The sequence below is a fragment of the Lissotriton vulgaris genome, chromosome 1_1, assembly GCF_964263255.1.
Source record: "Lissotriton vulgaris chromosome 1_1, aLisVul1.2, whole genome shotgun sequence".
NCBI classification, from domain to species: Eukaryota; Metazoa; Chordata; class Amphibia; order Caudata; family Salamandridae; genus Lissotriton; species Lissotriton vulgaris.
Window position 1 is genome coordinate 1,317,450,677 of NC_141685.1, and position 121,896 is coordinate 1,317,572,572.

Sequence of the window (121,896 nt, forward strand, 5' to 3'; positions counted from 1 at the left end):
TTGGCAAAATTGTAGGGACTGTTAGCCTGATGTGCCTTTGCTGGGTCTCAATATATGTGCTCCAGTGGATTTTGAGAAATTAACGTTTAAAAAAACAGATATATCTGTGACAGCGTCCCGGATAGCGCTCCAGATCGCGTACTTTTCGCGTAACGGAGCTTTGCGAAGCGAAGCTGATTGGCTCTCCGGTGTCTGTCAACATTCTAAACAGTCCGGTGCGGCCGCCATCTGGTCTCTCGGTAGGATCGAGAGACAAGAGGAGGAGAAAAACGAAGGGGGAATTTAATGAAAGGGGGCAAGGTAGACTCCTCTTGACCCCCTAGGAATGAGGTTGGGGTTATTAACCACATGCGCGCTAGCGGAATTTTGCTCCTACGCTGAGATTTTCAAAAGCGCATGTTACGTGACGAGCTGGGCTCGTCATCAGCGTGCGAGCGGGCTACACCATGACGAGCCCAGCTCGTCATCAGCGTCGAAGGGGTTAAAGGGTCCCGTGGGGCAAATAAAAAAAATTTGATTTTTCGCAGTAGAAGCGCTTCTCGGTTCGCGAACCGGGTCGCAAACTGGTAGCGAAACGGGAATTCAACATTTTGTGTTTCGATTTAATTAAATTACAAGATGGAGGAAAAGCAATGTGAGTATTGGGTATAAGGGGGTATGGGAGACGTATCCTGACCCCCTATGTTTTCTGAGGGTGGTTGAGGAGGCTCATATATGTTGATACTTGTCTTCCAGCGGTTGCGCGTGAGCGTTTTTTTTTTTTTTTTGCTGCTTGACTTCTGTTAACGTTCGATTCGAAGGAAATCAGGAAGTGTTGACCGCCATTTTGACACTGCGAGTAAATATATTGTTAAAAATAATTGTTATAAATTAATCCGTATTGATAAACATTGTCTGCGCCATCTTGCTTTTTTTCCAATGCCACACTTTTGTCGTGCACGGCAGCCATTTTAGATGCCTTGACCAGACCCACTCTCTGCACGCCGCCGATCCTCAGCATGGCTCCCAACCCTCGCAAGCATCTCCCCCATGCACTGGTCACCCACGCTCTCTCTCTCATGTATGGGCCATAAACCTCCTCCCATATGCGCTGCTCTTCCCTGAGAAGCACACCCCGTGCTGAGGAAAATTCAGCCCAGATTACAACCAATGCCCAGGCTGCTGGCACAAGACGCCACTTAGTTCCCATCTTGAACGGTTACCAAATAAAGAGACGGGCGCTGGAAGCAGGAACACAAGAACAGAGTTTTATTTCTCATGAGGAGAGCCTGTTATTTCACTCTACATATCATACAAGTACCACTCAGCCCCCCGGCCCCCTAATCCTGAGGCAGAATTGCCACTGCAACAAAGGACTTAAACTCCTGCAAAGAACACCATGTAACATTTAATATCATTTTCCACCAATGTTTTCATATATCAGTGTTGCTGAACTCACTCAGTGAAATGTCGCTCATTTTATTAAATCACTTTTAAAGCATGCCTTATAACAATGCACCCAATCCTATGTGGAAGTGCTTATATTAAACATGACATTGCTTTAACCGTGATAGACAAAGAAATGACACAGTGATGTAAAAGTTTCTGAAAGAAATGCCAAGAATGTCCCATGTGAAAGTGAATTTTATCTGGCAATTTTTTTCTTTTCCTTCTCATGAAAAGAAAGTTAATGCCAGGTTCGTTACCTGCCTCATCTGCAAAAAAAAACTCTCGAGAGGGACCGAAAAAAAATATAGCTATGGTAATCATACCATGCATCGGCACATGGAGAGGTGGCACCCTCTTAATTATTCTAAAGCGCAACTTCGAGATTTGGTGGATAACCCCCGACCGGCAAAATCATCCACCAATGACTTAGCAATAAGTGAGTCAGAGGCAAGGGAAACGGTCCCAAATCTGCAAAAGAACTTTGGGCAGATGAGATTGACTTGTGTAGCATGTGGAAAATTAATTTCATGCGGAGAGATGAGTATTACTTTAATAAATAGATCATATGAAAATCATCAATGTCCAAAACGTCCTAGAAAGTAATTTTTGTCATTTTTGAGGAAGAGAGATAACCTACAGTGGTACGGGGTTGTTTTCGTTCGTACTAGGGGGGCCAGGAGACATTCCTTCGGGGTGTCTTAGGAGCATTTAAAACAACTTCCCTGATACAGGTAGCATATAAAGTAGAGGCTAAATACCAGGATCTTTATCGATTGCTTTATGCTGTACAAAAATGAAAAACACATACAACAAACCTGGACCATTCATATTTTCAATGTTTCTGCGTACTATACTTTTTAACCCTTAACTAATTGAGCTGCTTCATTTCACCTGCTTTTTAAAAAAAAAAAAAAATCAGAAACAGTGGCCATTTATTCGAAACTTACCGATCTACGCGTTACAACTACGTTTGCTTTTTCAAAAACCTTTAATAAAAATGTTGGTGCACAAATACGGGCCTACAACCCCGTGGGCCGGCCACGGAGCAGGCTGGAACTGTAAATGGGGGGGGGGGGGTATTTATTTGTGGAAAACATAACAGAGTCAGTGGTCGTTGATTTCATAGTAAAAAGTGCGACAAGTGCAACAGAATCATATCGATAATTCATTGTGAGCAAGTACCAAAAGTGTCGACAATTCGAACCTTCAATAATAAATACAGTAATCAATGATGCATTAGAACTTAATATCAATTCATTGTCCGAACGTGTAATCAGTACCCGTCCCATGTCGATTCATTGTTCGAACGTATAATCAATACCCATCCTGGATCAATTCATTGTCCGAACATATAATCAGTCTTATCCCATATCAATTCATGTGCTAAAAACTGCATACATATCTCATGATATCAAGGCTGAGCAATCGGGGCACAACAAGGAGTTGACAGTTTCATTTGTACCGGCGCCATTTTGGATGAGGTCAGGAAGGTCCAAGTATAGTCAAAATGTCTCCACCAACTCGTGGTTGGACCGGGACCTCTTTCGGCAGTCCAAAAGTTTTCGTTAAAGGGTAGCAGAGGGGACTGCCGACATGAACCATCAGTCAAAGTGGGGTGGGAGGCAACAATCTCTCCTACCGGGTCATACTGGTGTCGCACCGGAACTGATCAAGTTGGTAGTCTTGCAGGATTTTGGTCATTTCAAGACTGAGGCCGGCGCCGGCATGAGCGCGCCGACGTCCCGCGGCTACGTCGTGGTCAAGGCAGTCATTCCCCATCGGGGGTGTCTGCGGGGGTCGGGGGCCCCCGTGGCTCTTATAGAATCTTCAAAGTTGAGGAGAACGTTTCTGGAAGCAGGACTCATTTTCTAGTTGAACTCAGAAGCGCCGTTGCACCGCAACAGTGGACGAGACCCCCGCTGGGTGAGCGGAGCATCATTGCCTCGCAATAGTGGACGAGACCTTTTGTTGGGTGAGTGGAGCGTTGGGGGTGCAGCTGAGGGGCCCCCACCTGTGGGGGTGGGAGAGGCTCGTTCGCGCCGCCTCTCCCTCCCAGCGCACCCCACGCCGACACCTGGCGTTGATATCCGTGATGTCCGGACCAGGCGATAAGAGGGGGGGGGGGTTGGAGGCAGAGGCAAGACATCCCCCCCGTGGCCTGCAGGGCGCCGCTTCAGGACCGAACGGGGAGCTCATATCAAGCCGGGGCCAGACCAGAGGATACGAGGGGAGGGGGGGGGGGGTCGGTGGCATGTGCAAGACATCCCCCCCCGTTGTCACAGCCATTATTGAAAAAAGAAGAAGAATCCCGTCGGCCTCGGCTCCTCTCCTGGTCCACCTTACGTGACGACCCTTTTGTTGGGTGAGTGGAGCGTTGGGGGTGCAGCTGAGGGGCCCCCACCTGTGGGGGTGGGAGAGGCTCGTTTGCGCCGCCTCTCCCTCCCAGCGCACCCCACGCCGACATCTGGCATTGATATCCGTGATGTCCGGACCAGGCGATAAGAGGGGGGGGGGTCGGAGGCAGAGGCAAGACATCCCCCCCGTGGCCTGCAGGGCGCCGCTTCAGGTCCGAACGGGGAGCTCATACCAAGCCGGGGCCAGACCAGGGGATAAGAGGGGAGGGGGGGGGGGTCGGTGGCATGTGCAAGACATCCCCCCGCCGTTGTCGCAGCCATTATTGAAGAAAGAAGAAGAATCCCGTCGGCCTCGGCTCCTCTCCTGGCCCACCTTACGCGATGACCTCCCCGGCCGACGGCTGCCAGCAGGACCCGCCCTACACGTGCCGAAGGCCGCGTCTTCCGGATGGGCGTAGCCGCGAACCTGTTGCACTTCGGGAGTTTCCGGAATGGGGGTAGGTATCTGCTGATTTGTATCTATTTCATGTTACCGTTATTGGACGTGGCGGGCGGTGGGACAGACATGCTTGGAGCAGTGGGGGGGTGGCGGAGCCTAGCTACCTCGTGGCTGCTGTAACGTCAAGCTTGGCTTCTTTCACTACTTTCATGTTTCTTATTTCTAGCGAAGTCAAAAACTCATCAGTGGCCTACTGATTTTGTTCGATTTCTTTCCCTTCCTTTTCAAGTGTGTTTCATGCTAAAGTTTCTGTTTAACAGGATACAGTGTTTACTTCGTATTTTACATATGTCTTCTTTATTAGGGGTACTCTCCGGTTGAGCCAGATGATGTACCTCTAATAAATGGTCCGGGTGGAACTAGTTTCTCAATCAGTGGGGAGTAGATGGGCATGACAGATTACAACGGGGGACAAAGGTCCGCATTACCCACCCTTCACTACTTGCAAAGACTAGACAGAATATTTCTATTCCACGTTATTTGCAAACAGAGAATACCTCGAGAGAACTATTCCTTGAACAATAAATGTCCAGCCAATCAATCAATCAGTGGGGAGAAAAACAGGCATGACGGATTACAACGGGGGACAAAAGTCCGCATTACCTATCCTTCACTATCTGCAAAGGGAGACAGAATATTCCTATTCTTCTCTGTTTGTAGACAGGGAATATCTCAAAGAGCAATAATCGATAAAAAATTAGTAGGATTATAACACTTTAATAACTTATAAATATATACATCGCAACAAAAACAGTAAACACCTTAAAACATTTTTTATTAAAACAGAAGCAACAATGACAACTAACAGTAGTGATATCCTGGGCGGGTGATGGAACTGGGATTGTTAATGGAAAAAGATCTACAGAGAAAAATAATGGTGAATCATACTTCTCCGGAAATTTAAAACTCACAAATGTTTTATTTGTGTAATCGTTTCAGGTCAAACGGATTGTGGGACAATGTTCAGAATGGAAGAGTCACCAAAAGGCAAAAAGTACACTCATGTATGAAAATCTTACTATTAATGCTTGACTGAGGCCAAGGAGATCAGAGTGCATGAGTCTCATGCTCGATCGATTGAGCTAGCCGGATCGGGCAACAAAAAGTATAAAATAGTTATGTAAATAGTTATTTAATAAAATGTTTTACCCTGTTATTTTGCTGGTGTGTTGTATATATTTATAATATTTGCATAGGGTTTGTTGTTATTTTGGGTGGGGTGGGTGGCGGAGCCGAGCTGTCTTGCAGCCATCATGGTGTGGAGCTAAGTTCATCTCACTAGTTTCGTATTTCTCATGAGGGGTTGTTCTTAATGTTTCTATTTTAGCGAGGTCAAAAAGAGATCCCATTAGTGGCCTACTGATTTTGCTCGATTCCTTTTGTTTTTTTAAATGATTTTTCACTATCTGCAAAGACTAAACAGAGTATTGCGACTCTGTGCTTGTTTGTAAATGGAGAATGAACCAAAGAGAACCAATTCTAAAACAGTAAATGCTTGGATAACAATCAAATAGAGAGGGCAGCAGGTACGACGGATTACAACGGGGGTAAAGGCCTGCGTTAACTACCCTTCACTATCTGCAAAGAGATAGTACTCCTAAGAGAAAAGAGGGGGGGGGCGGGAGGGGGGGGCAGCGTTCAAAGCACATCAGCGTGCATAAACACGAAAATGTTTTTACCTATCACGTACTTGACATTTGACAGCTTTTGATATTTGCTATTAAAAAACCATTGAAATTCACTGAAAAAACCATAGGTTATAGACCATATATAGTTAGGAATTAGCATTTACAAAACCTTGGAAATTCACTGAAAAAAACATAGGTTATAGACCATATATAGTTAGGAATTAGCATTTACAAAACCTTAATTTACTCGCACAAAACCATAGAAATTCGCATATATAGTTATTTGCAATAACTATATATTGCGCACCCGCAATCCACTGCTGATGATGTCACATATTACATCATTCATGACATGGTCAGTGACATCACTGATGACATCTCAAATGGCATCACTGATGACATCTCAAATGATATCACTGATAACATCACTGATGACATCATTCATGTGATAATACGATGAACCTCTTCAGACTCTAATATAACCTTAGATACACTCAGTGTAAACAGACACTCACATACTGTCACTCATCCATGGAGTTACTCACACACCTAGTCAGTCATGCAAATAATCAATCACACCTCCATTTGCTCAACTATACAGTTATACACACCTTACTTATTCAAACATATTCTAACACATATTTACTGTCTTATACAATCACTGATACAAGTTTACAATGATCCATGCAGCCACTCACACATTCACTGGCTCTTATACACAGTAATTTATATATGTGAACTCTCACATGTACTGTGTTTTACATATGTACTTACTTTGACATGTAGCACTGAGATATCCATTCATTCACCAATACACTCGCACACAGTCAACCACCCATACAGCTGTTTCCACATGCAGTTTTGAACCCATAGATCTAGTGAATCAACTGTTCCCACATGTATGCACAGAGTCACACACCTCCCAGCCACTCACACACACACTCAGTCTCCCATATAAATACTTGGGCAACCAATGAATAACCCATATAGTTACTCATATAGCTACTGATCAACACATGCAGCAGTTCATAGAACAACAGATATAATGATGCACAAATTAAGACAGTTTAGTCACTAACCCATGCACTCAGTGAGACACATTTAATCACTCTCTCATACAGTCAGTCATGCACCTACTAAATCCTTCATCCAGACACTTATACATCCACTCATTCTTCAATATGTAAGACATATTTTAACTTTACAGAAACATACAGTCACTGGATGTTGTCATCAGTGATGTCATCAGTGATGTCATTTGAGATGTCATCAGTGATGTCATCAGTGATGTCACTGACCATGTCATGAATGATGTAATATGTGACATCATCAGCAGTGGATTGCGGGTGCGCGATATATAGTTATTGCAACTAACTATATATGCAAATTTCTATGGTTTTGTGAGAGTAAATTAAGGTTTTGTAAATGCTAATTCCTAACTATATATGGTCTATAACCTATGGATTTTTCAGTGAATTTTCAAGGTTTTGTAAAAGCTAATTCCTAACTATATATGGTCTATAACCTATGGTTTTTTCAGTGAATATATATATATATATATATGTATATATATATATGTATACACATACACACACAAACCTCTGTATAGTTATAGCTAGGTCAGAGTTTCCATAGAAAGAGACTTTTCTGTTTCACTAATTCTTTGGCACTGTTAGACTAATCTTCATCCACTTCGGCTTCACATGGAAAGTTTTGTGGCAATTTGTCAAGCAGAGGCCAAGAGAAAGGGGACAGTGAGACCCAAACATTGATTTCCCATACTGATACCCATGTTGGTAAGTAATGCAGAAGAAAAGAGGTGAAAAGATATACACCAAATTTGGCAGAACAACTTTACTCCTAAATCAAGTTTGTTATTTGGCGTAAATCTAATCAGCTGTTTGAGAAATTAATGTTTAAAGAGATGCTTTCCACTGTCATGAAGAGGTTAAAAAATAGATATCTCTCGACTGTTGGTGTCTAGATATACTCTAATGGCCCAACTTAGAGGGGACTAGTCAATCTTGATTGGCTAGCCACAACCTGAACAATATGTTATTGCAGCCATTACAGGACTAAGGACCATTGTCCCTGCATCCTGAAAATAAATGCAACAAATATATAAGGGAGCAGGGTGAGCACATCCTGACCCCATGGGGTATGTGGGAGGGTCACAAAGTGACCTTTGCACCTCTTTAAAAGGCTGGCATGAACATGTTGTGGCAGCCATTACAGAAGCCAAATCTTGGTCCCCACTGAAATGCATTGTAGAATAGGCCAGGTTTGGAGGGTCACAAAATGGAGCACAGACAAAGGGTGATAATATAGCCTCATAGCCCGTCGTAGCAGGCTATACCAGCCCTTATGGACCAGCTTTAACAAGGTAACGGGCCTTTAATGGCCCGTATAGCCCAACTACGGCGGGCTATAAGGCTATTAGAATATTACGCCACTATAGGGCAGAATGTTATAACAAAAAAACAAGGGCCTCGGGACCCCGATTTGATTTAAATTGGCTCGGGCTCCATGAGGCCTTTGTTCACAGCAACAGTTGTGAATGACAAACATTGTAATGTTGGCGCTCCAGGCTTTTACCAGCCATTAGAAGCCTGGGGCACTCCATTGTCCTCATATTCCAATGTTTTAATCGTTTTTAGTCACAATATAAATCATTTGTTTGTTGGTACTATACTAATGTTAGGAATTGTGGTGTGGTCTTAGGTGATTTTACCAGATGAAAAATGCTGATCCTCTGCTGGTATTTGATAAACCATGTTTGAGAAAACTTTTCTCCCGTAATTTTCTCATAGAGGTTACAGCAGGTATTCCTGGAGCTAAAATGAGAGCACATTTGCTATGAAATTATTCCATCTTCCTCAGCCATCTCAGAATAAACTGTGGTATTCTGGATACAGTATGTTATTCCAACCATTGGCCGTTTGTCATTTTCAAGTAGTCCTGCACACAAAATGCAACTTCTTTTTTTTCTTGGGGTTGGGTTCTGGAGTGCCTATTCCATTTCCGATGGGGTTCCTTGAGTCCACTTTTGTTGAAAGCACTGTGATGCTTTTTGTAATAACCCAGCGTGGTTAGGGATAGCTTTGTTGGCTCATGCAACTTCTCTCATGGAATTAGTTTTCTATCCTCTATAAGATTACCTCACCATACTATAGGTCCTTTCCCAGGGCTTCAAGTAGTCGCTTGTGACTATCGGTGTTCCAGGGAAATCCCAAATTAGTGCTTAATTCCCATAATATGGAATCCTCAATATATTCTTGACACCACACTAATGTCTTGCTGCTGTTTTTAAAACTTTAATCTTGCTTTTTTTTTAAAGTATATCGGAGTACCAAATTTGTAAAGAGAATTAGTTTGGCATAGAACCCCTAACATTTCTTGAAAACAACAACCTCAACTTTCTGTCTCCTGGTTATGTAAATAGAAGCCTAAATGTCTTAAGCCGAAAATCTCAACAATATAAATCAGGAAGCCCTAATCCAAACTTTATCCGCTTCTTCTTGAAAACTGTTCATGTCAACCGTGCCCGTTTTGAACTTCATATAAAACAATTCATTTTGCTTTGCAGTTTATCCAAGTCTTTGTTATCAAAACTTAAATGGATGAAGTTAAATATACATGTTGCATTGGGTTGGATGGACAATAACAAAGTTTACTTATCCTTATATTGATAATGGGATATATTCCCATAATTTAAGGCATTTACCAATCACTATTGCCTCCCTATAAAGGTTCCGTACTGGGATATTAGTGACCTTATGTGTTATAGTAATGTTGAAATATCTTAGCTTCTGTTCGATCGGGCCATCATAACAGTCTATATTCCATTCCATGATTTCTGACTTTTCTTTATTGACAATATAACCCGACATTTTCCCAAAAACCCTAGTTATCTTTTTCACCCTATTCAGATGTATAAACTATTAGGCGGTGTGCATACAGTGCCACCTTATTACTGAAACAGCCACTTGTAAATGGGACTATATTATTTTCCAACCTGGTTGCTCGCACTAAGAGTTCAATATATAAACTGATAAAAAATGGAGACAAATGGCCTGTGTGGCAGAGTTCCTTCCTATGTCCCATTTAAAATCCTGGCTATATGGGCCCTTATATAGAACCTGAATGGATCTGGCCACACAATTTAATACAACCCACAAGTACCTCCAGTTCACTCTAACGAAGGCCTTGGTTGTGTCAAGTGTGATGATTGCTAGTGGAGTCTGGGTGTGCTCTGCTAGATCAATGGATCCTATTAACATTGGATCAATTCCTGAATTTATCTCCCCAGGATGAAGTTCTTTTGGAATCAAGTGTCCAGTAATTCTACTCAATCACCCAGCGAGGATACCAGTGAAGTTCTCATAGTCGATATTAACTAGTGAAATAGATCTGTAGGACTCACATATCTTTGGGGTTTTATTTGGGTTCAGGATAAGTACAACTGTGCCCTCATTCAAGGATTCAGGTGCCTTTTCCCAATCAACTTAGACAATTATAAATAATTTCATAACAGGGTATTGAATGGCTTAATAACCCCTGGAATGCCATCTTATTCAACTGCTTTCCCATTTTTGTCTGCCCAATGCTGTGCTATTTCCTCACCTGTAAAACAGATGTTTAATACTTCCAGTTGTTCCTTGGATAAGGCTGGCAGCTTGCAATCGTTCAACGAGATCTGTAGTAATGTTGGATTTGACATAAGATTTTCCTACCATGTTCAAAATGTGTACTATTACAGACCTCCCACTGTTGATACACGTTATCGTCTATTTACATGCTATACTCTTGTTGCAAGTTAATTAGGTCATTATTTAAGCTCTCCAACTAATGAAGATGTAAGCATGTTTGAATTTCCTTCTAATCATCTATAAATTATTTGCCTAACAATTCGGGTTTGGCATGCTGTAAGAACTGGGACCACCAGCTCTCCGGGGGGTAGCATGGCTCGAGCAGGAAGGCAGCCAGTGGCTTGCGTGTAAAGCAGCTACTTAACACACTCGTCCAATGTGACATAAAGTGGGCGCAATAATGGAGACCACACCATTAGTTGTATTTGTGAATCAAGATCTTTTATATAGATTTTAGATTAGAGCCAATCATGCATTAGCAACTCATTAGCATTGCATTAAAGTACCACATTAAAACCTCTCATGAACGCCTTCCAAATTGCACTTCCTGGAAAGCGCTAAAAGGCGGAGGGTGATTTCCGGCCCAGAGTGGCCTATCGAGGATTCCGGCGGCCCTCTCCTGGCATACGGGGGCTGCCGAGGGGGGTTCCACGCGACCCCTGAGGAGATTCCTCGACGCCTCAGGAGGGCGCAGACGGCTCCGGGTCGTGGCGGTGAGTCAACCGGGGCAGTGCTCTTGATTCCCTGAGTGCTACGGGGGCAAACACGCAGACACTGAAGCGTGCGGCACAGCGCCAAGAGCGCTCGAGGCACTCGATGTGGGGGGCACTCCCCGGGGCACTGCAGGGCTCGGGGCAATAGCGACTTTCAGTGTGGGCAGTCTCTGACACAGCGCTGGGCAGGGGGAGAAGCAGGCTAAGCGTTTCTCACACAGTTCAGTCAGGGGGAGACCGGTAGGGCCAACTGCAGACAGGGGGGTGCGCAGGGCAGCACAGTCCAGTACCTGGTCGATCCCCCTAGCAGTCCCTGGTCACAGGAAAGCAGTTTTCTTGGCGCTTGGATGGTTCTGCGCCCTTGGATGTTGGTTACTTGAAGTTGCTGAGAGGTGGGGGGGGGGGGGGTTTGAGTTGAAGGCTTGATGAGTTTTTCCTCAGTCACTGCAGATGGACCCTGGGGTTCCCTACCACTGGGTCAGATCAGGGGGCTAGCTTAGGACACCTCACCCAGCTTAAGAGGCAGCACCTAAATCCTGTCACTCCCAGTAGCATAGGTTCCTAACTAGGCCCTCCCGCCAAAAACTCCTGTGTGGGTTCCCCAGGTCAGTGATGTCCCAACTGACTAGAAAAAGTTCCCTCCCTTGCTTAAGTATGCCCAGGTCAGGTGACCACTCTCTAAGGCGGGAAAACCTAACTCCGCCTTTCTTCTGGAAGGTTCCAGGAGCTTCCCCACACTACCTATGGACAGGGGCTGGGTGGCTGGCATTGCAACATTGTATGGGGATCCAGCCTGCTCCTGGCAGCTAGGGTGCTACACTAAAAAGACCACGCTGCAGTGGCAGCCATGTTTGAAGTAGAGAGCACCTGCACCCTAACACAGATTAGCTATGAAAAGGTGCCCGAAGACCTATGGGCCAACAAAAAGAAGGTGGGAAAAATGAGGCAAGGGCAAAAAAATCACAGGGAAAGACCACCCTAGTGCTGACAGGTCTAACACATGCCATCTAGAAAGATTTGTAAGTACACCTCTCAGGTATGTATTACATGCATCCCATACTATCTAAACAGGTGATAGGCCATGGTTGAAATCAAACTACTCTTTGGTACGATTCCTAATTTCCTCTTTAAAATTATTGTCAAGCATTAGCTTATGATCCATAGTACAGCTTCTGGGGATATTGGGTGAGAATTGCTAAAGCTAATATAACAACTGAGCGGTGGTTGGAGATGTGAATCATTAAAGGCGTTTTATAAAATATAAATATATATATATATATATATATATATATATATATATATATATATATATAGATAGATATATAAAATAACACCTTTAATGATTCACTTCTCAGACCACACAGTTATATAGAAAAATCTAACCTTGCAAAGTGACCATATGTTTTAGAGTGCTATGTGCACCCTCTTTGCCCGTCCATATATTCTCTCTGGATGTCTAGAACCCAAAGGGTCTAAATCATTTACAGGGTTGTATATCAGAGTCTTTGGGGTGTTAATAGTTGACCTGATCATAGATCTACCTAACTAGGTATCCAAGAGAGTGTTGAAATCTTTTCTGATATTTAGGGGCCTCTGAAAATATCAGCGATGTAAATAAAGCATCGAGAGGGGCACAGTCCTCAATATTTGGGTCATAGTAACTATCAATAACTATTCACCTCATTCCTATATTTTATTTTAGCAATGTCCCATCGACCTAATTAATCTGTATACGACTGTAGGTTTTCAGTCTCAGCAATCTGTATACTAAAATTGCTACACCCTTCGCAGAAACATGAGAAAATTTGGACCAAGTGGGCTAAATACCGGGGTATCAACCTATCCTTTCTTTCACAGCTAGCGAATCCAGACCCTATTGAACAACTAATCATCAATAACTCCCCAATCTAATGTGCTCATTGGCTGTTGACCTATTCCTGTGATTGTGCACGTATTTATTGCTCCGTGTGGTGCAGGGTTGGGGAGAGGGGTGGGATATTGGATTGAATGTTTCGCAGATCTTCTGATGAGGTCCTCTCCGGTATCCCTTGTTGTTACATTTCGTCATTTGTTTTTATGCTGCTTACTGGGATTCGCCCACTGGGTGTTATAAACTCAATAAAATGTGTTGTTTAAAAAAAGAAATTGCTACACCCTTAGTACTACCGGCTGGGTCTAAACAAACCACCTGCTTAACTCATCTGTCAATCTTAAACAGTGCTATGCATTATAGATGACTTTCATTTGTCTCTTGTAACAACATTATATTGCTTTGGACTCTTATACCTATTCTAGCACTTATCTTTTGTTTCCTTTTAGATCTTCAACAGCTCACAATCCTTGTTAACCAGTCAACCTCCTTACACCTACAGAATTAAGCTTTGAACCTTCACCTAATGGCACTAAAATCAGTGCCCATGAGAGTGTGTTTTAATCTCTGCTCACGCTTCCAACAACTCCTGGTGGTAGGAAACTATAACTACCACTGGGATCAACAATCCAAAGAGGAACAGGCCAGACAGCTGGAGGAGACGCTCACCAATCTGTGGCTTAACCAGCTAGTAACAACCCCTACACATGAGCTAGGACATACCCTAGACCTTGTCTGGTCCACCATCCCTCTTATGACACTAAGGGACATCACCTCCTGTGCGTGGTCTGACCACTATTGTATCCACCTTAAACTCCTTCTCACTAAGCGCAATGCTCGACCCCCTCGGGACTGGAAATACGTTCGTAATTGGTCAAAAATCAAGGGCCCGCCACCAGTAAGCACCCTCCGAGATAGCCCCCTCAAGAAGCCTGAGACAGCGGACATTGATTAGTGGACCAAAGCCATTTCCAGCCGGCTTCTTTCTGCCATCAATAAAAGTCCCAATAAGAAAAATAAAAACTGGTAATAAAAGCAAAGGCACTCCGTGGTTCACGGAAGAGCTCTGGGCCTTGAAACGTGTGCTTCAACACCAAAAATGACAGTGGCGCAAAAACTATGAGCCTCAGGCCCTCAGAGTACAAAGCTAAAATCGTCACCTACAAAAAGGCGCTCCTCTGTAGGAAGGCGGATCACTATGAAAACAGGATTTTAGCAGCAACCAATAAACAAAAAGAAACGTTTAAAATCCTGAAAGAACAAAGCCAAAAACAGTCACTGACGACTCCATCTAACCAAGAACAATGCAATCAATTCTTATCATATTTCTCCAATAAAATCCGGGACATCCTGATTGAGATTGACAATTCCCCATTCAAGCAACCGCCCACTGCTAAGGAGGTCACCCAGGGAAAGAGAGTAGAAAGGCTCTCTTCCTTCCAAACCCTCAACATCGAAACCCCCTGACGCATTGCCACAAAAATCAAATCTGGCTTACCTGCCGACCCCTGCCCCCCCCCCAGGATCATTAATCTAGCTCTCCCAGATATTGAGGAAGAAATCCTTCCCCTTGTTGAACCTCTCCCTGGAAACTGGGAAGGTTCCAAGCTACTTTAAGGAAGCCAGAAGTATCCCCCTGCTCAAAAAGACTGGCGCGATACATCCAATATGAAAAACTACAGACCCATTTCCCATCTCCCTTTTCTTGCAAAAATCTTAGAGCAACATGTCCTGCAAAATCTATCCAGGTTTATGGAGGATCACGACCTCCAGGGGGACAGGCAGGCTGGTTTCCGAGATCACCATAGTACAGAATTGGTGATGCTATCAATGCTTGATGATATCAGGATGACTGCCGACAACAAAAAGCCTTGCGTCCTAGTCCTCCTCGACCTGTCTGCAGCGTTCGACACGGTCAACCATGCCCTACTCCTGGAAAGATTTAGAACAATTGGAATTGGGGGACCTATCATACAATGGATCACCTCATTCCTGACGAACAGCACCCAAAGAATTCAGATGGGCGACTAGGTCTCGGAGAGAGGGCCTATTCCCTGTGGAGTCCCACAGGGGTTAGCTCTATCACCCCTCCTATTTAACATATATCTCAGACCTCTAATTAATGCCCTCGCAGCTATGGAGTGCCAAGTTTTCAATTATGCGGACGATACACAAATTATTCTGCAAATTGGGAACACCCCTCAAGCACACTCCCGGGCGAAAGACGTTCTACGTTTCATGGTCAACTGGATGACAGCTAATTCACTCAATAATTAACCCAGACAAAACCGAGGTCCTGGCCATGACTGATGTTCACAAGCCTTGGAACTCCCTCTACTGGCCTCAGGAGCTGGGCGGCGCTCCAGTCCCAGTGGTGAAAAGTTTAGGAATCAAAGTGGACGCCAAGCTTACCTTGGCCAATCAAGTTTCCACGGTGTTTGGAACCTTCGTGGGCCTACTCAGGCTATTAGGGAGACTCTCCCCTATCCTCTGCTTCTCTACCATGAGAACAGTTGTGACTGCCATGATCTTGGCTCACCTAGACTATGCCAATTCGCTCTACATTGGACTGCCAGGCTCCCTAGTGGGCAAACTCCAGATAGTCATGAATGACGCCGCCTGGCTTATTTTTAAATTACCTAGGCACAAGTGGGCATCACCCCTTCTGCAACTCCTCCACTGGCTGCCCATAAAACAGAGGGCCAAATTTAAGGTCCTCTGCATTGTTCACAAGGCTCTTCACGGTCAGGCACCCATGTATATCAAACGACTTGAGAAATACGTCCCAGGCCGCTCGCTAAGGTCCTCCACGGAGGGCCTCAAATTGCCCATGCTTCAACTATGTCACCAAAGGAGGACAAGCCTTTTCCATTCTCCTACCCACTCTCTGGATCAGGCTGCCTAGTAAACTCCACGCAAAAAGCAGCCTTCTTCCTTTCAGAAAAAAATTGAAAACCATTCTCTTCTCAGTAGCTTGGGCATAACTGTCCTCTACTCGCCCGGATCTGACGCTGTTCTTCTTGAGCGCTTAGAGACCTTCCGGTAATAAGCGCTCTACAAATTCAAATTAACAATAACACGTCTAACGCCCTTGCTCCCCATAGTTAAATATGCTAATAGTGAAAGACTGAAATAGAACCAGGCCTAGAAATTGTATAATATATTTATACTGTGGTTATTAACCTACAAACAATTAAATAAAAAAGTCACATATGCCTTGGTCTTTCATCATCACTGCTTACACCGTAATTATGTGCCATTACCAGTTTTGAGGAAGGAGGTGGCAATAATGGATCACAATTTCTTTTCTGCTTCAGCATTAATTTCTCCCCATTTATCTCCACCTTTCTCCCCATACCAACCTCAAGGTGTGAAGTCGAACCCTCAGCTGTCCTGCAGAGTGTGTTAGTTCTCCTCCAGGCTTCCAATATATGCTGAGCAGAGAGAAAAACTCTACTACAAGGCAGCAGTTCTATCCACTTGCTCAGGATGACTACATATCTTTCTTGCGCTTGTACTGGTGCTACCAAATACACCTGACATTACATCTCCGGAACAAAATACAACAGCAAGCTTTCTGGTTGCAGAATACCAGCTCTAAAGAGTACCGCCAACTACGAACAGTAATCCCAAATGCCTCTGCCGGCTCAAGCAGGCATTCATCATCAAATCTTCTGCTAATGGTTTAGAAAAATCCTTTGTTAGTTGAATGAAGAAAATTCAAACAATGCACTGTTTCAGTTCCAGCACTTTTTTAATTTTTACATTTAAATATTCTCTTTAAATACAGCATTATCACAATGTAATAACCTAACAAGGCCAACAACAAAACAAATTTGCAAAAAAAAGCAAGCTTGATAGTTCACATTAATATATAGCAACATTTTCTGGCAGGAACTTGGGAAAAGAGAAGGAATTTAAAAAAATAACCAGCAGTCACCATTAATAAAGAGAGAAGGCAGAGGGAGAGTACATGATGAAAAGTTGGGATGCATGGAAATTCTCCTGTGTGGGCTAATCAATGAACAGCAAAACGTTAGGCCTCTTAGCAGCTTACTACAATTATGGACCCAAATGTGAAGACCTGGTAAAAGGAAAACCAAATGTGTTCAACAGTCTTTGTTTTACAACAAATTACAGCAATAATGACACAATAAGTGTAACAAAATACCTATGAAATGTTCTAGTCTCACTCCTGACTGGAAAACAGAAGAAATTACATAGTCGCAAAAAAACCCTGCTTGCCGCTTTCTGTCTCGTAGAATGTACAAATATATTAAGCCAAACAACCACAATGTCTGTTCTCAGCGAAGGACATTTGGGCTTTGAAGAAACCCAGAACACCATACTATTAGAATCATTGCAGATTTATTTTTAATTTTTTTTAAGGACAGACCTGCACAGTCACTGGCAATAATCACTCAAACCGCTATATATTTGGGAGCTTGATGCACACTTTTGAGAAGTGTGCCGTAGAAGAACTATGTGACTAACAAGTTATGTAAGCAGGTCCAGAGAAATGATCATGTATACATCTATTATTTAAGAATTAGGAGCATTTAGCCCCATATGAAATTTAGTTGACTTCTCCTACTATGTTGTAGTAAAAAGTGAATTTCCAGATCATAATAGCTCGGCGATGTACTGCAAACATCAGTATTTCTCTAAAGGGCAGAAAGGTTTACATGTTTGTAAAATGTAACAACACTTGTACCAACGCTGAAATTCTAGTTGTGAAGGTTTTCTTCAATTTCATGAATCATTGGAACAAGATAAAAAAACAACAAAACAATACTTCTGAGATACAGTGGCAGGATATTTGGATTACACGTTAAAACAATCAATATTGAATACAAAATATTTGGGATTTAGATTAAGACGAAATAAAAGTGGGAATAAATATGAAGATTAAATGAATTTCGCTGAAGAAACTAAACTGCATCAAGAGAATAATTTAATGGAACATACTTTAAGGACACATAATTCCAAAAATCATTTAATGGCCTATAATTTTAGATGTAATTAATTACAAAGTAAATACAAATTGAAGTAAAGAAATAAGAGTAACTTGTGTTCATTAATTAAAGTGTAGCAGCTTTGGTAAACACTTGAAATCGAAAGATAAAAGTGAAAGCATCTCACAAATCAAGAACATGAAAAAAGAATATTACTATAGTTTTTCCCATCGGAACTCCCTCTCTCTCACCAAAATCTTAAGACTTTTGGGTGGTAAACCTCTCAAGAATAATAGAAAAGGTCACTTCCCACCCATAACTGCACTAGATGTAATGATTTCACCTGCTAGAAATATCCATACGAGTTATAGTTCTGTTGATATGCCACCTAGAATAATTACATATGAGAGTTTATAAGCTAGCAACCTTTATTTTTGTTTAAGAACTAAAATCACCCATATATGTCCCTGGATAATAAATATGTACTGATTTTCTAAAGAACTGATCCAGTTCAGTCAAACACTCTGGTAGAAGTTTGAGAGAAGATAAACAGCATTCCCTAAAACATTTATATGTTTAGCTTTACCCTCTCAAGACCTTCTGTTAGCTTTCGAGGAATATTGCTTAACAAAGAAGATGTGAAATAGAGTAGAGTCATACAAGATTAAAAACCTTGTTCAGAGTAGCAGCCAATGTCATTTTGGGAAATCAGAATTTCATAGTATATTTTTTTGATACATTATATTGGTGTATGACCTGCATCAGGTTTTACAATTCCCTTACAAATTATGCCTTTCTAGAGAGACCGTAGTGTTCGCTCAAACATTACAGACAGTCCAATAATTTTATTAAGGGAGTTCACCTAAGCATTGGCAATTACTGTATAAACTCTAAACAGACCTATCTTCGGCCTTTGACCTTGTGAATCGCACTAAACTGTGGCATATTCTTGCCAATTTGGGTCTTGATCGTGCGCTTGGTAACCTTCTAGCCGATCTCCACTCAGACCTCCAGGCCTCAGTCAGGGTTGACTCAGGGGGGCGACGTACCAGTCGTTTCAAGCCCAAAAGAGGGGTGAGGCAGGGGTGCATTCTGGCACCCCTGCTCTTCACAGTTTATATTAACGCCCTCGAATCTGAATTAAAGACTGCTACGCCGGACATACCGCGTATAGGGGAGACAAGTGTTCCTGTCCTCCTGTGCGCGGATGACGCGGTGCTTCTGTCCCGCACAGGCTTGGGTCTTCAGCGGTTATTGGATGCTTTTGGCCTTTTTATGACGTCTTTAGACCTTAATATAAATGCCAAAAAATCACAAGTTATGATGGTGGGTAAAGGCTCACGCTGCAAGAAAGTTAAAACTTTCTATTGCAGCAATGCAGAAATGCAAAGAGTTTCGACATTCCCGTAACTAGGAGTTACGTTTGAAGATAAAGGGAGCTGGGTCCCTCAAATAAGAAATAGAAATAGTGCCCTAGTAAGAACATCTTCTGCGGGCTAGGCCAGTCCCAGCCCTCATGACCATCTACAACGCCAAGTGCGTGTCTGTTGCAACTTATGGTTGTTCCTTATGGGGATATGGCTCGATAGACCGTCTTCAGGCTTCTGGAAAAAAATTTCTTAGATCAGTCTTGTCTGTACCCCAGTCAACACCATCTTATTCTGTCCATTCTGAACTGGGGGCTGATTTTATAACAGACAAAATTCGAGTGGCCCCTCTAATCATGTGGCTTAAAATTTGGCTTAATAACGAACTATCTCTAAATCAGGCCATTTTGAGGGACTGTCTTCTACTCGACAACGCCCACAAAATTAAGTGGTTAACTTATGTCAAAAATGGTTTTAGCGCTCTGGGACGACCTAACCTCTTTTCTTCACCGGAGTCGATATCCCGGGCTGATATTGTTAGAACCAAAAGCGATATGCTCTTGAGGCTGTCGCTAATAAGAGAGGAAAAGGAACTAACAAAACCCTTGGTTAGAGCACACCTTTTGGTTGCAAACCCACCAGGCCCTGAATTCTACCTCACTCTGGTTAACCGCCCCTTTCATAGGTTTTTATTAACTCGTTTCCGCATGAACATGATTCACCTGATATTAGGACAGTAAACAACCTGGTGTAAACCTGATGATTTTCTTCCTTGTTCTTGTGATAGCTTCTCTATCCAAGATACTATGCACTTTACCATGTTTTGTGGGCATTTTTTAGCAGAAAGTAGGAAGTATCTTGTGCCAATCTTAAAAAAGGTAGGGTTTCTGCAAGTTAGACCAGCACTTCTTTATTTGCAGATGTTAAATGACCCTAGCACTGTCTTTCATGTAGCCAATTACCTGGTGTGTGCGGTGCGCACCAAGAAAGGACTCATGGTGAAAGAGATTGGACACATTGTCATGAAGTATTGCACCTTGCACTTTAGTGGTCAAACATTATTATTAATGTATATCAGGTTTATTTTTAACTTTTTATGACATAGTTTTTATACAGTGATGATTTTTAAAATTTCTTGTATCTTTCTTTTTAGTTAAATCACACTATGTGGTTTTTACTTGTAAAGTTGTATACTTTTTTAACCATTGTATAATGTGTGTTTCTTAATTATGATTGTATGTTTCTTTTTGTACCGTGCCTTTTTTTGATATTCATTTATCGAAATAAAGATTTTGACTGACTGACTGACTAAACAGATTGTTCAAAAGGATTATCAATATAATGTAATGTATGCATTTACCCCTTCACATAAAATAGCTTGTAATGTTGAGTAGCACTGAAGCATGAGTTTTTATGGTTCAAGAGAATAATATGAAATCCACGTTGATTGTTAAAGAGTGCATAACTGGTCAGAGACGAAGACAAATAAGGAGAGCAAGAGGGCATTAGAAAACTGAAATTTCACAGCTGCCAGATGAAACTGTGTTAGGAGATTTAGAATGAGAAAAACAGTTTATAAATGAGGTTTAATACAATTGTTTCGATAACATCCATGTGGGAACTGACCTGTCATTTAAGGGTTGAGAAGGATTAACTAGAAGATTCTTGACAAGGTCAACATGATCAACCTGGTGCAAGCGCATGCAAGGGAAGTGTGTCCAGCTAGAAGATGTAATAATCAAGTATTAGAAAGATGAAGGAACATTCTGCAAGCAAGTGATGGATTACTGATATTGCTAAGGTGGTACCACCACAGAGACATTAGAGAAATGTGTTTCTGTGCTCAAATGTGTATATCTGTGCCCTTGGTGTTTACGGTGTATGTGCTATACACTGAAGGAAAGGCTGAAGAATCATGAAAATAAATTAAGCATTAAAGTTTTCAACACTGACCTATTTGGACATTTCCACAGCAGGAGACTTGCCAACAAAGGGACCCAAATTGTGAAGGTAGCATTTAGGCCTACTAACCTTACAAAAGCTGAAATTAACAAAACTACATACAAATTCTGTTGCTGTACACAGCACCCCATTGGCCTAATGGGAGCCTCTTCCTGGACCAAGTGCACAATGAACTCTTACACTGAGGCAACGGGGGCTGGTCATTCCAAAGTTAACATTTCAGAAAACCTACAATACAAAAATGATACTAAGCAGTGGCAGAAAAGGTGTGGAGACCAGCCAGAGACAAAGTTGGGTTGATATGTTTACAACAGATCAAGAAGTGAAGACGCGTTAAGCATGGTGGCCTTTGTATTGTTATTTGGCATGCATGCTTGTGCTTTCATGAGAAGCATATTTGAACAAGTTATAATAATGTATTTCTTAACTCCACAAATCAAGTAACTGGCCCAATATACAACGGGCATGATTGTCTTGTAAAAAGTATATTATCTTTATATTGCACTTATGTAGCCAGGAGCCCATTACTATAGGGACTTACTAATTAGCACCAGGATCCAAAATCATAGTTCTGCAACCTAAAAGAGGCTCAACAGATACAAGGGAGCAGGGGTGAACTGAGAAGCATACCCAAAGCAGCAATGCTGAGAGGGTTTCACAACCAAGGATGATGCACATCTGCGGGAATCAAGCATACTTCCTATCTACATGAACAATCTAAAACAAGGGGTCAAAGGAAGCCTGAGTGGGAGTCTGAACATCACAATGTGGTATCCTAAAAACACACCAGCAGCCACGGGGAATAAAAAAAAAAAAAGGATACCAAAAATGTCCCTTGCTCTCCGTAATTACTCTGCAAAAAGCTAGCGGGAAAGAAACAACCGACAATGGACCTACCCCAAAAGAAGCAATATACAGAAAGTGAAACAACTGCCAGCACAAAGGGTGATGATTTGAATGAGGAGACAGAGGGACGCACTTATAACTGGAGCATAACTTCACACCCTAAATAAAATATCCCTATATTTCGACAAATCAGTAGTGCTCTTGGTCACCTGCCATAAAACTACAGTTCAACTTTGTTGAGAATAAATACTTCAGCACATCATGGTTATCAATGAAGAATAAAAGATCCAGTTTTGATGGATTAAAACAGAGCTTTTAGCCCTTCCAGCAAAAAGGACAGAGCCTAGGGAACTACTACAGCCCAACATATGACCACATACTTGGCTTGTCAAGGGGTTTATTGCACTAAAGCTAATAGTGGCTCAAGACTTCACAAACACAGTCCAATGGTCGAATCTAAGCAACAAAAGCAGGCAGTGAGATATTACTCAGGATGCATGTATCATGATTTATTAAACTCCATTTTGAGCTAGACGTTCTGCCTTTCTTGCTATTGGTCATCTTGGTCTTGAACCCGCAAGTCAGAAAGTTCTCTGCATAAAAAATGAGAGCTAAATATAGGGTTCTAGAATTCCACTTTGAAAACAATGGCGACTTTTTAAGCAATGGTTCTAGACGTTCCCAATTGGATTAATTGTGAGTAACACATTGGTAGTTGAAGTTTGTAAGTGGTAGAATATTGATACCCCAATGGACAATTGTCTTTATCTTTCCATAATATTAATGGGTAACATTTGGAAATTGGATATGTCCTTTGTAAAGTGCTGGATACGTTCTTTGATAGTAATGAGGAAGCATTCACCATTTGTCGAGGTTCTCCATCTCAGTTAATAATGGGTGTACTGGGCATTTATTTCTGGCATTAGAAGGAAATGTTATACCACACAAGTTCTCCGCTCTCTTCACTGGTCTACCTGTCAATGCCTGCTTTAAAATCAATGCACAATAGAAGTATGTGTATCTTATGTGAATGTTTAATTGATACATTACACAACCCATTTGTATTTAGAGTCCTTTAAAATCTGACTTTTAAGAAAACGGTAGAACATCATCATAGAAATTACTCTGCGAGTACAAGTGTGCCTCCTTCTGCATGACAACATAGAACTATATTTCCAACTGATCAATCACCATCTTGCAGTAACAACTTAATTTACTTCTCTTTTCCTTAAGTGCAATAAGATGTTGAGAAAATTTCAATATCTCAAAAACATCAAGAAAAGAGATCCTTCTGGATCTATTAACTTCCAACTTTGTATCCTCCACCAAAATGCGAGGACTACGCCATTCTATCTAGGCATTTCTTGATAGTCAGAGACACCCATAAAATGGCAGGCCATAGTCAGACTGTCAAAACATTCTGCCTGCTGAGAAAACAAAATACTTTTTGAGTCAAGACCACAACGTATGTGGCTAGAACTCACATGGGTCAATGCAGTCTACATTTGGGTGAACCAGAGAGATTAATTTATACGCTGTAGCGGAAACAGAAATGGCTGCCAGGGCGGTGATAATGTGGGTGAATGGCATTATATTGCATCTATTCTAACACAAGTTAGGGCTAATAAACAAGCTGAACATTTTTAATATTGGTTGACAATTTTATTTTGGGTCTGTCTAAATTATACTACATGCATGACCACAGTCTTTTGTAACTCCTCCAATAAAATGTTCATTTCTTCTTCACATAGCTTTCTTAAATATTGCCGCTGGAACTTAAGAGACAGTGATGAATTGCTTTGAAACTCTGAAATCTTGTTTCCTTCATGCTCACCATCATTTCACTTAACCGTTATTCACAAGGTCTAATAGCTGCAGTGTCAACCCTGATGACAAAGTGAAATATCCTATATAAAAATTATAAATAAACAAATACAACAAAAATATACATTGAAAAGGAACAGCTTTACAACCCTTCTTCACCATATATTTACTGAGAAATTGGCATCTCCACGATATTTCCAGAGAATTTCGATCAAGCTTGTGCAAAGGTAAACTGGTTTCCTTTGGTATGATTGCCAAGCAAACGAGTAACCCCCCCACCCCACAAATCCTAGAGTATCCATTGCACAGATCCCATCTCCACCTACCCCATGCTTATCGTACCTTCTAAGTATTCAACGGATTTGGTACCGATGCTTTCAGTATTTCTGGCAAATATCACACTTGGAAAGTTCACTACTGATAAATTAGGTCCGCATTACAGCAGATCACCAAAACAAAAAAAAATACAAACAATAAATTAAAAACGGACAAGCTTTTGCACTCTTCATTTTAAAACATCACTTCATGGTAAAAAAAACTTAAATAAATATCAAATCTTGTAGGGGCATGTAGTGTGCAAGATGCCTGCAAACAAAGAAAAGTTACATCACACGGCCATGGCACTCCCTTCTGGAAAAGCCTCTACTTGGGGTTTTGGGATTTCGGAGAGGATGCAGGCAGACTCACGCTGCGGCTCCGCAATGCTTAGCTCCCCTGCTGCAGCTCCAGCGCCACAACCATCTCCAAGATGATTGGGCAACCGCACATGTCTAAGGGGACAAAATGAGTCAGGACCTGTACTCATTGCCACTGGAGGCCTGCAGTCCTCCGCATATGCAAAATCTGCTCTCAGGCACTCCTGGCTAGTCTCCTGTGAAGGCATGGATGCTGCTTGTTCCTCTGGGGTACTGCAGTGAATAGGCGAGGAGGCAAAAACTGGGAAATTACTCAAATCTTTATCCTTTAGTTCACCGGAAGTGCCTTCAGAGTGTTCAAAATCCTGCAGCTCTCTCACTCCTAAAACCGAGTTTTGATCTATCTGGTAATAAACTACAGGAGCACTGCTTAGGAAAGTTTGATCCCCTATTGAGGATGTCATTTGATCAGAGGTGCCTGTGAAGCACAGAACAGATGAACCGATGGGTAACTTGGCATCAAGAAGAACAGGCGTATTGGGCAAGTTGTCAATGACTCCCCCAGATCCAGCCAGAGGTTCTTCCACTAGGCAGACACTGAGACTCTCCACACTGGAGTCTAGACTGAGGCTGGAACCGCTGGAGTCCTCGTCCTCTTCCTTCAGCCTTGCCATTTCCTCTGCACTCTGCAGGTGGCGGACAGCAGACTCATTCTCCAAATGGCAGTTCTCTGCAATAAATTCCTGGAAGTCTTGAGTCTCCTGTGATAGGGAGCAGGAGTGACCTTCAGTAAAGAACTGCGAGTGCTCCACTTCTGGGGACGCCAGCCGGGCCGGTGGACGTTTGTTCTCCAGCTCCAACTTCATGATGGTGTGCAGGTAATGAGTTCGGACTCTAATTGGGTTGAATTCAATGCGTCCTGCCAGGTTCCCACAGCCGTCCCTCGAGCAACCACAGGGGAATGACATGCGATCAACCTGGAAGTAAAAGAAAGAACAAGCTTACAATCTACCTCATTATGAATCATTCTAAAAATGTCATGTTATTGAAAGCGGAATGAAAACAGTGATGTCTCTACCAGCATGGAAGACATTGAAGATGTTTGATTTTCTACTGGGCAGCTCAAGAGGCAAGGCATGTGGGACATTTTTATCTACATTTTACAATTTCCATGTTGGCCATAATCAACAGCGATAATCTGGTGGGTGCACAGCGGATTATGTACGGTGTATTGGGGCTGCAAGTCGTCTGTCTGGTGGCAAAGATTTACAGAATGAAGAGCAACATGTCGCAATTATAAGGGACAGTATTAATTCACGAGGGAAGACATCAAGCTGCTAGAGATCAGCAATGAGGTCGAAATAAGGAGAGCTGACACATAGGAAGGGGGAGTAAAGACATTCAAACAGGAACAATGTATGAAACAGAAAGAGATGTTATACTGTGTGAGATCATGAAACCCCCATAGTGATGAGGTAGACTTGGAAGAAGAGAAGCGGTCAGTGGACATAGAGAAAGGGGAGGAAAAGTAAGAGAAAGACAGTTACAGATATTGCCTGTGAGAGTAAGGATAGTTGAAGAGGAAAGGTACACCTCACTGAGAAAGGGCTGACATTCTTAAAGATCGGCTGGGAGAGAACCAGGGCTTCTGTAGTAGGGTGACAAAATCACTGGTGCTGGTTGCAGCACACTCTTTTATGGGCAGTTAAGCTGCAAGCCCACATAGAACAACCACACCTCACAAAACACTTGTTCTGTGCCACACTGCTGTCCATCCATCTTTTCTGATAACAATCACCACTCAATATAGTGAGATTGGGAGAAAGAGCTCATCAAATCAGTCTGCCTTAGGATTAATATGTGCAGTAAAAATTACTCACTCGGACCATAACTGTGAGATATCCAGATTTGTCGAAACAGAGCCCCTCCACCCTTCAGTCCTGAAACAGACCAGTGGGAAGAGACATTCTCTTAGTCTTACATGAATGAGTGGTAAAATGTTTCTGTTCGGCTCCCTGTAAATGGGTGCAAAGTCCCACACTCAAGACCACCATCAGAAATCTGCACTAAGTGTCAGACATTGGTGGTCATGCATCAGCGGCCAAGTACTAGAACGAGTTCTGAAGTAAGCACCCCTCTGATTGAGAGTTCAAGACATAATGGCACAGCATAGGAATACAGCTTGCACTGTTGCTGCCTCTGCTGTTTATTCAGTCCAAGTGGCAGCTGGTGTATTAGAGTTTTGATAAAACCACTTACTTTTTAGTTGGCCAGCCCTACTCTGGAAGGATGTGAACTCAAATCTAAAGCGCAGTTCTTAAGTCACTGTGAAGGCTAATGTTTTGTATTGGCAGGATACCTTGTGTAACACTGCTACATTTATAGAACAGGGGCCAAAAATGGTAGATGGAATGGGAAACGAGATTGACCATGACAGGATGCATAGTTATCTGAGGATATATATATATATATATATATATATATATATATATATATATATATATATATATACACAGAGGTGCACAACGTATAGTAAATTGAAGGTGGTGCGTAAACTATTAATTAAGTTATAACTAGTGGTGAATAAATAAGAAATTTAAGTTGATATATTACCTACTGGCGGTCGCTAGTAGGTAGTTATCGTTAGGACCTAGTTTCCATAGGAAACTTATTTTTTGTTTTCCCAATAACTTTGGCGCCGGTTGACGAATTGTCGTGAATTTTTCAAAACTTATGGCCCGCTCCAGTCAGCTCCCATCATGAAGGTTTCGGGGTGATTCGGCAAGCGGGGGCGGAAAGAAAAAATGGGGGTCCCAAAACGTGTTTTCTCCATGTTAATTCTTATAGGAAACTTTAGACAAGGCTACAGCGCGAACTGCTTTTATCCCCCAAATTAAAACGCGCCACGGGGCGTTTGCACAGTGGTGAAGTAATGGGGGCAGAGCCTAAGGTGACGTGTGCAAACACGCCCTGTGGAGCGTTTTAAGTTGGGGAATTAAAATGGACCTGGTAAGGAGGCCCCATTGTTTACGCCTTCGCTGAGGTACCACAAAAGGAAACTCAGAGCCCTGGAAAGAGGTTGGAGGAAAACTAAACAGGACTCAGCCAGGAACCTTTACCGAACCTCCCTTAATGCCTATAAAAAACATATCACTCTTGCCAAAGCCGAATATTATGAATCCCGCCTAAGTAAGGCAGCCAACGTGCAGAAAGAGACCCTCAAGATCCTGTCGGAGTTGACTAAAAAACCAGACAGCTTCCAGTCCCCCATAAACTGTAATTCCTTTCAGGGATACTTTCTGGAGAAAGTAAGAACCATTATCCAGGAGATAAAAAGTGGTATGTCAAATGGGATGGTCACACCTACAGCCCCTCATAAATCAGTTGACTGCTCTATCACACTGTTTCCAGAGATTGACACTCTGAGTCTGCAACAGCTGATGGATAGAATCAAGTCTGGATCTCCAGCGGACCCGTGTCCACCTAAAGTCTTTCAGGCAGCCCGTCCGTTATTGGAGGAGCGTGTCATCTCCCTCCTAAATAGGTCCTTGGAGACAGGGCAATTACCAGCAGAACTTAAAGAAGCGCGTGTAAGACCTTTGCTGAAAAAGCCAGGCGCAGACCCCGCAGTACTAAAAAACTACAGGCCGATCTCTCAGTTACCATTCCTCTCTAAAGTACTGGAACAACACATACTAAAATCCCTGTCCTTGTATCTGGAGTCTTATCATCTACTTCATGAACGACAGGCAGGGTTCCGAGAGCATCACAGCACCGAGTTGGTGATGCTCTCGGTGCTGGATGAATTGAGAGGCCTGGCTGACGGTAAAAAACCGAGCGCCCTGATCTTGCTAGACCTTTCAGCGGCGTTCGATACCGTCAGCCATGCTCTGCTTTTGGAAAGAATGAGTGACTTTGCATCAAAGGCCTGGCCTTCAGATGGTTGCAGTCCTTTCTGCTAGGAAGGACCCAAAGAATACAACTTGGGGAAGAAACTTCCGCAGTGGGGAAATTAGAATGTGGGGTGCCCCAGGGCTCGGCCCTGTCCCCACTTCTATTTACCTATACCTGCAACCTCTGATTGCTTCTCTGGCGCGCATGGGCTGCACAGTATTTAACTACGCGGACGACACGCAGCTGTTGCTGAGTGTCGACTACACAAGTGCCGCACAACTCCAAACTCAGAACATCTTGAGGTACACGGTCCAATGGATGACAGAAAATCTTCTAAAAATCAACCCAGACAAGACTGAGGTACTGGTGATTCCATCCGCCACCTCACCATGGTGTGACCTCTACTGGCCCGCAGAGTTAGGCCCGGCTGCAAAACCCAGCCTGAACGTGAAGAGCCTGGGGATTAAATTAGATTGTGACCTATCAATGGTCAACCAGATCTCGTCAGTGGTGGGTAGCTGCACCAACATCATCCGACAGCTACGGAAGCTGGTGCCCGTCATCTCCAAATCCATGTTACGCTCTATTGTCGCAGCCACCGTGATCTCAAGGATAGACTACGGAAATGCCCTCTACCTTGGCCTGCCAAAAATCCTGACAAATAGGCTACAGGTTGTGATGAACGATGCTGCTCGTCTCATTTTCAGACTGCCAAGACAAACCAAAGCATCTCCCCTGTTACAGAGCCTTCATTGGCTCCCTATTAAGGAGCGAGTGGAATTTAAAAGTTCGTGCATAGCCCACAAAGCCATCTATGGCATGGCGCCCGCATACATCAAAGACCGTGTGGCGGTGTAGAGTCCAATGAGAACTCTTAGATCCTCAGACTCACAATTATTGGTCTGCCCTCGGTACAAACTTGTCACCAAGGGAGGAAGAGCCTTCTCGGTGTTAGTTCCTCAGCTATGGAACACACTACCTGAGTCGCTGCGCAGGGAAGAGAACCTCCTACGCTTTAGAAAGGGGTTAAAAACGCTGCTGTTTAGGAGGTCCTTGAGTGCCAACTAGGCTAGTGGACGCCTTCTCTGTATTGCTAAAGTTGTTGTTTGTACCATCGATTTCCAAGCGCTTAGAGACCTGCAGGTGATTGGGCGCGTTACAAATTAAAAATAACAATAACAATAACAATTAATTCCCCTTCAATCCTGAGGGCCCCTTGGGGCCAACTAGCCCACCAGGTACCTCCAGTAAATGCCACAGGCCTGCGTTGCAGAGAGGTGGGCCAGGCCACACCCCTTTTTACACCTCTCTGCAATGCAGCTCTGTGGTGCTTCTGGAGGTACCTCATGGGCTAGTTGGACCCCAGGTACCCTCAGGATTCAAGGGGACTTCATCCCCCAACTTAAAACACGCCACAGGGCGCGTTTGCACTGTGGTGAAGGGAGGGGCTGGGGCCTGAAGTGACATGTGTGCAAACATGCCCTGGGGCGCGTTTTAAGTTGGGGAATTAATTCCTCTTCAATCCTGAGGGTCCCTGGGGGCCACAGCCCCACTAGGTACCTCCAGTAAGCACCACTGTGCTATGTTGCAGAGAGGTGGGCCAGGCCACTCCCCTTTTTACACCTCTCTGCAACGCAGCTCTGTGACGCTTACTGGAGGTACCTGGTGGGCTAGTTGGAGCTCAGGGATCCTCAGGATTCAAGGGGACTTAATCCCTCAATTTACAACACGCCTGGGGGCGCGTTTGCAGAATGTTGGAGAAAGGGGGCATGGCCTTTGTCTACCTGTCACCAATCCCACTGCGTGGGGCTTATTGGAAGTAAAACGTAGGCTAGTTTGCCCCTAAAGACCCCCAGCAGTGAAGGGGACTTCAATCCCCATCCAAGAGCATGCCAGGGAGCACGTTTGTAGAGTGGTTGGCAAAGTGGGCGTGGCCTGGTACGAGTACTTACTAGTGCTGCTGTGTGGGACTGACTGGAGATAATAGTTGGAGAAGTTGGCCCCCAAGGATATAAAGTTGGCCCCCAAGGATATCCTTGGGGGCCAACTACCCCTCTTGTTAGTCCAGTAAGTTCCACACAGTGGGATTACTAAGACGTCTACGGAGGCCAAGGCCCCCTTTCTCTACCACTCTGCAAACGTGCCTTGTGGCAGACTATGGGATGGGGGTTGAAGTCCAATTTAGTCCTGAGGGAGTTTGGGGGCCAAGAATCCATCCTGGTACCTCCTGTAAATCCAACGCAGCGGAATTCCTGAGCGTTGGTTGGACGCCCAGCACTCTTTCTCCACCACTCTGCAAACGTGACTACTAGTTAAAGTAGCATATTTCTGCACCTCTGACTTAGAGGTAGTTTCAATCCCCCTGCCCTATTAAGTACTAGGGCCTTACAGAGGAAGTCATGCAAAACACAGGGGTATCCCAACGCCTAGTGTTTCCTAGTGTATGTAGGTGTTTTCACTGTATTCTAAGTGTCTTTTAGCATAGCACTGGCTCTAGGCCTAGTTAGTCAGTCAGTTACCACCAGTACCCGTCTGAAAAAGTTGTGGGCACAGGATGATTTTGCAACAAGGCCTCTTTCTTTTCCTCTAGTGGTTCTTTCTGCACATGTCTTGCTTTTTCCTGCACTTTTCTTCGTCTTTGTGGACTTCTGTTGCTTCTTTCTGCATTTCTTTTGCTTCTTTCTGTGTGTTTTTTCTTCTTTTTTCACATGTCCTACCTCTGTAGGCATAGTTCGAAACTAGCCTTTAAAATAACCTTTGAAATTCGCTGAAAAAACCATAGGTTTTAGGGATAGTTATAGTTAGTTGGAAATTTCACTCGAACAAAACCATAGAAATTCCCCCATTATAGTTAGTTCAGCTAACTATAACTCGCACCCCTGCAAGGCACTGCTGATGATGTCACATATTACATCACTCATGACATGGTCAGTGACATCACTGATGACATCTCAAATGACATCACTGATGACATCATCCATGTAATAAATTGATGCATCTTCTCACACCCTAATATAACCTTTGATACACCCACTCTAAATTAAAGACTGCCATTCTCAAAACCATAGACACTCCAAGACCAATAACTTCATACCCACTCATTGATTCTTAGGTTTACACACACATCCACTCACTCAACCGTACAGTCATTCATACTTATGGTCACTCAGTACAGTCCTATCATATGCACTCATACACCTATATAGACACTCACACACCGCCATTCATCCATAGAGGTATTCACACACCTAGTCAGTCATGCAAATAATTAATCACACTGCCATTTACTCACCTATACAGTTATAGCTACACCAGCTCAATTACTCATACAAATAATAGCACATTCTTACACTCTTATACAATCACTGATACAAGCACACACCCATCCATACAGCCACTCTCACAATCACACACACTCACTTATAGCCATTTATATACTCCAAAATACATATATACTGCCTTTCACATATGTAGTTACTCACACATGTACCACTGAGATATACATGAACTCACTAACACGCCCATACACACTCTCACCCACCCATACAGTCCATCACAGATGCACTCTTAAAACCATGCACCCAGTATATCGCCCACTCAGACATCCATGCACAGTCACACACACCCCCACCCATTCAAACACTCAGGCACCGATACAGATACTCAGACAACCAATCAATAACCCATATAGACACTCATGTAGCTATTCGCAAACCCATGCAGCTGCTTACACACTAATAGACAGACAGATACAAACATTCACACAGTTTACTCACTAACCCATGCATTCAGTAAGATACGTTTAATCACTCACTTATAGAGTCAGTCACGCACCTAATAAATCATCCATTCAGACACTTATAAACCCCCTCATTCTTCAATACGCCTTTCCTTATATATATTAAACGTATTTAAACTTTACAGAAATACACAGTCACTAGATGAAGTTATAGTTAGCGGAAGTAACTAGAACGGGGGAATTTCTATGGTGTTGTACGAGTGAAATTTCCAACTAACTATAACTTTCCCTAAAACCTATGTTTTTTTTCAGTGAATATATATATATCCATATATATATATATATATATATATATATATATCCATATATATATATATTCACTGAAAAAAAACATAGGTTTTAGGGAAAGTTATAGTTAGGCCTGAAACTTATATGGTTTTTTCAGTGAATATATATATATATATTATATATATTCACTGAAAAAACCATATAAGTTTCAGGCCTGATATAGTTAGGAATTAGCATTTAAAAAACCTTAGAAATTCACTGAAAAAAACTATAGGTTTTAGGGGTGTTCTAGTTAGCTGGACATTTCACGCATACAAAACCATTGAAATTCCTCCGATATAGTTAGTTGTACTAACTATCTCTCGCACCTGCAATCCACTGCTGATGATGTCACATATTACATCATTCATGACATGGTCAGTGACATCACTGATGACATCATCCAGTGAATGTGGTTTGCTTTGTTATTTAAATATGTATTATATATATATAGCAATTTGCATTGAAGAATGAGTGGATATATAAATATTTGGATGGAGGATTTAGTAGCTGTGTAATTGACTGTTTACTTGACTAATTTATAGTGTCTCACTAAATATAGTGGATAGTGACTAAACTGTGTGAATATCTGTATCACTTTGTCAGTTGTTGTGTAAACTGGTTCTCCAGTTGGTTACTAGCTATGTGAAAGTCTATATTAGTTATTGATTAGTTAACTGAGTATTTGTATGGGAGAGTGAATACGTGTGTTGTTCGGTGGGGGGTGTGTGACTGCCCAAAGATGTGTGAGTAGTTGATTCAGTAGGCATATGAAGTAAAAACTACATGTTCTAACAGTTGTTTGGGTAAGTGAATATCTTTATGGGTGTGGTGATGAGCAAATATATTACTCAATGGTACATGTCCAAAAAACTAGAAAAATAAAAGGCAGTGTATGTGTCAGTTGTTGTATATAAATAAGTATACATAAGACTCAATGATTGTATGAGTGACTGTATGGATAACTGTATACTTGTAATAGTGATTTTATAATACACTAAGTACAAGTTACTTTCTAAATGAATAGATGAAGTGGTGTTTGTATAAGTGTGTGGCTAAGCAAGTATGTAAGTATGATCCATTGTTTGCATAAGTGAGTAGAATGACTTCATAAGTGAATGGAATGTGTGCAAGTGTGTAACAATATGTTCTATTGTTCATTGACATCATATATGAGTGAATCTACAGGTAAGTGATTAGATGTGTGTATACATCTAGGAATCACTGAGTGGGTTTTTAGAAACTTGTATTGCTGTGTCAATGGATTCAAATATGATACTCGGTATTTTACAATGAAAGATTTTACTAGTGTATGAAGAGGTGTATATGATTGTCACGTGGATGATGTCATCAGTGATGTCATTTGAGATGTCACTGACCATGTCATGAATGATGTAATATGTGACATCATCAGCAGTGGATTGTGGGTGCGCAAGATATAGTTAGTACAACTAACTATATCGGAGGAATTTCAATGGTTTTGAATGAGGGAAATGTCCAGCTAACTATAACACCCCTAAAACCTATAGTTTTTTTCAGTGCATTTTTAAGGTTTTCTAAATGCTAATGCTTAACAATATCAGGCCTGAAACTTATGTTTTTTTCAGTGAATTTCAAAAGTTTTTTAAATGCTAATTCCTAACTATATCAGGCCTGAAATCCATGGTTTTTTCAGTGAATTTCAAAGGTTTTTCAAATGCTAATTCCTAACTATATCAGGCCTGAAACCTATATTTTTTTTCAGTGAATTTCGAAGGTTTTGTAAATGACAATTTTTAAATGTATTAATTGTTATTTTTTTTATACTGATTTACTACATTTTTTAAACTATTTATTTTTAGATATTTTATTTTTTAAATTACATTACATATTTGTAATATAAAGTGAAAAAATGGTTTTAAAAAATATTGAAATTGTAATTGTTTTTATTAATTTTATATATTTTTTAATTTATATATATTTTATATCGCTGGCAATGATAACTACGAATAGAATTACTTTTCAGGATCAGTAGTGGGCTAAAAGATGCAGCCCTGAAGTCTCTCCTGATAACAGGTGAGTAAATCAGAATTCGTACTTCGGCTGATTTTAGAGGAATATTTTGCTCAATAGTGAAGGAAGGGGGCGGGGCCTGAGGTGACATGTGTGCAAACACGCCCTGTGGCGCGTTTTAGGTTGGGGAATATATTCCTCTTCAATCCTGAGGTTACCTGTGAGCCTACTAGCCCACCAGGTACCTCCAGTATGTGCCAGGAAGCTGCGTTGCAGAGAGGTGTTCAGAGGGCACACCCCCCTTTTTACAACACTCTGCAATGCAGCTCCGTGGCGCTTACTGGAGGTACCTGTTGGACTAGTTGGCCCCTAGGGGACCTCTGGATTGAAGAGGAATATATTCCCCAACCTAAAACGCGCCACAGGGCGTGTTTGCACACGTCACCTCAAGCCCCGTCCTCTACCTTCACCATTGTGCAAACATGCCCCATAACGCGTTTTAAGTTGGGGGATTAAGTCCCCTTGCATACTGGGGGTCCCTGGGGGCCAACTAGCCCACCAGGAACCTCCAGTATGCGCCAGGGAGCTGCGTTGCACAGAGTTGTAAAAAGGAGCATGGCCTCATTACACCTCTCTGCAAGGGAGCCCCCTGGCCCATACTGGAGGCTCCTGGTGGGCTAGTTAGCCCCCAAGGACCTCAGTATGCAAGTGGAATTAGTTCCACCTCTGCAAACGCGCCAGGGGGCGCGTTTGCAGAGAGGTGCAGGGAGGGGGCGTGGCCTCCACCGATCCCTTTTTGTTTTAAAAAAAAATTATACTTTTAAGGGGGGCTGTGTAGCCCCCCTTCTTTTTCTTTTGGCCCTGGGGACCCCATCCCCCAGGGCCTGCCCCCATTACATTTTTTACCGGTGGCCCTGGGGACCCCATACCCCAGGGCCTGCCCCCATTACATTTTTTTTTACCGGAAGGGGACCGAGTGGCCCCCCTCCCGCGGCCAATTCCGGCACCGGGGACCCCATCCCCCAGGGCATGGCCAACTATTCTTTTTTTTTTTTGTAGAGGGGTGCTGCATAGCCCCCCTCCTATGCCCTCTTAAGGCCCCGGCGACCCCATCCCCCGGGGCCTGCCTTTTTAATTTTTTCTAATTTTATTAATGGTGGAGGGGGGCCACATGGCCCCCCTCCTGGGCAACTTATGACCCTGGGGACCCCATCCCCCGGGCCTGCCCTCTCCGTTGGGGACCGTGGAGGGGTCCCCAAGCCCCCCACGGTCCCTGCCGGCATTGCTTTTCTGCATGGGGAGCAGCTAACATGCTGCTCCCCAAGCAGAAAAGCAATACGCTTTGATTTTTGAAAGAGAGAGCAGGTTTCCTACTCTCTCCTTCAAAAATCAAAGCAGTTTGCTGTGGTAGGGTGGGAGCTGCGAGGCTCCCGCCCTACCATAGCAAACAGCAGTGTCCCGGGGGTAGGCATGCCGGGACACTGCAGGAGCCGGCCCTGGGGGGGGGGGGGGGGGGGGTTGGTCCCCAGGGCCATCAAGGGCTCCAGGAGGGGGGCTGCGCGGCCCCCCTCCCACCTGTTAAAAGCCTTGGGGGTGGTGGTCCCTGGGGCTGGGGGGTCCATTACGGACCCCCCTATTTTACATATTATATTAGAGCCCCAGGAAGGTGGCAGCCCCTGGGGCATGTGGGGGGCTTGAGCCCCCCAACACAGGTGTTTTATTTTTATTTTAAAAAACGAAGCCCTGGGGGGTGGCAGTCCCCAGGGCTGCGGGGAGGCTGTGAGGCCCCCGCATACTACATAATAAAGCCCCGGGGGTGGAGGTCCCCGGGTGGCCTTAGAGGCCCCCCAACATACATATACAAGCCCCCAGGGGGTGGCGGTCCCCGGGGCTGTGGGGGGGGCCGTGTGCCCCCGCTATTATAATTACTTTGCCCCGGAGTGGCGGTCCCCGGGGTTGTGTTGGGGGGATTGGGGCCCCCCCACACTTTTTTCACTATGCCCCCGGGCTTTGGTCCCCCCGGGGGCTAATTAGAAAACAAGCATTTACAATGCAACGGTTTCGCCTTTGGAAAAGTTTGAGCTATTGGCATTGTGAATGACAAACTTTTTATTTATGTGTTGGTTTTGAAAACAGATAAATGGCATTGTCATTTACAATGGCAATAGCTTAATCTCTCGCAAATGCGATTTGTATTGCAACTATTATAGTTAGCATTTTGCAATACGATGAAAACTGGCTAGAGATAGATACAAAAAACAAGTCTTAGCTAGGAGGTAATACTCACCAGACAGAGACACCCGGCAAAAATGACTTCACTTAAACTATCATATGTACAGCACTAAACATTGCACATCCTTCATTGAATAACTGTTTGTTTACTGCACTAAAGATTGAAGATTACTCGTGTTATTTCTATAGTGCTCACATGCTTCAGAGCAAAGAGGACTTTAGGAAAAACACTTGTAAACTAATAATCATCGTGAGGGGAATTATACTCAGGCATTGTAGAATAACAGTTCGTTTTGGAGCATGTAAATGCTATAGACGGGAAATGGTTAAAGGTGCTGGTTCAGAATTTGTAGCTGTGGTTCTGTGCATTTGCAACGGGTGCATTTAGTCGCAAAGTTTCAAACTAGAAGACATGGAATTCATTCCTAGCCTAATAAACTGATCAAATTGTGTGATCCTGTGTAAATCATGTTTTGCCACTATGCCCTATTTCACTTTCGAGTTTGTGTTGGGCAGGAAAATACATTTTTTTTAAAGGGGCCGGAGTGTGACACTAACTGCCCTAAAACATGCTTTTCTTGGTGTGATTATGAACAGATTTGCTACATAAAGCCTGACTTACACCACTAGCTATTGGAAAACTTTACCCTTTCAGCCTCCCTTCCCTCTTCTTTCAACTGTCTCCACTCTCCATGCCCCTTCGATTCATGGCCTCGTGCGGAGCTTCTCACCAGGGACCTGTAGGTACAGCGCCCTGAAGGCACACAGCTAGATCCCGTCGAATGTGACTAAAACATGTGCCGAAATGCACTAGCGAAGGGGGGGGGGGGGGGGCGGGGAGAGGCTGGGTGAAATGAGAGGACACACGAAGAGCACACGTGGGAATCCGGTCTCCTGCACCAGGCAAAGCTGCAGAGGAGGCCGGAGGAAGAGGGTTATGGCTGCAGGTGTGGGTGCACTGGAAGGAAGGTGTGTGTGTGTGTGTGTGTGGGGAAGGGGGGGGAGAGTGATTACAGACCGCCCACCCCAAAACGTTGCCCTTAGAACAGAGGATTAATGTGAGCACAAGAGGGGCAGCGGCAGGAACGAGAGCACCGATAGGGGGCGGGAGATCACTAGAGGGGTCTGGGGGGAGGGGAGGTGACCCGACTATCACCAAAGGTAAAGAGCACAGAGAGTCAGGGAAGGGGTGCATGGTGCAAGGAGGGTATGGGAGGGGGCAGGAGAGAGAGCTGGCTGCAGGGACCAGCGTGCGGCTCCTGCACCTTAGAGAGTCAGATGACCCGTGGGTAGCGGCCCTTTTTATAAGATCCCAAGTAATCCTCTCTTGGAGACCCAGGGACCCCATATTTGAGCTCCTAAAGCCCCCACTCATAAAGATCTTAAGAACCACTCAGAGAGCTCAAAGGCCCACTCCTTAACAACCCTAGGATCCACTCTCACAGATCCCATGCTATGTGCACGCTGTAGAACGGCCCAAGAACTGATGCTCAGAGCTCCCTTTTGCCCTTCTGTAGAAGAGCATAAGGACCACTCTTACAGACCATAACAGCTCAAGTGTCTACTTTTAATGGAAGGCCCCACTGCAGAGATCCGGCTGACCTACTCCGGAGACGTACACGTGACAACAGGAGTCTATTTCCCGTGCACACACGCCAGTGACTGCACCTCCCAAACTGCAGCCACAAACAATTTACACTCTCCCGTCTGTCTGGTGCCCCGGGCGGCACTTCCACCCCGGTACCTCGCCGGAATGCCCACCACGGAGCACAGTGGGACGTGGCCCCGTGTTTATCACCCACATATCGACTTTAAAAAGTGAAATATACACAGGAATCTGGGCTGCCTTGGGGCAGACTGCACTTTGAAAGGGAACAAAAGAAACAGCATTGAAAGGTGCCAAGTCCAGTCCCCTGCCAGCATTACGGGACAAAAGCTGCATCTTCGTTCCATGTAAAGCCGCCCCTTGCGTTTCTCTCTTGCCCCATCAAACCGGGCATCCTTCAGGCCTCAGTGGCAATGCCCCGAGAAGGGACAGAAGAAAATATCACACGGACAGCGGGAGGGGGGGCGGGTGAACGGGCACACGGAGGGGGGGGGTCGGGCAGGCACACGGAGAACGGGAGGGGGGCAGGGGCGGGAACGGGCACACGGGGAGGGGGGGGGTCGGAAACATGATAAAAGCTAAATTATTAAATAAAAAATACTGCTTACCTGAGGACACGGACAGCGGGAGGGGGGACGGGAAAGTAAGGGACAGCAGGAGGGGGCAAGGAAGGCACTCACCTGGACTTCCTCGGGCGGCGGTCGGCCGCGGAATGACGAACACAAACATGGACGCACAAAAAAAATAAACCCCGCCCACGGCCGCGATGACGACATCACAGAGGCGGAGAGGGAAAAAAATCTCGGGAACGCCCACGAATCTGGTCCGGCCATGACGGACAGATCTCTGTTCCAATGGCTAGCCTCTATTTATGGAGCTAGCCAATGGAACAGAGGGCGTAATCCCAAGCCCACTCTGTTGTAACATAAGATTTTGCCTGCGCCGAAAAGCTGCGCAGAGCGCAGCCTTCGGCGAGGCGAAACCTAAAAAGCAGACCAGGTTTTTTTGTTCACGGTGTACGCGTACCTACGCGTATATCGCGTTTTGTAAAAAAATATATTTGGGGGCCTTGGGGGTCCTTTTGGGACCCTCTGAGCAGGCCTAGTGGTCAGGGTGTTTCTACCCTGCTCCCTTTGCACGTTTTTCACGTTTGTTTCACTGCTTTCTTGTGCCTCGGTTCTACCGAGGCACAAGATGGCTGCCCACACTTCCTGGTTTGAAGTGTTGACAGTCAATTAGCATGCAGCTCGTGCTCGGGAAGGTACGGAGTACACTACAGAGTACAGTCAGAGTACGGTACTTCATCTATAGATATATCTATGATTTTACTTTTGATTTTCCCAGGAAATACTCAATGGATTTACAGCATTTAACAAAAAGCGTGATCTGCGAACAGAACTCTACCTTTTTGCCAAATTTGGTGCAATTGTGTTCAGTCGTTCGGGCTGTAGTCCTGGCTAAAGGTCCTATGGAAAATTGCATGGGGAAAACACGTTTTGGGACCCCCCCTTTTTTCTCAGCTCCCGCTTCACGAATCACCCCCAAACTTTCAGGGATGGAGCGGAGCAGGCCATTTTCTTTGAGAATTTCGCGAAGATTCGTCGACCGGCGCTACCTGAGGGAGGGAGGGAGGGAGGGAGGGAGGGAGGGAGGGAGGGAGGGAGGGAGGGAGGGAGGGAGGGAGGGAGGGATGGATGGATGGATGGATGGATGGATGGATGGATGGATGGATGGATGGATGGATAGAGGGAGGCGATAGATAGATAGATAGATAGATAGATAGATAGATAGATAGATAGATAGATAGATAGATAGATAGATAGATATTGCAAATGCTACTTACCAGTATGCATCTGTTCTTGGCATGTAGGGCTGCTGACATTCATATCTGTGCATAGATCGCCACCTAGTGTTGGGTCCGGATGATTGCACATTGTTGTCCTGGAAGAGTCTTCGAAGTATCACGAGATAGGTGGCTCCTCCCCTGGACTACAGTGCGCATGGGCATCGCCTCCATCCCCAGATTGTTTTTAGCCATTGGCAGAGATGGAGTGAAGTATGTGAGTGATGACCATGCTATGAGCATATACATATATACATATGAATGAAATACTGCAGCTGCTACAGGCGCCGGGGAGGAGGGTGGGCGATATGAATGTCAGCAGCCCTACATGCCAAGAACAGATGCATACTGGTAAGTAGCATTTGCAGTTCGAGGCATGTGGGCTGCTGAATTCATATCTGTGCATAGAATACATAGCAGTCCCTCCATTAGCGGCGGCCGCCCGTGCCAGCTGCAGCAGTCTGAAAAAGTGTTTTGAGAACAGCCTGACCAACAGCTGCCTGCTGTTTGGAATGCACGTCTACACAGTAGTGTTTAGTGAAAGTATGTGTGGTAGACCATGTGGCTGCTCTACAGATATCTTCTAAGGGAATGTTACCTAGGAAAGCCATAGAGGCCCCCAACTTCCTGGTGGAGTGGGCCCTTGGTGGGATAGTGAGAGTGCGCTTAGCTTTAGCGTAACAGATCTGAATGCATTTCACTATCCACCTAGCGATCCCAGCTTTGGAGATAGCGTTTCCCTTGTGGTGTGTGGCAAAAGCACCAAAAAGCTGCTTGGTTATGCGAAAATCTTTCGTCCTGTCTACATAGTACATCAAGGCTCTCTTAACATCAAGGGTGTGGAGCATCCGCTCCACCAGCGTCTCTGGGTTTTGGAAAAACAGCGGCAACTCAATTGTCTGGTTTATATGGAATTGAGACACAACCTTGGGTAGGAATTTAGGGTTAGTACGAAGCACAACCCTGTTAGCATGCACCTGGAAGAAAGGTTCTTGGATGGTGAGCGCCTGCAGCTCGCTAACCCTCCGTAGCGATGTAATTGCTACTAAGAACGCAACCTTCCAAGTCAGAAACTGAAGCTCACAAGAGTGCAGTGGCTCAAGGGAGGACCCATCAGCCTTGTAAGAACCACATTGAGGTTCCATTCTGGAGCTGGTGGGGTCCTTGGTGGAATGACTCTTTTGAGTCCTTCCAGAAAGGCCTTGATAGCAGGGACCTTAAAGAGTGACAGGTGTTGCCTATTCTGGAGGTATGCTGCCATAGCAGACAGGTGAATGCGGATGGAAGAGTACGCCAGATTGCATTGATACAGGTGGAACAGGTAACAGATGATGTTTTGAATGGAAGCATCTAGCGGGTCAATATCGTGGTTAACACAGTAGATGACAAACCTCTTCCATTTAGCCGCATAACAAGCTCTCGTAGTGGGCTTCCTTGCCTCCCGAATGATGTCCATGCAATCGGGAGGAAGATTGAGGTAGCCAAACTCTAGGACTTCAGGAGCCAGATCGCCAGGTTGAGCTGTTGCGGATCTGGGTGCTGAATGTCGCCATGGCTCTGCGTCAGAAGGCTGGGAGTGAGATGAAGCCTTTGATGCGGTACCACGGAGAGTTCCAGAAACGTGGTGTACCATGGTTGGCGAGCCCACGTTGGAGCAACCAGGATGAGCGTCATCGAGTGCTGCCTGAGCTTGCGTGCCACCAGCGGTATCAGAGGTGCTGGGGGAAAAGCGTACGCAAATCTGCCTGACCAGTTCATCCACATCGCATTGCCCTGTGATTGCGGGTGTGGGAACCTGGCGGCGAAGCTTTGGCATTTTGCGTTCTCCTTTGTGGCGAACAGGTCTATCTCTGGATGACCCCACTTTTGGAAGTACGGTTGGAGTACTGATGGATGTATCTCCCACTCGTGCATTTGATGGCTGTGCCTGCTGAGCAGATCCGCCATCTGATTGTCCTTGCCCGGGAGATGCTCTGCCATGAGGAAGATGTTCCTCTGAATGGCCCACTTCCACATGCTCTGAGCCAGATGAGACAGCTGCGGAGAGTGTGTGCCTCCCTGCTTCTGAATGTAGTACATGGCCGTCATGTTGTCCGTCCGGATCAACACGACTTTGTTGCACAGATGTACTTTGAACGCCTTCAAGGCCATGAAGATTGCCATCAGTTCCAACACATTGATGTGCATCTTCCTTTGCTGTAGTGTCCAGAGTCCCTGCACCGTGTACTGGAGTACATGCGCTCCCCATCCCTGGAGAGAGGCGTCCGTTGTCAGGATAATCTGTGGCACAGGCTCTTGGAATGGTCGGCCTTTGCAAAGGTTTTGTGGATTCCACCAATGCAGAGAGTTGTATGCCCGACCGCTCACCAACACTAGGTCTGTCAGTTGCCCATGAGCCTGAGTCCACTGACGTGCAAGGCACTCCTGAAGCAGACGCATATGTAGTCTCGCGTGCGGGACAATGGAGATGCAGGAGGCCATCATGTCTATCAACTGCATGAACACCTTCGCTGGAAGCGAGTGCTGAGGTCTGAACCGCTGGATCAGCGCCTGGATACTGGCGATTCTCACTGAATTTGGCCGCGCAGTGGCTGCCAGAGTGTTGATTGTCGCGCCCAGATACTGTCGCACGTGGGCGGGCTGGAGATGGGACTTTGGGTAGTTCAGAGAGAATCCCAGATCGTGCAGGAGATGAATGGTGCGTGACACATGGTCGACGCATTGTCGTTCTGTCTTTGCCTGAATGAGCCAGACGTCCAGGTAGGGGTAGACGTGGACGTTCTGGCGACGGAGATGCGCCGCCACAGTCGCTAGGCACTTTGTAAATACCCTTGGCGCCGTGGTGACCCCGAACGGCAGAACCCTGAACTGGTAATGCTGGTCTAGAATCGTGAATCTGAGATACTTCCTGTGGGAAGGATGCAGGGGGATATGAAAATAGGCATCTTTCAGATCCAGCGTAGCCAGGAAGTCCCCCTGCTGAAGCAGGGGAAGCACTTGCTGTAACGTGAGCATATGGAAGTGCTCCGAGAGGATGTACCAGTTTAGGGGCCTGAGGTCCAGGATGGGCCTGAGGGATCCGTCCTTTTTGGGGATCAGAAAATACAGGGAGTAAACCCCTGTTCCCCGCTCTTGCAATGGAACGAGCTCTATCGCCCCTTTTTGCAGCATGACTAGAACTTCTTGCTGCAACAAGGTCAAGTGCTCGCCGGACATAGGACGGCTCCTTGGGGGTATGTTTGGTGGAATGGAAGTAAGTTCCAGACAGTACCCGTACTGGATAAGAGACTTGACCCACCTGTCCGTGGTGATGGATTTCCACGCTGGCAGGAACTGCTGGAGTCTCCCCCCGACCGGTGTTGTATGGTCGGGGGGCAGTGACAAGACGTCACTGCTTGTTGGCGGTGGTGGACCTGGAGCTGTTGTTTCCACGTCCCCTGCCCTTGACGTTATTGCCTCTGTAACCACCTCTACCCTTGTTGTTGTACGAGGTTTGGGTGTTACTCTTGTAATACTGTGTGGACTGCGATGCCTGACCCCTTGAGGTGCCTCTGGAAGTGGAGCGGCGAAAGGAACCACTCCGAAACTGCTGACTTTGTAGGGCCCCCATAGACTTGGCAGTTTCCGTATCTTTTTTCATTTTTTCCAGTGTCGCATCCACCTCAGGGCCAAACAGGTGGTCAGGATTAACTGTTTGATTCAGTATTGTAGTTTGGATGTCGGGTTTGAACCCTGAAATTCTAAGCCAGGCATGCCGTCTAAGCAACACACTGGTATTGATCGCCCTGGAGGCTGTTTCTGCCACATCCAGTGCACATTTTATGGATGCATTCGTAATGAGCTTTCCTTCCTGAATCAGCATTTCTCCTGCCTCCTTGTACCTGTCAGGCAAGTGTTGCAGTATTGATTCTAAGGTGTCATAATGAGCCCTATCATAGCGTGCAAGTAGGGCTTGTGTGTTAGATATTCTCCAGATATTAGCTGCCTGTGCAGCAATCCGTTTGCCTGAGGCCTCAAAGATCTTGGACTCTTTGTCTGGGGGAGGAGCGTCACCAGTAGTCTGCGAGTTCGCCCTCTTCCGAGCGTTGGAAACAACCAACGAGTCCAATGGCAAGTGTCCCTTGATATATGTTGGATCCGAGGGCGCTGCCTTATATTTCCTGTCAATGCGAGGGTTGACTACACGCGCCCGGGTGGGCTCCTTGAAGACCTCCGTTGCGTGTTTAAGCACCCCTTTAAGCATCGGCAGCGTTTTGACTGACTTTTCAGCTACTGAGAAAGTGTCAAATAAGAAGTCCACATCCACGGGGTCCGAGTGCAGCTCGACGTCGTGGTTAGCCGCAGCTCTCTCGATCAGAGCGTTGAAGGCCGCCGAGTCCTCCGTCGGTGACGTTTTGGCCGCAAAAAGTTGCGCGTCCTGGCCCGACTGCGGGTCCTCTGGGTCGCCTCCGGCCGACCAAGGTTCGTGCTCTTCCTCCGGATCCGAGTACGCCGGATAGTTGTACTCGGCGTCTTCCTCGTCCGCATCGCCTGCGGCGGAATGCGTTGGCGAGTGTCCCAGTGCTTGTGGAGACACAGGTTCCACCAGAGCCGAAGATTCCGCAGAGTCCCTTTTATTTTTGAGAGGGATCCGAAAATGTTCCAACACCGGCTCCGTAGTGATTTTCCTCTTGAGGAGAGACAGTTTCCCGGTGTTGGCGTCGATGATTACCTCACGACGTTCCTCTTCAGCAAGCGGCTGGAGCCGAAGCTTCGACACCACCAAGGCAGCTTTCGGTGTCAATACCTCCTTCGAGGGTCCGCCCTGTTTCGGCGCGAAGGCCTTTGGCGCCGACTTGGGTGGCAGGGTAAAACGGATAGGCGTTTGCTCCTTCGCAGGCTTAGGCGTGAGCTTAGGCGCTACAGTGTCCTGAGCGGGAACCACACTGTCCTTTCGTATCCGCTGCAGGGATTCCGCTACCTTCTTCGTCAAGGCCGGAGAGGGCTTGACCGGCTCGAGCGACCTCTCTGCGTCGAGAGCCGGATCGCCGGCAGGCACTTTCTTCAGGGCCGACGCCCCATGCCTATGCGCGTCGTCGCCCTGACGCTTCTTCGGAGCCGTCTTCGGGTCCACAACCCCTTTCGGCGCCGACGCAGCCGCGTCGGACGACTTCGCCTTCGGCGCCGACCCCGAGGGTTTCGGGTCGGCCATCTTGGCGTGGCTCTTCAAGTCGGCCATCTTGAATTTTTTGGAAGTTGACGCCTCCAGAACCTTCTGCACCAGCGTAACTTTCACTTTCGGTTTCGCATCCGAAGGTGCGTGACCAGACGGCTTCACTTTCGTTTTCTTCAACGGGAGTGGCTTCTCATAAATGTCCGTGACCGGGCCCTGAGGTGGGGACGTAGGACTCATAAGTAGATCTTGGGTAAGGCCCGAAGGCGATCCCTCGACCTGGGCCGTATGAAGGGGAATGACCCCTGAGTCTGGTTGGGGATGCTCCTCCTCCGAGCTATCCCCCACAGTGGCAAAAGCCCGATCGTCGTCCCCTACCTCGTCGGTGACTTCGTCAAAGTTCTCCTCACCCGCGTCGTAGGTCTCCCCCTCGGACGCGGGACTAGAGTCCGAACCTTGCACGTCGTCTTCGCCTTCAACAGATTCCTGGAATATGTCGTCTGGTGGGGGCGCCGCAGTAGCCGATAACTTAGCCTGGAGCCTATTGGCCCGACGAATCTTCAGAGTCTTCTTGCACCGGAATTTCGAACACGCCATGCAGCTGTCTTCGTCGTGGTCCGGTGACAAGCATGTATTGCACACAGGGTGCACGTCGAGGTGTGAATATTTGGAGTAACACACCGGGCACTTCTTAAACGGTGTTCGCTCCATAGCAGAAGTGTAGTGTAGGCCCGTCCGCGCCGAAAGCACGCGGAAGGGCAGCAAGAGTTCGGAGCTGAGAGTCAGACAAGAAAACCCGTACGCAACTATACCGACGCTCAGCCTAAAGACCTTTTGGTCTCGAGTAGAAAGTTGAACAACTATTGGTTCCGACAGAGGGAACCGAAACACATCCGAACCCAATGGCGGAAAAAAACAATCTGGGGATGGAGGCGATGCCCATGCGCACTGTAGTCCAGGGGAGGAGCCACCTATCTCGTGATACTTCGAAGACTCTTCCAGGACAACAATGTGCAATCATCCGGACCCAACACTAGGCGGCGATCTATGCACAGATATGAATTCAGCAGCCCACATGCCTCGAACACACTGTAACACCTTTTTAACTTCAAAAAAGGTACTCCGGACACTCCAGGATGCTTAATTCAATTTTATTAGCAACAACGAGTCACAAACCAACGCGTTTCGCCGTAAGGCCGTGACCAAGCCTTACAGTGAAACACGTCGGTTTGTGACTCGTTGTTGCTAATGGTTTTTAAAAAGAAATTTGTAAAAGATAACGGAGGCATATATTTAAAACATTGTAAGTAACTCTAAGAACCAGAATGCACTAGCCCATTAGGGCGGGACTTATAAACTCGATCAAGGGCTGGAGTGCCCGTAGCGCGTATGGCGATATTTTGGTGGAAGTGCATGATGTAATATCACTGCTTCACACTCTGCAGTCTCACTGAATAAAAAGGATGAAAATCACGCCGTGTGTGGTACCTTCAAGTAGGAATACCTTCTTTTGGAGATATATATATATATATATATATACTTAAAAAACCATAGGTTTCAGGCCTTATATTGTTAGGAATTAGCATTTAAAAAACCATTGAAATTGCTCCTATATAGTTAGTTGTACTAACTATATTCCGCGCACCCGCAATCCACTGCTGATGTCACATATTACATTATTCATGACATGGTCAGTGACATCACTGATGACATCACTGATGACATCACTGATATCTCATTTGACATCACTGATGACATCACTTATGACATCATCCAGTGACTGTGTTTCTGTAAAGTTTAAATATGTTTTACATATTGAAGAATGAGTGGATGTATAAGTGTCTGGATGAAGGATTTAGTAGGTGCGTGACTGACTGTATGAGTGAGTGATTAAATGAGTCTTACTAAATGCATGGGTTAGTGACTAAACTGTCTGAATGAGTGCATCAGTATGTCTGTTGTTGTGTAAGCTGCTGCATGTGTTGATCAGTAGCTATATGAGTGGCTATATGGGTTATTGATTCGTTGCCCAAGTATTTGAATGAGAGACTGAGTGTGTGTGTTGGTGGCTGGGAGGTGTGTGACTCTGTGCATAGATGTGTGAGCAGTTGATTCACTAGGTGTATGAGTTCAAGAGTGCATGTGGAAACAGCTATATGGGCGGTTGACTTTGTGCATGGGTGTGTTAGTGAGTGAATGGATATCTCAGTGCTACATGTCCAAGTAAGTACATATGTAAAACACAGTGCATGTGAGAGTTGGCATATATAAATGACTATACATGAGAGCCAGTGAATGTGCGAGTGGCTGTATGGATCATTGTGTACTTGTATCAGTGATTGTATAATAGAGTAAGTATGTGTTAGTATATGTTTGAATAAGTAAGGTGTTGTGTGTATAACTGTATAGTTGAGGAAATAGAAGAGTGATTGATTCTTTGCATGACTGACTAGGTGTGTGAGTAACTCCATGGATGAGTGGCAGTGTGCGAGTGTCTGTATAGGTGTATGAGTGCATATGATAGTGTTGTATTGATGAGTGACTGTATGTATGAGTGATTCTATCGGTGAATGAGTGAATGTATATGTAGACCTAGGAATCAGTGAGTGCGTATGTAGTAACTGGTATTGGTGTGTCAATGGTTTAAAGAATGGTAGTCTGTATTTAACACTGGGTGTATCAAAGGTTATATTAGAGTGTGAGGAGGTGCATTGTATTATCACATGATTGATATCATCAGTGATGTGATCAGTGATGTCATTTGAGATGTCATCAGTGATGTCACTGACCATGTCATGAATGATGTAATATGTGACATCATCAGCAGTTGATTGCGGGTGCGCAAAATATAGTTAGTACAACTAACTATATAGGAGCAATTTTCAATGTTTTTTTTAAATGCTAATTCCTAACTATATAAGGCCTGAAACCTATGGTTTTTTTAAGTGAATTTGCAAGGTTTTTAAAATGCTAATTCCTAACTATATAAGGCCTGAAACCTATGGTTTATTAAGTGAATTTGCAAGGTTTTTTAAATGCTAATTCCTAACTATATAAGGCCTGAAACCTATTGTTTTTTAAGTGAATTTGCAAGGTTTTTTAAATGCTAATTCCTAACTATATAAGGCTTGAAACCTATGTTTTTTTCCAGTGAATTTGCAAGTTTTTTAAAATGCTAATTCCTAACTATATCAGGCATGAAACTTATATTTTTTTCAATAAATTTCAAAGGTTTTGTAAATGCTAATTCTATTAGCGCATAACGTTTATATATGTTATTATCCTTCTGGGACCACCTGAGCAGCTATCTTGTTTCTCAGGAGAAGTGAGGCACAAGAGAGCACAAAACAAGAGTGGAAAACGCGAAAAGGGGGCAGGGTTGAGACCCCCTGACCCCCTAGCCCTTCTCAGTGGGTCCCAGAAGGACCACCAAGTGCAAAAATGTTTTTTTTTTTTAAATCGCGGGGTACGCGCACGGTGCGCGTACCCCGCGATTTTTTTGAATTTTGTATTTTTGTTTTGCCCTTGGGGGTCCTTTTGGGACCCCCTGAGAAGAGCTAGAGGGTTAGGGGGTCTCTACCCTGCCCCCTTTTCGTGTTTTCCACTCTTGTTTTGGGCTCTCTTGTGCCTCAGTTCTCCTGAAAAACAAGATGGTGGCCAACACTTCCTGGTTTGGACAGTTTGGAATGTTGACAGTTGACTGCCAGCCAATCAGAAACTCGCTCGCGCACGTAAGGGTACGCGCACGGACGCGTACGGTTCGCGCACCGTACGCTTACGGTGAGAGTACGGTGAGCGCATATAGATATATAATTTGCTCAAATTAAATTTTCTCAACAACTAGGTCCCATAGAAAATGCTATTTGAAAATTTTCAAATTCCATTTTCTCAAGAACTACTGGAGGGATTTTCACCAAACATAGCAAAGACACATCTGCATACCAGGCCCTACCATTTTGCCAAGTTTGGTGTAATTCCATTCAGCCGTTCGGGCTGTAGCCGTGTCTAAAGGTCCCTATGGAAATTAACATGGGGAAAACACGTTTTGGGACCCCCCTTTCGGCCCCCGCTTGACGAATCCCCCCGAAACTTTCAGGGAAGGAGCGGAGCTGAGCTGGCCAAAATTCTGGAAGATTATACAAAGATTGCTCAATCGGCGCCAAAGTTATTCCCAATAGAATTCCACTGAACGTGGGTGATAAAGTTCGTAGTCAAAGACTGTCCCAAATGAAAAGACGCTGAATCGTAATTGCAAAAAAGTTCAAAGTTCTTTTAATAGTCCATTTAAGAAACCAGCCAACGCGTTTCGTTCCGTCAAGCGGAACTTCTTCAGGGCTGTAAATCATAAAGTAGAAGAAAAGACATACAAAAAAACAGTGTAAGTTACTTCAAAACCAAGCTAGGCAGAAGAAGTAGGACCATTCGAACTGTGAGAAGTACGCTCGTCTAAATAGCAAGGTACGCAATCGCTATACTTTTACCACACGAGGGAATCACTTACCCAATGATAAGTACATGTAAGATTTGGGGACCAATATTTCCGTTATATTTTGCTTTTTGCACTTTTAGGCGATTATCATATCCTCACATCCTCCAAAATATCTGAGAGAGATATCATTTGAGAAAAATATCCTCTTCTACTTGGATCTACCTCACCCTTGACCACCCGCATAGAGGGAACAGATATACTTTAACTGGACGTTCTGCCTGGGAAAATATATATACGTGTGACGACACCTATTGCGGTAGGAATTATACATATTTTCGAATGAATTTCATTTTATTAATATTTCCCCATTTTGCAGTCAGAGAATCTAATAGAGAGAGAATCAACATTTTCGTGTATATCGAACTGTTTTTTTGATAGCGGAGGTAAAGAATGATTTGAATACAAGTGCCTACAACTAACAAGTTCTTTCAATGGAGTGTTTCTTGAACAATGTGGTATGAGGAAAACCCTGAACTGACTTTTATAATCACCGGTGTCATATTACATTGACAACTTGTTTAAACACGAATCTCCTCTTTTCGACATATATCTTTTGTAAATACTGTCTGCAATAATATTGACTTATAGCTAAATAAGTGCCCGTGACCGGATACTGTGTGATATGAATCGTTAGGTATGGAAAATGTTTGGTGCGGAAAGACTACTACAGTCTAAATGCTCAGATGTCAATAACAATGATGACGCTGTTTTTTGTAAATGCATATTGAACTCAGATATGTAGGAAGATTCAATTCTAAGTAATATGTGATTAGCTGAATTTTCACCCAATAACACTACTTCACTTTTGAGTTCGTACCCAAGACATATAAAGCGACTTAAATAAATTGAATATGCAGCATGATAATTAGAGAAATGGTTCAACAATGCACTTATGTGATGATATGCTGCAATTTTTAGACAGTATTGTGTTTTTAATATGGGTTTGTTTTGGTGTATTTGTATTTTTATGTATTTATTCATGTATGTACACATTTTTTGGTTTTGAAGTAACTTACACTGGTTTTTTGTATGTCTTTTCTTCTACTTTATGATTTACAGCCCTGAAGAAGTTCCGCTTGACGGAACCAAACGCGTTGGCTGGTTTCTTAAATGGACTATTAAAAGAACTTTGAACTTTTTTGCAATTACGATTCAGCGTCTTTTCATTTGGGACAATCTTTGACTACGAACTTTATCACCCACGTTCAGTGGAGATTTAAACTCTTAAGCGGTGCTTTTTCAAGCTTGATAAAAATATTGACCTTTTCCCAAGGCTTTGGGATATACTCTCAGGACAGGGAGTATTTGAAAACTTGCACGCACTTCTAATGGAAATCATACATACGTATTGGTGATATGTGGGTTGGTGCTTTGAGAGTGTAAGAGTGGTCCACTGTCCATATTGTGTTGTAAAAAATATTCCCAATAGAATGTTGAGCGCATATAGATATATAATTTGCTCAAATTCAATTTTCTCAACAACTACTGGAGGGATTTTCACCAAATATAGAAAAGGCAATATACTGCATATTTGTCCCTACCATTTGCCAAGTTTGGTGTAATTCCGTTCAACCGTTCGGGATGTAGCCGTGTCTAAAGGTCCCATAGAAAATGCCATTTGAAAAAGTTCAAATAAAATTTTTGCAAAAACTACAGGAGGGATTTACACCAAACATACAAAAGGCACTGCTGCATACCAGTCCCTACCATTTTGCCAAATCTGGTGTAATTCCGTTCAGCCGTTCGAGCTGTAGCCTTGTCAGAATGTCCCTATGGAAATTAACATGGGGAAAACACGTTTTGGGACCCCCCTTTGTTCCCGGCCCCCGCTTGACGAATCCCCCCGAAACTTTCAGGGAAGTAGCAGAGCGCAGCGAGGCAAATTTAAGGAAAATTACAGGCAGATAACTCAATCGGCGCCAAAGTTATTCCCAATAGAATGTTCGGAGTTTCCTATGGTAACTAAGTCCTAACTATATATACCTACTGCTTCAGGTTTTACACTTGTGCATAATTACTGAGGGTATTTACTGGTGCCTGCAGCTTGCCGTCATGTCACATGTGCTGCCACTGAAGAGGGCGTTGGCCCGAAACACGTCTGGCAGGAAAGGAACTCTGTTCGCAGCTCGCGCCCTTGCGCTGGCATCAATTCCGACCTGTAAGTGCATCCCCACCTAGCGGCAACTCTTTCTTTCCATTTTTTGCGGCCTGCCCGGTCGCGGGGTTGCACTACCGCTCACAACTGCGGGTCCACAGCTGCCTTACTTGGGCAGCTTTCTGTGGTATAGGAGGTGCCTTTACTTGCGGGGTGCTTGCGGGGACATTGGCAATCCCTTTAATACTTTTTTTGCATGCGAATGGCGGCGGCGACCCACTTGGGTTTTACGGAACCACCAGTCCCAGAGAGCATCGTTTCAGGTTTGACACTTGTGCATAATTACTGAGGGTATTTACTGGTGCCTGCAGCTTGCAGTCATGTCACATGTGCTGCCACTGAAGAGGGCGTTGGCCCGAAATGCGTCTGGCAGGAAAGGGACTCTGTTCGCAGCTCGCGCCCTTGCGCTGGCATCAATTCCGACCTGTAAGTGCATCCCCACCTGGCGGCAACTCTTTCTTTCCATTTTTTGCGGCCTGCCCGGTCGCGGGGTTGCACTACCGCTCACAACTGCGGGTCCACAGCTGCCTTACTTGGGCAGCTTTCTGTGGTACAGGAGGTGCCTTTACTTGCAGGGTGCTTGTGGGGACATTGGCAATCCCTTTAATACTTTTTTTGCATGCGAATGGCGGCGGCGACCCACTTGGGTTTTACGGAACCACCAGTCCCAGAGAGCATTGCTTCAGGTTTTACACTTGTGCATATTTACTGAGGGTATTTACTGGTGCCTGCAGCTTGCCGTCATGTCACATGTGCTGCCACTGAAGAGGGCGTTGGCCCGAAACGCGTCTGGCAGGAAAGGGACTCTGTTCGCAGCTCGCGCCCTTGCGCTGGCATCAATTCCGACCTGCAAGTGCATTACCACCTAGCGGCAAATATATATATATATTAATTAATGGCTCACACTCCATTTCCTTCGCTATGAAAACAAAGTTCAGCACTCCCGGGGCACAGGCAGATGTTTCTTCATTTCGCCATTAGTCGCAGACAGACGCGTTTCGGACGTGAGTCCTTCATCAGTGTTTACTTTGTGCGCCGTCAGGCGGCTACCTATATACATCATTCTGACACGCCCAGCAGTGTTATTCAAATGGGTATCGAGATCGCATGTATGTCTCTGCGAAAGGTGCGGCCATCTTGGAACGCATAAAATATGCGCTATAGTGTGTCTTTTAGCCATTTATCATGCCCATCTAGCCGTGTATCGGCCTGGTGGCCGCAGGGCTCACGTTCGAAACGAGTCTGTCTGCGACTAATGGCGAAATAAAGAAACATCTGCCTGTACTCCGGGAGTGCTGAACTTTGTTTTCATAGCGAAGGAAATGGAGTGTGAGCCATTAATTTTGAACGCGTGTACCATTGTGTTTTGAGCACCCGCTCGGGAGTGACCTGTGATTCATGGTACAACACGAGCGTCGAATATATATTAATATATATATATATCTTGAATGGCACAGTAAAATGGGCAGTCCAAGAGGAACCATTCAAACCAACATGGAGGACAGTTCACTCTTCCTTGACACAATTTAAATTTTCTTATGATATGCACCAACTATTTAATATGCTCCCTGGAAAGTTCTGAATAGTCAATATAAGGGGCTTACCCACATGCACCCCAGATGGGAAGATTTAGAGGGCGATCTAAAGAAATAATGTTGAATTCTTTCCGACCATCAAAACATTTACCTACCCAATTTTTTATTCAGGCAAGTTTTAGTAAGGTTTTTACAGTACCTCTGGTTCGTTTTCCACTATTTTAAGTACTTCACATTTTTGACTTGTGACCTAGATATTTAGAAATCAACGTTTCAACAGAACGTCAAATACCTAAAATTTGCTTACGCTAATTACTAGTAAATATACCTGCAGCATGGAAAACGAACAATGCTTTTTCCGATCATGGGTAAGGTGAAGTGAACAGTAGAACTATAGAAATGACTATGGCGCCTGCAGAGAGTGAGAAAAAGAAACACCGAGCGACACAGGCAATAGCCCACCTGGCATTTGATTCCTGCCTGGCTACATGGACAAGCTTCCGGGTCACAGTAGAGTCGGCAGTCGCAGCCGCATTCTTCCCGCGACAGCCGGATGGCCCTTAGCTCCTGCTTCTCCTCAGCATCAATGCGGTGGACACCAGATGCCCGAAGCAGAGCCCGGCGTCGCTTGGTAGCCAGCGGCTGCAGGAAGAAATAGTTATCCACCTCAACATTGTCCACATCGATGTCTTCATCAGACACATCCTCCAGGGTCAGGATCTCAGCCTCTTCAGACTCCACGGTGCCATTCTTGGTCAACTGAATAGATAGTGGAAAAGAAAGGGAGAATATCAGTGCCAGGGGACAAAGCAAACTCAACTAGACGTGTGCTGTCTGTTAAATTTCGGTGGGTTGAGCATTCGCAGCAAAGATTTGTGAGCAACCTACAATCACTAGTTCTAATTCAGCAAGTGAAAGTACCACTAGTATGGGCAATAAAATGCTTGTTTGGATAGGTCTTCATTTATGGTGTGGCTTACATACAAATAACTCAATACTGTTACCCAAAAACCTGGTTTAGTTGGAGTTCTTTTACTGCTGGTTACAATATTGGCAATTAATAACAATATTTTACTCCACAGGGTAGGACTGCTACCTCTTTCCTCACTGTGCAGCACAGTCCAGATGTGGCCCGGTTAAATGATAACATACTATGAAAGCCACTGCACAGGCTCTCGTGAGAGGAGATCGGCAGGCACATATTAAGTCATTTCTGATACTAACCAAAATGTGTTGGAGCTATAAAAGAGCTACAAGCACATAATGCTACCTGAACCTCCTAAAGCTGTGGGGATATTGAAAAGTCTCTTTGACTAGCCTGGGCTAGAAACGGAGATCTACACGTTGCACTAAAATCATTGCTATAGAAGGAACCCAGACAACTGTGTCACCAGCTATGCAGCCTGGGATAGGTCAATACCAGGATAGGGCCTAAGTTTAGTCTAGGCAAATGCAACAAGCTACTACTTCTGCAACTGGATACAGCTCTAAAACTGTGTTGAGGTTTGTCTTGAGAAACTTTGAATCTTGAAGCTGGGAGGGGACAGTATGGCCTATTAAGTGTTCACTGTCTCTGGCTGAATATTGTTCCCTGAAGATAACCATGAAAAGAGGTTATGGAGGCATCGGTGAGTGGCTGAAATGTGCTCTAATTTTTACTCCTTATAATACAGTGTACCATATAGGTCGTTGAGGTCACTAAGAATGTGCTGCCAATACATTCCTAACATGGAGGTGCAGGGATCTGTATCGGGAGGCAAGCTCCCAGCATACGAGGAGCATGTGGAGGAGCATGTGGATGAGCATGTGAATGCATCTTACTAATAAGATCAAGACGGTTGCTCAGTTACACCAAGTAAACGAAAAGGCGAGGCCTGGCAAACAGAACGGTGCAGAAATCAGGCTTGTGGCCTTGCATCATGCTCCTTGGGGATGTCCCTGTATCTAATCTGCTACGCGACGAAACTTCCAGGACCCAGGGGATGCTGGCACTTAAACCCGCTAACTAGACAAGCGACAGGAGGAAGCAGGGGGGGAGAGAGAGTCCTTACTGGAAAGAGCAGCACCAGTGCCTTGCATTGTATTATCATGACTATAGTTTAGAGTCGTCGTCTGCAAACCTAGTTTATATTAATAGCATGAGAACTCGACTGGGTCTGACCCGCCGAGTCCCAGTTAGACACCGCCGGCCTAGAGACGATTGATTACTGTAAAAATAATACACCTAGCTGGGGTTGTGAAGGTCGGTCTTTGCTTTGCAAGAAATACCCAAAATGTTGTTCAGGGTCCTGTATCTAATAAGATTGTGTGTGCTTCCCAAACGAGCAGTGGCAAAAGGTGAACAGGTGATCCAACAGCCTTGGGTGTACTGCAGAACTGATAAACTCCATACATTGCTCAGTCTTTCGACCTCAGGGAGGCTCACTTTACGAGTTTGGTAAAATAAAACATTTTAAATAACTTATCTCGACAGTGTAAGATGTTGGGAGATGATGATACTTATTAGGAGGATGCACTGTCATCAGACTAAGGGCCAGATGTAGGTAGCCTAATACCGGTCGGTAACGGCCGAAATTACCAAATTTCGGCCGTTACCGACCGGTATTAGGCTTTTGAGATTAAGGTGGCCAATTTACAGATTCAGTAATTTACCGAATCTGTATTTTAAGGAATCGGTAAATTACAGATTCCTTCAAATACTGAATCTGTAAATTACTGAATCTGCAATGTAGGGAGCACTCAAATGAGTGAATTGCATAGTTAAGGATTCGGTATTTACCACCAACTAAAAGTTGATAGTAAATATCGAAAACATTTGGAAAAGCATTTGTGTGCATTTCCAAAAGTGCCATGTGGCAGACATACACGCCCTTAGGGCATGTATGTGTGCCACATGTGTACACATGCACGCTTCAGGGGTGCAACAGGGTGTCAATGTGACACCCTGCCACCCTTGAATGTGTTCCCCCATTACCGAATCGGTATTTACCGATTCGGTAAATCCCATTCATTCCTATGTGCCTCCAGGCCCATAGGAATGAATGGGAATTACCGATTCGGTAAATACCGAATCGTACTGATTCGGTAATACTTACCGATTTTTTTCCTACGTAGCATTTACCAATTCTAAAATACAGAATCGGTAAAATTCGGTATTTTAGAATCAGTAAATTAGGATTACCTATATCTGGCCCCAAGAGTCCTAAAATGCTGTAGCAAGAACTGGGGCTGCTGCCGGATGCGATGGACAAGTTTTGTGCTGGGCGCAGCAACTACAGGATGGGTGAAGGGCTACAATGTGAAAGAAGTTGCTGAGAGTTGCTGGACTGACTGGAATATTGGATCAAGGGTTGAGCAGTGTTTGGAGAAGAGGCTTTTGTAGGGTAGAGGCAGGCGAGAAGCCATGTGCACCAGAGAAGGTAACGTAGAGGATTGGTACAAAATACAACCAGGGAATAAAAGGGAACCACCATCAGGCATTTAAATCTAGGTGCCAACATTTGTAAAAACCGAACCCCAATGATATATCCTTTGACAGGGTCATTCTCTGAAAAGGCATGTGGAATAAAGGGGGATACGGACGAGTTTAGCATGCATTTCCCAACCATACTTATTGTAGTGATCACCAGGGTATCATTTTCAACAGGAAAGCTAGCTCGACAGATGACAAAAACCAGGCATAAGAGTTCAGAAAAATATTGGTGAAAAGATGCACCAAGTATTCTCTATTTACCACAGGAACATAAAAGCAGAGGGAAATGAGGCCTGCAAGACAGATAAAAAGGTATGCATCTACCGATGGGATAACATTTATAGTTATAATAAAACAACAAGATGCGGCTAAATTGAGCTGTGACGGCTTGTGGAAGCCCCAGATAGGAAGAGCTCAACCCTGGAATGCACTTTCCAGATTTGTTTAGAGAGCTTTCATTGTTTGTAATTAATACCTGAAGATTGCCTTTGCAGAGGAAGAACACAATTCCATAATTCCTTGTTCCCAGTTTTCTGGGTGTTTTAATTGTTGTTTATTTTACCCTGGCATTGACTAATTGTTAACTGCACTAGGTGTACTTATGCTCGGTTGTCCTTATTTGTTTTGTTTGTCTTGGACACTGAAGCAGGCAACGGAACTGTGAGCAGAAACTGACACAGGGAATTGAAGCTACTAAATCATGCGATTACACCAGAAAATTGACAAAATATACATATAGAAAAAACAGGTCAACCATAAAATATGCAGGATCACCGGTCTAGGTATTCCTAAATTATTAACAGTAGCAATTATCAAATTAAATTAATCCTCAAAATATTACGAGAAAAATCAATGAGAAAAGTCGTTTTTTAAGGGTGTTTAAAGAAGTGTCTTCAATATCAATGTATTACCTTCTGTAGCAACCAGAATATAAACATGGACAGCACACACCCCATTTCCCCTGTGCAGCACACCCCTTAATTCCCACTAGACACCGCAGGTAAATGGCATTATTATTACATCTGTGGTCAATCTATACTTATCGTCATGTGTTATTGTCAGACCCTGAAAAATCAATAAAAACAATCCGAAAATAATGGGAGAAAACACTCTGGTCTCCGCAGAGCCATTGCTGCTTCCTTATTGTTTAGATGAGACAGAAAAAGCCTCACAAGGAAGCAACTCCCGCGAGAACGAGCTCCTTGTGCTTGACAACAGACGCAGAAAGGAGCAGATGTGCGACCTGCAGTCACACATGGCAGAGAGTTTCTAAGCTACCTGTGGGTGAGCTCTTTCAGGGAGATTTGAAGCCTCCATGGAAAGAAGTATGGTTACGTTGGGAAAGAAGGTCATTCTATCTCAGTAAATTGGATATCTTCTCCCTCGCCAATAAAGTGGACGGATCTCTTGCCCCATCAGAACCCATTGTCTGGCATCCCCTGCGCTAGTGAAAAAATCTCCTCTACTAATGGCTCTGTCACCACTAAAAGTTTAACCTCAAGTATGTTGTATTCTTGGGATGACTGGAGTAAAGCAGACGTCCTCACGAAGCAGTGGTTGATTGTGCCAGTGGTTGGCACTGGCAGTCACTTTTGAGGTCTGGGCTTATTTTCATCAGCCTTGACCGAGAGGAAGAGCGAGAAAAGAAGAAATGAAGAGGAAGGAGAGGAAAAATAGCGACTAAGGGAGAAAGCAGGGAAAAGTGAGAAACAGTCAAGAATGAAAGAGGCCTAAGGTGGAATCAACGGTTGGTTGTATTCAGCAACTCTGGCATTAGGAAGCACTGTGAGCTCTTAAGAATTACTTTGTGTAACTACACCCATTTTGCTTTTAGAAAGTTAAGCACTAGCGTAAGGCATTTAATATGAATGCTCGATTTCAGTGCCTTTCTTGGAACATCCCTGGTCAGTTTCCATCATTTGCAGATCAGCCATACTTTCTTGAATGCTTTCCTGGTTCAATGAATGACAGAAAGAATTAAATAAACTTCATCACATTCCACCTCAATCCCACACCCTAAACCCCATCAGCAGGATCCCATCCAATCCCATCCACACCTTTTTACTACGGAGTAGAAAATTGGAAACTAGATTTTTTTTGTCAGTTGTTTATCGTCTCAATTTTCTCAAGTGCCATGAGATAGAGTCCTTTACCTGCTGGCAGCAGGTTTGGTTAGAGGTTATTTTCTTTTTGTTGCTTTGTTTCCAACTCAAATTAAAATTGTATAAAATCAATATTTTGGCTGGTGGCCTAGAAAACAGATGCAAATTAAATAGGCTGTAAGATTTATAAAGCAGATATCAAATAGAGTGCGGCCTAATTCACTATGCTTTAGGGGCACATAGTTAGAGGCCTTCTAAACTGGCCAGCCTAGGTTCCTTTCCCTAAAACTCTAGTCACATGGCCACCCCCTCATGCCAGTGAAAAGTGTCGAAATACATGGCAGAATTTTGAATGACAGATTTTCTGTTGAGTCACAGTAAAACTCTAGTGTTACACTGCCACAGTATCCGCTTAATTCTCAACTAACAGCTCTGTTAAAAGCCAAATAGAGTGTATCTGATACGAACTACTATAAACTCACATCTGTTGTACTGCAATGCCTTATTGTCGACTCTTGCTCTTAAATGTTTGTCATATTAGCAGTGAGAATATTTTGGGAATTAAATTGTGAAAATGTAGCTAGCTAGCTCGCAATCAAGAGCTGCGCAAAGTCTAGACGGTGAGGGCAGAACATTTACAAAGAGTATGACAGACTTAAACACATCAATGCGCAGAGGGAAAGGAATAATTTTGTTTCAAAGGAAGAGGCAATCTTCTAGTGGAGCCTGGAATTGGGATGGTCTTACAGTTCTTGTAATTAATGTTGGCAATAGGATAGCCAAGATAGTTGTGCGTTTGAAAGAACACGCTATCACTCACAGAAGTAACTCACTTGGTTGGCTATCAATTCGAGCAAATGGTTGAAATTAAAATGGAGGTTCAATTGTAAAAAGTCTAGACTGGCCATTATCTGCAAAACCTGGGGTCACGTTACACTCCAAGGTCAGCTGCCAGAAAAATATTCCATAGTATGTTAACATTTGATATGGGCATACGAGGGATTCAGATTTGGTTATTTTACAACACAAATGCATTAAACATTGCAATCATTCATCTAGAATATTAATATGACGGGTTCCTATTAAGGCCATGTGATGTACGAACAATTACACATAAATACCGATTCTCCAAGATCCATATTCGATTTCAGCTATGCAAATCACTGCGAAAACTAGATTATACGATGTAATAAAAGTTCATAAAATATATGAATTTTAAAAATCATTGGACAATAATTCTTTAAAAACTTTGTCCAACAAAATCACAGTTTTACTTAGAGTCTCGTCATCAACCTCTGATTACTGCAACTTTTGGTTAAAATAACTTACAAAGTAGTCAAGCCATTAGAGGAGTCCAAGGTCACATCATCCTTTATTATTTAACACAGATAAATATGTGGTTTTCATGATTGTTTCTTAGGAACACCCAATAAAACACAATCAATCAGGATTTATAAAGCGTGGCTAATCACCTGAAAGGGTATCCACATGCTTCCTGGTCAACCAATAGGCCTCGCCTATGTGAGAGCTATTGGCTTTGGCAATGTGTTTAGCAATTATGTACACCAGTGTGCCTGCTGTTCAGCTTGGCTAAAAGTTAGTGGTGTGGAATGGGGTGGGGTAGATTGGAGTGGGGTAGACTACTGGCATAGAGTGGGGGTAGCGTAGGGTAGAATGTAGTGGAGTGGATTGGGGTGGGCTAGATTGGATTAGGGAGTTGGGTAGATTAGCATGCTAGACTGGGTAGATTGAAATTGGGTAGATTGGAGTGGGATAGATCGGAGTGGGATATATTGGAGTTTATTGAAGTGGTGTAGATTGGGGTGGAGAGTGGTGGGGTAGACTGGAGAGAGGTGGGGTAGAGTGGAGTAGGGTAAATTGGAGTGAAGTGGAGGGGGTTAGATTCGGTGGATCATAGTAGGGTAGAATGAAGTGGTGTAGATTGTGGTAGTTTGGAGTGGGGATAGAGATGAGTGTGGAAGATTTAGGAAGTGGGGCAGATTACAGTTGTGTGGGGTAGATTTGGATGGTGTTGTTAGAGTGGGGTGGGGTAGACTGGAATGGGGTTAAATGCGGTAGACTGGAGTGGAGTAGATTGAATTGGCGGAGTGGAGTAGATTGAATTGGGGCATGGAGTAGATTGAATTGGGGTAGATTGTGGTGAAGTGGGGTAGACTGGAATGGGGTGGGGCTGAGTGGGGTAGAGTGGAGTAGATTGGAGTGGGATAGATTGGGGAAGAGTGGAGTGCAGAGGCATGGAGGTAGATAGGATTGGGGTAGATTAGTGTGGTGGGGTAGTTGAGGGTGGAGTGGAGTAGATTAGGGTAGAGTGGGGTGGAGAGGGGTAGAGCAGGTTAGAGCGGGGATAGATTGGGTGGATAATGGTAGGATAGATTAGGGTGATGTGGGGTAGTTTGGAGTGGGGTAGATAGGTAGATGAGAGTGGGGTACATTGAAGTGGATCGGAGTGGGGTAGGCTGCAGCAGAGTGGGATAGATTTGAGTGGAGTGCGGTAGATTTGAGTGGAGTTCAGTAGATTGGGCTGGGGATGACTGGGTTAGATTAAGTGAGGTAGATTGGAGTGGAGTTGGGTCGTTTGCCATGGAGTTGGGTAGATTCGAGTGGAGTTGGGTAGATTGGATCGTAGTGGAGTGGATTGGGGTAGAGTGAAGTGGTGTAGATTGTAGTGGGGTGGGGGTAGAATGGAGTAGAGTGGAGAGGGACAGATTGGGGTGGAGTGGGGTAAGTGGTGTGGTTGGCATAGAATGGAGTGGCGTTTTATGTCGTAGAGTGAGGGGTGGAGATTGAAATGTGGTGGAGTTGAGTGGCGTGCCATAGTGTCTTTAGAGTGGAGGGACGTAGAGTGGAGTGGCATGTCAGAGTGGAATATCGTTGAATGGCGTGGCGTAGAGTGGAAGGGTGTGGAGTGGCGTGGCATAGAGTGGAAGAGTGTGTAGTGGAAGGGAGTGAAGTGGTGTGGAGTATGCATGATGTGGTTGAGCACTGCTATTACAGACAACACAATTTCAATTGAAATGAACATTACATTTGTACTGAAATGTGATTTAATTACATGCAATGATAATGTGTGCAAATGCCATCACCTAGTGAATTGATGTGTTTTGATCGTATTCAAATTAGTTTCCACCACACTTCAGAATTACAATAAAAATGTGCTGATTCTAATATGTTCTGAAACATCAGAACAGTTTTTTTGTTGTGTGTTAGAAAAAAAACACCCTACACCCTCTCCTCTTTCATGGATACTCAGCAGGATTGTCACATAAATTCTCTCACTTTGAAGTCAGAGAAATAAAAGTTAACACCAAGCTACCTCAGAAGAGAGAGCTTGACATTTGACTTCTGTCTTTGAATGCACAGCAAATATGACAAGAACAAGATTTAAAGGCCTGTTTATAGAAAGCGAGTTTGTTGAAGAATACAGTAAACAAACTCAAGCTAGACAGCTAAAGCAAATAAAGCCAGCAAATAGAAATCTAGGTGAGTTACAAAGCCAATGGGAAGCAACGGGTTGAATGCATTCCTAGGTCAGCTTTCTGATTGTCCCAAAGATGTCTTTAGCAAAGATCAGACAGCTGCTCTGTCTGGTAGGCTTCGATCTTAAAAGACTTAGAGATATGCAGAGCATAACTTCAGAATAATTAACACCACGTCTTTCAAAGAAACATTAACTGTATGCATTTTAAAAATCTAAAAAATCGAAAACACTAAAAACAAATTATACATTTCACATTGTAACTTTAAACAAAAGCAAAAAGAGACTAAAAAAACTAAAAAAGGGCATCATGCAAAATAGCAAAATGTGGAGAAGTGGCAGTTTTGAGCAAAGAAAAAAGCATTAGAAACACATTTCTGATGCATTCTTTTTTCTTTAAAACATGAATTGTATAAGCTGTGGGTTTATTCTGATAGAACGCACAAACTGTACATGCTCTTTTGTTAAAAATAGTAAATAAATAAATGGTCTACACCAACAAGTTTCAAAGATTTTTCTATCCTTGCTATATATAATGCTCTCCTCAATGTGGAATTGCGGATGTGCTATTAAGAATAAAACTACTGTATTTAGAAATAAAACTACTGTATGTTATGGGTGAGAACACACTGAATTCTAGTGTGAGATATCATGACATATTGAAATTATGTTGTGTAACCTGGAATATATTTATAAAGTCAGATCTGCATTACACAGTTTATGTATCGAGGTATCCAAATGCAATTAACATATTATTGGATGTAAAATTTACTTAATTTATGATGCGTTTTCTCAAATATGTTGAATTTGTGGAGCATGATACGCACTGTGTTTAACAATCAAAGAAGAAAAATAGGGGCTAAATCCTAAAAAGGAGATGTGTGCAAAGCCTACACGTGATGACTTTATTCCACTGCCTCCCACATGAAGCAAGGTTGTCGGTGTAAACATACCCTCAGTTTCCGTGTACGCAGTTTCTCCTCCTTGAGATGCCCACGAAGGATCTCTCGGTGACTCACTTCCTGTTCCTGTGCAAACTCGCAAAGTGTATACCGTCGGATTGAATTGTGGCGCTGTGCCATACCAAGTGAGCTGCCTCCTTGGCTGGGCACGCTGGTAAAACCCTGGCGCCGGGGAAAGTAGTATACTGTGACTTGGTCAAAACGGACATTTTTCCTTCTCATTAGTTTTTGACGTTTCAAGATGGAAGTTGCTGAATGTAGGAAATGAAAGACAAACAAGAAAAATTTTTGTTACTTAGAAAAGTCTCACAAACAAGTTTCTTTCTTGAATGCTTTTAAGAAAAGAGGGGGGGGGGTAAAGGGTTTTGGGCAGTTTGCAGTGGGGCTTGAGAGCCCATTCATGATGGATGTGTAGACCATGAACTCTGGCTACCTCAGATTATCCGTTGAAAAAGTGATACTAGAGGTTCTCTAGAGTCATCCCTTTATGGGCACACATTTTGTTGTCTTTTCCACAAAAAGAAAGACTTCCACTCTGTTGATTCAATGGTTTGCAGATAATTTATTTCATTAGCACTTTGGCTTAATTTCGAGCATAGTTTGTTATCCTTTCACATATTCACAAACGTTTTTATCCCAGGCAATGTCATCATCATTTATCCTATCCAATGCATTTCGGGCATTAGGGTCATGCCCTTCATCAGGGAATTGACACTGTAAAACGGAATGGGGTACCGTTATTGTGGTATAAAACAATTTGTATCATAAGTAATATCATTGCAATGTGACATCACGAAAATTAAATGAGGCAATATGAGCAAAAAACGTGAGCAAGAAAACAAGTTACTTACCTGTAACTTTGGTTCCCCAGTATTGGTAACTTTCATAGATTCCCATGCTTTGTATCATTCCCCGTCGTCGGAATGGGAGCCTCGGTAAATAGTAAAAAACTATAGTAGTAAGCACAAAGTGAAAAATAGGCCTAGGCCTCATCTCATTTTGTAGCTTATCCACCTCCTTATGTAAAAGAGACCAAATTTCTGCAGCAGCCAATCAGAGCAGCCTCACCCCATAGAACCTTCCTGAGAGAAGCTCAGAGCCTCAGATTTTCGTAGCCGTTGTATACAGCTATCCACCAAGATCAGAAGAGTGAGCTATCCCAGGGGAGGCGGGTGGGCGCATGGGAATCTATGAAAGTTACCAATACTGGGGAACCAAAGTTACAGGTAAGTAACTTGTTTTCTTGCCCCAGTATTGGAACTTTCATAGATTCCCATGCTTTGTATCAGAGTAACTAGCAGTAAAGAACAACATATTTTGCCATACCTGAACCTGAAAATGTGACACATATCTGTAAACAACAGTAGAACACATAGGATCATGAAATATGACAATAATGTAGTATACAAAATATGCAATAGGAAGGCGGGATAGAAAGGAAAGCTCACCGACTTATTGGAAAAGATTCCTCAGGACTGCTTGGCCCACTGCTGCATCCTCCTTCACAGAAGAATCCAGACAATAGTGGCGGGTGAAGGTGTGGACACTGCTCCACGTTGCCGCCCTGCAAATGTCCTTGAGAGGGACTCCTGCGAATAACGCCGCAGAGGAAGCCATGGATCTGGTAGAGTGAGCACGAACTGCTCGCTGCAGAGGTTTCCCAGCCGCCTGGTGACAAAATTGGATAGCACTGGAAATCCAACGGGAAATACAAGCCTTAGAAACTGCACAACCCTTGCGTGGAGCACTGAAGGAAACAAAGAGCTGTGAAGATTTCCTGAACTGCTTCGTTCGCTCCAGGTAGAATTTCAGGCATCTGTGAATGTCCAGAGAGTGCAGAGTTCTTTCCGCAGGTGAAGAAGGCTTTGGAAAAAATGGTTTCAAGACCACGGGTTCATTCAGGTGGAATTCCGAAGGAACTTTCGGGATAAATTTAGGATTCGTCCGTAGAATCAGCACATTATTTTTAAACTGGAGAAAAGGTTCCTCAATCGTGAAAGCCTGGATCTCACTTACTCTGCGAGCCGATGTCAGGGCCAAGAGAAGAGCCACCTTCCAGGAAAGAAATTTAAGGTCAGACTTATGCACCGGTTCAAAAGGGGCTTTCATGAGGGATGACAAAACCAGATTCAAGTGCCAGGTCGGAGGAGGTGGCCGGACTGGAGGAAAGACCCTGAATAAACCTTTCAGGAATTGTTTGACAATCCTTGCCGACCATAGGGAAGGCCCTGAAGATGAACGTCGGAATCTAGAGATGGCTGCCAGATGGACCTTTATCGATGATGGAGCCAATCCCGATTTCGCCAATTAAAGAATGTAAGGCAAGAGCTTGTGTGGAGAAGAAGTATACGGGTGTAAACCTTCCTTCTGGCACCAAACACAGAATCTCTTCCATTTGGCTCGATAGGTCTTGTTGGTACTAGGGGCTCGAGCCTGAGCTAGAATGTCTCTACATTCTTTTGAGAGATCTAAACCCTGGAACTCTCTGAACTCAGGAGCCACGCTGTCAATCGCAGGGACTTCAAGTCCGGATGTAGAACCTGACCGTGAGACATTGTTAGCAAAGTTGGAACAGGATGTAGGAGAACTGGCTGGTCCTGGGAGAGGAGAAGAAGCTCTGAGTACCAAACTTGTCTGGGCCATGCTGGAGCGATCAGAATCATCCTGCACGGTTCCACCTTGAGTTTGCTGATCAACTTCGGAATCAGTGGAATGGGAGGAAAGGCGTAAACAAAGGCGCCTGACCAGGCAATCAAAAGCGCATTCCCCAAGGATTCCCGATGGTGAACCCTGCTTGCGAAGGACAGGCATTTGGCGTTCTGGGGAGTCGCAAACAGGTCGATGGATGGTGTCCCCCATCGAGCAAAGAGTTCCTCCAGAACGGTCTGATCCAGTTCCCACTCGTGAGAGACTGTCCTCTGACGACTCAAAGCGTCCGCCTTGACATTGAGTGTCCCCGCTAGATGTTCCGCTGAGAGGGAGACGTTGTTCTGTATTAACCAATTCCATAGCGTTTGGGCTTCCTTGGAGAGGGTGGAGGATCTTGTGCCACCCTGTTTGTTTATGTAGTGCATGGCCGTAGTGTTGTCCGTACGAACCAGCACTGCCCTGTTTTGAACCCTCGGAAGAAAAGCTTGAAGAGCCAAGCGGATAGCGAGAAGTTCCAGGAGGTTGATATGGAACTTGCGTTGCTCTGGATTCCAGTGACCGCTGACCTTTAGCTCCTGGAGGACCGCTCCCCATCCTTCCATGGAAGCATCCGTTGTTACAATCAGGGGAGATGGAGGCAGGAGGAACGATAAGCCCTTGGAAAGATTGTCTTTTTTCAGCCACCAGCTGACTGCTTTTCTCATTTCCTTGGTAACGACAACCTTGTCGTCGAAGGATCCTGTGACCTGCCGCCACTGTCTGTCCAGTTGCTCTTGTAGTGGACGCATCCTGAGCCTGCAGTGCGGAACTAAGGGAATGCAAGATGAAATCGATCCGAGAAGTGATTTGTACTTGCGAACTGTCAGGGTCTTTCGAGATTGGAGAAGACGAGCTGAACACATTAGTTTGGTCTGGCGTTCCTCCGATGGAAGGGCTAAGCAACTGTCCGTGTTCAGGATGGCTCCTAGGAACCTTGCTGACCTGGATGGGCATAGAACCGATTTCTCTCTGTTGAGTCGAAGACCTAGTCGCTCGAACAGATCCTTGCATGTCCGGACTGCACTGGACGCTTTTTGAACAGATGGAGCTTTCAGCAGCCAATCGTCCAGGTATGGAAACACCTGAATAGCTTGTTTTCTGAGAAACGCTGCCACTCGAGCTAGAACCTTTGTGAAGATCCGTGGGGCGGACCGGAGACCAAATGGCAGTACCTTGAATTGAAAGTGACTCTTGCCCACTGTAAAACGCAGATATTGCCTGTGAGCTGGATGAATAGGAACGTGGAAGTAGGCGTCCTCCAAATCGAGGGTCGCCATACAATCCCCCGGATTGAGCAGACGAAGAATGTCCTGAAGAGTGACCATCCTGAAGGACAACTTCACGAGATAAGTGTTGAGCTGCCGTAGATCTAAAATTGGACGCCACTTGTCCTTTGTCTTCCGAACCAGGAAGAACCTGGAATAGAACCCTTTCCCCTTCTGCGAAAGGGGTACAGGCTCTACCGCCCCCTTGGTGAAAAGTTGGTGGGCTTCGAGATGAAGGAGCCTGAGATGTTTTGGAGGGAAGGCATCCGGCGCTCTTGTTGGAGGAAGGTCTTGAAACTCCAATGTGTGTCCTTCTCTGACAATTTGGAGGACCCACTGATCCGATGTAATAATCATCCAGTTGTGTAGGCAATGGGAAATCCTGCCCCCCACAGATGTGAATGAGGGAACAGGAACAGTGGAAAGAGCCACCTGGCCGCTATTGTTTCCTGGTGTTGTCTCTCCTTTGCTGCCCCTGACGTCCTTTAGGCTGCTGTCGAGAGAAAGAACCCCTTTGAGAGTACTGTGGCTTATACGTCTGGCTGGACTGAGATCCAGAAGAATAGCGATTTTGATTGCCTCCACGATAAGAAGAAAAACCTCTACCTCTAGCTCCTCTGAAGGGCACCTTACGATACTGCAATGTACCCAAGGACTTAGCTGTATCCGTGTCCTTTTTGATTCCTTGCAGGGCCTCATCGACGTGCTTGCCAAATAGCATCTCACCGTCATATGGTAGATCCAAGATCTTATTCTGCACCTCCTGCCTGAACCATGTGGCCTTTAACCACCCTTGGCGTCGCAGAACCGCCGAGCCGGCTAGTGCTCGGAATGCGGTGGTTGCAATATCCATTGCCACATCAATGACCTCCGAAGAGGCCCGTTCGCCTTCGAGCAAAATCTTCACCTCCTCCTTAGACGAATCCTGCAGTTCGTCTACAAATGGAGCAAGATCGCACCACATTTGTCGATCATAGCGTCCCAGAATCGCTAAAGCATTGGCTGCCCTAACCAGGAGACTGGCCATAGCTGAAAACCTCTTGCCCACATTGTCTAGGCGCCTGCCCTCCTTATCCGGCGGCGTAGTCATCGGCGTAGAAGGATTCTTGGACTTGCTCTGGGCAGCCTGCGAAATGACCGAATCCGGTTTCGGTTGGCCAAGTAAACATGCCGGACTGCCATCCGGTGCCTTATACTTCTTTTCTAGTCTCGGAAGTACCGGGAGGACTGTGGCCGGATTATGCATAGCCTTCAAGCCCTCAGACCAGACATGCTCAATGATTGGAATGGACCTCACTGACTTTCTGAATGGTTCCTTAAAGTCATACAAAAAGCAATCCGATTGAACTGTGGTCACCGGGAGACCAAATCTTTTGGATGCCCTGTCCATTAAGTTGTGAAACCCTCCAACGTCCGCTGGAGGCGAAGTAATATTATCCGGGTCGGTGTTGTCCGGATCTACAGGGTCAGCAGTATTCCATTGCGCCTGGTGATCTTGATCAGGATCCGCTTGCTGGTCCGCATCTGAAGACGCAGCGTCATCATCATCATCATCTTGCACCTGTACTACCTCTTGAGGGCGCACTTCCAGCGCAGTGGCACGCTCTCTTAGGGGCAAAGAATGGTCTGCCACAGGACGTAATGTCTGAGGCGGAGGTGTCGGGGGGCGCACTTGTTGGGCTTCCGAAGGCGCCGGGAAACGTTGCTTGTAGTCCCGCAACATAAGTTGTAAATCCGCCACTAAAGTGGATGGTATTGCCACCATACCCTCAGGTAACTGACGCATAGGTTGTTGTGGAGGCACGTGCCTGGTAGCAGTGCATTCCTCCTCATAATAATGCTCTGGGGCATAGTGCTGTCGTTCCATCTGCTCCTCTTCAGAGCTAAATTCCTGCACCTTAACCTGAAGGTCAGAAGGGCTATAGGCCTGCCCAAATTCACTGAAAGTCTCTTCCTCAGAGTCATCATCCAATAGAAGGGTTGGAGGTAACTTCTGAACCTGGCGAGGAGACGTCATCTCTGGCGTGATCTGTTTCCTTTTCCGCGAAAAAACATGTTTTCCCGACATTTCCATCGTCGACGAGGTCGTCGTCGACGAGGCCGTCGTCGACGAGGCCGCCGTCGACGAGGCCGTCGTCGACGGGAAGGTCTTTTGGGTCTGCAACAGTGGAAGTGTAGACATAGAGACTGTCTTCGTCGTCGAGGATAGCGTCGTCGACGAGGTGAAGCTCATCGTCGACGATGGTGGTATCGTCGACGGGACCGTCGACGAGCTCGTCGTCATCAACATGGCAACCGGCGTCGTCGACATCGTCGTCGTCGAAGTCGTTCTCGTCGACGACACCGCCGTCGACGGCAGCCTAGCAGACATCGTCGTCGACGTGGAGGTGGTCACTCTCGTCGACGACGAGCAGGATTCCGGAGCCTTGAAAACAGTCGACGGTGTAGGCGTCGACGCAGCCGTCGTCGACGAGCCCGTCGACGAGGCAACCCTTGTAGAGCTGTCCTTTTTAACACTCGTAGACGACGTACCTGGGAGCTTAGTCGTCGACGGTTTCTGCTTCTTGTCTGAAGCGACCTCTTGAGCCGGGGTTGAAGGCTTTTTGACCCCACAATCTTTCTCTGAGGAAGGTGAAGAGACTGTAGAAGCCTTTCTCACCTTTTTTGAGGCCAGTTGTTCCTCAGGCTTACCCTGCCTCTCCTTTTCACCTCGGTGAGGAGATTTTTGGGCAGCCGGCCTGTCGGACCTGTCAGAGGTCCCTGGTAAGGCCTTGTGACGGGACTCGTCTGAAGCAGAAAGGGGGGACCTACCCCTTTTTTGAGACCTTCTGGATGACACCATAGACGAGGAGCCCCCACTGTCCGAAGAGATAATGTCTTTCCGGTCCTTCATCTTCTGAAGCCATGTGAGGAGACGTCCTTCCCTGTCCCTCAAGGTCTTGGCTGAGAAGGATCTGCAAATCGGACAGCCTGTTGGTTTATGGTCCGGATACAAACAGTAGATACAATCCTCATGTTTGTCCTCGACAAACAACCTCTTTTTAGAGCAGGTGGCACAGGCTCTAAAAAGGGCTTTCCTCTCCGACATGCTGAGAAAAAATCCAAGTAGTTGAAGAAAAAACTGAAGAAAAACTGAGCAGAGCTCAATGGAGACTCCCTTGCACAACGTGCGGTAGAAAATCTGAGGCTCTGAGCTTCTCTCAGGAAGGTTCTATGGGGTGAGGCTGCTCTGATTGGCTGCTGCAGAAATTTGGTCTCTTTTACATAAGGAGGTGGATAAGCTACAAAATGAGATGAGGCCTAGGCCTATTTTTCACTTTGTGCTTACTACTATAGTTTTTTACTATTTACCGAGGCTCCCATTCCGACGACGGGGAATGATACAAAGCATGGGAATCTATGAAAGTTCCAATACTGGGGCAAGCTTACAAACAAACATAATAAGGGTGTGCATTCAAGGTGAACATTGAAATGAAAATGAAAACGTCCCTTACATGCCTTTCTGTGTGCTCGAAATTAAGCCAAAGTGCTAATGAAATAAATTATCTGCAAACCATTGAATCAACAGAGTGGAAGTCTTTCTTTTTGTGGAAAAGACAACAAAATGTGTGCCCATAAAGGGATGACTCTAGAGAACCTCTAGTATCACTTTTTCAACTTATGTTCTAGACGCCGTTGGACCCTCGGCGCCACCTTCTGGTGCACCATAATAATCAACTAAACCTAACATAATCACATGTGCAACAAATCTGCTGTGCATCTATCCAACCAAACAATTATATTTACCTCAGATTATCCTACATACATGGTCATCCTACCATCTAGTCTTGAAACTGCAAATTGTTTTATGCCATCTAAGGTAGTGGACAATAATCCTCTTCACAATTAATTCAGTGGTAATGGAAGGTGGGTTGGCGGTAGCAGTCGGGGTCCAGAAGAGTTGCCTCATGAGTTGGGCAGTTATTCCTACGTAGAGGAATTTCCCGCAGTCGAGTCTGCTGGTGATGAGAGCCTGTGTTACATTTCGCCTGGTTTTGGTTGGGAGCCATCTGAAAACCTTCCTGAGCATGCAGAGCGTGAGGAATCAGGTGGTGGAGACGGCGCAGACTTGCTTAACTAATGGCACTGATGTCAAAGTTATCACCTTAAAATTACTGTTTGGGAAAATCTATGAAGTGAGCTCTCACTGTAGATCATAACGGTACAAACTAGATAATCATATTTCATATATGCCGGTCTTTTACACATTCCACCCAACAAACACGTAAGTAACCATGGTTAGACTAACTATAGAGAATGTAAAACTATCCCCTGCACAATTTACAACTGAAATATACGATTCCTTTTATTATTTACACAGAGCACACAATCCATGTGTCTTTTCCCCAAAACATTTTAATTGCATGAGAATATGCAGTTTTATAAGCATGAAGTTTTATCTTCCAAGTCTTCTGTCAGCAACATGAACACACTCCCATAGTTTAAACTGGGGTCTGCCCATGTGAAATCCCTATGCACCTTTTTGTAACAGCCTAGACTGCAAGCTAGTACTGCAGAGCCACTGGCCTACTAGAACCAGTCTAATTTATTGAATCAAAAGGATGCAAACTAACTGGGTGATAGACTGACGGAGGAAATAAATAAGGCTAACATTTTAAGTGTGGGATTGTTGTATACAGTGGTTTGACCGCCTTAGCCAGAAGAATCAACAAAAGTCTGCACTTCTGAGATAAGGCAGAGCACATCGTGGTGCTCTTGGGGAGACAAATAGCACGTAAGGCACCCAGTCCAAACACTGCACAACAGTTCAAGTAGCCGGGATAGCACAACAGAGTACTCACGGATAAGTGAGGTAGTGGTGGGAGGGTTGAGGCTATCGCAGCTGTCGGCACTGTCACTGTTTGAGATCTCATCGTCAGAGTCTTTGGGGGTGGAGATAGGGGACCCCACATCCACCTCTTCAAACTTTCTCTTGAGGCTTGCACTCGTGACCGCATCCATTTGTCCCAAGATGGACTGGAAACAGAAAGGCAAGAGGAAAATGTCAATTTCACCCTACAACAGAGTCACACATTCTTTAGAGCACACAGAGAATTTGTTGGTTTTCCTGCTGACATTTTTTCTCATATATTATGTGAATTATCGATCCGTGGACGCTTAACAGAAAATCTGCCAGTTTACATACAAAGACCATCCCTTTTCCTTTGCCTTGTGAAACCTATGATCCTAAACAGTGACTCTCCTTTCTTCTTTTTCAAAAGCCTAGCCTCAGAACTAACCAAGCTGGCAACCTGCATAAGAGTTAGAAGAACGAGACCTAGCTTTTTTTTTTGTAAGTCTTTCTTCATTGTCTTAGGTACATAACACAAAATAATAAGGTATTGGCACCCAACGTTCGTCAAGACATGAAGATTTAGAAGACGATACCATGTGCTCACAATTTCATGCAGGCACTATACATAAATAGTACATCAATTTTTTGCACAACCTGTTATGTACTTAAAAAAGATCACTGCATCAGGATGGTATCTGGCATCTTTAAGCTCTACATCTACAAAACAGTCTTGGCACAATAAAATCTAACTTAATGGGGTAGGGTACATTTGAATTCCACAATATATGCTGAAGGTAGGATAGTCGAGGCACACATACATAACCACCGTTTGTCTCAACTCCAAGAATGGGAGAAGGGGGTGGGTGTGGTGAGCGGGGAGGGATGCTACGATAGTGATTAGTTAGAGGTGGGGAAGTGTGGCTCACTGGTTAGAGGAGGCAGACCTGGAAGCAGAGGTCAGCCCAGGACCAGGGTTCAATTCCCAGCTCGGCGGGGTCTTGAGTCCTAAAATGTCCATGGACTTGACAATTCTCGCTCCAGTGCCTACTCGATTCACGGGTTCACACTCTGCGACTCTGGGCAATAGCTTGCTTAATCTCCACAACGGCCCCTCGCAGCGGGATGCCTGGCTTTCACCTTGCGGATACCCTGCCAGGGTTATCTCACAGGGGAATACCAGGACGGGTTCCCTAAGCAAGCGCTTAGAGACCGCTCGGTGATTTGCGCTATATAAATTCCTGTACATTTACATTTACATTTGTACATCACTTCTTCACACTGCTCGCATCTGCAAAAGTAAAACTGGAGGTATCCTATTATTCTACATTAACTCCCAAGACCAGGCACAAAACCTCTCTCAACACATCAGATCCTCCTCCACATTTCTTAAGTGCTGCATGAAGCTGAAGACCTGGCCCTTGATATAAGCACCTTGGAACCAAACACCTACACACCTTGCCCAAGCGCCTGGATACCCTCTGGGGGATATTAGTGTACTATACAAATCAACATAACACCACCTCAACTGAGCTGCGCGGATAGTGTCCTGCCCACTCTTGCCCCACTCCCTAGCCAACCAAATAAGTGAGAGACTGCGTCCTCCCACTGGGATCGGTCATGCGATTTACTTATCAGCTTTTCAATTAAATCATCCGATTTCTCATACGCCCCGTCCCCTTTCTTTTGTCTCCATATGTCTGATCTGACCACTATTTCCGCAAGTCGGATTTTCCCTTTTGTAACGGGGGTGCCACTAGGGACTACCAGGCCATGGTGATTCTGAACTTGGCCAATATCAGGACCAGACTTGCAAATCTATATACGTGCTGGCATTTTCGGACACTGGGCACACGTCTATTTGGCTCGGAATGGAGTCAAGAGGTAGGAGGGCATTGATTAGCTCCCCTATGTATTGAAGTACATCCCTCCAGCACCAGATTATCACCAGGCATTACCGCATCATATGCAGGAAGTCTACTTCCTGCTCCGCACATCACAGGAATGCGGTTAACAAACTGGGGTACATTCATCCAACCCTATTCAGTATGAGATATGTGTGATGAATTATGTCAATTTGGGTTTAGCGCAGTCTGGCATTCATTGATACCCCTTTTACCGAAGCCAAGCACCGTTCTCCACATAGATGGTGTAAATTCCCGCCCTAGTTTCCTTTCCCACCAGTCCTTTATTTGCACCCCCCACTCCTTTGATTGCTTCATCTGACGCCTTAGTGCCCCATATATGCATGAAACAGCCTTTTGCTGATGGCTGTGTTTGGGCACAGTTCGTGGGTCTCCCCAGGGGTTCCTTAGCTAGTGCAAAAATTATACAAATTAGAGGAGAAGAGACACCCCTGCCTGGTGCCTCTCCTTATTGTTATGGGGGTCTGAGATTTCTGCCCCTGTTCGTACCATTGCTAACGGGTATGTGTAAAGCAGAGAAACCAACGCCCGGAATTCCTGACCCAGCCCCCATCCTTGACCAGCACTCCAAAGAGAAAAGACAAGCTTAGTATACCAAATGCTTTTTCGATATCAAGCGATGTTATCCAATGTTGGTCATTGTTTTAATTAACCCACTCCATAATGCGAAATAGGTGTCACGGACGAGACCGAGCAGTTATGGTAACTTTCGGAACTGTTTTTTGAACTGTTGATGATGAATGCACGCTTGCCAATCCTTTGCAAGTCTTGTGGCGCTGCTGATTTGTTGTCATTTTGCAGCTATACCACAATAATTAGGAAGAAGTATAAGCCGGATGGCAGATTGGCTAGCATTTTGTTACAATGTGGCTTAGAGTGAATGACCGCTTTAAATACCTCTGAGAATAAAAACAAAACTGTGCTACTTCAAAAAAGTGATGCAAGGATTAGAACACATACATGTAAATTCTCTTGGTTATGCCCTTCTCAGATTATAGTCTTCCTCAAAAGAATGTTGATCAACTTCACATATGGATGTGTCAAAGTACCAAGATAAAATGATTTTTAAATAGCTAGATTTTTTTTTATTCAGTGATTTCTCAACTCATTAGGATGCGTGGCTCCATATGCGAAATTCAGTTGCCTCGAGACACAGGGGAGTACTTTTCCATTACAGGCAAGGTAAACACATCAAGAGCCATAGCTACACTTTGTAGCCTATAATGAAGCCTACAGCAGGTAGGCATGCCTACCTGTGCCGCTCTATATTTTAACAGGAAACAATGACCTCAAATGCTCCCCCCCGCTCAGCCCACCACCCCTCCCCAACCAAAATCCAGCCCCTTTCATAAATTAGTCCATTAGCTTTAAGGTTCCTGCAATGGTGGTCATGGCAACGCAGTCGAACGGTTTGAAAAATGTGTCGACCAGCTGTGTGTGTGTTCTAGAATCAGAGAGCCAGGATATCGGTGGGAAAGAAATTGCAGAATTAAGGGACGAACAAATAAAGAAGAAGGTATGCTAATAATAGAACCTGCTACGATGTTTAATTTTTTTAATAACATTGCCTGTACTGCGGTTTGAATCACCAAGAGAAGAACTGGTACACATCCTCACACAAGGTTTTCATTAATAGCACCGAGGCCATGAATCAGCAGTACACCCACGGGGTGTATTACAGAGGCCACCAGCTCCCACTCCATTTCATATGACTCACTGCACAGAGAATCCTTTGACAAGAATAACAACCACAGACTCGCATGGATCCCTGCCTACTGTACCTCCCAAAATGTTCCCAGAACCCACACTGACAAGAATGGGAATCTTGTTATCAACAAATTCGGCAATCCGTGATGAAGCAGTGAGCTACAAGCCGGTTTACAGATTGGCTTACACAGATATGGCACATTCAGCTTCAACTCCCTTTAATTTGATTTTCAACTACAAAAAAATGAAATCTGGTTCTAGCAAATAGGAAGAGTATAGATATATATCAAGTTTTTCTTCAGTACCTGTGGGTGTGGCAGAGGTCAAAGTCACACATGCCTCAAAGTTTGCTGCAATTATCTACGTTTAACAACAGTCTGATTAACAGTGTGATCCATATCCCCGTATGTTTCTCAACTTTTCTCAATATTAAAGCTCTGATCTCTTCTAACCCTCTACTCTCCACTGGTACAAGTTCTGCTTGGCGTGAGGGGCTAGTCCCCACTGGTCCAAGTTCTGCCAGGCGTGAGGGGCTAGTCCCCAATAGGACATGTTCTGCCAGGTGTGAGGGGCTAGTCCCCACTGGTACAGGTTCTGCCAGGCGTCAGGGGCTAGTCCCCAATAGGACCTGTTCTGCCAGGTGTGAGGGGCTAGTCCCCACTGGTACAGGTTCTGCCAGGCGTGAGGGGCTAGTCCCCACTGGTACAGGTTCTGCCGGGTGTGAGGGGCTAGTCCCCACTGGTACAAGTTCTGCCGGGCGTGAGGGGCTAGTCCCCACTGGTACAAGTTCTGTTGGGCGTGAGGGGCTAGTCCCCACTGGTACAGGTTCTGCCGGGCGTGAGGGGCTAGTCCCCACTGGTACAAGTTCTGCCGGGCGTGAGGGGCTAGTTCCCACTGGTACAAGTTCTGTTGGGCGTGACAGGCTAGTCCCCACAGGTACAAGTTCTGCCGGTCGTGAGGGCCTAGTCCCCACTGGTACAAGTTCTGCTGGGAGTGAGTGGCTAGTCTCCACTGGTAAAGATTCTGCCAGGCGTGAGGGGCTCGTCCCCACTGGTACAAGTTCTGCCGGACGTGAGGGGCTAGTCCTTACTGATACAAGTTCTTCCGGGGGTGAGGGGCTAGTCCCCACAGGTACAAGTTCTGCCGGGGGTGAGGGGCTAGTCCCCACTGGTACAAGTTCTGCCGGGGGAGAGGGGCTAGTCCCCACAGGTAAAAGTTCTGCCGGGGGTGAGGGGCTAGTCCCCACTGGTACAAGTTCTGCCAGGTGTGAGAGGCTAGTCCCCACTGGTACAAGTTCTACTGGGTGTGAGGTGCAAATATATGTTCCACTATCGTGGGCAGATCTTGTCTATAAAAGACATGAAAGCTTCTGAATTTTTAATTAATCAGAAAGTCAGGATTCTAATCTTGAGTATTTACTGTTGTCTGCTTCATTTCACTGTCAGGGAGAGAGGAGTAAGAATCTTTACCTGAGTTCTCAATGATGTGCCTCAATAGTTGCAAGGTGCTCCGCATTACACATCAAGCCTTCAACCAGAAAGGACACTCCTAGGAGTACACAAGCTCTTTATAAGTGGTCTAGCAGAAGTAACGTAAACAGAGAAGACCCACTGTGTAGGTACATCCCTTCCGCAGTGATACAGCTGAAGGGGTCCACACATGTCGAACATATTGTCCAAATCTGAGATCGCTTAGAATTACTCATTTAGAAGAGCTTTGAAGACCCTGTGCTAGAAGTCAGTCTTTTCACTCTTGTCTGATGCCCTAGCATCAAAAGGCTGCAACAGAGTATGTGGGTTTCGAGAATAACTGTAACCAAACAAAGTATACAAAGCACTGTTAGCATAATGCCATTGCATCATTGACCACTCTGGACCAAAAGAGACAACTACAGCAAAAACATCTGTCACTGGGGCCAAACTACTGTAGGACCATAGGATTTCGAAAACTGTGTCAATTTTGTTCTCCTCAAATATGAAAAAATTATATGTGATTGCGGGCATGATGGTGGCAGTTATAAGAAACATGTTATTGTAATATGCAGTATCTCAACTTACCTGACTCATGGATTCCTGGTGCACAGGCAGCAGCTGCAGGTTTGGCTTGCTTTACGAGAAAGCATGAGCACCTCAGACCCTGTGACGGCTGTCACGGTGTTCAAATCCTTTAAGGGAACAAAGTAGACCTTAGTATGCACACCTACGTCAATTCCACTCCGTGCACAAAATATATGCAAATATACAAGTGCAGTTTATCATACAGCACTGAATACTGGGCGTTAACCTGTACTCAAGTGCTACACAAATTCACAACATGGGATAAAGTGAAGCACAGAGATAAACCACTGTCCCTAGGAACGCACAGTTGGGTCAAGTGGGAGACACAGGATGCATTTTTAGGTCGAGCCTGGGCAGTGCATGCGCTGCTGCAAGGTATACAGTCGTGGAGAATGGCTTTGAAGCCCCGCCCACTCACCACCTATATTTTTAATTGGATTGTGTCATTGTCCTTCGTAAACGCTGGCTTCCGAGTCCTTAGTAGGATTGTTAGTCCCTCCTTGGTACCGCCTTGTCTGCATTTGTTACCTCCCATAACGACTGGAACTTTTACTGGTGTTGTTACATGGTGTTCAATAGAAGTTGGTGAGCACTATTTTCTTTAATGCTCTTACCCTAGATCACCCACAACATTGCAGTACGCCCCAGGCTTTGACTACTGCATTTATTTAAATTATTATGCGATCAACTTTGACTATAGCGGCCTCGCTTATTCAATTATTTTATTGACGGCGCCAGCCGCTTTCAGTTTAGCGACCAAGCTTATTTAATTATTCATTTTAAAGGCGCCGCTTTCACATTAGTGGCCGCGCTTATTTATTTTATTAATTAATAGCGTGGGTTGCTTTCACTGCAGCGGCCAAGCAGACATTTCTAAATTATTTTATTTTTGCTTTGTTTGAAAGGCACCATATGCTCTTACACTTTAATATTATCAGTGCCCCTTTGTTTAAATGCTACTCTGTGTAACCTGAATATGGTGTGCAGTGTCTAAAGAAAGGGGCGCAGCCAACTTTAAAGTGCTCTCACATTTGCGACAGTTTGAGCTATTGGCATTAAAAATAACAATCCCTTTTATATATGGGTTGGGTTTAAAACACATGAAAGACGCTGTCATTTACAGTGCCAATAGCTTAAACGCTTGCAAAAACGAGACCTATTGCATTGAAAATGCTTCTTTTAGATACAATGGTTTCACTAGACCAGTTTATAGAAAGGTGGAAGAGGTGACTAGGTGACTCTCACTGTCAGCCCTTTACAGTCCAGCAAGCTGCTGGCAGTCACACTCACTAAATGGAGGATGCTGGTATGCCAGTCCCCTGCACCAGTTTCCTTCGTCAAACCATGTGGGACGTGTATGATTGAGCCTTTGTGGGTGTATAGAGGATGCGTGTATGAGGCATATGAGATAAATGTGGCCATAATCACTGAGATCCAGTTTGAATTTGTTACATTCCAGTGATACCTAAAATGGAGGGACGTAGAGCGCAGCTAAAGCAGATGTGAGCTGCATGGCTGATCCAGGACATCCCTGAGATCCTTTGTAGTAGGCCAGACATTTGGGTGCGGAGAAAAGGAGACAGAGCATGAGAAAGTGCCACCAGCCCACAAACAAAACTCTATAGCGCTATATACAACCACAAGGCTGCGAGGTGTCCGGTGGGATGGAAGTGGTGGCCACACCGGGTGGCCTGCGAGATCTGTGACAGGTGAGACCATGACACCTGACTTCCCCTCGGCCCTCGGGTCTCTTACCTCGGCTGTGCGATAGGAAGGCGCTGCTGAGCAGTTGGGCAAAAGTCCTCATTCCACTAGGGCACTAAGGGGCAACCGTTGGTCCGTGAGGGATGCTGGGGGCCCACCGTGACCAGAGAGCTCCACTCCACCCACCGGCACTCCGGACACCGTCGCCCGCCCAAGTCTCAGGCGTGAGGTCAGTCCCTGAGTCGGAAACACTCCCTCGCAAGGCCACCCTTCCCCTACCCAGAGGAACACCCCCCGGCCATGCTGTGGGAACTCGCTTTAACCCACTCACGCGCCTAGATGCCATTTCCTGAGCACACAATGCAAAGGCCTGGGACTGAGGAAGAAGGGAGAGACTGGGGTCCACGGCCAGAAAGGATAGAGCAGCGTGGGAACATGCAGGACTGGGAGGGGGGAAGCAGGGGAGGGAGGGAGAAAAAGATGGGCGAAGACGGTGGGAAAAGAGTACAAGCATGGAATCGAAACCAGTGGTGTCTTGGCCCCACAGAGGAGCGGGGGCGAGGGAGCGCGGCAGCAAAGAGAACGCGCGCTAATTATAAACACGTTTATCATTAAAACCAGATGCCGCGGCTGTGTGTAACAGACACCAATAGGTCATGAGCGGAGCAATGCGCCTGCCTTTGGCCAATTGCGTGCTGTCTTTTTTAAAATAACAAAATTACAAATTGTCCCCGTAGGAATTAATTTACACAATATTCTTCATTCAATTTCCGTCACAACCGTGATCATGAATTTATAAAGCAGCAAGGAAATTGAAGTTTTAAGAACTGTTATTTTATTTTGTTTTTATCAAAAAGTTTTTTATGGCAACAAGGAATACTACACAATATATACACTTTTGATTGTAGTATTGGACACCTTTTGTTTTTTAGCATAGGAAACACATTACCATGCAAAACAATAGTAATTGTAACAAAATTCATTCATTGTAACAAACATTCAAACAATGAAACAAATAAAGTGGTGTCGTGCGTCGACGTTTCGGTCCCTCGTTGGTTACATAGAATCCATCGGACCATCATCAGGACTGGTTGCCCGTATATATCTAAAAATAGATACACCAAATTATACCTTGCCTGCTAGGTATCGTCTAATCACCCAAGGGGGAGAGCAACAGAAACATTCTCTAGAAAGTATCCAATCTAAGCATTTAACACCGGAAATAAAGTGCCAAACCCACATTAAGGACTATTTACAAATCATGAAACCCACCATAGTGTGAGAAAAGATAACCCTTATGCCAAGTGCAAGAACTGGTGACAGAAACCTATGTACACGATAAAAATCTTACCAATCGACCTCCAGCCGGAGGTGATGAAGACTAGGATAAATTGAGTAGTTTAACCAATCTAAAAACCAAATATAAAATGATGGATCATAAATGTCGGTATGGAACTGATATAGAGTAGAGAAACTATCACTTCAAAGAATTACTTACATAGCCCACTCTCAAAAGAGTCTAAGCTCAACGTTGTAAATGCGGAGGTTGGTTCAACAGCGACAAAGTCACCTGTAAACAAGTATATCTATTTCAGTACTTTGAGCTCATGTAATCTAGGTCCAAACGTATGCAGTACTGACTCACTTCATTAATCAACTTAGGGAACCCACATCGTACTTACTGGTAACGTAAAGTACGTGATTCAATCCGAATTCAATTTCAAACAGATGCACCAGGAACGACTTCTAAACGTAATGCAGGCATCTTCTAAACACTTCGACAGCAGCGCCTGAGTCACCTGTGGATAAGTCAATAATCTTAGTGTCCCATGCGCGAGACAACACACACTCACGCTGTCTATTATGCTAACGCGTTAGACAAGGAAGCGGTACGGTACTTACTGGTCGAGAAGAGTAGCGTTCCTATCTATCTTTCGGTCAGTTGCAAATGCGAGTGCCGGTCCCGACTACTTCCGCATTTCCTTTAGGGACGGCGACGCGATGACGTCACCCGAAATTGCTCGAGAAATTTTTTTAACTAGATGTTGCGGTGTAACGGACAAAAGACTACCCAATACTTTATTGTTACTCAATGCAGCACTGATAACAAAGTGCGAAAATTTCTACGGTGCTCTCATTGACACGGGGAACTTGTAAAGGGATCTGCGTTAGACCACTAAGGCGGCCATCTTGGAACATATTCCAAATCATCAAACGCTTCTACATTTTAAAAGCAGGTTAGGCATACAACCTAATCCAATGCGACAAAAGTACTAATTCACACAACAAGTAGTCACATGGATCTAATGTATATATGGGAGACTATTCAGAAATATTAGAATGTAACATATTCGACAGTAAGGAAGTGTCACCAGAAATTTAGGAGTTCAGATAATAAGGACCATAATTAAAGCAGAGACACAGCGTGCCATTCGATTACAGAGTTTAATCCCCTCTCGACGGTGTTACATGTCCATATCCATTTGTTCTCCCTGAGGGTGAGAAGACGATCCACATTATGATGTCTTTTAGTACATTTAATTGCATCAATCACAAACCAACACATTTCATTAGGGGCGTGACCTTTTTGATGATAATGTTCAACAAGTGGGGCTGTAGTGACATTGCACCTTATACGTGATTGGTGTTGCAGAATGCGTTTCTTTATTTCTTGCGTGGTTTTGCCTATGTATTGGAGTGAACACGGGCATTCTATACAGTAAATAACATTTTTCGTGTTACAATTCGAATGATGGAAGAATTTTATTTCCTTGCTATTTAGTGTGCAACCCTTCATTACTTTTGTGGTTTCGCAAGCAGTGCAATTACCACAGGGATAATGCCCAGTAATTGGTGCTAAGCCCCACTGTGATTGAAGTGTGGTTACTGGTGGTTCTTTGAATGCCTTCACCAAATGGTCTCTAAGATTTCTCCCCCTTTTGAAAGCAAATCTCGGTTGTGCTAGCTGAGGTTCCACCTTTTTTATCAAGTGCCAGTTGTTTTTAATGATAGTCCTGATCTGGTTTGATTCTGATCCAAATGTCATTACACAAGTGACGGGATTGGTCATACTAGCCACTGTATCGGAATGAACCTTTTTGGTTAGTAGAGAGTCCCGGTCATAGTACCATGCGCGTTTCATTGCCTTTTTTACTAATCTATGAGGATATGCACGCATCATTAGTTTGGACTGTAAAACTCTGGCCTCACGGAAATAATCCTCTTTTTTGGTACTGTTGCGTCTAAGCCGCAAAAATTGCCCAAACGGGAGGTTATCTCGCAGGCTACGAGGATGTTGACTGTCATATTTTAGAAGCGTGTTTCTAGCTGTTGGTTTTGTATATAATCGCATGGATAATGTATTGTTATCATTAAATATGCATAAGTCCAAAAAACTGATCATAGTCCGGTCCTTTTCTAAGGTGAAGTCTAAGTTAACATCTTGTTGATTTAACCATACAAAAAATCTGTCTAATTGTTCATCCGTACCATTCCAGACTAAGCAGACATCGTCAATGTATCTAAGATACTGTTGTAAATTATCTCTGAAAGGGTTATTTGAGTAAATTGCTCTGTCTTCGAACGCAGCCACATATAGATTGGCTATGTTCGGAGCAAAAATTGCGCCCATTGCTACGCCCCGTAGTTGGACATAGAAATCTGTTCCGAAGATAAAATAGTTTTCATTGAGAGCAATCTTTTTTAAAATGACGCATGCAAAAGCCAATTGCATCTGACAAAAACAAAAGCGCACGCACGGGCGTGAGGTCAGCTTTCAGAAGCTCCTACATGCAGTCTTGCTGCTCGAACACTGCTACGCACTGCAACGCTAAGCGCAAGACCTAAAAAGGATGGGTTAGGGCAGCCAGCTCTAGCAACAGGCCACACCTCTAAAAGGCTTGATTTGGGGGGGGGGGGGCTTGCAGTTTTCCCAATCAGCCTGCCTGGTTGAGACAGAAATTCTACTGGACACCTGTGATTATGTTTAGAAATAAAATGAGGGAGGGATGGTCTGCCATGGGATTAGACCGTACCCCAGTCTCTAATGGTCTGATGTACACCTAAACTGGGAAGGGAGCAGAAAGCCAACTTGACATGAGGGGTTATATTAAAACCAAAAGAACGGCGAGCAGGGGCGGCTCGGTTAACAGGCTATGTCCCTGTCACTTAACACCATCAACAGTCCCAGCATCCTACTGTGTTTCTTACTTTATCCCCCCCCCCAATTGTCTAGTGGGCTACCTGACCCCCTGGAACAGGCACATAGGCTGTACACATTACAATCTCCCCATCCACAGGGCTTAGAGCTAACAGGTTGGCAGAGAAAAAGTAGGAAGGGGAGTGGGGTGGTCTCTGGCCCATCTCGTCATTTACCATCCAGCAACAGACAATGTTTCAGCCCCCTGTGTGGAAACACTGGTTGCAGGAATTTTGTCGTTCCCCAGACTCTAAAAATTTCACAGAAAATCTCTGATTTTAGCCAAACTTTGAAATTTGCATGGTATTCTCAGTAAGAAAGCATAGTGGGATCCAAGCATGTTACACCTCTTTGGACTCCAGGGAGTTTAGTTTAGTTTTCCTAGGACAAAAGTACCATAGCTACCCACATCACCAGATCGGGTCAATCTACAAGGCGAAAATCTTGATGGTTCTTTGTGGTATTTGGGGCCTTTCCTGTGGTGGGCACAATGTCCAATCCACACAAGTGGGGTGCAGTTTTTATTGGGAGAAATGTGGGAACACAGAATAGTAGAAAATGTATTATCAACTGAATTTCTCTCCATTTAGGGCTTCCAAATGTGAGGCAGTGTGCAAAAAAATACATCATTTTGTAAAATGCCCACTGAATCAAATAATACCATAGGCAACTCTAAATTCAGAGCTGTGCAAATAACCACAATTTCAAAACTCATTATCTTAGACACATTTACAAGAAATGCATAACTCTCCTTCATACCCATTTCTCATTTGTTTGATTTTACGATATGAATTGCTGCACAATAAATCATTAAAAGGTGCGGCTGAGTTGTTGGCTTTGGTATTTTTGGACAACACCACTATAAATCTCCGCAACTAAAAGTCTAACGGATGTAACAGTATATTACTTGATAGGATCAATCATCAAGGCCAAAAATGATAGATAAAAATGTTGTTTACTATTTCTATTTTTTGGTAACTTATTTTGATTATTTTTACATTTCAGCGATTAGTTTCTTTGGGGAAAACCCCGTGGGATCTAATTAAAATGACACCTTGCTAAACACAGAATGTTGCCTACTTTCCATAAAGTAAAGCTTTCCAGGTTGACCTGTGGGTTTCACATCAGTTTCCTCCACAAACGACTCTAATGTTTTTCAAATGGGAGTAATTTAAAGTGGATACAAATATTTTTATGAAACATTGAGTTAATGTTTTTTTCCACTTTCAATTAAGTAAATTACTTCTTAATATTTTAAGAAGCAGATTACTTCCCTTTAAATGGCTGCTATTTAAACAAATGGCTGTATTTTTCTGCTATAATTATAGCACAGTGTCTGCAGGCCACGGTGCAAAATGCCTACTGTTTGTAAATGTGCCACTTTGAAATGAAGGAGAACATTTAAATGATGATTTTTTGGAATCCATATAAACAAAGTTGACTCTTCAGTTGAATTTTCTCCCATTTCAAAGCGTCGCATTTACAGACAGCAGGAATCTCATTTCCAGTGGCTGGGAGACACACTGTCATATTTATAACTGAAAAATACAGCCATTTTTTCAAGTGGGGGAAATTTAAAGTGCAGACAAATGTTATATATACACATAATCATATACACATATATACACATATATACATATATACACATATACATACACACACACATATACATACATACACACATATACATACATATACACATACATATATATATATATATATATATATATATATATATATACACACATATATAGGCATGTGAACAAGGGCTCTTGAAGCCCGAAACGCGTAGTGCCCTCTTGCTACCGACTACAACGCAAATAAAGAACCTGTGTAGCGCATCAGCTGGTCCGTCTCCTCTGTTCCTGCGCCGACTTGACCTCCGGTCTGACTCGGAAGTGGTGTGTGGAGTTTTGTGCACACATATATATATATATATGAGTTCGGGGCTGTCGGGACCTGGCTTGAAATGTTCAGAAATTCCACGGGCAGTTTTTCCACACAGAAAAAGACTCGCACACCAGGGTTCGTGTTTCAAGGGGTTCTGTTATTGGTGACGCGTTTCAAGCAGACGCTCTTCTTCACAAGCATATATATATATATATTATTCACCAAGAAAAATAAACGTAGCACTCTCTTTGGGTGGTTAACTGATTTATTCACGACACCACTCTCTCCTCCTCCTTAGAGTTTCGACCCCACAATAGGTCTTCATCACGGTAGTTTTTTACTACTGAGATCAAGATCTATAGTGGGGTCGAAACGCAGAGTGGCCTAGTCAGTTGGCCACTCTGTTAGATCACTTACTCCGTCCCCCATTTCCTCCAACTTTAAGTACAGTCACATCTTCTGAATCCTAATTATATCCTGCGGTTATAAGAGTTATATGCATTTTACACACTCATATACAATTTTAGCGGGTCTGTGTGCTCTCTCTCATTGTTATTAAGATCTGATTTTATTCGTTATTTTTTTGTGCACTGTATAATATCTTTGGCACTTGCAATTTAAAATCATTTAAGCCTAAATGATCTTTTCAAGCTGCTACTAAATTTGTAAGCTGCACAGCAGTATTTTGCACTTTTGTCACACTTTACACTTTTCTATTGATAATTATTAGTACAGACTAAATTTTATACTGTTATAATATAGGCGTATAGCCTGGCTTGAATCGCTCGGGAATAGAATGTTTTTTCGGCAGCTACTATTATTGATCATTATCTGGAAAGTTTTAGACCATATTTGCAATTGCACTGCACATTCTTATGAAATAATTGAGTCTCTCTCTTATGCTTCCACATTAGTTTTTACATCCAAGGTATTAGTTATTTATAGCTCTTATACTGAGCAACGTGGATCAATGAAAATTTGTATTGTCCTTGAATCAAGATGAACCCACTAGGGTTTTTACAGTGTCCATTTTGTTTCTAGTAGCAGATTAGCCATATATACCATTTTCATTACCTTGCTTATTTGCATATGCAGTAAGTTGCATATTTGTACAGAATTAGACGTCGATATGATTATCTGTGATTACCCTACTTTTCGTTTCCTTCGTCTTTGTAGGATGCACTTGCACTTTTTAGATCAGACCTATGTATTATGTATTTGTAAGTATTTATTATTGCAACACTGTCTGGTATATGTATCTATACATTAATAATACTTAGCTCAAAGGTCTTTGCCTATCTATTCCGAAGAACATGTAACGATGCCTATGTTTACAATCATATCACCCTTACTGAGTGGTTATTAAGTCTGTCTTCTGTGTTCATCAACTTGGTGCGGCTGTTTTTATAGTCAATTGTGCACGTTTTGGCCTGTTAGAGAGTTACCCGGAAACGAAGCGTATCATGTAATCAAGATCGGTGTGGCAAGTGAAACGCGTCATGGCAGGCATTATGCCCGTTTGATTATGTGGTTTACTTTAGATTAAACTGCACTGCTTTCTCCACGACATTACGTTTGAAGCCTTTCTTGAGTCTGGTTGAGGTCCGTGCCTGTTGGTTCTGCCTAGGATTGGCAGACAGGAAAAATCTGTGCGTGTATATGGATATGCTTTTTGACTTACTTGGGTTTTATGTACCATTTTAATCGACATATTGAATCAAACACTGTTATGAACTGTGGCTTGGTTCCTTTGTAACTCTTTTATCTCTATGGTTATGGTTACCTGCGGTACTGTGTTGATGTCATCACCGCTGACAGAGTATTTAAACCCATGTGATCCTTCACACTGTGTCATGTGATCAAGGTCCAAGGCGGGACCGAAACGCGTCGTGACGCTTGAGCACCGAAAATAAAGTAACAGCACTGAATTGAGGTCCGTGTCCGTATCTTCTTTACTACTGGGATTGTAGTTTTGTGTCTGCCGATACGGAAACTGCGATATATATATTTGTGTGAAGCAGTGTTTGCATCACTTTTTTTTTTAAACCCATTTTATTGATTCTCAAATTCCGTATACAGTCATGCAGAGTGTTCGCTCATGGTTTATGTTGTGTTCCATATACAAACAATGTTACATTTTCCATCTACAGATTGAAAAATCAGAATACATATCTGTTGCTTATAACGGATAATCTTAAAACACCCCTCGTAAATCCCCCCTCCTCCCTAGGAACTGTGGTCACATTCCAGACGCAGCAACAGTACCGAAACATGTGTAACCCATCAATGTCCTGATCATTAAGTTAAAGGCATAACACATCTTTGCATTCCATTAGATAACAAGGCCTAGGCAATCAGGGGTACTGGCTACACATACATGGCATCCTTCAAACTGACATATCAACCTCCGCAGATTTGAACTCCTCCAACATAGCCTCCCACTCCATGCTATTGGCGTCTTTCGTAAACCTTGTGCCTCCTCTCTGCGCAGCGCTGCACCCTCTGCACTACCCACTTTAACATTTCCGCATGCCAACTGTGCACCCCAGGAGGTTTACTGGATTTCCATTACATAGTGATATTCCTGAGAGCTAGTATCATTGCCAGGTCGAAGAAACGATATTGCACCTTGTGTTTGGACCTGTGTTTGTGTAGCCCCAGCAAGCATTCCTCCACTGCATCTTGTAACACATGGTGAGTTGCCAGTCCTGCAACCTCCCAGATCTTAACCCAATAGTCTAGCAGTTTGGGACATGCCCATAACATATGCAGTAGGCCCACCCCTGTTGCGTTGCATCTAGGGCAGGAGTGCTGTGTCTGGGGGAACATTTTGTCCAGTTTTTCTGGGGTCAGATAGGCACGGTGGAGTACCATAGTTTGAATGAACTTAAATCTTGAGTTCCGGGATACCTTCCTGAGGTGTTCCAGTATCACCGCCCATTCCTTGTCCGTCAATTCCCGTCCTATCTCCCCCACCCAGAGAGCTCATAGGGGATCTAGGGGCATCCTAGTATGCATGCTAATCCCATGATATATCCAGTGGACCAGATGCTTCCCTCCTCCCATATAGTGTACCATCTTTACCAGCTCGTTATGTTCGGGCTCCTGGCCATGTGGTGCCCAGTGGTTCTTAATGTATTGTATCAGTGCAGCGTGTGTTAAAAATAAGTGTGGCGGAGCACCCGTCTCGTTTACAAAAGTGTCATGATCCAGCAGGAGCTCGTGGCTAAAAAGATCTGCCACCGTGGTGACACTGGCCTCCACCCAGGGAGTTATCTTGCATTTAGAGAGGGTACCAGCGGTAAGTGGGATGCCCAGTAATGGTATATTGCCTGCGTACATGGAGGTTGCATTGGCATACCTTAGCGCCGCCTTCCAACAGGTAATTGCAGTGTGTAACAGTGGAGGCAGGTCTTTCGGTGCTCTATGATCTGGTAGTAATAGGGTATGTAGGGCACCATTGTCAATGTCCAGAGCAGTGTACCCTATTTCATGGAGGTTACGTCCCGGCGTCCAGTATGATAACCACTGCAACTGGCAGGCGTAGTAATACGCCCGGAAGTCTGGGACTCCCAGCCCTCCTAGTCTAGTGCCTACCTGAAGCTTTTTCAGACTAATGCGTCTACGTCCCGTACCCCAAATAAGATCCACAAGCAGCGTATTCACCATTTTAAAAGTGGATGGTGGCAGCAAGAGGGGCAAATTCGGGAAATAATAGAGCAGACGCGGTAAGACTACCATCTTCGCTATTGCAACTCTCCCCATGATGGATAAGGGCAATGAGGTCCAGAAGACAACGCTGGACCCAGAGATCTCATTGTTCTATCAAGGTTGCCCTCCAACATATCGGCATGTGTTGTATAAACTTGAATACCCAGATATTTAAATGTAGTGGGTGCCACCTGTAGTAAGGTATCCCCGAACTCCATTTCCGTGGTCTCAGCAAGATCCGTAAAGAAAAAGGCATGCAATTTTGTAATGTTTACAGCGAGGCCGGATAGGGTCTCGAATCGCCTATACAAATCACAAATTGGAGCTAAGGGCTGGCGGAGATCGTGGAGATAGATAATGATATCGTCTGCATATGCCTAAAAAAGGTGGGTGGTGCACCTTATTGGTATTCCCATATCTGGGAAGGACTGTCTCATTGCCATCGCCAGGGGGTTCAAGTGCCAGAATAAAAATCAGGGGAGATAACAGACAGCCCTGGCGCGTCCCTCTGTGTATCATGTATTCGCCCGAGATGTGCCTACCCGTCCTTGTTCGCGCTGTCGTAGCTTTGTATAGCAGTCGCAGCCAGGTCATAAGCCCCTCCGGTATCCCGAAGTGTGGTAGCGCCCAAAACATATATTCCCAGTGGATCGAGTCGAACGCCTGCCTAAGGTCTAAAGAGAGACAGCGTGGGGGAACTGCTTCGGCGCTTCCGACATCGGATGGTGCAATTTCCTTATGTTCAGGAAAGTGCTACATGCTGGCAGGAACCCTGTCTGATCCACGTGGACCAAGTTCGTCAAGAACGACTGTAATCTGTTGGCCAGCACTTTGCTTAGTATGTTGTACTCAGTGGGTAGCAACGACAGCAGGCGGTAATTGGCCATTTCCGTATGATCCCTGCCGGGCTTAGGCAATGATATAACCAGTGCCTGTGCAGTAGTGAGCGGTAGGGAACCCTCCTCCCAGATTGCCTTATACAAGTCTGTTAATTTGGGCAACAGAGAATCTGCGTATGTAGCGTACAATTCGATGGGGAGCCCATCCATACCAGGAGTCTTATTACGAGGAAGTCCTGATTTCTTGTGAGGTTATGGGCCCCGCTAGGTCTTTTTGTGCTGAAGGCGTCAACGTGGGAAATGTCAGGGCGGATAGGAAAGCATCCATCCGCTCGTCGGGTACCTCCTCAGGTGCGCTATATAAGGAAGCATAGTATGTCTTAAATGCCTCATTAATCTCTCCCTGAGTGCAAGCTCTCGTGTCATCTTCCTTTCTGATGTCAGTAATCACCATTGTGGTAGGGGCATCCCGGAGCAATCAAGCTAATAAAGTGCCTGCCTTATCCGCATCGCAATGTATATAAACAGCCAGCCTGTTTCAAAATATCAATATGTGGCTGGGCCTGTAGCAACAGTTGATATTGTTTCGATCCACTATAATTGTAGGATCATCACCTTGATAAAAGTTCAAAATAGGCCTGAGAGAAAGTTAGAAAATAAAATGAACATACAAAAAGAAAAAGACAAACATGAATATAAATTAAAATAATAAAAGCAGACACAACAAATTACAGTGAATATAGAGAATGTGTTGAAATCGATAGACTACTTGTGGCTAATGTTTTTCAATTTGTTGGCTTGAAATTAGCCTTATATGCTGGTGATACCCAACTTCTTTTCACCATATCCAAGAACACCACTGAGGCTCAAAATCTGTTCAAAGCCTGCCTTATTTCCTTACCTAAATGGATGAAGGAAAGCGGTCTGCAACTAAATGCACGAAAGACTGAGATTCTTATTTTTGGTACTTCTCAGTCTATTTAGTTTCACACTTGGTGACCTTTTGAATTTGGTAAAACCTCCATGCTGCCGGTGAAGCCGGCAAGAAACCGGAGGATGAAATGTGTTCAGAAGCTCCCAGAAGATTTCCGTAGTCTCAACTTACTGTTTTACACCTCTGTGCACTTACAGAAGAGTATTAGACATCTTGCAACCTTCCTTTAGCAAAGATGTTGTGCAAGCTCTCCTCACATCTTGCCTTGATTAAGCAAATTCTCTTCATTTGGGCGTTCCAAAATATCTGGTCAGGAGACTTCAGTTGGTAGAAATGCAGTAGCCCGGCTATTTAGAACATCCCACCCACACATCCTCTCAGCTCCTTAAACTTCACTGGCTTCCTGTACATAACAGAGTCCAATTTAAAAAGGTGGTTATAAGATACAGAGCCAGACAGAAACAGACCCTCATTTTTCACATTCTCTGATCCAAACTTATGTTCCTCTGTGGATTTTGCACCAATCCGATGGCCATGCATGTTTTGCCAGGGCCCGACGTGGTGGCAGACTTTATAGAATTCGGTACTCCAAGCTCTGGGACATTCTATCTCCCAATCTTCAAGATGGTCCATCGGTGGCTCTTTTCCGCAAGCGCATTAAAATGTGGTTGTTCAATATACTTAAGGTACTTCTTAGTTCTGTTCTCTCTGACAGCTCAAAGGATCCTTTTACTTCAGCAGAGGGACACCTGGACTCTAAGAGCTGCTCACGCTCTAAACATCTATCATTCATTCATGGAGACTAGTTCCTCCACTGTCTAGCTCCTATATAATTGAACTGAAAAGGGAACCAAATATCCAGAAATTTGGCAGTTAATTACAAGTCTGCAAAGACAAATTATTTGGAGGGTTTTAATGATCGTTGAGAGAGTCTTCTTAAACAAGCTGCTTAGTAAAGGTGACTGGGCCTTTAACTTGTGCTCTCAAGCAGTCAAAGAAAAGTTTTTATACAATAGAGGAAATATCACATTTAATTGAGCTGAATTCTTTGCTCATCACATCAAGGGTGGATATACATATTTTAAACCATACCACCTTCCCTGTACCTTCCAAGCCATGGCAAAACCAGACCACTACACCCATTAGCCCCTCTTCTGACCATTCATCCTTCCAAAAAGTCACAAACTGCTAGAAGGTCATTACTATTCAGACCACAAGGCTTGGAGCTCTATATGGGCAAGATTTAGAACTGAAAACTATCCTGAATTTCAAATAGCACTGCAAATCTGTCTGTATCCTTTAAAATAATGGCACATGACGGATGACAAATAAGGTAGCTCTGAGCAACCAGGTCTGTTCTCAAACGCTTTGCAATACCCCATGCTTACGCACAACGAATTCACCACACATGTTTCCAGCACATCTTTGTACCTCACCAGACACCTCCCCTAGAACGCATACTTCAGTCAATATACCATCAACTATACACTTCAAAAGGGTATGCAGGAACATACACAACCATACTTGGGATCATCTAACAGGAAGAATAGGAAAAACAAATTAGGGAAATCACATTTCTGCATTTACTTGCACTGGAGTGGAAGACGTTCTAAGGGAGAGACAGCTAAAATATCAGATTATTCCCCTTTAAAACTTATGAGCCTTCAACCAAACTCAGGAACCGTATACTCATCTGAATGCTACACAGCTCTTCGGAGGAATTAGTACGATTTAAACTCTTAGTACAATAATCCGGTCACAACACGTCTTAAGCCACTCACCAGACAGTCCGATAGCAAATGTCCCAATTTCCTTTTAAATCAAATGTAAGGTTACATAAATGGTCTTCAAACTTTAATTCCGTACTGCCTATTGTGTAACAAAAGTAACAAATCAGGGCCCCCATAATGAAATATTTTTCCCATAATTATTCTATAAAATTGGCAGCTCTAAAGACATTCAGCAATTCAAACAAAAAGTGATGTTCAGCTATCCTTTTTAAACAGGAAATCAAATACATAACTGGCAACAGGCCACCGCACCCTGTACTCTCTAGCCACAGTGTGATCCTTTAACAGAAGTAGTAGGCAAGAGGGGGAATCTTGGTAGGTTACCTGGGGAATCACCCTACTTTCACACCTACTTCCAGCCTGAACAAGCGGTTTGTGACATAATGGGACACATTTTGTGATAACTTTACTGCATTATTTTGTAATTATGCAGCACATTGGGCCTTATGTGGCAAAAAGATAATGATGCAGAAAATGCTTTATTTACAGAATCTCACAATTCTAGTGGCTCTCCACATAGGAGGACATGGCTGCACCAGGTATATGTCCGATTTATGTCTAATTTCCACTGTTATAATGAATAACTAAAATCACAGAATAACCTTTAATTCGGTTATTAATATTTAGTAGGATAGCGCGTAATCACCAGCAGGTCTCTTAGCGCTTTGAGAAGACCAAAGTCCACCAGCAATCGCTGATAAGCACTTGGCGAATGATTTAGACTGTGCCCAGAGCCTCCCTAAACAGAAGAGTCTGTATTTCCCTATAGTAAATATACTCCCTATGTTTTTAGGAGCCCGATATGTTGACCAGTTGCCCAGGTCGGCTTTTTGGTTATCTACAAATTAATACAGACAGTGCAACAACTTGTTCTTCACTTGTATAGTTCCACTTAAATAGAAAAGGGGATAGAAAAGGGGCTACTAATTATTGTATGCACCATTCTCCAAGCGGACAGGCTTGAACTGTCTACACTGCTCACAATCCTGTATGCTTCCTCCGACAGCCTCTTACTTTGAATGGTAGCAAGACCTAAAAATATACATATGGAAAACACTCCTTTGCATCAGACGCAAATAACAATCTCGATATGTGACAGGCATACTGCCACAATACCTGGAATTTATCCTACTAAAAGATCAAGTCAAAATCTGATTGGTGGTAGAGATTAGCTCCAGTTTGAAAATTTCAGAAGTGACAACATAGACAAAGCTTGTATTCCACCTTGAGACACAACCACATATTGAAATTAAGCATCGGTATTATGCTGGACTCCAGATAATTAACAAAGTAGTTTATGCACAACTGAAATGCATTTTTTAAAGTCTCCCTTGAACTAGAAGTTCCACCTGATGTAAAAAGAAAAATAAATGGTGTAAAGCCTTATGTCTAAAAAAAAATTGTGTCAAACCTAATGGCTTACCATTTTGGTCAACACAGTTCTTTATTATATGCTCTTATAGTGACGTTTTTGCAGCATTAGATATGTATATCCCTGCACTATTGTCGTCTAGGTAACAGTTATGAAAATAGAAAGCTTGTAAACTGGGAGAACTCGTGAGCCCCTGGTCCAAATGGAATCCCAATTGCTATAATGAACCAGGATCCAGCATGGTAGAGCAGAACTCTAAAACCAGTATTTGATCGGGCCCTGCTGTTCACTGAGTTATCAGCCTCATGGCGAGGATTGATGATACAACCACTTCACACAAAAGGAAGCAGGGAAGAGGCAGCTAACTTTCACCATATCACACTATTCGACGCAGAGGGTAAACTTTTCGCAACATACTTTACTGTCGCTCCTAAAAGAAACAATAACTCTAAACAACTTGCTGTCGGGCAACCAAACTGGGATCATAGCAGGTTGCGCGACTTCTAGAATTTCTGTGCACTAACAATCCTAATGGATAAGGCATTACAGTGTAGAAGAGCAATATGTGTTTGTTTTGTGGATTATTCATCTGCTTTTGATAAGATAAATCGCAACTGCCCTGTAGTCAAAGCTCCCAAAAATGTTAATGGATGCCAACTTGCTGCACCTTATAATCGCATTACTTATTTCTCACCCAAGAATTTTAGTGTAATCAGACAAATCACACGTATCTCCAAAAATCACAATTAGGAATTATCTAAAACAAGGCTTTGTTCTTAGCCATCTCTCTTATTTCATTATAGATCTCAGACATAGGTAATTACAGCCAGAAACCAGAATTTTTACCATCAAAAATAGGAAATTCTGTTGTTGGTTATCTACATATGCAGACAACCTCCTGATTTGCTCTTAAACTCCAATTGGATTACACCATCAACTCACATCTCTTAATTAACATAACCAGGGGAACAATTTAACAGCCAACATTAGCCATGTAATAATTATATCCTTCGCGAGGAATGTACAGAAATTCTATTGGAAGCTAGGAAACAATACAGTGGAGTCAGTAAACTCATGTCTACCTGGGATTTCATTTGAATAGGTGCCTAGCACATGCACAATTCCTATACTCTAAAAACAAAGACCATCACGTCACAAAAGTGTTAAAACAATTTGCACAATATAACAAAAGGCGTGCAATCGGGCACACAATAACAGCCTTAAGGGCAAAACTGATTTCACTCTTGTCGTACTCCTCTATAGTTCTAAATGAAAAGAAAATAAAGACATAGAATCAACTTTCATCCAAAATGCATGCTGTTCATTTAGTCCACGAAATTCAACCCCACAGACTGGAATTGAACCTTCCATCAACTGAGGTGGACAACCTGACTCAGAAAATTTCTTATTTTTGTGATTGTGCCTCTGCAAATGTGGATTCCTTGAGAGGCAGGATATATCGGGAACTGAAATATAATTCCTTGATCAACTCTTGTCTTTTCCCTGATCAGATCACTGCAGCTTTCGCAAATCATAATTTGCCATCCATTAATTATCTTTTGAGGTTTCCTCACAAAAATTTTATCAGGGGAAGCCTTCAGGCGACATCCCTCTTGGGAGACTTATTACAAAAATCAAAATACAAACAAACAGTTACTAATGAAACCTAACCAAAAGTATATGGACTCTAATCTACAGACAACAATAAAACAAAATATTCAGAGATTAAGCGTATTATGTATCCAAATGAGAGAGTTTGAAGGTTCTTGGAATTCTAAATCAAGCTCTCCTACCGGTAGACTTTGCAACTATAGAAATGAATCTCTGGATCATATTCTCAGTTTATGCCCCTGGCTCAGTGATGTCCATAGTAATGTTTCACAAAAAGAAAGAGGAATTTGCTATATTCGATATGCACATCAACATTTGTCTCTTTGTAATTCTAGGACATGTAATAATGGATGTACATTTGTTTTTTGAGTGCAACCTTGATGTAAAGTGCTTTTCCTCTTCAAGCACCACCCATGTACAAACTGCCCCACAGCCGTGTTGCAGGTTGTTACATCCATATACGATACAAACACATCAATTGCACATCACAAAAAGTCTCTTTCAGTCATTTGCTGTAAGGACGTATAAACCCGATTTCTTTGTCCAAAAGAATCCCGTAGTATTTATCCAAAATCCAAGCTTTATTTCTTTTTAAGACACAGTTCTTGACAGCCGACGCGTGTTTCGCCCCTATGGGCTTTCTCAAGGCAAATCTTCAATTTTTACGATACTTTGTCTTCCAATACTAGAGTATAGTATGCTTCTTTTGAAGGGCGTCCGCCCAATCACCGTCTTCCACTGAAGTCGTGTTCCAAACACCGAAGTCGCGTTCCAAACCTGGTTTGGAACGTGACTTCGGTGGAAGACGGTGTTTATAATTCAAGTTGGAACTTATCATGGCTCCACAGTGAAAACGAGGAGAACTACAACCTCTATTAGAGTGTTACTAGAATTGGATATTGGTGATTGGGCTGATGGGTTTGTATCGTCCATAGTAATGTTTGTTACGTTCCTTCAAGCAGCTATCTTTGCAAACTTTAGAAAAGAAGGCTATCACAGTTTGCTTTCAGTTACAATCCAATTCTTTTATCGGGAAACTGACACGATTTTTGGACATAGCTTATGATAGACTAAAAGCAATTGACAGCACATCTATTCATTGCGCAGAAATAACTACATAAGTTTTATGCGCTGTAAAACTGCAGGGCATTTCTTGTTAATTATGATTCCAATGTATGATAATGGATAATTGAGTGATATTCAGATCCTTATTTTTTAAAATCTTTTTATGTTGTTTAAAATAGGGTATAAGTTTTAAATGTATCCAATACTTTTTACTACTACTAAAATTAGGAGGTCTTGGCATATACTCAGAACACCTTTGTGCAAATGGTGAATATACCTCCAACCAACCACTAGCAAAGACAACCTGTCTGGCTTGCAGTTAACGCCATAAAGAAAAGCCTCCCACCACCAAAAAAATAAAAAACAAGCAAGGTCAATAGTGCAGGCCTCCAATTTAAGCCCTGAAAAAAACCATTTTAAAGAGCATTACAGTGGGGGTAAAAGGGATTGGTACATGAACACAGTACTTTTATGACAAAGTCTTTAATGCACGACATCTAGATTTGTAGATGTGTAACTGAATAACAAGAATGTTCTTCACTAAGCAATTCTAAGTGACATCCTAGATAACTATCGAGAAGCTTGACTTGTATCGGATGTCACACAGAGGTGAAAAACATTAACGTATTCACCACAGTTGCACTGCATGTAATTGTAACCATTCTACACAGAAATAAAGCAACACAATTCCATTTCCGTATTTAGAATTCTGAGAACAGGCAGGATGTAAATAGTCATGCACTTGGGAGCCGTTCTATGTCGAGATTAACATGACAGAGCAACAAAAATATAGTGTTCACATCAACCCACCACAATATTGTAAGGTGATTACATAATTACTATTTTTTTTAACTCCGCCTCTACTTACTTTTAGGAGGAAAAAATAGGTGCAATTAAGTACAGTAATTATACACTTACTAGTGGTTATGATATCTTTACTGTGCAATACATCACACGTGATGTAGCGATGACCCTCCCCGCAACCCTTCGGAGAATCGTTTTACTGTAAACACCGAAACACACACTTCCGATATAGTGACATTAGCCCTTTGCAGAAGAGTTAGCAAACGGAGGACAGACCATGCCCACTGGGATTATGCGAATGTGCGGGTGCGGTGGTTTTTGCATAATTATGGAACGATAGCATCTGCCACACATCTGCTGCATAAACTGTAGATTTTAACAAACAAAACAATTTTGTTTCTAGCTCAAACGGTTTCAAAGTTACTAAAAACGCAGCAACACATTTTTCTGCGCAGTGGAAGGCTATTTGCAAAGGTTGGCTGGTCACATTTCTCTTGCTTATTGCTATGTGTGCGTGTTAAACTGGTAATAACGAGGTGCAACTATTGCTCAGACGGTACTAACAAGTGAAACAATAATAAAGTAATACTATCAGAAAATGTGCCGCATTATGCCATTGATATATATAGCATTTTCTTGATGCATAATTTAGTCAAACCTGCCGCTTAATTTAGCCCTCCCCTGCTGCATAATTCCATTGGCCCCGGGACAAACCTATCCAGATCAATATGATTTAAATCAAAAATCCTCTACCTATTGTCATGTTCGTTGTGAACAGTCGCACCATGGAAGCACAGCCCTGTCAACCATCACTCCTATAATAAAGTGACATCAGCATCACCAGCTAATAATATCCCTGTAGGCACAAGGTCTCTTCCGCATAGAAAACATGTGCCATTCAGGTGTGGTCAGGGCCTGGCTACCTCTGCCCATGCAGAAGATTAGTTGCTTTTCTTGGCATCCTTCAATGAAGTGTTTTGGAAAAAGACAACCCATAGCCTTTATGAATGCCCTTTCCGCACTTCACTCTCAGGGGAGCGAGGGTGAGCACTCACAGATTCTTTTCATGTGGGTAGTGTGGAAGGCAAAGGACCAGAACTCAATTGGGGTAATGCGATAAAGAGTTACAATCCTGCTCACGATTCTAGAACTTTCAGTTCCCATCCCTGTTAACTGGTTGTGAGAAAGTGACTCTGTATATACTGGACCAAAGTAAGGTACAGTATATGCACAGAGTCCACAGTCTCCAGAGGTATGGCAGAGACTAAAACTAGATATAGCCTTACTCTCCAAAGTGGTAGCTTGGACGAGCAGTAAGGCAGTACCAGAGGACAGTGCAAAGCATTTGTTGTACACACTCAGTCAGCAAAAGGTTTCCCACACTCAAGAATTGAACTCTAGGCCAATTGTTTTGTATCAAAAGATATACATATTTATTTCTAGAACCAACAAGGTATCAAAATATACTTTCTCTGCATAGATTACTTCAGTTAAATACTTTTCGAATAGTCAATAGTCTCTTTGAATACAATAGTTAGTTTGTTGCAATAGGCAACACAATTTCAAACACAATCTAACATTGAGCTCAATGGGTTTTTCTAGGTAAATGCAATTGATTACTTTTTGGATTACTTTTCTAATCACAGGACTGGATCTTAGATTCAGTCCCAGGACATAAGCTGTAAACAGTTAAGTAAAAGCGTTTTGGTTACAATAGTAATTTTTAAGGAATATTACTGTATTCTAAAAGTTGACAGAAACTTTTTCAGATGAAATCACCAATGTTATCCCATGGAAGGAAATTCAACTTGCAGGTAAAGTATGTTCACGTTACTTTTGTAACCCAGTACTGGACTCCTAGGTTCAGCACTGGGACTTCTATCTAAAACAGGTAAGCAATTACGTTTTGGTAGTTGGTATGATTTTTAAAGAATATCTGTAGTTTCTAAAAATGGACACTTGGAAGAAATTTCCGAGAAAAACAGTCAATGGTTTCCTATGGAAGAAAGTTCAGGTTACTGGTAAATACGGTAAAGATTACTTTGCAGGGTTTGTGCTGGGCTAAAAGATTCAGCACTGAGGTCTCTCCTGATAACAGGTGAGTAAATCGGAATTAGTTGTTCGGCTGATTGTAGGTGAATATTTTAAAGTTCCAAAACTCCACACTTAAAAGAATTACTAGGTGAAAAACAGTCAATATTAGCCTATGGAAGAAAAGTGAGTTATCAGCTTTTAGGTAAGTACTCGACTGGCAGTGTTAAGGTTCTAGGCATAGACTCAGGGGTCTCCCAGGGTCAGGTAGGTACAGTTGGTACACCCTCAGCGGCACAGGGGCAGCCAGGTGCAGAGGTAGTTAGGCCCAATGTTATCCAATGAGAGGCAGGGGGCCTTTGGTCGGTGGCTGCTGGCTAGCAGGCCATGCGGCTGTGGAAGCTGGGCTCCTGGTCACTTGCTCAGGGAAAATGGGGAAGTATAATAGGGCAAAGGTTGCATTGCCAGGGGCATTCGGGCGGCTGGGTGCAGGGTGCTTTTGAGCCATCGGGCGCTCAATGTTAATCAATGGAGATCTTGGAAAGTGGAAAAAGGCTGCAGGCTCGGGGACGGAGATTCTTCAGGAGCGACCAGCACTTTGAGAGGTAATTTGGGGTCTTGGAGGATAGGTAGGCACCCAGGAGTTGGTCACAGGGGGCCGTGGGGCGCTGGGTGCAGGGGTGTCTTTTGAAGTCAGGAAATCTTACCTTCAGCTGGTCGCGGTTGGAGGGGTCCCTGGTTGTGAGGCTGCAGGCGTCATCTGGTTCATCGAGGAGGTTCTTTGGGCACTGGACTTTGGGTCCCAGTCGCCAGGGGGAGGTCCTCGTGGTCTTGGGTCACTCAGGCACAGGCCAGGCTTGGAGGGTGCAGAGTGGGCTGTATTCGCGGTTCCTGGCTGGCACCAGGGGTATTGCTGTTGGAGCAGAACCACTGCTTGTGGGAGTCCCAGTCTTTCAGAGGTTCAAGACAGGCAGTTCCTCTGGTGTCTTCAAGGTTGTTGCTCACAGGAGTCGCTGGGATTTAGCAGGAGCAGGTTCAAGGATCGACAGGCCTGTAGGGCTGGGGCCAAGTCAATTGGTGTTGTCCTTTTGTTAGCAGCTGCACAGCGGGTCCTCTTCTTGATCTTCTTTCTTGTTTTCGTATCGGGATCTGAGGAAGGAAGGTTCAGGGTTCCCCTAAATACTAAATTTAGGGGCGTTACAGGTAGGGTGAAGGCAGGGACCAATAGGTCCTAGTCCTGGGGTGGGTACACCCCCTAACCTGCTCCTCTCCTGTGGGAGGGGGGCAGGAGCCTAGCTGTGAGGGGGTAGGGCTCCCCATCCTCAAGATGGCGGTAGCCCGTAGTTGTGCTTCACCTCGCCTCCTCCACCTGAGGGGTGGAGTTGGCACAGGCTGGCACACCCCCTTTCCTGACGTAGGGTTTCCCGCCAGTCTTCACGCCAGAGTGGGGGTCAGAACTGGTGGGGGCCAGTTGCGGAGTACAGCAAGTGGCCTGGAGATGCTCACAAAGGCGGCATATGCCTTTGAAGCTTCCCCCCTGCCCATCCTGGGGGAGGAGACCTAGCACATCGCCCAGGATGTGCATTGTTGCAGGCCCAGGAGAGCGGGGGGGCTCTCCACCCAGGGGTCCAGCAACATGTCTGCTTTGTGGCATAGGCAGCCTCTCAGACCAGACGTAGATTGTAGGTTAGGTTTCAGAGGGCATCTCTAAGATGCCCTCTGTAAAGCATTTTACATTAAATCCCACACTGGCATCAGTGTGGGTTTAATGCGCTGAGAAGTTTTTTTTTTTTTTAACGTTTTTATTTGCATTTTATCATAACTTAACAGTACAATCATGTAATCAGCAGTACACATCTCAGTTTCTCTCACCCTCCACCCTCCCCACAGTACCTTCGTTAAATATTTAATTCCGATCTTGCCCCATGTCCAAAGTGCCGTATTGTGGTTATCTATATGTTTGGGACAGCTGAGTTCCCGCGGTGTATTCATAGGGCCGTTTATGCCACTTTTTAAGCCCCACTCATAGCCCCCCGTCCAAACCATGATAGTGTCGCCATTTTCCCCAGACCTTACGGAACTTCTTCGGGCATCCCCTTGCTTTGTAAGTGACCCTCTCAGCAGCCATATAGAGGTCTAGACCTGTCCTCCATTCATCCAGTCTTGGCGGTTGTGACGCTCCCCAATACTTGGCTATGTCTCTTTTGGCCACCACTAGCGCCAGTACCAGAAAGGTCAGTAAGGGGCGCGTTAGGTCCACATCATTGGTCATGCCCAGGAGGGCCAACCTAGGTTCCGGTTGGAGTTGGATTTCCAGCACCTCACTCAACTCCTCAAAGACTTTACCCCAGTACTCCTGTATCTTTCTACATGACCATACGGTGTGATAGAAGTCTCCCTCCATGTCCCTGGATTTGAGGCACGTCGTGTTCTCCGTCCTCCCCATTTTGTGGAGCCGTACTCTGTCATAGTAGGTTCTGTGGAGTACATTAAACTGGATGAGGCGCAGTCGGGATTTAATTGCCACCTCTCTGGGATGCATCAGTACAATGTCCCAGTCGATATCCTCCATGTCTCCCAAAGCGGTCTCCCACGTCTGTCTGAGCTTAGCTAGGTCGCCCAGCATGTTATTTGTCAGTGTTTTGTAGGTAAGTGAGACTGCCTTTTCCGGTATGCGCTCCTGTAGGAGGCGTCCCTCTAGAGGTGCGTACTCCGGCAGTTCGTCCGCTTGGATATCTTGGGCTCGCCAAGCAGGTTGTAGCTGCGCGTATTTAAAGAACTGTGTACGATGCAGTCCAAAGTCCGAGCCCAGAGCCGTAAATGGTTTTAGCGATCCCCTGGACACTATGTCCCCCAAGGTGGAGATACCCAGATCGACCCACCTCTGGAAGCCCTATTATTTGTTTAATTCTGTTAGCCATGTAAAATGCCATATCGGCGTCTGTCTTGTGGGTTTCATCCCCCACCCAGTGCGTTTCATAGCTTTATTCCAGAGTTGCAAAGTGATTCCTGTAGTCGGGAGTATCTGCCCCGTCTGGCGCCCCCGTATAGATAGTACATCAACGGCCTGTGGGACATCCTGTGTCTTTCAAGGGCGTAAGTTGGATTATCTACCTGCGCGTGTATCCAATCATTAAATCGGAACTAAGTGCTCCGCCCAGTAGTATGCTTCTAGATTCGGGAGTGAAATCCCACCGCTGTACTGATGTCTCTGAAGGGTATTCAGCGACACTCTGGGTTGTTTACCCAGCCAGAGGAAGGACCTCAGCTCGGCATGTATTGTCTGGAACACCTTTGAGGGAAGTGGGTAATACTCGTTCTGTAGGGCGTACAGGAACTTGGGCAGTGTGATCATCTTGAACAACGTGGCCCGCCCTAAGAGCGTGAGGAGGAGCTGCCTCCATCGGACCGCATCCGTTGTGAAATTCTCTAGAATTCGGTGCAGGTTCTGTCGGTACGACAGCTGTCTGTCCAGGGTGACATACACCCCGAGGTATTTGAAGCCCTCTACCGTCGTCAGCAATCATTCCGGGAGGTCCGACCAGGTTCCCTGTCCCTTAGGGTCGTAAAGAATCGATTTGTGCCAGTTAATCTGGTAGCCCGCGTGCTGCCCGTACTGTTCCAGTTCCCGGAACATTTCCGGTATTGTCGTCTCTGGGCGAGTGATATACAAGAGGCTATCTTCCGCGTAGAGCGATATTTTTTTTTCTTCCTAGTCCCTCTCACCTCTTTTGAATCCCTTAATGGCTATATTCTGTCGGATCTTAGCGGCGAGCGCTTCTATTGTAAGCGCAAAGAGAAGGGGAGATAATGGGCATCCCTGTCGGGTCCCCCTTCGAATCGGGAACTCCCGTGAGGTTACCCTGTTTACTCTTACTCTGGCACTAGTTTCAGTGTACAGCAGTCAAACCTATTGTCGGTATTTGGGGCCGAACCCAAATTTTTGCAAGACGCCCTCAAGGACCGGCCAATGGACAGCGTCAAAGGCCTTCTCGCCGTCCAGGGATAGGAACCAGTGCGGGTTCTCCCTCCCTTGTACTTCCTGTGGCCAGTTGTGGGTGCGACAGAGATTTAACCTGGTGGCTCTCTCAGGAAGGAAACCCGTTTGGTCTAGGTATACAAGGTCTGATATCACCGTGCGTAGCCGCAACGCCAGGATCGTTGCCAGAAGTTTCGCCTCCATGTTCAGGAGGGAGATGGGACGGTATGAAGCGCAGTCTACCTGCGGCTTCCCTTCTTTATGTATTGGGATTATCGTTGCCAAGCACAGGTCTGGGGGAGTCTCCCATCTTGTTAAGCCCCATCGAAAAGTCCCTTAAGATGGCGCGTCAGCAGATCCGCTGTGCGCTTAAAAAATTCTGCGGGGAACCCATTCGGGCCCGGTGTTTTACCCGGTCGCAGTCTGGCTATGGCTCCCGATATGTCCTCTATGGTGATGTCAGACTCCAAGGCTTGCTGAGCCTCAGGGGTCAGGGCAGGTAGGTGTATTCGCTCTAAGTAGTGTAAGGCCTCCTCGGTTGTCCCCAGGTCTCTGGCCCTGTAGAAACATTCGTAGTGATCAGGAAATATTTCCGCGATCTGAGTATCAGATCCAACTAGCAATTCCTCCGAGTCCCTGATTTGCTCCACCCATCTGGCTGCGCGTTCCTTCTTACTAAGCCACGCTAACAGTTTGCCTGATTTATCCCCTACATCATAGAGGCGGTGTAGGGTGGCCAGGGCCTGGGTTCTGGCCTCCCCCGTCACCAGCTCTCTGTATTGCTTCTGCTGGTCCGTTAGCTTCCTAAGTATTCTATCCTCTTTTGATGTCCGATAGTCCCTTTCCAAGTCTAGAATAGCTGCCTCCAATGCAACCGTTTCAGCGTGGAGCTTCCTTCTGTCCTCTGCCAGCCTGCATTGCACCCGGTCTCGCATCACCGTCTTTAGTGCCTCCCAGAACGTCACCCCGGAGGGGACCGTCCCCTCATTCTCGGCAATATAGACCTTTATGTTGGCTCTTAGGACCCTGAGGACATTTGTATTCTGTAGATCCCATGCCGTCAGTCTCCAGGATCCTCCCTTCGTATGTCTCCCCATTCCTACCTTTGCTAACAATGGGGAGTGATCGGAAATCCCCCACTCCTGATATTCCGCCGTGTCATCTCCTGTCAGGTGTTGCCGAGACAAACACATAGTCCAGTCTTGAATATACTTTGTGCGCCCCGGAGAAAAAGGAGTAAGGCCTCTGATCTTGATGAAGCCATCTCCAGACATCTGTGAGCTCCACATTGTCCAACATTACGGACAGAGGGGTCCGAGTCCGATCCCTGAACGTCATCCCCATCCGGTCTAGTCCTATATCCATAACATCGTTAAAGTCTCCCCCAAGGATCTGTGTGGTGTCAGCTGTGTCTAAGAGTATCTCCGCCACTTTCTTGAACGTGGTGGCCTGCAGTTTTGGAGGAGCATAGTATCGTGTACATGTGTCTGTTCCAAGTCCCCTTAACTCCTACGTATGTCCCTTGCGGATCTGTCCATGTTTGGGTTATGATGAACGGCTTAGTCTTTTTAATTAGAATTGCCACCCCTCTCGAGTCCGTGATGTATCCTGAGTGTGCCAAGACCTTGTATTGTCCCCTGGGCAAAAAGGCACAGTTAGTACCTTTAAGATGGGTTTCCTGCAATAATATTATGCCAGGGTGCAGTCTTTTAGTGTATGAATTCACTAATCCCCTCTTTATCTTACTGCCAAGCCCATTAACATTCCACGTCAGGACGCTGTATCCCCATCGGTCTCGGGTCTGTCTCACCTGCTCACCCGCAATCTTGTAATGTGTGTCTCATAGTGTAGTCGGTCATCTGTGTGTGAAGGTGTCTCCTGGAGTGCAGGAGTGCGCAGCCACTGTAACATGATTGTCCCCCACTTTCAATTCCAACTCCCCCCCCCCTCCCTCTTCCCTGTTCAGCCCCCAACGTGGTGCCCGTCCCATCCCCCTAATTAATTGGAAACGTCAATAACTTCCCCCCCCCCCACCCCACCTCCCCCACGTCAGTCTCAACTTCCACAGAAACAAGACTGTTGGTGGAATAGGCCTGTCGCCCTCCCCTGTGTCCCCCCCCACTTAAGCTAAAGGAAGAATTTGTGCAACCACTGGGCTGCCGCTTCCCTTCCCTGCTCGGTCAACCTAGAAAAACAATATGCATATCATGCAATTAAACAATAGTCAATAAGGAAATGAGGTGTGTGCTTGTAACTTGCGTGCCCCTGTAGCGATGAGCTGCTATTCCGGATATCAGTTCTGTCCTTCATCAGGAATGGGAGTCCTGTGTCTCAGTGTCCGGATCATCATAAGACTCACCTCTTCCCCGCTCCCTAGATTCCCCTTCCCCCCCTCCCCCTCTATCCTCAGTCTGTGTGCCTGTTTCTTAGCGCCGGGACACCCCATTGCTGGGGCAGCTGCTGCGCTTCACCAAATCCAGAAATAGAAAAAAATCTGGTGGGCCGGTCGCTTCCTGTTCCAGCTCATGGATTGCGGTGACTAGAGGATGTAAGGATTGTTCCACTACTTCTTCCCCCTCTGATGTTCGGCCACCTGTGTCGTCCTCTTCCGAGCCAGTATGATTTACCAGGCAGCTGAACCTGGATTCCGACGTCGCTTGTTTCTCTGCTGGCGTTACTGGATTTTATCTCCTTCGTCCCGTCGTGTTGGGACCAGGATATGGAGTCGTCTGAGAGAGTCTTATGGTCCGCGGTTTCTGGACTCTTTGGGCCTTAGGAGGGCTCATCCGCAGATTGGCGGTCGCTATCTCGGACCTTATTCTGTGGCCTTCCTCCTCCGCCTGCCGTATCATCGGACGTTCCTCTAGCCACTGCCAGGCCTCTTCCGGTCGGTTAAAAAAGTGTGACCTGCCCTCGAAAAATACTTTCAATTTCGCCGGGAAGAGCAGCATGTATGACATGTGTAGATCTCGCAATTTTGCTTTCACTGAGTCATAGGAGCGTCTTTGTTTCTGTACCTCCTGACTGTGGTCCGGAAAGATCATAATGTTCGTGTTGTCTTGTCGTATTTCACCCTTCTTTCTAGTTTCTCTTAGTAAGAGATCTCTGTCCGCGAAATTGAGAAACCGTGCGATGATCGAACGTGGCCTCGCTCCCTCCGGCAGCTTCGCCAGCAGTGCCCTATGTGCTGTTTCGATGACAAAACAGTTCGAGAATGGAGCCTGCGGGAAAGTTGTTGTTAGCCATGAGTGTAGGTAGGCAGCCACATTCGTCCCCTCAATGCCTTCTCTAAAACCTACGAAGCGCAGGTTGCTGCGTCTCGCCCTGTTTTCCGCGTCGTCCACCCTCCGCAGCAGTTGCCTGTGTGATGCTTGGAGTTCCGCCATGTCTTTTTGGAGGGTGGTGAGGGAGTCCTCTGCCTCGCCAATCCGTTTCTCCGCCGTCGTCACCCTCTCTTTCAGGTTCCGAAAATCCTGGCGCAGTAGTAGGACCTCCGAGGCCACCTTGCCAATTTTGCCTTCCAGCCCCACTCTGAGTCCTGTATGTCCGTCCTGGACGCTTGGATCGCCTCCAAGAGCATGGCGGTGTCAGCGCGTGTACCGGACGCTACCGGGATCATTTCCTTCTGTGGACGGGCCGTGGCATAGTTGTCCATTGTTTCCTGTCTAGCAGTTTTAGCCACCAGATCCCTTTTCCCCATCTTGTCTCCCTGTACTATCACGTCTTACTGTAGGAGTCTCTTTCTTGTCCCTCCTTGTCTGTTGGGCTCCCGCGGGGGAAGGAAGCAAAGTGAAGGGGAAACCGCGACGGTGGTCGTGAATCACATCTGTATAGGCCGCTGTCTGTGATAGGAGAACACTACTCGCCAGGTCCCGCAACTGAGAGTGGGCTCCCAACTGGTGCAGTAGACTTGGGGTTTGCTGGCCTTCCTATAGTTGTGCTTCACTGCCTCCAGCAGGTATCAGGGTCACCATAAAGCGTGGGAAGTCTACTGAGCTCACTTATTCTTGTAGCTCTTGTGGGCTGTGTTCCGTGGGATCAATGTTTCTCCCCCCTCGTGGGGGGTCCTATGTAGTCTGTGCCGCTACGTGGGTCAGGCCCCACTTAATATGTCCTGTGGCGCGCCCCTTATGTTCTATCCCTCTCCTGAGGGCCTGCGTGGCTTGCCGGGGGGCCGAGGAAGAGAGGGCCCAGGAGCCGCAGTCCCCGTTGCACGATGGCCCTTGCAATTACATGAGTTGAAAATGAGCGCGGGAGGTCGCAGCCACCCGTGTGTCTTCTACCCAACTGTCTAGATTGCCTCCTACGGTCTCAGATGGAGGGTCCCAGTGGCTGTGTTTAGGGGGCAAGATATGGAGTGCAGTCTGGGTGGAGGCGCCAATTGCCGCCCGCGCTCCGCAGGTCGCAGATGCTCTGCCTTTCCCAGTCCTGCCGTTGCTGTTCTCCTCAGTCCTCGGAGGCGCGGCCCCTCCACGAGCCCCACTCAGGCCCGCGCCACCTCCCGCAGCCGCAGCTCCCAGTGCCTCGGAGAGCTCCTCACATTCAGTCGGAGCAGACCCACCAACAGTCTCCACCAGGCGTCCCCGCCTCTCCGCCCGCGAGCCCCGACAGGGTACACAGCGGGGGTGACCCTGCGCCTCCTCCTCGTCCAAGCGCAGGGCTCAGGCCCTGGGCTCCTCGGAGCCCGGTGTCGCAGGTCGATTCCCGCTCTCATGGGGACACTCCACTGGGGGGGGGGGTCTTTACCACGGCCGATGTTGGTCTCTTTGCGTGCTTTGGATAGGTGAGATCACCGCCCGTTGCAGTGTCCGATAGCGGGGCAGTGCTACTCCCGGTCCAACAGGACGCGTCCAGCCGCCATCTTGGTGAAGGGGTCCCGCGTGGTCCGTTCTTCTAAGGCGAATTTCTTCAGCTGGACGGCAAGATTCGGCGAGTCCTCTACCTCCGCAGGCTCAGTGTTCGATCCGGTCTCGTAGTTGCCGTATTTGGGAACATTGTGATGTAAAGTAAGTCGGATTTGCAGCAGCTCATCAGGAGCTTCTCTGAGGTACATCCTACCCGGCCATGCTGTTGGCCACGCCAAATGTGCTGAGAAGTTTGATATCAAACTTGTCAGTCTTCAGTGTAGCCATTATGGTGCTGTGGAGTTCGTAATGACAACCTCCCAGCACCATATACTCTTAATGACATCACTGCACTTAGTGCACTTAGTGCACTTAGTGTCCAGGAATGGCCCTGGGTACTGCAGGGGCACATGGCTCATGCACCTGTGCCCACACCACTGTCATAGGGCACCCAGCTAGAGGGGTGACTGATGTATGCCAGGGCAGTGGGGTTGTGGGCATGGCACACGGGGATGTGTGCCATGTCGACTGTTTAGTTCTGCACCAGGACACTCAGCCTGGAAAGGCAGTGTGTGTGTGTGTCAGGGTGCAGGGCCCTTCCAGTTCCAGTTTTTGGAATTTGAGTTATTTCGATGTTCGATGGACATGTGCAGCAGTCTCACTCCTGTGGTGCCAGCTTTGGAGTGATCAGGGCTGCAGTCAGGACCTCACTGAAAATTAAAGACTTCGGGAGATCTAATGCAGCATCCTCTTCTGTAGTTGTGGTCTCACTGGGAGTGTGCAGACGGGATGAGAGGCCGACAGTTGTGGCTTTCTCGCTGATCAGGGTGCACACTCAGCATTTGCGGAGCGCACAGGCTCTGACATGGACGGCTGTTGACATAGCATGACATTTGCTTTCAGTAGACAACATGATATGGTTAACACTGAGAACCATTTAGGGAAAACTGAGAAAGCTTTTTCACACATGGATCTCTCTTGGCTTCTCTCCTGCAGTCTCTTGCTCTCTGGCTTTTCTTCATGACGGTAACTTGCGAGACTTTCTCCTCTTGGACAGTTTCTCTTCCTACAGGGCCAAGGAACACTCTCCCTGTCTCAGCAAGCAAGCAGGTGTCTTGGATCTAGGCAGCTCCTCACGCAGAAAGTGCAGAATTCAGGTGATAGCCTATCACTTCCAAGAGACTGCCTGTGATGCAGACACCAGCTCTGCTTACGAAGCAGTTCTTCGAGTACTCTGCAGAACACCGCCTTCTTTGGTTGTGGAGAAATTGGAATTAGAACTAAGTGGAATGGTTTGGATCACACTTTTATACACATCTTCCACTGTTTAAGGTTTTAGAACCTGTTTGAGCGGTTTCTCTTTCAAATGTCATTTTCAAGCTGCTCTCCAGTCACAGCCTTTGTGGGAAGCCAGCACCAATAGCACTGGCTTCAAGCAGAGTATCCCAAAAATGGGCACAACAAAGAGATTTTTCTGCCCGACTGGTATCACCTTCCTGAAGCAGTAATCGGGGAGCGATAAATGACAGGTCCTACCTTAAAACTTCATCACTTTGAATAACAGAAATTGCATGGGGTATTTGTGAGTAGGCACTACCACACAGACCATTCACAGTGTTCGGGTTTGGGGGCGACGTGGGTGGTGCAAATGTTGTTCGTGCGGCATGGATAGTCAAAGTCCTGTGTGCGCTGACCCCAGCACATGTTCAATGAGTATAGAATACAGGAGCATTGCTCATTGGGCATAGCCATAGACTATGACCTGTGTATACTGCCGACTGGCAATTGTGCTCTGTGCAAAGTGGAGGCAGTGGTGCAGTCATATAGCAAGAACGAAGGTTACGCACTGTGGTCAGGATGCACTAAGCCCAGGGCATGACAATGAGCCATACTCTGCCTTTAGTGCCGTCTGGGCAAAGCTGATGTTAGGCCTCTTCACAGATGAATGGCCAAAGTCCTATTTGGAAATTGATAGAAAAGGACGCTGCGGTTCTCTGCAAAGAACGCATACCAATCAGCATTGTGTATATATCTGGTGACATAGGATTCCCTCATAACAAAGTCTGTCATGCTTTTGTCTACCCTATACTCCTGACTGCAGCAGAAAAAAGACATGGCTAATAACCATGATCATAGCATGCTACATATCTTGGATGGCCTCCATCCATCCTCATCTGGATGTTGTGTGAGAAGTTATCATTGTATAGCCAAGGATTTTATTTTATTTATTTAAACTTATTGAGCGTGCAGCTACCCGCAGTGGGTTTCCCGGCGCTAAGGGACAGAAAAGAAGGAGGAGTTAGCATGCTGATCTTACTGATGGAAAGCTTCTATTTACTGTTGAAAGAGCCAAGTTTTCAGTTCCTTGCAGAAACGGAAGAGGTTGGTTTCGGTTTTCAGGGTCACGGGGAGAGTGTTCCACAATTTCGGACCCAGATAGGCAAAGGAACGGCCTCCCATTTTTGCTAGCCTGAATCTGGGAGTGGAAAAATCCCTTGATTTAACGCTATTCAGGCAAGAGGAGAATGAAACATCATCAAAGGGTAACCAATTTGTTAGTTTGGCCATTGCAGAAGGCAGATGTTCAGGAGCCAGTGCTAATTAAAGTATTGATGTATCATCAGATGTAGGGGGACTTAATGAATCGTAGATACTTTCTATTTTGGATATGAAGAAATCAGCTATAGAATTGCATTGAGTCGCATCAAGGGCAGGGGGAGCCGGTGTTAAGTCCGCTCCTGTTAATTTTTTCACAATGGAAAAGAGTGTGCGAGGACAGTTTTGGGCGTTGGTAACCGTGTTAGCAACATAGGTAGCTCTGGCTATTTTACATTGATGGTGGTAGTTCTTAAGGACTTCCTTATAGGCCACTTTATGGGAGGCGGAGTAAGAACGTCTCCATTTCCTTTCGAAGGCCTTGCAGTTAGATCTCATGCGCTTTAGGTCTTCAGAAAACAAGGGTGCAGGAGGTCGGTGGGAGGTAGGGTTCTTGGATGTCAAAGGAAGAAGTTTGTCGATGGTATTACTCAGCCATTTGGATACATTAGTATTTAACATGGATGTGGATGTATCTGTGTTAGGAAGAGTGTTCATCAAGTTCATATTAAAATCAGTTATATCAAGCTTGCTCCATCGACGTATAAGCACATCCTGACTTCCATTATCACTAGTCAAAGTTATGACTCGAGACAAGGCAAAGTGCACGGCATAGTGATCCGACCAATCCAGGGGACGCGCAGAAGAGGCGCATTCGAATGAAAGGTTGGAAAGGACAGGGTCCAGTAAGTGTCCTGCGGAGTGTGTTGGCCCTGAATTGCGTAACAAGATGTTTAGAGCTTCTAGCTCGGATAGAAATGATTTGCTAGCATTGCATTGGCCATCATCTAGATGTAGGTTTAGATCACCAAGGATGGTGAAATTGGCCGCCTTCAGGGATAAAGGGGCAATGGTGTCTGTGAAAGATGTCGTCCAGGCATTCGAGTTTCCAGGGGGACGGTGAATCAAAAGCCCTGAGAGAGTAAACTGGGGGCTGATTGCAAGTTTGAAATGTCCAGCTTCACAACCGGGCAAGGGGAAGGCATCGAAAGTACATGTATAATTAGATTTAAAAATTATTGCGATACCTCCTCCTTTACCCATGTCTCTGTCTTTCCTGACCATTACATAGCCATCGGGAGTCGCCACAGAAATGTCAGGCCCCGAGCTCTCATGAAGCCAAGTCTCAGTAAGGAACACAGCATCAGGTTTTTCATCAGTTAGAAAGTCGTATATGTTGTTCTTGTGTTTCGGAAGCGATCTACAATTTATACTCCAGAACTGTAGTTGAATACAAGAAGGAGGGATTTTAGAACCTCTTGTTCTACCCCTAGGTTTACCCAGTTTAGAAAAGAATTTCATTTGGTTGCACATAGACATCCAGCCCATAGAAAAACCGCAATGAGTGCAGTAGAAATTATGGATTGGCAGTAAGCATAAATTGCATTGTGCAAAAGGAGGGTGTCTGAGGCGTTTTAACTCCTCCCCAGTATAGGTGTTAGTCATACCGTGGTAAGCAGGGGTAGTTGCGGCTGGAACAGAGTCGGTGGCCCCTAGGCCCGTCCTGGCGTGGACGGGCCTGACTCTGGCGCGACTCTGGCGCAGCGGACGCGTCGGACCTGCGCCGAGGCATGCCTCTCCCTTTTATGCTGGCCAATGAAGAGCGTACAAATGCTGCCCCCAACTAAAATGGCTGCTACAGTTGTTTTACCCGCCCGGGACTCAGCTGTCTCAGCGCTCGAGTCGGCTGGAGTTGGTCCGAGTGACGGGGGAGGTTCCGTGATAGCTACGGTGCCGCTTTTTAATCGAGCAGAGGGTAGGGAGGGATAGACCACTTTTCGATTAAGGCGGTAGAAATCGCGCTGAATGTTCCTATAATTTTAAAAGCTTTGTAGTCAAGCTAGTGATAATGATAAAAACACGTTTCCTTAAAGTGCAGCAAAACAAACTAACAAATTAAAATAGCTATCTCCCGGCTTCCGCCTCAGGATGGGAAAAGCATGCAGCAAATTAAAAAAAAAAATATATATATATATATATATATATATATATATATATATAAATTAATTAATTAATTAAATGCGTAGAGGGCTCTCAGGTCATGTAACCCCCCATCTTTGCCCCCATTAGTGACATGTGTAGAAGGAACTGACCAGAAGGAAGCCCGTCCTCCACCAGTGACTCATAGGAAAAAGCTTACCATCTCTATAGAGATCAACCACTGTCTGGACTCCCGCCACAGTCCAAGTGGTCATTTCCATTGAGGTGGTGTAGCACTACCCACGCAGCATGCCAAAGCTGGTGTGTATGATGTACTCTGTCACGTGAGGTAGAGGCTTCATCTGAAGCAGCGATGCGTCACCAATAAAAGTGCCGGCCTGAGAAGTAGCGGTTGGACACAGGGGTGAAAAGACTCTGATCGAGGTCCAGGCCAATAACAATGGGGCAGTGTCCACTAATTGCAAAGTAGCGAGCCACTCATTGAAGTTGGGACACCAAATAATATTGTTCAAAGTTGGGGACTGCCAAACCCCCACAGACTGTATGTTGGCAAAGCTTAAGAGGCGCTACTCTGCACATGAAAGTGTTCCAAATGCAGGTTCTGAACAATTGAAAGTGTTCCAAATGAAGGTTCTGACCTCTCCCTCAAAGAAGCGGAAGAAAGAAGCACTTGTATGCAAAGGAAGGTTGACAAAATAATGACGGACAAAGGCTAGGTCCTCCAGAAGTTCATCTGGGCACGCATCGAAGCAACAGAATGCGTCAGATTAAAGTCAAGGAGATCTACAGGGGAATGATAAATTTGGATACCAAAATATTGGAATGTATTGGATTGCCCAGCGATGGGGTAGCAAGCAGATCGATGTATGGGCTGAGAGTGATCGGAGCAAGTGGGAAAAGGTAGGATTTGGTCCAGTTGTCTTTTAGGCCTGAGAGTTAGGCAAAGTGGCAGAGTGCGAGTAATACCATTGGGGATAGAAGAAATATCCCTCAACTAAATAAGAAGATCATCGGCATAGAGGGAGATTGAATGAACACCATCTCTGAGGGGTATACCCCACACAACGCCCTGCGTGCGCCGGTGAGCCGCCAGCGGTTCCACCACCAAGGAGAAGAGTAGTGGGGAGAGCAGACACCCCAGGCGCATGCCCTTGCCTCTAAGGATAGGATCGAAAATGAAGGAGCCAGTCTTCACATGGGTTAATGGTAGTGTAAAAATATATTGTCTATATACCAAGACCACGCTAAAACTGTTTTTGAAAAGGGGGCACCTTAATTGTGAATGAATCGGCCTTCAAAGTTGCCCATGTATATATTAGCTATGCTCTGTGCGCATGAGGCTCCCATGCTAACTCCTTTCTTCTGCAGGAAAAGCTCACCTCCAAATGCAAAGGTGTTTTCACTAAGCACAATTTTAAGGAATTCAAGGATAAATGTCCTGAGGGCTTTCCTAAGTTGTTTCTGTCTAAATGAGTCTACCGTCTCTGTTGCTGCTGCCTGTGGTATATTACTATAGAGTGCTTCTATGTCTAAGGTCACTAAGATTTGTGTGTATTCATTGTACCTCAGACCTTCCACTACTGTAATCATATGCCTGGTGTGATTAACGTATGATTTGATTCGAGGTACCACCGTACGTAGGAACAAATCCTTATATTTGGAAAGAGGTTCAGTTATGGAACCTATGGTGGCCACAATGGGGTGTAAAGGAGGGTCTTTTTGATCTTAGGCACTCCGTAGACACTTGCCGTCCAGGGGTTCGCAACTGTGAGGAAATAATTAAATTCCCTGTATGTCTGGGCTGGTACCTCATTCGCCGAGATTTTTAAAAATGTATCTGTCCTCTTTTTGATCATTGATTAAAGGAGATAAGTTTGCTTTCTATCGTCTCTAGATTCTTTTTATCCTCTTCTACTGCGTTCAATTTTTTTCTTCCATTCCTAGCATTTTGCTGGTCAGTGTCAATACCATTTCTTGTGTTGCCTCCACTATGAGCAGCATCCAATCTATGGAGCAACGATTACTAATAAGGGACCATTTTTCTAGAAACTGCCTGATTTGTACAAAATGGCCAGGTATATTCTTTACACCTAGTCCTTGCGGTATAGTGCCAGCTCTCAAATACTGGAAACTTAATTCCCCATGGGATTCTAGTTTTTGGATTTTCTTTTTGAGTGCCAGTAATTTGTTCCACTATTCATTGCCCAAATTGGTAGTGTGAGATTGATTGTCAAAAGTCCGTTGGTTGCTGACCAATTTACAAAATTTTTCACCTGTAAAAAACAAAATGTTTTGAGCATCACCACATTATTTCTACGTATATTAATCGGTTTGAAACATGTTAACATCCAACAGAAAAAAAAAAAAAAGAAAATTAGTATGTTTTATCACACCAAGGTGAGACAAAAAGAAATTATAAATTGATGTACCATTTAAAGCAATGACATAAATATGTATTCATACCTATCATAAAGTCTCTGAGCCTTTAACACATTCACACAAATGTACGGATATGGAGCAAATAACAAATAAGGTCAGGCGGTGGGAAACGGGGGGCTCTTTCATGCAGAGTTGTCAAAGCTGCATCCCATGGGGTTGAGGGCACATCCAAGATGTATGGTATGGAAAATATTCTCAGTCCCCATAAAAAACGTGTCAGAAACTAACAATGAAATTGTCCAGCTAGGATCAGTGATCCACTGAATCTGAGTGACTTAAGAAATGCATAACCATTTTCTAATGATTCCCAGTCCCTCGACCAGACTCCAAATTCATACACCAACAGCTCAATAAATAAGACAACAAACTAGGAGACGGAAACAGAACAAAACATATGCAAAAAAATCATCACATGTAGAATCAGACTTCAATATGTGATGACAACCTCTGGAACAATTAGATGGTCACCACAACCATGACAAAAGCAGAATGTGCATGATACAGAAGCTGAGAATACAAAGCATAGGATTTAATGGGGTTTAGTTTAAATCTATTCAGTATTTGGAGAGATGTTTATGATAATAAATTGTATGTCAACTCGTCTTCCTCATTCAAAACAGTAACTATTGTTTACCAAGGATAATAAACGGATTGATTCTGCCATCTGATAAGTAAAATGGATACCTCCTAGATAGGTCATTTTCTCTATCTCCTATTAAAGTTTATTATTCTATTATTCTTTGCACATATCAAATAAGAATTTTGGAACCCACAAGAGTTATATATCTACACAACTAAAGATTAACCAGTCAAACATTGGATAAGTATATTTAAGATCCAGAAATGTATTGTAACACCATTTTTTAGAAAATGGCCATATCTTGGTGTGACGTCATTATAAATTACATGTCAATACAAAAAAGTGAATTTGCTCGATTATGATGGCCATGTTGAATTTATGGATTCTGTAAGAAAACTCAAGATTCACGCTGCTTAAAAAATATTTTCTAGGTGGAATGAGGGCTCATTCCAAGAAAAGATGGTTTTACACACCCTAGAAAAAAAAGTATATTCCATGTGTACTTTCAACAGGTAATTTCCTTTATTCCTAGATCTCTAACATCTTCCCAGGAATCACTGACCAGCAGTAACTCCGGATTACATTCAGGCTTTGGATACCCAGTGTGACATCCAATTTCTATTTTCAAACTATGAAAATTAATTGGTATTAAAGAACAGAGTGGTAAAGTTTAATTAAAGTATGCAACCTTCTAAAATTTACCAGTTAACATCAACAGCACAAATGGAACAAAAACATAGCCACATTTGATCTTTAATGCGAGGAGCCATGAATTAGGAAGCGTTCTGGTTTAGGTGGTGAGCTTACTAATAAATGGCAAATCTGAATGGTTACTAGCCATTACTTAAACTTAACGGAAATGTTCCTTTGGGGTAGGAAATTTGTGGGGAAAAATAAGTCCACACCTACTTGTATTTGAAAATACATACTCATGTAAAAGCAGACACATGTCTTGGCATACCCTACCATTTTAGGATGAACAAAGCAAACACAAAACGATGATGGACGGAGCACTGAAACTTTCAGACACTCACCCCCAGTCACTGATCTGGGTGTAATCCATCATCGTTCTGCTCACTAAGCCACCCCGTTTCCCATAAGGAACAGGGTCAAGACTGATTTCAATACGGCTGGGTCTGAACTTGGGTGGTGAAGTGAGCTAAAGAACGATGATGGATTTAACCCACCTCTAATAGTGACTGGGGGTGAGTGTCTGAAAAGTTTCAGTGCTTTGTCCATTATCTTCTTGTGTTTGCATTGTTTGCCCTAAATTGGCAGGGTATGCCCAGATGTGGGTCTCTTGCTCACTTTGCCACTGGATTCAAACTAGCCTGGCTGATGAGGGATGTTACCCTCGAAACCGGTCCCGGGATGCTTGTTTCGGGTCTAGGGAAGACCTGGCTTGGCAGTTCGGGCTAGAATGTTCTCATGAGGAAGTGTCAAGACTGATTTGCATATGGCTGGGTATGAACTGGGGTGGTGAAGTGAGCTAAACAATTATGATGGATTAAACTCAGATCTGTGACTGGGGTTGAGTGTCTGAAATGTTTTAGTGCTCAGTCCATTATCTCTGTGTTTGCATTATCATAAACAAGGCAGGCCTTCAAATTCAGTGTGTTATTGTTATAGAGATTCACAGAGATCAACAAAGCATTAAAAAGCAATATGCATCACATACAAAAAAACAATAAAAGAGTATAACTTCAAAAAAACGTTTTACAAAAATGTAGAAATTCCATTAAAGATGTACTTCTTTGGGATATGAAGCATGAACCTACAGACATCATTCAATGACTCAACATCATACTTTCGTGAGAGAAGGCATTGAAATAAAACATAACAGTGGATAGTAATATATGCATAAAAAAATTATGTGCACAGCTCTTGCTTTGTTCAGATCATTGGAACCCAAGTCAGAGATAGCACGAGTCGATCACAGTATTCATTACCTGTTAAATATTTATGCAGAAAATGTATTATATAAAAAAATATGTGCTCCCCATTTGGTGAAATTCACAATTCGCTGGAATTTGTGGGAATTGATTTACTGCTATCCAATGGATTCAAATAACGTCGAGGTTTTAAACCAAGAAATATTTGTGCAAATGAAACACGATAAAAATGTAATGTAACACACATCTACTAGCATACGTGTGCATTCATACTCAATCACATAAAAATAAGTGCAGTCGTGCAATGATCGCCTACACATTATAACTTTTTAGCAATCAATTATAGGTAGCTTATCAATGCCATACATGCATAAGAAAAAACGATCAATGCTCTGAAATCAAACATCTGGGGAATCTGCAAAAGATTGGGTCACAATTGACAATATCCATCAATATCCTACTGATACTCAAGAGAGGAAAACGCACACTTCATCTCCAAATGACACAGATAGCTTAAACAAAAACGCACCTGTCCTTATCTCCAAGCACACGGAACGGTTAATTATCCTTGTCTGATCAATGTTATAGCACAGTCTAAACGGAGACATATTGATCAGCCTGGTACACATGCTTTGAGAATGACAGTGTAATGACTAGGTGCAACCCTTCCTGCAACGTGCACAACTGTGCGTTTTTCAGAGCCCCCTGTGGCTCCATCAGCCTTTGAACATTGGAAATGCCTGCGTGTGCCCCACTACACACTGCATTCTTTCTACCTCCCCTCCTTTGCACCAACAAAGAAAATGGGCTATTTTTGTAAACCTCGCTGCAATTGTTACCTCATGCATTTGCCACAAACACACACTTCTACAAAAACAGCGCCTATAAAAAACGAAACCATCCAATTACTTCCAGCAGATACAACGGCTTGAACAGAGGAACGCCGTGCAAAGAATACAAAGCTGTGGGATTTAAAAGGGATTTAAAAGCCTCGCTCAAATGCAGCTTTTCGCACAGAAACAGAAAAGACAGAAAATCAAATGCCCGCACCTACTTGTTTTATTGTAGCCGATCTCTCCCCGGAGTTGGGGCTGCTTTCGCAGACTGCCTTTGACAATCACGAGCTTGGTGGGTAGCTCTCTTCATGGGCGAGTCCTGGAACCGAGAAAACAGCCTCTTTGCGGGGTTGTCTGCCGGGGAGATGGCGATGCAAGGAGAAACTTTGAACATACCCCAGCGTCCGCTTAGAAGCGCCAAGCAGGGAGATTTTCACCGCCATGTATTTAAATAAATACACATATGTTGCATATATTTGTATTCGAGCAGACATGGTCCAGAGATTTCATATTTTCTCTGTAGCGACTCTATAGACATGTATGTAACTAATGATCATTTGCTGAAGATTACAGGGCATACCAATCTAAAACGTTTCAGGAGGAAGGGGATGATAGTGCAAAACCATCGTTTGTTTTCTTTTTCCTTATGTTCCCCAGATTTCTACGCCCAGCGGGGACGATGCCGACTTCGTACAACGCACTATGTACTGCTTTTAATTCAATTTCTTTTCCTCGGTCAGTGTCATCCCTGGGGAAAAGGATTTTCCGCAATTTTGCTTTTTGTTGTTGTTATGCTTGGCAGAATGCACCAGACTCCAGCGTTCCATTTGGGACTCCCATGGTTACGAAAAATAATAACAAAAATAAACATAAAATGATTTGGAACAGAACGCTGGTCTCCTTGCTCTGCAAACCTCCCGAACCTTTCACTTCGCCACACAATACAACAATGGGTTGAAGTCTTACGTTGCCAGCTCTTATACAGATAGTGACGTAACACGCAGCTAATGGCATGCAGGGAAATGTAGTCTTTTGAAACACCAGCTGGGAGCAGAGGGTACTGGGATCTCGGGTGACTCACAAAAAGGCGGAAGTGAGAATAGATTCCGGGCACGTAGTGCTATTTGGCTGCAGATTGCATGGGGTTGAGCTCGTAAAGATTTTTGGCTGCAGATTCCGTAGGTTTTTCAATTAAAGCCCGTGCAGTGCCGAGGGAAGCTAAATGCAAATCTCAACTCTTACGCATGTTTCGGCAAAATTGTACATTTTCGTTTTGAATACTAATTTATTAAAGAAATATTAACAGCAATGCAAGAACTGTAAATTATCGTTTAAACATTACAGTAATGGTATAATGAAAAAGGCCGATGTGGGCTACATGTTTTAGGGGTTTTATTAACGTGTAAAATTTGCAAGTAAAACCTTAACATAAAATATAGTAACGTTTTGTAATGAGAAATGCTAAAGCAGAAGTTTACGTTTGTGAAAAGTTCCTTTTTAAATCATTTCTTGAACAGCAAGATTCTAGAACTAACTCGTTTAAAAAGAACAGCATTATGCTGAAGCAGCACATCTCAAGCTCCATTCTCTGGAACTTTCATCTTCAAGCTCACTGGCCCAGATTTGACTCTATGATATACAGGAAAACTCTGAAGATGATTCTGTTCCAAAAGGCCTTTGTATTACATCAAAAGTGACCTCTTGTGTTTCCTCCTGCCACAAAAATATGCAATTTTCTAGGCAAGATGGCGTCCCTGGAGTAGGATTCCCGGGGGGGGGGGGGGGGGGGGGGGGCTTCCACAGGGGTTCACCATCCATTCACATCCTGAAAACTACGAGGGCCCAGGGTGCCGCCTAAGTAAGCTACGGTTTACCTGGTGGGGCCCCTGCCACGAGCACTGGGCCGTAGCTCATGAACTGAGGTGGCCTGGGTGGATGGCGGCCTCAGTTTGCTGCACAACGCGTGGCCCCCAAGATTGCGGACGGGGGCTGTGACAGTGAGCAAACAGTTTCCAGCAACAGGGAGTGTCACCCTGGAGCTTGCAGCAGGGGCAGTGTCGGTAAACAGAGGAGTCCCCATCAGCAGTGTGGCTCCAATGGAGGAACGCATTAGAGCTGAAGCGCCCCAGAGAGGGTCTTTTTGAGGCCGGATGTCTCGCCTTGCCAGATTGCAGGTGGCCTGAGGGAGAAACCAGAAGGGGGACCACACGCAACAGGAAGTTAGTGCGCTCACCTGGGGGCTGCTGCAGGCCAGCGATCATCCCCTAGATGGTCCGTGGTGGAACGGTGAGAGCCTACTTGGACATCCCGGGATCCAGCATGATACCTAGCCTTCTCCTCTACGGCCTGCATGAGCTCTTGGATCCCTCCACGCCCAAGAATACTGCCAGTGAGTGAAACTGCACCGTGAAAGCCTGGCTGAACGAGCACTGCAAGAACCCCAGCAATGGCGAGAAGATCATGCTGTGTAAATATGTAATATATATTTGTGCAACCCTAATCGCTTCAACTTTTCCTAAAATGTAATCTTGAGTGAATTTGCATGTTGCATATATGTAACTCTAACCACTAGTATCTGTAGTAGGTATATGTACTTACTACCATTCTTATGTGTGTATAGAGTTTTTTTCTGTTTGTATCTT

The 121,896-nt window shown here is 44.7% G+C and overlaps 1 protein-coding gene across 2 annotated transcripts; it reads right to left on the reverse strand.

Annotated features, from left to right (window-relative positions):
• Window positions 1-17,492: 17,492 nt before the first annotated feature.
• Window positions 17,493-120,205, reverse strand: CSRNP2 (cysteine and serine rich nuclear protein 2). 2 transcript variants are annotated; one of them, XR_015309912.1, is made up of 7 exons: window positions 119,473-120,205; window positions 78,200-78,306; window positions 72,521-72,695; window positions 63,718-63,977; window positions 54,157-54,453; window positions 20,773-25,707; window positions 17,493-18,986 (listed from the first exon to the last, which is right to left on the reverse strand). XR_015309912.1 is itself a non-coding variant. In XM_086965806.1 (6 exons), the coding sequence occupies exons 2-6, from the start codon at window positions 78,206-78,208 to the stop codon at window positions 24,703-24,705; spliced, it is 1,746 nt and encodes a 581-aa protein (XP_086821932.1). In that variant the 5' UTR covers window positions 78,209-78,306; window positions 119,469-119,584; the 3' UTR covers window positions 23,924-24,702. The 2 variants fall into 2 exon arrangements, 1 of the variants encoding a protein (XP_086821932.1); XM_086965806.1 differs by lacking the exon at window positions 17,493-18,986 and having other exon boundaries at window positions 23,924-25,707; window positions 119,469-119,584.
• Between the last annotated feature and the right edge of the window lie 1,691 nt (window positions 120,206-121,896).

Excerpts from the sequence above, each read along its gene's own strand:
- CSRNP2 (XM_086965806.1), bottom strand. Across the intron at positions 54,454-63,717 it reads TGCGTACACGGAAACTGAGG|TTGACCAAGAATGGCACCGT; the intron begins GTATGTTTACAC and ends CTATCTATTCAG. Across the intron at positions 25,708-54,156 it reads AGGCAGGAATCAAATGCCAG|GTTGATCGCATGTCATTCCC; the intron begins GTGGGCTATTGC and ends TTTTACTTCCAG.